The sequence below is a fragment of the Archocentrus centrarchus genome, chromosome 7 (assembly GCF_007364275.1).
Source record: "Archocentrus centrarchus isolate MPI-CPG fArcCen1 chromosome 7, fArcCen1, whole genome shotgun sequence".
Classification (NCBI taxonomy): Eukaryota; Metazoa; Chordata; class Actinopteri; order Cichliformes; family Cichlidae; genus Archocentrus; species Archocentrus centrarchus.
The window spans coordinates 25,593,803-25,719,918 of record NC_044352.1 but is presented as its reverse complement, the minus strand read 5'-3'; the positions used below and the strand labels follow the sequence as shown (position 1 = coordinate 25,719,918).

Here is a 126,116-nt window from a genome sequence, read left to right as displayed (position 1 = left end):
TGGTGTAGTGGCTTATCATATAGGGTGTGTGTTATCACCATTGTTATTTTCTGTTTATATAAATGACATGCAGCCCCAGGATGGGAATGCGAAGATGTTTAAATATGCTGATGATATTTCTGTTGTTGGTGTCTTCTCTAAGAATTTTAATCCAGATTATTTTGCTCAGGTGCACAGGTTGGCGGAGTGGTTTAAGTCTTGTTATTTGTTGATTAATGCTGACAAGACAAAAGAGCTTGTCTTGAATTAAACAGCCCCTGTTACAGGTCTTTCACTTTCTGGTCAGTCTGTGGAAGTTTTTAACTGTTTTAGGTACCTGGGAACATACACTGATGACAAGATGAGCTTTATGGAGAATGTTGATTCCATCTGTAAGAAAGCCAGTCAGAGATTATTTCTTATTAGGAGGTTAAATCAATCAATCAATCAATCAATCAATCAATCAATCAATCAATCAATCAATCAATCAATCAATCAATCAATCAATCAATCAATCAATCAAATATACTTTATTGTCCCCACAGGGAAATTTGTCTCGCACATCGTACAAAAACAAGCTGCTACCACAATAATACAGTATAACAATAAAACTCATTTTAAAAGTGCATAAATAAAAAAAAAATCAATAAAAACAGTCAACCACTAAAACAATAGACCACATATTGCACATGTTGCATTCCCACATACATTCCTACAATGAGTGAGCCAACAAATCAGTTAGCTAGATCATCAGAGTATGACAAAAGCTATATGCCTACTTTATTTAATAATCTAATTTAATAAAATGATGTAGGAACAAATGAGTTTTTAAATCTATTAAGTCTACAAACCGGGGTTCTAGATGGTAACAGTTCATATTGCGGGTTGAGGATGTGAGCGGGGTCGGACAATACCCTCCAAGCAAGTCTAAGCACAGACTCTTCATAAATGGACTGCAAGGAGGAGTTATCATTTTTACCTATCACTTTCATTGCAGTTTGTACCATGAGTTTGGTTTTTAATTGCCGTACCACGCTGACCTGATGATGCTTTCCAATACGGCCTGATAGAATAAAAACATACGTTTCTGATTCACCCCAAAGACTCTTAGTCTGCGTAAGAAATATAATCTCTGTTGCAGACGACAGCACAACTTGTTAACATGAGTTTCCCACTTGAATAGGTTATCTTGGTAAACACCTAGATATCTATAAGAACAGACCTGGTTTATTTTCTGGTCATGAATAAGAAGCGGGAGGTTATTATTTAAGGACTTGGGGTCAATCAGCATCTCTTCTGTTTTCCTGGCATTGATAATGAGGTGGTGGTCATCACACCATTGAACAAGGGACTTAACCACATTAAAATATGGTAAGGGGTCCATATCTGCATACAAATAGGAAGAAATTAGACAGGATTGTTAGTACTGGAGGAAAAATCATTGGCCGACAACAAAGCTCTTTGGATATGCTGTATCGGTGTGCTGTTTTAAGGAAAGCCCAGTCTATTGTTGCTAACAGAGAGCACCCTCTTCATTTTGATTTTGAATTGATGCCCTCTGGATGACGTTATAGGATGCCCCTAGCCAGTAAAAAGGTGTATAAAAGATTATTTGTGCCAAATGCAATTAGTATACTGAATAATAATATGATGTAATGTCTTTTAATAGTTTTATTGGAGTTTTTATGTATTTATATGATTGTATTATGTATGAATGTGTGCTGATGACTATCATCAGTGGTGAACCAAAGACAATTTTCCACTAATGTGGACAATAAAGTTATTCTTGCTTCTTGATAATCCATTTGTGCTTCCAGGAACTAAGACTGTTCATAAAGAAAGTGGGCTGAAACATCAACAGCTAATGTCATGTTTTTCATATATAAGTGATCTTTTGCAAAAGAGCCCTTGGTCTCTGTGAGATTTACAGAACGAGAAGTTCAACAATGAATAAATGTGTCACAGAGAATTATGACCAACCTGATTCCAGCAGAAGAATGAATCCAGACGTCTACATATCAGGGATAGTCTTACAGTCAAGATGTTTACTGTGGTTTTTCTGTTACGAGATCAAAGACACAAACAAAATTGTTTTAAAAAAAATTCTGCCTTCTCTTTGTTTCTCTCCAAGTTCACTAATGTAAGCCAAAAAAAAAAAAAAGACTGTGATTGAATTTAAAGGCCCTAGTTTATGTTCAAGATGGTAAAATCAGATTATTTATACCAAACACATTTTTTTTTTCACTGTGTTTCACTTTATGCAAAATTCTGTCAAACAAATTTGATCAATTAAACAGCAGCATGTGCTCACAGGGAAGGTTTCCACTTAGGGTGTGGGTGTGAGTGTGTGCATTATAACCTGAAAGTTATATTCCTATATAGGTTTTAAGCCAATAAATACTTGCTGCTTTTACTGACTTTCAGTTGGAAGTATAGTATTTTTAAGCAGGTAATGACAGACTAATCATATTACATAAGGAAGTTGAACCTGATAGTTCTGGGGAAAAAACTTAAAAATTGCCACTCAGAACTGAGTTGACGACTTGAACTTTTAACATTAAGTTGAAAATTTATCAGCGCTGCGTTTTTCAGCCAGAAGTTCCTTTGCTCTTTACTGGTTTTAATGTTCTTTAGGAAATGGTTTTGGTGACACTGCAACAAAGTTACCATTTATGTTATTAACTTTGAACCTGCATTCGAAGCTGTCATGCTAAATTTTAAAAAGGGAACAACTTCTAACATATTTCTACTCAGTGAGGAGTGTGTGTGTGTGTGTGTGTGTGTGTGTGTGTGTGTGTGTGTGTGTGTGTGTGTGTGTGTGTGTGTGTGTGTGTGTGTGTGTGTGTGTGTCAGAGCACTGCTCCTTTTCAAACAAAACTCAAGTCTTCATGGATTCATGTATTAAAAAAAGATTTCCAAACAATTTTAATTACAAACCCTTTCAAGTGGCATCAGGGATTTCTTGTGTGGTTTTTGTGAAGTATGCAAGCCCAAGTTCAGGGAAGCTTCTTTGAATATGTGAAACATCAAGGAGGGTCAGTGAGAGATTAATGAACCTGAACTAAGTACTGAAAGATAAGTAATATATAGTTTTGCTGAAAGTGGGCCACAATGTTTAAGTGCATCCAGGGACCACATTTCCTATAACACTGTGGGATAGTGACATTAATGAGTAATGGTTTTGTTGTATTCCGGGTCCCAGCTCTCTCTACTAAAGGCTTCGACACAATTTTTTTTTCTTTCCTTGGAGATGACTGAGGCTGAACATGAAAGACTGATGTTCAAGCTCTCCTTCATTCCTCATGAGGTTTGCTTCTACCTTCAGTCATTATTTAGTTTCCTCAGCTTTGCCCTTCTCTCCCTTGATCATCACTTTCCATCCAAAGATTTACTACCAAGTGTCCCCCCCCCCCCCCCCCCCCCCCCCCCCCCGCCCCACTCACACTCACATGTCCTGCTATGCTCTCCTTCCCCATTTCACTTGCATTACTTTTCTTTCCTAGAAGTCCCGTCAAAAGTTTTTGCTCTAGTTATGATATGTGCATATCAGTAGTCATTGCCCCTGCTTCCCATTCAGTGCTTTACAATGTAACACAAGCATCGTTATTATTTTAGAAATGTGGACAATGTGACCAACTTTCAGAAAATTTCCTTTACCTTGGTTCTGTTTTTATAGCTGCTTTAAGTTGTGCTGTAAAAAAAAAAAAAATAGTACATTAATAAGATCTTTCCTTACAAAATATCTAATATTCTATCCAAGGGATTTTTAATAAAATGTTCAAAAACCACTTATAAAAGAATATTAGAAACATCCTTTTAATAGGATTGAAAGCTCCCTGATTCACGATAACTGCCAAGGTAGTAACAGGAAAAAATTATGAAGACAGAATGTCATCCACTTCAGCCTGCAAATACATATGGAGTTTTAGACTTGGTTTTTTAAAGTGTTGCTGATGTAAAGTCTCCAGGGCAGCCTAGTTTAGCTGTTGACGGGTGATATTTTACTTTAGAGGAAAGTTCTACAGAAACCAGAATGTTCCAAAATGAAATATCACTTCACCATCTATCCAACACAGCCGGCCCCATCTCTGTGGATTAATCTTCATCAGTCAAAATGGAGCCTCTACATCTATAGCTAGCTCCCTGTAGATTGCTTAGGCCTGTATTTCATGCACACACACACACACCTGTGTCTCTTTACAATTTCCAAACTCAGAACTTAATCACTACCAGCCCAATCTATAACTCACATGAGCCTCTCATCTGCTTTTAGAAGAATACATTTAGAGGCAATACATTTTATATACATTTTATATACTGTAGATAGCTCAGTTTGAACATGCTGTGTCATAACCTTACTGTAAAGGTATGTTTTCACAAAATGCAGAAGATAAATAAATGAACTAAGAAAGTAAATATGACTCTCTCAGCTGCAGTGAATCACATAATGCACATGCTACTGTTATGAAAGAGGGATATGACAGCAGGGATGCAGAAGATCTAAAATAATGCAGGGCACTGTAGTAAATGGGTCATGTTTTACATATATTTTAAATACTTTCAGATAATTTCAGTCACTTTGTGTTAATAGGTTCCCAGACTTGAAAGCAAAGCTAAGATTTTATCCACAAAAAAATCTCAATACAGCCAAGAATTAAAGTGAAATTGTTTAAATATGTAGTGGAAATGAAACCAGCATTGGGCAGGTCATAATCTGCAGTCATTCCATGTGACCCTTGATGTTTTCCACAAACATGAAAAGACAGCCTAACGCTTCCACTTAGGATCAATGAGTTCAGACTGCTCCAGTGAGTACAATCAGAAACAGAGCAAAATGAGCTCAACAAGAGGAAACTTGTTTGTAATCCATCAGACAAAGAAGCAGACCCACAGAGGCCAACATGGTGAGTGGGAAAACTGAGCTATAAAGTTGTGAGGTGCTGTGAGAAACTTAAATGAGAGGCTATAAAGCTGTTTAGCCCAACCTGTTTGAATGCAAATGACACTTCAACACAGGACTGTGGCTAAATGCATCTTGGGAAAGTAGCAGAGGCAGGATCACAACAGAGTTTTGGTCTTGGAAACAGTGGTGGCAAAAACATGAAGGGTGATCCATTACTGAGATAATATATATGTTTTCTAGACATGCAGCTGAAGCATAAATCAACAGTCAAGTTCTGTTTTTCCCTTCTAACATTTTCAAAAAGAAGTTTACTGCCCTGGGACCAGCCAGCTTTCAGCAGCAATCTTTTCATTGGAATAAAAGATTTAACCACAGTGCTGTCAAATATTGTTCTATTACATTTGTCACTCTTTTGTTATCATGCTCTTTATTGGCAAAAGTGATGCATTACATTAACTGCTCAGCAGTGGGCATGACATTATTAAGATAAGTGAAGTCCTTTCAGTTTGGTCCATTACAGCTATTAATGTATCTAGATAAACTAATTTAATACCATTAAACCTATAAAATGAGAGCTATTGTGATAACGATAAATATATAAACACAGCTAAAATTAACAGGCCAAGTGTTTTTCCATATGGTTACAATTTCGTCAGGTATTAGAGGGCCGTGTAACACAGCTAAAAGTTTCACATGAAACATTATATGCAAGCATATGTGAATCAAATCTGTAATAGTAGCCAAGCTGATGTACATTCGTGTTTCCAAAAAATTCAACAGCTTACCAGAAAGGAAAAAAAAAGTTTTAATCCATGAAAGTGAAACTTTGCTGTCTGAGTAGATGAAGACATGGAAAATCCAAACTGCATACAGGAATTCCTCATTTTAACCAAAACTTCAATCAGTCACTGACACAGATTTTTGGTGGATTTTCATGTCATGTAAAAAAAAAAAAAAATGTTATCATAGATCCATTCTTACTGTTACTGTTACAGGGACCTAGAATGAAGGAAACAAATAAACATGGCCAAAAACACATTTTTTAAATAATTAATTGTCTGTGAATGTACACACGTTCGTGTACACCCCCCCCCCCCCCCCCCACCCCCACCCAAAAAAAAAAAAAAATACAGAGGATTGTGGGAAACTGTCTTAGCTCCGGTTGTTAAAGTTAATTTCATTCCTCATAAACACTTTAATATGTGTGTTTGTGCCAGTGAAAATAATAGCTGTTTCCCTGAGTGAAAAAAAGTATGAACAGTGCTTAATGATACAGTGGACACACAAAGGAAACAGAACTGCACATATTAATTGTTGGGGGCCAATCTGTGTTGGTTTAGTAGTCTGTCCTTCCACACCCTAAAGTCGAAAATGAAGTCTGGGGTCATGCAGGTGTCTGTCCCACTGTGGAATGGGAAAGAAGCTCACTCTTCAAAGGAGTCTGGATAATCTCATCAAACTCATGTGTTGGCTCACCGTCCAGTTAAAGGAACTGTGGACGCTCTGCTCTTCAAAGGAAGCGTGCTTCAAACTGGGTTCATCCCTCACCCTGTTGTTTCAATTCAATTCTATTTTATTTATATAGCGCCAAATCACAACAAACAGTCACCTCAAGGCACTTTATATTGTAAGGTAAAGACCCTACAATAATTAGAGAGAAAATCCAAAAGTCAAAATGACCGAGCAAGCACTTGGTGACAGTGGGAAGGAAGAACCAGGGTCAGGGAGGGGCAGCCATCTGCAGCGACCGGTTGGGGCTGAGGGGAGAGAGACAGGACAAAAGACAAGAGACAAGATTCATTACAAAAGAATGTTCAGGTAAAAGTTTCACTTTGAATTGACCGGCAAATATTTGTCTTTGCCAAAAGCTAAGCGTCCCAGGAGAACTGTCCTCTGAGAGAACAGGAAAGTCCAATAAGTCTTTAGTAAAAGTTCATCTTTCCTACGTCAATTCTGGAGGATTCTCACTTTTGTTTTTGTCATTATATTTAAAACTTACACCTTGATATCCTGCAGCAACTTTATACAACAGGACAGATTTTGCTATAGTCTAAATGTCTAGGATACGTCTGAACACGTCCGAGACAAAAGAATATAAATATTATTTTACCATTTTAGTACTTGAATTCAATTGTTATTACAGGAGACAGTGGAGGCTCCCTCTGAGTTACAGTCATAACAGGAAGCCAATGTACGTCATAATTATCAATGACAAACTCAGTTTAGAGAGATAGGACCAGCAGCAGCAGCAGCAATACTGCTGTTGTGGATCAAGGTTATTGTAGTTAACTAAAAATATACTGGAAATGTTCTTAGCTTTAGTCTTTGTTTAGACTTGGGTTCATATGTTTGAGAGTGAGGTGTCTGGTGTGTTTGTGTTATAATACCTGAACTTCTGAAAAGGTGATGACAAACGCCTGCTGTTGTAGTAAGAAAACTAACAAAGACTGAAACTAATCAAAATCAAAGTGAAACTGATACCAGAGTATAACTGATGTGGAGGTTAATGACTCTATAAAGGAATAAAATAAGAAGCCATTGGTGGACACACACAAGAATGTAAGGCAGTGTGTCCTGGGCCTTACCCACATGCAAAAAGTTTCTCACAAAAACACACACAATCTAATTGTTACGCCTGTACAACCCAGGTAGCTGATGATTGAAGTGAAGCAGGCATGGTTACTGTAGTATACAGGGTGGTTCAGAGGGTAGAGCAGGTCCTCTACTAATTGGAAGGTTAGTGGTTTGACCCTGGCTGCTCAAAATATTAAACCCAATGTTTTTGTGAGAGTGTGTGAATGTAAAATAGAAAGCACTTTAGAAAAAAGTGCTTGTATGCGTGAATGCAAACACACTCAAGGTGAGAAGTGCTATTTAAAAATTAGACTGTTTATAATCAACATTCAGACAATTGCTCAAAAGCACTTTAACCCATTAGATCTGTATACAGGTCAAGATATGTCAACAGGAGTGGAAATGCCATTTATAATATTGTTCCTTTTTCAGCAATAGCTGAACATGTTTATAGAAGTATATAAAAGATGGATATAGCCAGTATCCGTTTGGTTTGTGGACTCCCATTTCAGACCTTTGAGTTTGTTATTTTGGTTAAACATCTTTTTTTTTTTTTTAAATAGGACACGACCATATTTGGATATGTCAGTTAACATTCCCCCATTCCCCCAGTGACAGTTTTCCATAAGTCACTGTGATATTAAATGAAAGGCTAATTTTGGCTAGATAAAAACAAACAAAAACTGAACTTCATTTTTCAGCCTCAGATGCTTAATGTCCTTAAAGCAAAACTCAAATATGAGGCGAGAAAAAATTGCAAAGAAAAAGAGACATGAAGATGAAGAACTGGGTGCAGGAAAAAAAAAAATCATAGAAAAAGAGAAGTAGTGCCAGTGATCGCCAGTAAAGTTGCTTAGGAGCTACTCCTGGTGTGCTGACTCTGCTTCTACTTGTGTGGTCTCACTTCATGCTTTCAAATATGAAGTGAGCCCAGAGTTTGAACATTTAAGCATCCACAGCGACGAACCTCACAAGATTCCTGCTGGTTTGCCTTTGTTGATTTCTGCACATCAGTAAATTCTCAAACTTCCTCCAACACTAAGGCCACTTTAAACCCTTTTACACACTGACTGACGTCAAAACTGGCGTTTTTGAAATTTTACAGTGAGCTGTGCGCACGCTAGAACTTCTCATCTGTACGTCAAAAGCACGAGCCAACATTCACTCAGGCCTGTTTGTTTTGTGGTTGCAGTAATTGACAGAGTGTGAAGTCGTTTAGTGGGTTCAGTTGCAGGTTTGAGTTTTATTAGATGGTCTGTTTGCTGAAGCGACAAGCCGCCATTGTTACTCCACATTTCCAGAGATGTTATAGCCCAATTACCCTCCAATCACACGCATGGCCAGAACCAGTAACCAGGTAGAATAATGGGCAGACACTTGGTCTGTTAGCCTCCAGTGACCTACACATGTTTTCCTGCTATAATGAAGACTTTTGAGAGCACACACACTCCCACAACACAACACAGTCAGGTGTTATACTTCGCTTGCAATCTGTAAATAAAGTTGTGTAAAGAGCCCAGTCAACCTTAGGTTAAAAACTTTTAATTGTGTTAAATAGCATACAGGTTCATAGCATGCACAATAGAAAGACATTTAAATAAAATATAAATATACATTTAAATAAGGCTCTTTCTGTCAGAGAGCCAGCACACATTTCTACCACATAATAATGAGAAACTTCACAAAGCAAGTATTTATTTTTATTTGAAGAATCCTTACAATTGAAAGCAAGCTTCAAGAACCTTTTCAGGTTTATAATGATTATGTGCTAGTTGGACTGCAACTTTACAGATACTACAGCCTTTTCTGTTGACTGAACCGCTTTTGTTTCTTAATGCACCTTAACTGTGGAGATTAGAGCATGTGCAGACTTCTGTCAACAAGCGCCCAAATTCAGAGGAGCACCCACAGCCCCTGGCAAAACTTATGGAATCACTACACAATAATAAATCACAGATATGACACAAAACTATTTTATTCACTAGCTGAACAGTCTGGCTTCAGTTACACAAATGTAATTTCTTTTCAAATTCACGTGGAGCAAAAAAAAAATTGGAATCACTGTTGAGGAAAGAAATATGAAATCATCAATAAAAACATCACAATGTAGTACTTTGCTGCACCTCCTCAGGCTTTTATAATGACCTAAACTGTGATTTCAATAATGAAAAACAATCATCTCCTTCGGGCCCGTTCCAGCTCCTCAACAAACAGTTGAGCTCAGCTTTTTTTTCCACCATAAATTTTCAGTCAGATTGAAATCTGGACTTTTTGCTTGTTTTATCAGAGTTAATCGGCCGTTTCTGAAGAGAAGCTCTGTGGTAAGATGCGATGTCATCCTGAAAAATGACTCCACCAAACACCAAACCTACTTTCTACTGACAAGTGTCCAAAATCTGCACATATACCTGTCCATTTATTGTTGAAGTAATGATTCCCTTTCCCTTCCCTTCCCTTTTGCCTGGCACGCAACCCCATATAAGAAATGGGAAAATTAGCTTGTTTTCGTCAAACAGTGACCTTTACAGTATATGTTTCATTGTAAAGACACCAGACTAGCATCTCCATGCCCAACTGCCCAACTTCATGATTCATCACGTTCATCCAGTCATCCAGTCCAAGATTGCATCTCTTTAGCTCACTGTAACCCTGCTTCCTTCTGTTAGTGCCGGGTTTCCTGGATGTAGATCCCACTTCTTATAGTTCTGCCGCAAACGCTGACTTCTGTTTCGGCCCATTTGTTTTCAATTAATTTTTTCTACACTTTTTCATTTTCAGTACTGCTTTGAATTTTCTGTCGTGACACTTTGACGCCTCTCGTCTACTCGTATGTTTTCCATTTAGAACCGTCCCATTTTGGTTGTACTTGCTCCGAATTTTAGACACGGCCGACTGGGAACAAACAACATCTTTTCCCACATTTAGTGTTGGATTTTCTTTTTGCAGTTAGTCATGTGGCCCTTTCCATTGCTTCAACCGACAGCTCTCTTGTTGGGGACATGCTTCCTTTCAATCAGCCAACAGCTTCTTTTCCTCTACTTGATCTGGAAAAATGCCATCAATTAAAATAATTTAATGTATTTGAGGCATATTTTATCAATCATCATATCATTTAATTAACAGCATTATCTATAGCCCAATTCAATTTAGATGTGTCATGGTGCTACAGTATGCATGCTGGCTCAATACAACATAGAGTGGGACCTTAATTTTTGCACTTATATCTGTTTATACTGTGGCTGCATGTCAAAATGATTACTATGAGAAGGGTATATTTCTGTATCACAATCACAATATTAACAGATGCTTGAATCCCCATCAAATGACTTAGCCATCAGGTGTTTTACATAAACATCAAAAAACAGAGTTTTAGATGAAAATTAAATGGTGCTGAGAACATGGACTAGCTACAGAAGGCGGCGATCATAAGAACGTCATAAGAAGATAAAAATATAAAATATGACGTGCAATAACAAAATACACTTTGTGCAAAACTGAAAAGCACTGGATGGATTAACTGCATTTAGTCAGTCATTGCACATTTGTCTGTCATTATGGAGTCCATACTTGTTAAAATGCATGGATAAGTTAGTCAACAAAGTAGTTTCCTCTTCTAAAAGTTATTGTTAAATGGAAATTTGTATGTTTATACAATTTTACCACTTTTACAATCATGATTACACTGGCTTAACCTTAAATACATTTTAAAACTGTTGCTGTGACAGTAATTCACACCTTAGATAAGCAGAAGCCCAAACAAATGACACCACCACAAGAACAGAAAAACTTTCACAGTAAAACAGGAGATTTTGAGAGATTAAAAAACCCTCTTTCCTCCTCCTGTCAACATTTTCTTTTAGATTAACAGTGCAGTAGAAGAAATATTTTTTAGAGAAATCATAAGTTTAGTTTAACAGGTATTAAACTTTCAGACTAAGAAGATAAACTTTGATGGATTAAAATAGATAATTTGTTGTAAAACTGGGGGAAATTTCAGAAATCCTAAAAAAATATGGATTTGGATCTTTAGGAATTCCAAATACAGCCTTCATAAGATGCTCATAGTACCTCTTTAATTAAAAACAACCTCTCACTGCATTTCTCTTCCTTTGCCCTCATTTCATTTCTCCTTTGAAAAGCCATCCACACAAAAAGATCACAGACTTTAATGGTGTTACTGTCGGATCCCATTTAATTGTAAATACTATTGGAATAAGCGCGCTGTTGTCTTTATGTATGCATACACCCTTCTGACACCAATTTATCCTGTAAGCAGCAGGATGCTTGTGAAGACTGCATTTTATTGTAGTTGTATTTTATTGTGTGGTCATTTTGTGCAGTTCAGATTTCTGTGTTGGAAAAGAACAGACACATTCGCTATAGCCTGTGACAAAATAAGCTATGTAAATAAAATTTCACTGCTTCAACTTTACTGTTAAAATATGAAAACATTTGATACTTTTGATCAATAGATCTAATTCCTATCCACACTCAGGCTGGCATCTTTAGTCCGTTTTTCCTGAACTTCACTTCTTTCAAAGCATCTTACCAAGAAAAAATTATAGCATCTATTATTTTTAAGCACATTAACAAAAACAATGTTGATCTTGAAGTGATGAGGCCTTAGAGATTATAACTGGTGTCTCTTGATAATAAAAACCACAATAGGACAATAAATTAAGACAGGAGGCCAGTGTTAACAGATCCCAAACAAACCGAGCCAAGCTGATTTTGTGAGATAACTTTGACTAAAATGTTAACATTTGTTGTGTCAGTTCAAAAGACAGATTTGGTTCTGTTTTGTGTTGTTTTTAATTTTGCTGATAAATACTTTACCCCACTATATAATGCTTATATTTCAGCTTATACAGAATTTGTAGTTTTTCAGACATTACTCGACATCTGCAGTCATGGTTATAGACTAGAATCTCAGGGGGCAATTAAGCCTGGGGCAGAGGGAGGGAGGCTGAGATCTTGTCGTTACTGCAACGCCAGAGGATGAATGTGAGTGTGAAATTCACTTTTCAAGACCTAGTATGTTTGTACAGTCTCAATCCCTCCTGTCTAGCGATATGTACTCTGCTCCATGAATTAAACCCTCTATTCTCTTTTCCACCCTCTAATTTAGAAGAAGAATCTTTTTTTGAGATTACATAACCATAAATCATATTTTAACAACAAAGCTTATCTTAAAACGAGTGTTTACATTGCAGAAAACACAAGAGCAGCCAGCCAGTACGCTTGACCCCTTTCTATTGTTCCCCCCATTATCACTGGGGAGCTTCGGCACACAGAAAATCTCTGGGAAAATGAATGTAGTGGATGGTTTAAGTGCGAGTCAGGATCCCAGAGAGAGGTCGAGTTATGTAATTTTGACTTGAATAGGTCCTTTTAACCAGTACTTGAAAAGATAAAAAGCTCTTTGAAGGTGTTTATGGGATTGTCACGCAGACAAACGGAGAGCATAATGCTGGGTCATTATGAGCAGTCACAATAAATGCACAAATTAACTGGTCATTAAAATAATTCCTATTCGTATCCTGACTTTTATGGCAGCACAACCACGGTCGTCAGACAGTATCGTGAATTACACAGTGTGTCGATGCATTCAGGTTAATGGGAAGGATCGCATGTCTGAAAGGGGCTTTAGTCTAAGTATTTAGTGCACTGAGGTGCATGAAGTTCATAGAAGTAAATATCAGAGACATTCTAAGAGGTGTTATGGCATGTAACCAAAATTGTGAAAAAGAATCCACTGTAGTGTTTAATGGAAAGTTCAACCCACTGGAATAAAAATAAAGCCATGTGCCTTTAATCTGCTGAACCATCAACAGTCGTCTTATGGTAGCTTCTGGTTTGAGCTTATGCATTTTAGCTGGGTGAGTGAAATTTCCATTAATGAAAGACTTGGCACGAATGGAGTCAAACCGAGAAAGATCCGATACAGCAAGCGTCTAAACCCGTGCACTTCACCAGTCGCTCTTTCCTTTTGTGAAGATACTGCAAAACCATTTATGAGCTGAAGCCACACGTGGAAATATAACAACAAACAAGATCAGAGGCACAGGTCATTAAATGTAAAATGAGACATAAATGAATCCAGTGATCTGCATCATATGAAATGCTTCCTAAAAATGAAACAGAAACTCTGTGTGTGTGTGTGTGTGTACGTGTGTGTGTGTACAAATGTGTAAGAGCTATTTGCAAACAAAAATTAACATTTAGATATGAGGAAACACAAACTATCATGAATGAGTCGATGAGCCTGAAAAGCATAAAACCAGCTGTTAGTAAAGATCAGCCCACACGTACATTTGAGAAGCTTTGCAGGTTTCCTCAGTGAAGACAGAGTTGATGAAATCAAAGCACTGTCTGCCATTTCAGTGACACTACAAATATGACAGAACAAAGGTGTGGACGGCAGAGTCCTCATCAGTGATTGAGATTTTTAAAAAGCATCCTCAGAGTGTAGTTGAAAAATGGTCTCTGGTCTCCTTCTTACCACTGTCAGCATCACGATCAGCAGCAGGCTGCTCAGTTCAGTAGGAGTCTCTTTCCAGACGAGTGAAAACTTCTGTCTTTATTCGGGTGACAGGCATAAACACAGCGGTTACACACTAACTTCATAATACCTGAAAAGGCCCCATACACTTTCACATGCAGGAGTTTTTCAGCTCGAGTTGTGCTTCCCTCCAACACAACTGTCAAATATTCTGAGCAATTTTTCAGAGTCTTTATACACAAATTTTCTTTAGACACTAAAATTCATTTTGTTAAATGGACAAAAGACACACTGCTTTGATCTACCATGGTTTTACAAAAACTATCAGGCTGGTATATTAATGCCTGTCTATTGATCTATTGATCTTGTCCTGAACTTGTTTTGTCTTTTTATTTTTCCACTTTCATTTTCTCGCTCGTATTCTCTCCATGATTTCTCTTTGTCACTCCTCCCACGCCCTTAGATCCCGCGGTGTCCTGTTGCGTTCGCCGGAGCTCTTGCTACGGGTCTTCCTGGCGCTCTCCTGTGCTTGGCGGTACTTTTCTATTATGCTCTTGTGTTTCCTCTTCAGCTTGTCATTGCACCACATCCTCTCGCAGTACTCCTCCACGTGCGGCAGGTTTGATGGCCCAATGAGCTGCATGATATCCTTGAACCATGTCCGCGACTGGCCAATCTGGCTTGATGAGCCGCCCCTGCTGTATGCACTGCAAGGCATCCAGGCCCTGTAACTTCCTGTAGACCGGTCTTTGTTTGAGTCAGAGATGCCTGTGTTGCCACGCGCCATGAGCTCATCCACGGTCTCCCCCTGGAGGACTTCGAGGGTGAGGCGGGCCAGGATCTGTGTGAAGCCATGCTCTCGAGTGCGGCAGATGTAGACGCCTTCATCTTGGCGGAAAAGGCGACGAAACAGGAGACCCTGATCTGTAGACATCACGCGATCGTCTAGCTTCACCTAAGTGTGGAAAATAGAGAACATGTGTCTGATATTTGATACGACATATAAGTGTCTATTTTATAATGACTAAGGAACACATTTTGACTAATTTTGCATGGACTGATGTAAAAAAAACTAAAACTGCTGATCAAGAAAGCAGGGAAAAAGTAACTGACACTTAATGTATAATTTCAATCAGATTAGAGCACCTTTATCTTTATAATATATTGTTACATATACATATACACATATACTTATTGGATGGTTAATCAACTTTTTATCAAGTTGTTAAACAATCCATTTTTTAAATTCTGCAAATTCTGCAGTTGAATTGTGGCCCTAAAGGAAGATAAATTTCTAGTCCTGACCAGGCTTTGACCTTAAATAGTACATGCTTCTTGGGACTAAATACCACAGAGCCATTGTTAGCAGCACTGACTTGTTTAAAGAACTAAACACTGAAGATTGCTCAATAATGTGCAAACACAGTACAAATAAATCAGGGCAAAAAGCATTTAGTTTTCACTTCACAGTATGAAAAAAGGGAGAACGGGGCCTGTTTCTTATTGTTGTCTGAGCTCTAACTGCAACATCGAAAATCTACCATCAAATCCGGTCACTGTTTTTAGTTTTTTTTTTCTTCCTTTTTCTTTCCTCACATTCTCTAATCTTTCCTTACAAACGCCACCCAGAGTCTCTCTGCCAACCTTATTATGCCAACCTTCTACATTTTTCTCCATCTACCTCCCAGCTCCCTCGTCAGATCCTATCCTTCAACTATTCCTTGATGCCAACAAAAACACGGCAGCCCTGTCAGATAGAGTGGCAGCCAAATGTTTATTTGCAGGGAAACAGAGAGAGGTGGTAATGCCTTAATACTTGCACGGTTGACCATGACACTCAGTTTAACTTGGACGAACATAGCTTCAAACACTTGAATGATTACTGTGGGTCTGGGCACACAGAGTAACATCATAATTTCTGCCAAAGAAAGACATGTGTTTAAGTCACAATGACTAGTATACACTGAGTGACACTTTCAGTGGCATGTGGTCAAGGTTTGCAAAGAATTGACTGCTTATGGAGGAGAAAGGATGATTGTGTATTTTGCTTTGAAATACAACTGCTTAATTTCAACCATATGCCAAATGATTGTCAAATGTGTCAACCACGTGCCAAACTCACACTCAAGTCTAACTTTTAAAGGCAATTACTCAGCGCATTCTTTGCCAGAAGTTTTATTCCACCCCTCGACTGTTTGCCAAAACTTTCTCACCTCCCTCCTTATTTTGGATGTATTGACATAGACAGACCTTTTATTATGTTGATTATGAGCCGATTGCTGTTCACTAGTCATCTTACCTCTTCCTTGTGGTCATCACGTTGGACTAGCCAGGTGACAGTTGCTTGTGGGGAGCGAGGAACACACTCTAGGAAGGTGCTGTTGTTCTCTGTCCCATATACCATCCTGTCTTCTGTTACATCAACGTCTTCTTTTTTTAAACAAAGTGACAAAAAGTTTATGAAAGAATGAAAATGAAGACATCCATCCATCCATCCATCCATCCATCCATCCATCCATCCATCCATCCATCCATCCATCCATCCATCCATCAGTATGTCCTGTGAGGCATCCAAGAGGCATTATAGTCATCCAAAGTGAGAACAGAGAAACAGTTTCTCTACTCTGATCCCATTCTGAATGAGCTCGTCACCTTCATCTCTAAGGGTGAGCTCAGACATCACTGCATCCAACTCTGTCCTTTATAAAGCACTGTTGAACTTAAAGATACCTTCTACTGTACAGCATGAACTGTATATGCAGTGTATAGTCACAGACTATAGACTATACATGCTGAATAAATAAAATGATAGTTTGATTAAATTAGATGAGCATTTGTCATGTGACAGATGATTGGCTCTATATACAAAACAGTGAGATAAACAGTGAGGAGATGGAATCCTAAGACCTCTACCCTTTGAATACTTACATAAACAACCTCACGCTTTGGCACAAAGAAGCCTTCTAAAACCTAAGTTCAGCAAGAGGCTGTTAGGGAGGCATCTTTCATCCCCTCAGATCCACACACATCGTGCACTTAGGTAAGAAAACACATCCACACACGCGTTCTATCCTGCTTCTAATGATCTACTTTCTTTTTCTTGTCTGTCTTCACAGTTTTTCTTACCCTGATCTCCAATATCAACTCTGGCATTTTATGCTATTGACGCAAATCCCAAAGCATACAGTGTAAGAAGTAGTGTGAAATGAGTACTAGATTGTTAATATGTTAACATGTATTTTTTTTTTAATTTATTCTAATATACTGTAAAACATCTGTCTCATATAACTTGCATTGCAGTTTTGTAATTATTTGCAAAACTTTGAGAGTCCAGTCAGTCTAAGTTGGACTGCAATTGTTTGGAGACAGGTTAGCCCCCACCAGGCAACCTGTGCAATCTCCCTGCAATCAAAAGTGGTTCCCTCAATTGGCCAAACTACTTGCAATCAGTCTCTGACTGGAAGAAAAACTGTGCAGTTACCAGGCAAGCACTGATTTTACGTAGTTGCACAGAGATTGCTTTTCTATTTTTATTCTAGTGTGACTAACCCATTATTGTTAGTTATATGAGATAGATGTTTTACATCTTAAAATACATCTTAACATGCGTATTTACACACAAAGCACATAAAGTGCATGCCGAAAACAATTTGCAAAGTTTTGCAAATAATTGCAGTCTAATTTATAGATGCAAACAGCAAGTTGCAATCAGTCCGGATCACTTTGCATCTCTTTGCAATAGGGGATTTGATTCAACTGGCTGTATTCTGGTTATATTCCTATATAAACGCAAGGTTTCTGTCATTTTGCAGTTAAATTGCTGTGCTGCAGCAACTACGTCACCATTTGAGGAGGAATTCCTAAATTTCAGTTTTAAATAAATAGTGTTAATTTCTGTATAATGTAAATTTCTGTGAGGGTAACAGATTTATCACAGTTAATCAGATTGCATGTAATTGCCAATTTGACCCCATTCAAACTAACCAGGCTGATAACAGACTGACTCTGTTTTATTGCCATTTTATCTTGATGAATCAAAGTCACTTCAAACATGGCGACTGATTGAGAGTAGTCACTAGTTCCCTTTTTTGAAGTGATCGTTTCAAAGGCAACAAGATCAAGTTTATTGCACATGGAATAATTTTAATTTTGGTTGTGCTTCAGTCTCCAGCCATTGTTTTCCTGACCTCCTGCTGTGATCACCACGGCTTTCATTCTGAGGAAGATATCTCATAAACATCCTCTGACCCACACGAGGACATCTATTCATTCCTTCAAATGCAGGTTTTAAAACAACAGGCCTTGGATTTATACAAGACTGAAGTCTCGCTGGTCTTCTTGCTGCCTACTGCTAAATCGCTTAAGTCACTGGTTTTTCAGCTGATTACCATTTTGATGTTGAGGAATTCTTACATCCAAAGTTTGCATTTATCGTTTTTGTCCAACAAAAGTTTGAAATGCAGCCAAACCTTACACTTCTTCTAAGATGTGGTTATAGCTAGCATAGTTTAAAACCCACTCCATCTCAGGTTTCAGCTCTCCCATCATGGACTGGTGGTTAACCAGTCCATGATGTCATGTTGGTTTCTTTTTTAATCTTGACAGCTAGCCCTACTCGAACGTGAAAATATCCATTTAGTAAGCCTGTGTTTATCCTGTGACTGTAATGCACACTAGCTTACAAAAACAAAGACTACTTGATTCAGTGAAGCGCAGTCAATGAATGTCTATGACACATGATTCAATTGTTTGACTTTCAGCGAAAAGCTTTACAGTGGATACTTCAAGAAGTCACAGTGGCCTGTCCCACATAATCAGCATAGAAGAAACAAAACAGTTATAGCTGAAACAGTTTCGCCAAGCTTACCACTCAGATTCTGATCCACACACTGCAGCGCAGGATTTCCATGCCTGATGTCCTGTCTGCGATAGCGACGCTTGCTGTTGGGAATGTATCGCGTACAGGATGATCCATCCCAGGCACAGTAAGGGTCTCTGGCAAGACAACACTCAGCACAGGCTTTCCCATAGGTCTCACAGCGATGAAGCTTCACCTGTGCCACACCTACTGGAGAGCCTGCATACAAGGCTTGCTGTTTGAAATGATGAGGAGAATAAAGACGTAAGGTGTAATGAAGACAACACTGCATTTAAATTGTCAGAAGCCGGCACTGAAGGTGGTAATTACAGTTAGATGGACTCACCCTTTTTACAGATATATCCAGTGATGTAATTGGAATAGGCTCCTGCAATATTAAAAAGAATTAGCTTCTGTTTTGAACAGCTTTTTGGATACTATCATCTGCAAATAAGTCTTTAAAGATAAAGTGTATGAGATGTTACTGTAATGCTAAAACCCTGCTGGAGTGAGGATGAACCATATATTTTCACAGAGGGTATCATTAACATCCTCAATAGAATAAAACTTACTTTAAAGATTTGTAGCTCCTCTAATGTGACTTCCTCTGTCTCTAGACTGTTTCCACTGTTCAGTGCAATGACCTTCAGCACTGTACCAACATCTGAAAGAAAAGCAGAGAAACTGAAGGCTCACAGAACAAGCATGGTGTTGTCTGTTCCAATAATTCATTGTCTCTGCTTGGGTGGATGACTGAAAGTTATGGAATCTAATGCACCTACCTGTGCCAATAAACATGACATCATACTGCCCGTCCTCTGCCTCAACACGATCCACCACTATTTGTTTCAGCTTATAAGGAATGTTCGCTTTTACAAGCACGGGGCGGCGAAGGACTGGATACACCGGCCGCCACATCAGCGGATGGCTGCGAGCAAACTGCAGGACTGAATCAGGGAAGTCCTTTGTGCTGCCAAACTCTCGCCCAGGTTGGTTGGTGATTTTACTGGGGCACTGGAGAGACACGAGGGAGATGAGGAAGGGGAGAAAGATGAAAGCTGATATTCTATATAAAGAGCCAATCCTTGGTTGGCTAATTGATGGTACACTGGAAGTGAAAAATGTGAAGGAGACATGGACAAGCAAACAGAATCAAGACAGAAGGAAGAAATCTAAATTCTTGCCTTTTCCACGTTGACTCTAAATTCCTACCATTTTCTACCATACAGGGGGTGCACTTTCGGTAAGAACTGTGGGCTAATTATCATGCAGAAAACTTCTCAGAAAGCCCTCATTAACAGTTTTATTGTGCCTGAAAAATGTTGGATGAAAGTTCAGAACCACTGTTGTAACTTTATGTGCTTGGAAGCAGTTTGTTTGCCAAGCAATCCACCACCCCACCCCCACCCCCACTCCCATTTCTAACAGTGAGAAATCTGATGTGCTTGGAGATTCTGCGAAAAATTAAGAGCGTGAAAATGGTTCAGATGAAAGCATTTATACGATCTATATGGCCTCTGAATTTGTTTATTTGATTTAGATCTGCAGTTCTCTGTGAAGCAGCTCAGGTTTCGGTCACGCACAGTGACTGCTCCATTAATCTTCACTGCAACTGTTTTACACTAGAACTATGGGTGAGAAACTGTCACTTGCCAAATACTTGACCCCACCATCTCTGCTGGTGGTCAAAACCACTGAAAAGCAACGTTTTTTTTTTTTCCTGCTCTTCCAAGGCTGATTTACCGTCTTCAGACTGTCACTTCATTTATTTTCCTCTTAAGCTTTGATGGCATTCTTGTCACAGTTAAAAGACGATGCAACCTGCTGTGGCTCTTATTAAGTTCAAGTACTTCAACAATAAGCAAGGAGGACTTGACCTCTTCTTTGCAGAGGTCATTCCTTTCACAATAAAGAAAAGAGGTTCACAAGACTGCAGTCTGGAATTAATATACAAATGGTCACCAAAGACAACAAAAGAGCACTCAGGGGCTGATTTCAATAGCGTTACTTTACTGAAGTGCTGCAAGCACTTGTTATAGTTGTTATAGTTTTATATATTTTTCATTGTTCAGTTTCACAGTTTCACTATTATTATAATTGGAGATATTTGTCACAGGTTGATTTTAACAAGTTCCAAATAGGTATTATAACACAAAAATGTGTAGAGAGCTCAGTCTTAATGAGCCTCCCAAAGACTATGATGAAGGACATTTCTGATGCATTTTTTAAATTTTATTTTTGTCAATTTTGTCAGCGCACAACATCATTTCAGTTCTTTTTTTTAAAAAAAAATCTATTTGTTATATTTATTTCACATAACTCTATTTCCCCATTTATTATTATTTTTAGTTAACTATAACAAATAGCCTTTAATACAAAATAGTTCTGTAATTATATGAAGCTTGACTACTTCATGCAGAAGACAAATTCGAGAACTTAAAAAAAGCTGAATTGTGATTTCATGGAAATGGGGTTTAAGATGATACAGATGTGGTTGAGAGAAGGACCACCAGGGACAGAAGGTAACATTGCAGCAGTGACAGTTTTGCCAAAAATCATAAATTGAGGTTGAGAAATTGAAGTAACTTAAATAGAGATGAATGAACTTCCATATGAAGGATCCATGAGAGAACAGTTTACTATTTGATCACCTTATAATAGAAGGTACTGCATTTTAAAATTGTCTTTCCAGACTGCACTTCCATATGGAAGGAATATAAATACTGCTGCTTATCACAACAGTAACTGATCCACACAACAGCTCTGCAATGGCCTAGATCCAGTTTCAGGGAGGGATTTGAACTGTGTAGGGAGGTTAGCCTCAAATATGGACAAACTATTGATGCATAATTTTCTGAGTATGCTTTCCAAATCACACATGTTATAATTTATTCCAGAAGATGTGGAATGTATAAGCTAAGTCCTTCTAGGATAATAATGATAACTCACTAACTTCAAATGTGTATCATACAGTTTAAAATATGAATGTATTTGCAGTATGATTTTGTTGTGAATTGTCCAAGCTTACCTTCCTAGCACAATTTCAGGTAAAACAAAATTAGCTGTTAACATTTGTACACAGTTAAACTGACCCCACCCTCATAACTGTAAATATCATTTCTGAACAGAAATAAGTGTATTTTAAATGCATCTATTATGGGTTTGCTCAGCGTACACACTGCACACTCATACTTGTGCAGCAAAGGGAATGTCACTGATATGTCACCACTCATATGTTTGCACTTCACATTAAACCTAAACTGAAAAAGCTCCCAAGTTAATACTCGACCTATCTAAACTTTGCAGCAGCAGCAGCTGGACTGCCTTCTGTGTCCATTTAAAGCCGAGCAATAAATAATGAAAAGGAAATGATGCATGTTTGGCAGGCACCTATTAATTTATGCTATTACTGTATATGTTCATGTGTCAAGCATATATTGTGTAAGCATTCTGTGCAGCCAAAAAAAGATTAAGTTCAAATTCTGAAAAATCACCTGCAGTTTCACTTTTTTGCACTCTAGAGTAAAAATGGGTGAATTTTATATATATATATATATATATATATATATATATATATATATATATATATATATATATATATACGCACACACAATACCACCCATACCACCCGTAAGACAAATAAGAAGATGTAAGACATTTTTATGATTATGCAAAACTATCAACTTTAATGATAAACATAAATAATTGGACAAAAGTTTATTTGTTTAAAGAATACACCAGCTATGTTCTGCAGTACTACTGGGCACCTAATAAACTGTGACAATCCCTAAACAAATGAGTCTGGGTGAACATAAATCAATTTAACATATTTGTCTTTATTTGAAAATATGATACTTTAAATACTAGACAGGTAAGGTCGGGAGATGTGGGCAGACAGGTAAAGTAGGAGCTGATTTAAAGCATTCAAAATGCTTTAAATCCAGGAGAAACCCCCACCTGACTTCACTGGTCTATAATCAAGGAGAAAGATAAAGTTCAAGATAAAATTTGAGACTTTAACGATGAAAATGTATGTCAGTATGGATGGCAAAAACATGTAGGCTAATAAAAGGATAATAAATGTATTAAATTCCATGTCTGTGCATAGGTAGGATTACCTCTACAGCTGTAGTAAAAGCTCGGCTGGAATCAGTTCTGGTGAAGTTTAAACGCAGGAACATCTCAATCCAAGCTAAATATCCTGAGCAGTTAAATCAACTAAATCTGAAATTAACTTCCATTTTCCATTCTTTCATGTTTTGACAGGTGACTTAAGAGACAATGATGGGTAGGGTCGGGCTTAAATCTGCTACGATGCAAAATCCAGGGAAATAAAAAGGACTTTAGCGTTCTGTCGGTGCAAGTGAGACAGAACAATGTAGGTTATTGTAGCTGAGTTTAAGAGGACAGAGTGAATATTTTAACTCCAGCCAACTATCAAGCCAGGAAAAAAACCAACCCACTCTTCCCACCATCTGTGCCTGCTCTGGTCTGCCCTGAGTCATCACCTTTTTTCTTCTCTTCCTCTGTTTCCTCTTTCCTTCTCTTACTCGCAGATTAAGGCCAAGACATTCCTGTTAATCAAAGAGCCAGTGTAGAGAAACCGCAGAGGTGTCTACTCTGTTCTCACATAATTCATTTTCCTCCTGCTCCCATACGCTCCCGTTCGCTGTGGTAATGATGCTGCCTACACATGTGTGTTTGTGTGTATAACAACACTGAGTTTACAGTGATGTGGTTGGGAGAACCTGACAGAGCTCTGCTGAGTGTCAGGATGTTAACCAGCAGAAGGCTCTGCACTGCACACAGTCACCACAGCTGCACTGTTGCATGCAGTAGTTTAATTTACTGACACGGAAACTTTCATCTTTAATGTTGTCATAGCTTTTCTTTCCGCTTTGTTTTAGTGCATATAACTGTTTTTATATGTACACCCCACTGCAGCCCATTACTTTAGCAAAATAAGCCATGAAAAAAATTGAAGTGTCAAACCGCATTATAGATATGTTTAAGTTACTGGACAGGTCTGTAAATGTTATGAGGAAACAGTATCAGTTAAGACCAACAGTCAAGATCTGCTTTTACTAATTTTTAGTAAAGACACAATGGAGTTTCTCTTTATTGGAGTAATGAATAAATTAAATTCATCTTTTAAATCCTTTCTTTAAAAAGGATTTTTAATGATAAGGATGAACACTGAATCAACACACTTCTTCTCTGCATCTCAGTTAAAACCATCATGCACTCAATCAAAGCTTTAGCAAAAGAGAAAACACCTTGAAACAGAGACTTAACTTAAACTGAGGTGTCTAAATTCAAAAAGTCTTTGCAGGGGGGGGGGGGTCTCTAATAATAGCTTTGCATCTTATGGAGTACAGAATATAAAAAGATTCTGAATTTTATTAGAAGCTGGAATCAAAGGAGACAGGAATATAAAACTGTGTGTCAAAACCAGAAGAGTATTTCACCATAATGTTGCCATCAACAGCATGTATTATGGTCTTGGGAAGCATAACACAGTTACTGGTATGGTTAAGGCTGGGCAACTACAATGCTTATGTAGTTGCCCAGCCTTAACCATACCAAAGACAACAAAAGGGTACTTAGGGGCGAAGTAACTTTAACTTCAAGATTAAAAATGGACCACAATCACTCACCACGCCTGGTCTTGGATAAGGAACCCTGCCTTCATAAGCACCCCACTGGTAGTCAGGACCCTCTTTATGAGCAAAAGGTCCGTTGAAAACTTCTCTGATATCAGCCATGCGGTAAACACACACAGCAAAGCCCTGGAATACATTACTGTAAAGAAGAGAAGGGAAGAATCTAACATGTCCAAAAATCACGTCACAACAAAAATACGTTAGTGTTGCACAGACACACACTTGAGAACCTATCATTTATGAACTGAGCTTCATGCGTGTTTACCTGATGGTGCTAAAGATTGCATAGACGTCTGGGTTCCTTTCATCCTTGGTCCTCAGCATGAAAACATCCTCTGTTTCACCAAAACACAATGTCAACGTGTGCGTGCGAGAATAAATGTGTGTATATAACAGTGTGTGCAGGTGTGATACACTGTTACACCACGTAACCACGTGCAGGATTGACTGAAAATTCGAGTGTAAAGAGTTTGTGTGCTTTAACGAATCTCACCAAGTTGGTTGAAGTGAGTGTCGATTCCGTGAGGTCCTGGTACAGAACAGACAAGTCTGGCTTTGATAAAGGTGCTCCACTTATTGACCAGCACTCTCTGACCGCCAACATCATTCTGGCACAAAATGCAGAAAAATCAATCTATAAAGCACAGCTGCATATTTATTTCCAAACACACATCACTCATTATTTTGGCTCTTTACCACACGCTGCTGGATGTGAAATGAAAGTGCTGACTTTCAGCTTTAGCTTCGATTTAGGCAAGAGAGCTTCACACGGCTCTTCAGTTTGTGTTTGTGTGCGTGTGCGCGCGCGTGTGTGTCTGTGTGTGTGTGTCTGTGGGTGGGTATAATGGTGATCAGCTTTGGTAACTGGCCTTTTGGCAAGAAGCTCTACAGGGGAAAGAATGGCATTTGTCTCGGAAAGAAACGGAGCGCTGAGAAGGAATTACTTTTACATGTATGAAGGAGAAATAAGACAGAACACATGAGGATGTCAAACAAGGTTAAAATGTGAACGTTTAAGCGCGCTTTTGCCTGGGCAAACATTACTGATACAGTCTATCAAAGTTCATGGAAACCCCAGCAGCTGTGTCCATAAATTTGCGCTTGTATGTATTTGTGTGTATTCTTTTCTGCACGCCTGTATTTGCATGCACTGTACAGCACAGACATGGGTTTATAAGGCAAATCACTGCGTGAAAGAATGTTACCGAGCGTGCAGAGCAGATGGAGATCATTGTTGGGAAATTTGACAGCTGCGTGCATTTTGGAAAGAAAAATAATTCATATACTTCAACATTTCATGATGCACCTTAGGGAAAGTAAATATTTGACTGCCCCAAAAGAAATTGGCCTTTTCCATAATGTGGTTTACAGTTGACATAATAGGAGGATAAACCCATAAAGCCATTACCTTCTGCCCTGGAAAGTTAATTCTGCAGACGTTTGTACGTGACCTTTGCCTGAATCAAGCTGCTTCCTATACAGTATCTAATCCAGTGTTTCTGTGGCTCATCACTGACTCAGAATGTGAGACCCATATTGGATGCTCTGGCGCTCCTTTGCAACCTGAAATATCCCTACAGATGTCTCATTCCTGGGACAGGATATTTGCATGGCCTTGAGGAAGCGCTTGTGTAGCTCACCTGACCATCTGGCTTCTCTCATCCTCGCCTATCAACAAACCATCTTTCTGTGTTTCTGCATATGTATATAATAGGTTTGGGGGGGGGGGCTCCTGAATTAATGAAACATTCGTTCCTTGTTCTTTCTGTTTGAGCTTACAACACAGTAGTTACAAAAAGCTGCTGTACTTACAACTTAATTTCTCAGTATTAATAGAAATTATATCATTTATATCAAATATAAAAAAGTATCTTACCGCACACACTCGTCCAACTCGTGTGTGTATGGCCCCCTCCCTGTCTCCTGCCTCTGTGGCCTTCTCAGTGAAGAAGAAATACACTTTATCATTGTCTCTGTCATCATTATCCGGGATGAGGTGGGCTGCAATGAATTTGGGATCTGCGAGGTTGATGGAAAGATGGAGAAGCGTTCCATGTAGGAGTGCAAACAAACTGGCCATTCACTTTAGATTGAAGTGTTGGTCTTTATTTCAGCATCTCTACAGTAATGGATTATGTGCCTGTAAAATGTAACATATCTCTGACAGACTTGTTGCTTGTTTTGTGCTTCTGCTGCTGTTTACCAAACATGATCTTATTTCTGTAGAACAGTGAAACATTACCATGAAGGAGCTTCTGGTCGGTCTCTGTCCTCATGGTGGAGCGACCACCCATACTTCTGAATATCACAGAGTCTCTTCCCAGGAAATCCGCTGTCAGTCCTGTATACAGCTCCCCACCTACAGAGAGACAGGACATGTTTAAAGGAAAGGGGGCAGATGATGAGAACAGCAGAGTTTAGAGAAAAAGGCTGTAAGAATGTAAAGCGGGTAATCTGTAAATAAAAAGGAACTGCTGAGAAAAATGATGGGTGGTAGAGGCTAAGTTTGAGGTTTACTGTAGGTAAACAGGGGACAAAGATGCAGGGCAGGAAAGAAGAAATGGAACGACCCCGTTACAGAACACACAGGGAGAGTAATTTGAAACCCAAACAGCCTCCTCTGAGGACTAACTTTAAGTTTCAGCGACTCAGAAAATTTTTGTAAATGAAAATAAAATACAAAATCCTTCCTCCAGCACATTTTTCACATTATGTTGGGGGAAACCTTCAGCTATCGGGGTTATCAGTCGCAAGACAAGACAGCGATCCCAAAGGGCTTTAAAACAACTCACTGCATCTAATGCATAATGAAGAATTATAAGAGTTTTTCATAGTAATCCGGGTTGTTTTCAAAAACACAACTGTTTTTCATTTTTCCCAGCTGGTGTAGAAACTGAATCAGGCCAGAAAGACAAAAAAAAACTAATTCTTCTTATTTCATTTGGCTCTAATAATGGTATTAGAAACACACAGACACTTCTGTACTGTACAGCGAGACACACATGCAGTCAAACTGATGTGCTATGACATAATCGTGCATACAAATATAAACACAGGGACACCATAATGAGTGCTGAAAGGTTGTGGGGAGTCGAGCTTTGTGTGCTTGGGAAAAGATCCTGAAACTGAAGAGGAGACATTACTGAGCTATAACTGATGAAGAGGATTTTCAACAAGTTTTTGTTGGTTCATTCTTAGCATCTTCTTAGCCTGTTCCTCTTTTTGTAATGTGTGGGTCAAAGCTCTATTTGTGTATTTGTTGTTTCTTTCTTTCATTATTTGGTTTTCACTTCCAGGATATTTACTTTAGAGAAGTAAGAAGGAAAAAATATGCAGCTAAAAACCTTTATGGTTTTAACCACTAATGATCACTGAGGTCAGCGGTCAGGTGGAAATTCAAATGCAGTCCTGTAACAAGAGTCTGAATTCAGTCTGTCATTGAACACATCCTTACTGACGCAGAGGGAGGCTGGAAATCTGCTGACTACACTTTTTACACTTTAAACTGGTGACGAATCCTAAACCTTCAACAAATCAAAATCCTCTCCAGCATGCACGATCTCATTTCTGTGATGAGCGTTTCATGAATACTTTTGTGTTTATTTTTCTGTATATAATCTCACTGCAGATGTCCAAACTACTATTTGGCTCTAATTTGCCGTTTTCCTGCCAATTATAGCACACTGAGGGATGAATTCTGATGCTGAAAGCACCCAGCTGTGGAGCCAGAAAGGGATGTATACACACACACACACACACCCATACAGTATAGATATATTTCCACCCTTAGTGGCTCCTGGGATTGTGTATCATTGGCATAAATCAGCATTATTTCACAAGCCCCAGTAAATACCTTGTGACATTTAGAGAGAAACACCCAGAATTTTTCAACCTTGTCGGGGGGTTAAATAGTCAGATGCAGCAAATTACTAAATAAATTAACAGCTGTGCCACAGAGGCTTATGAAATTGATATTTTGTTGTGCAACCCTTTGCACAGAAAACGATGAGCGCTGGAAACCCCCCCTCTTGGGTCTTTAACCTAGTCTCTCTTTTTTGGCATGTTTACCTTTACTTTGACAGTAAAGAGGCAGACAGTAAACACAAAAAGGTAAAGGGGTATGACACGTACCAGAGCACGCTGCTTAAATGTTTGGAATATGTCAGTATTATTGATTTTAAACTGGTGTCCACGCTATAATGGCTTCATAAACCACTCAGGAAACTGTTTAAAAATTTGGGCCAAACAATATGGCACATACCACTGAAGGTGCTAGCGAAGGGGAAGCTGGGGTCATGTGGAACCCTTCCTCTTCCATTTTCCACGTTCAGAGGGTCCATGCTGAACATGTGCTGGGGAAGAGAAAGACTCAGTTAGAATATAATTCATTAAGTATAGCATGTGGCCTATAAGACATCATGTATCAATGTATTCATGTTTATGTTCTCTTCAGAAAAATGAGAACTAGTTTTGCTTCATGTGGTTCTGACTACAGTTTGAACTCTTTAATTATATTTCTGAGGAAAAGTTCAACAGATATGGCTGCACAGCAGACCAAAGGGGATCTTGTATAAAAAGCTTAGTTTCTAATATCTGAGAGGCCATTGTTCTTTCTCCCTGTTCCATTGTCTACCCAAATAGAGTCTGGTTTCAGTTTCGCCAGGCGCTACATTTATTTGTCCTTTCAGCGAACTCACAGCGTCTGTCTGAGACGGACGGCGCTGTCTGAGATAAGAGGAAATGCAGTATCAGAGCAGTTTCCAGGGTTCAGAGAAATTTCCCACCCTGTTCCCACTGCAGATTATTCCTTAAAGCCAGCAGGGTAATAAAGGAAGAAAAAAGTCCATAAAACAGTTGTTAAATAGATTTAAAATACAAACTTTGTCAACAATATAAAAATGTTAAACTTCTGAGATCATAAAACTCAGTCTCTGTGGTAAAAAACCCAAAATATCCAGCCATATTCATGACATTAAAAAATAAACAATCTTTTCCAGTCTGTGGCAACATGATTGAATAATATGGTGTTTGGTTCAGTTTAATTTTGCCTATTTCATTTATTTTCATAACACCAGCATATCCTGCTGCAAAGCAACAGCTGTTTTGCACAGCAACAATAGACTGAACCAAGGTAAAGAGCCTACAGCACCATTAGCTACTTCACTAACTCTAAACAGAGTCTGTGCTCAAAGAAACATCTCGTAATGTTAGGAATTTTATAGGCAATATAAATCTGACATCACTGGATGTTGAGACAATGGCTGTATCTTGTGAGGAAAGCAATTTGTCACCTGACCTCCACTGTTTACCTGCTTACCTTTTTTTTGTTTGGCTAAAAAAGTATGTTCAGTCAGCCAAAATCAACAGCTAGCTCCAAAAAGAGAGGAGCGAGATCGCTAACAGGCTTCCTATAGGGCTGTGCACTATGATGTAACATCCTGAGGGATCGAGGGGAGCACATATGGCGCAAATGACCTGTGGTTCGATGGCAACGGGCTGCTTCATTAAGACAACATGCCAGCTCATGACATTTTTTGGCCACAGTAACAAAGTTGTCACTTACTCTTCCTGCACTTTTGTCAAAATTAGTATTTAAAACAAGTAAAGTCCCCTTTTTTCTGCTTGGCGGTATAATTTGGTCATACTGAATAGAAATGGAGACATGATTTTGCACGGTAGTTCTGCAGTGTGTCCAGGTAAAGAATATATTTTAGGTTTGCACGCAGGGTTCGCAGTCCAGTCTTTACCTGCCAAGTTAACATGATATGAATTCACATTCCCCATCAAAGGCCATTTCACATGAAACTGCAGTCCAATTTTGTTTTTGACTGGAGTAAGGAAATAATTAAAAAAAACAAAAAACAGAAGGGCTCTTTGTCATTTACCCATTTGTAAAGTTCACCTGACAAATACTGGCCATATCCTTGGATTGTGTGATGTGTCAGGTCAAAAACGGGTCACTGTGGACAAGAGGCCTTTTGTTTTTAGTCTTTGTATTTCCACTTCAGTGACACCAATGTACCAGTCTGTCTTTGCCAGAGACGCCTTTGTGTGATCAATTCCAAATGCAGCCAACTTCCAGGAAAAAAGGGGGAATAGAAGGTGACAAGAACAGCAGTAAGCCCTCTGGTTTAATGCAAATACATGTTACTGATTTAAGTGTCCTTACAGTGAACTCTGTCTCAGTCTTTGTTCCTGTAATAAACAATGGAGTATTGTTACAAGGTGGGCGAGTCTTTGACTGCGCAGAGATCACAGGGGAGATGATGACATTGAAGTCGCCTTGATAAAAATACTGTAAGAAACACACTGGACAATAAATACACCCACACACAGTGTGCACCAGTCTGACGCATGCAATGATACGTGCTGACTATCATGGGCACGGCAAATTGCTTCACACTGCAAAATTTTTTCATTTAACCCACGTGCAGCTTTCTGAATGTTCACGAAGAGGTTTGAATCACTTTTGCAGGCGTTAAAGTGCACATAAAGCCCATGCTCACACTTCATCAAATTTTAGATTATAAAGGGAAGTTAAAACTAATCTGACTCATATTTTGCCTTGTAAAAAACAAAAAACAAAAAAAACCCTCCATTTCTTCCAGTACGACAGCAGTGGGATTTGTAAAGGATTCATTTGTCATTCTGACCAGTTTTCATGCACACTGTGACTATTTTCATTCAGTTTTTTATTCAATAACTTTCTAGCAAAAGAGCAGAGCCTTCTGAATGTATTATTTTATTTGTTCATTATGTCATTCAGTTAACACGTTCCTCCACCACTTTGCCTCTTTCTTACATTTCTTCTTATTTCCAGCTGCTTTCTGCTCTCTCTCTCCTTGTGCATGCACAGGTCGTTCAGCTCATTCATTAGTCATCCTTATTCTTACAGCACCTCTCCACTCACACGTGTGCACGTACGTGTGTGCGCGTGCGTGTGTGCTGGCTGTGTTTTGGATTTCTGTGCACATTCTTTTTTCCACTGTGCACTTGTGCAGCTAATATGAGTCGGTGCAGCTTTCGGGGTGTTTGCGTGTGTGCGTGTGAGAGTCTGTGTTATCTCATTGTGATCCAGAGGAATGGTGCAGCTGCCTGTTCAGCTGATTGGACTGTCAGAGTCACTTTGCCCATACTTTGCCAAAACAAATACACAGAAGTGCTGTGATACAGAGAGAGAGAGAAACATCCAGGCCACTCTACACGCAGCTGTGCCAAGCAAAATACATCGGACCCCCACAACAAAACCAGTGAGACAAGTGACTGCTAACACAGGCACACACTTCCACTTGTGTAATTTAACATGCGGAAACCCTCATTTATTTGGTTTATTCATTAACCTCTGTCCCGTGGATTATTTAACCCTGCACACTGCCTAAATTAAAACTAATACTCAATACGATGTTCACTCTCAATCAAGACTACAAGAGAAACTGCACACGGTGGCGTGGTGGTTAGCACTGCTGCCTCACAGCTAAAATGACATCTAGAAGGTCTGGGTTTGATTCCACCTTGGCTCGGACCTCTTGCTCTCTGGAGTTTGAATGTTCTCCCCGTGTCTGTGTGGGTTTCCTCCCACAGTCCAATGGCATGCATTTACTGGGGTTAGGTTAATTGGTCATTCTAAATTGCTCATAGATGTGAATGGTTGCCCGTGTCTCTGTGTTGGCTGTCCAGGGTGTATCCTGCCTCTCATCCTGTGTCAGCTGGGATAGGCTCCTGCGACACAAGTTAAAATGTCTGACTTATTTCCAGCTGCTTTTTGCTCTGAGTTGGTCAACTTTTTTTGTAATTCATCCATCTGGAAGGGCTGTGGCTGCACTGGTTAACTGGTGTCCCAGTTAACTTCTAGATTTATTACATAAAACTGATGCATCTGCACTGTTGCATGCCATTAAGCTTTTACATTTTAGACTGAACACCTTCACCTCCCATATTTTTGTAATCCTTTCTTTGTGAGGTCAAACACACAAATGCGTGTGTTTTCTCCACCAATTAACGACCGGTTAAAAAAATGAACAGAGTCTCTTTGGTGCTGTTCATTCTGGTCGTAATCCATTAAGAATAAAATAATAGACTGCAGTACAGGAGCAAAATTAATTAGACTTCCAGCTTGAATTATATCCTCTGTCCCGTTAAAATAAAGAAAGAAAACATTCACGTTTTGTCCCCTTTTGAAAATGTTTAGAGGAAGTGCAGGCTGATGCCACATTAAAGCATAAAATCATCTGTCCTGGCCATTGAATTCTCTAATTTATTTGACTTGTCTAAACTTTATTATTTATCACCAGATAAATTTTTGCAATGGCATTTAAACGTGCAGCTGTATAAAACACTTAATGTCTAAAACTGTTTGGTCTCACTTCAAACATCTTGAAGGCAACTTGGACAACTAGCAGACCTCATGTGACACGATGTTGTACTTGGCTTTGTCCTCTCTGTCCACTCAAATAACGACTGGGCTTCCTCTCTCACCATTCAACTCTCGCTCCAGGGAAAGCGTGCATGGGAATCACACGCTCTCATTTCATCTTTTGTTGCCTTTCATTCCTCTCTGTTTTCTCATTTATTTTCTCTGGTTTTATTTGTTTTGAAAAATTCTGAATATCCGTCAGCCAAAGAGAAACAGTCTGAGAATGGACAGAGATAAGGAGACGAGGGAAAATAAGATAAAGCCGAAAAAATGGAGACAAAGCTAGACAGAACAAGGGCTATAGCATACAATTATAGCAAATATTACAGCAGAAGTTGATGTGAAACACCAATTAAAAACAGGGCAAAATGAGCAGAAAAGGCACAGGCAGTAAATTTAGCCTAAAGGGCTCTAGTTAGGATCCAAAGGCAACATGAGATGAGTAGAATACTGTAGGTGATTTACAAGCAATCAATTTTTCATTATGCTTTCAACCTTTTTGGTCCACTTGCTGCACTACTGGGCAAATTCCTTACTAAGCAAGTTTATTTTCTAAGTACCATAAAGCACAACTATTAAGTAAAAGTCAGCTTTTACTGAAAAACGGAGCTTCTGAATCAGTGCAGTCAGTGCATGTCTGTTTACCTGCAGATGTATATTTACCATTATGTTGTAAAGTGCATATCTCTCATTGTGTTTGCTTGTGTTTCTGTGTCCATCTCCACATATTTATATGTTCAAGTTGGTGTTATTTGTTTTGATGGCTTCTATGTGTGTGTATGTGTGCGTCTATGTGTGTGTGTGGTCTTGTATCTTTATGTCGTCACTGTAACATGTTGGTTTATTTTCACGTCTATGACGCTGCCCAGGCAGCTGTGTCACTCACCGGGGGTGGGGTTCAGTTTATGTTAGTGTTTAAATGTGGGTGAGAGAGAAGGGGGAGGAGGAGAAGACACATAAACCTAAGACGCAGATTAGAGGCTCATTTTATGGGAATTAAGACAATATTAACTGGTGATAATTGACTGAAACACGGGCCTTTTTTTTTTTTTGGAAGAAAGGAACAAGGAGCATGAGTTCTTCTCGAATGTCCAGATGAAATTCGATCTCATTGCACAAGAGTATGAAAATGCTTTTAGTGGCTTTGAAATGTTGTCTAAGAAATGCCTGATGTCCACAACCTCCCAGAAATATGAACATTACTGACACTGCCTTCAATCATGAGGTTACACCAGTGGGTTTAGTGGACCAGACTGTTTCCAGATACATTTCTTTGTTTTCATCTTTGAATAAAAGTATGAAATACAGTTGGGATTAACACCAAAAGTATTGGACAGCATGTCCAATACTAATACATTCTGTCAAAACACTGAGCATTACAGAGCATTTCTTCACTTCAAGCCAACTGTTGTAAAATTATTTACACAGTTCTCACAATATGTCGAAATGTTTGTGTAAAACGTTATTGACATTCAGGCAACAACACGACACCAAGAGATATAAAGAGAGGGGGAGAGAGGGGTGGCACTGCAGCAATAGAAAGAGTATGTGTAGGCCCCTAACAGAGATGAAACACCTATGAGGTCAAAGGCCATCCCACCCAGAGTCCAGGAACAGGGAGCTTGCAGCCTCAGTTCTTGGGAGAGGTCAGACACACAAATGGGTGCATTTTCTCCACAATTGGTTAAATAAATGGACCGGCTCTCTTTGGTGCTGTCCATTCAGGCAGACTCTCTACCTGAAAGGACACACTTATGATCTGAGTGGTGGTGGGAGACAGGCACTCTCACACACACACACACACACACACACACACACACACACACACACACACACACACACACACACACACACACACGCACACACACACACACACCCGAGCTGGAGAGCACCTGGTGTCATGATGTATTTTGGGGGAGAAGTGATTTGTTTTTTGACATGCATACAACCGATGCAGGCTGTTCCACTCATCAAATACACACCCGGGGAGACACAGATACGTGTGCAAACCCAACTATGCTATCACACAGTGCATCCCGTGGGGCAAATAAACCAGAAGAAGCAAAGATTGCAAAGACAGGTGCACCGCCTTAATCATAAACTGGTCAGCAACAGATGGTTTTACACACTTGAACACTAAAATGACACCTACAGTTTCTGCACACTTGGATAAAATCCTTTCTTATGTCAAAATGCAATCCATGAAAGAAAAACTGTTTAACGATACTTTGCATGTTTTGTAACAGGCTTTCCGAATCAGTGCAACACAGAAAGAAAAACTATAATGGCTTATTGAGAAGCGCTGAGCTCAAGTGTGTTGTGTAGATGCACCTGGGCAGAAACTCCTGCACTTCCCAGCAGGTCTGCAGTTTAAAACATGTGGCCTACATTTCTGCTCTCTTCTAAATGCATTGCCACCCTTTAAAAGATTCTGCTGAATTGTTTCTACCTCCACTATTTGCTTTCCTAGTTTTCAGCCATGCAGACCACAGCATACTGTTTCTGAGCTAAATTATTTAACATGAACAGAGAAACATGTATTGTGTTTTTTTTCTTTTTATAATGTGCCATAAAACCCAGAGTTCAAAAACCGCACTAGGGCTGACAGAGTAGGGGGTAGAAAAAAAAATGACACCACTAAAGGATAAGACACGCTGTGTCGAGCATCTAAATCCTCAACAGAAAAAGAAAAAATGCTCTTCCTGTTCTTTATATGCACACACAAGCCACACAAATCAGCACACATTCTAAAAGGTTGGCACTCTCCCATCCCACTGTCTCATTTCCCTAACAGAGCTCTTTGCCAACATCCAGACTCTCCCTCTCCTAAAGATTGACCCTCTCCTGCTGGGCCCTACAGGGCAGCACACTGGGCAGCGATCTGTTCAAGTGCCGTTAAACAGAGAGCTACGAGTCTGCCTTAATAGCTCCATTCATACATTCTTGTCCTTTAAGCGGCTCCAAGTCTGAGAGTCTGCAGAGGTTTCCACTCAGCTGAGCAGCTGAGAGCCAGCCTGTGCATTTGAAAAGACGTATAGAGGGTCTGATGCTGCGGCTGAGTAGCCTACAGAAGAACGCAGGGCAGAGCTGCCTGTTGAGACTTAACATTGAACCCCAGGGATCAGTACACAGACCCCAGCCAGTCTGAACTGTGTTTTTCTGAAAAGCCACATTGGCATCAACCCCATTCGCTCCATTAGACAGATTTCCTCCACAGCTTAGAGGCCACCCAGTCATTCCTTGTATCATCTCATATATAAAAATATATACACTATTTCTTTTTTATGGTGTCATGCTTTTCTACTACATTGAGAGAATGCAGTTCTGAGAAGTAGTAAGACCACCATGTAACCTTTCACTATCATTTCAATTGTAAACTTTTATTAACTGACCACTGGCTGAGTTATACTGTAGTCAGTATTCATTTATTTAGTATTAACCTCTCCAATTAACACTTTAAGAGTCACTGGACAATATATTTGATAAGCCTACGGAAACATGAACAGAAAAGTAACAGCAGTGTTTTGAAACCTTTAGAAATCTCTCAGTGTTTGGCTTGATGGTTTGACTGTATATCACTGAGTGTCCTCCAGCAGTAACCTCCCATCATAGACAGTAATTTCCAGGAAAACTCAAGCCAGTGCTCTCCTTTTAGAGTTTGGCTTAGGCCTTGATTATACTTTCCGTGCCTGTAAGGCAGCTGAGGTCCGTGATATAAATTTCGTCATCACACGGTGTGCATGATGGTCGATTTGGATGTCCACATGACTGCCAAATTTTTTTGTGGCCACACGGACTTGTCCGTGGAGGCTTTACACTTCACTGGACCAACTGCATATGTACCCCAGGCAGAGGACTTCTAGTGCAGTTTAAAGAAGTATACAGTAACAGGAATGACTACTCGGGTGTGGTGTCTCCAGTTGTCCATGTCTGTTTCTCCTACATGATCCAAACTTTAGGTCTCAGTCACACAGGCCTATAGACTGGTAGGCAACCACCAGTCTATAAGCCACCAGTTGACGAGAGGCTGCATAGGTTGTTGGCTTTTGCTCTGAAAGCAGTTGCTGAAGTCCCAGCAAAGCAGGCCCAGATACCACTCAGTCAGGCCCATATCCAGGACCAATCAAAAGTCCAAACCTTTTACTGGTACTGTATATTTATAGTTGCTAAAGTTGCAGTTCAAACTGAGTGACCCTGCTAATAACTACACAGTGCATAAAAAAAGTGCACATAATTTACAGTTCCCAAAAATGCAGAGTGAGTGCAGTTCAGCCGTAAAATAAAATATGTGACAGCTGTAAACCACAGAGTTTTCATCAAAAGCATCAGCTGATATATGTGTTTGCATGTCTGTGTTTTGGGGTTTTGTGGCTGTATTAAGGTAATTGATAGTCAGTGTGATGGATACAGTGACATAATCAGCTTCCTAAAACATTCTGCAGATGTCTACAGTTCTACCAAACAGGAGCACCCCACCACCACCATCCACAGCCCGACTTCACCCCTTCTTACCTCTCCTCTGTGCCCCACATAGATGAACGCACACATGGGCTGGAAGGCGCCAGTGCCACAAGCCAGGAGGTGTGTACGATTGTAGGGCTGCAGGAGGCGAACAAAGTTGGCACACTCTGTCTGCAAAACACAAACACACGCATTCAGATTAAAACTCTGCATCTCAAAGACGTTAACAAAGTGCAGACAAGTTTATCTGCAGGGTACTGAAGAGAACCAACAAGTTTATTGATACCAAATGTTGTCACGAGGGCCGAGAAAGAGCTTCATTAGATGAAACGTGATAGCCTCCACACAGGACTGGTACCTGTGATTTTTGGATGTCAGCCAAAGCGAAGATAAAGAACAAGATCCATCGCATTCAGGTCAAAGGAATTTATGAAACCCTAGAAAAACCTGGGAGCCAATGCTAAAATGCGGCAGATAATTCTGGGGGTATGGCATAAAATGTTTGGTTTTTAAAGGATAAATCTGAATTCAAGTTTTGACACGAGTAATGAGAAAGAGGAGAAACAATAAATGTAGAAGAAGAGAAAGAGATCAAATTGGGAAGGAAGGCTAGAAGCTGCTCCTGCTGAATCAGGCACTCTGTAACTGAATCAAGTAAAGAGAAGAAACTTAAGTGGACACATGTTAAAAGGTCCTAAAAACAGACATCAGTGACACAGAACAAGAACAAAATAAGTAGTGATGAAGGAAATGAGTACTGAGACCTTTTTTTATGATACACAGAGCTGCAGAGGAAGCAGAGGGCACGACTACTTCCTTTTTCCTGTGAGCAAAAACAGCAACTGACAGCTGACTGGGTTCAGCTGAGGAAAGAAAGGATCGGGCAGCGGTCACTCCCAGGTCAAAGTCATCTGCACAATCAGTGACTAGAGTGTGTGTGTGTCTGTGTGTGTGTGTGTCTGCATATGTGGATGTATGAGTGTGTTTGTGTGTGACACTGAATGGGATAGATTTAGATGCAAGAGTGTTGGTGAAGGTTTCTGTGTGTCGTCTATCTGCGTGCCCCATCTTGATCTCTACATGTGTGCATTTGCTCGTCTTTGAGTGCGTTTGTGTAGTGAATCTGCCATGCTGTGCCATGCCGTCCTTCTTAGTGTTGCAGTCAGGCCTTCAACTGTTGATCATTTCCTGCAGTGCTTCTCTGCAGCCCTGATGTAAACCATGTCGCTGCACTAAGAGCAACAGTTTACATTATTATATTACCCTTCTCCACTGCTTAATTTCTATACCAAACAAAACCAAGCCAGTGAAAAACAGAAAACACATTTATATTAAAAATGTTTTCAATAAATCTAAATGGACTACTGGTTTTTCGATGTACAAGCGTCTAGATTTCAAACATTCTGCTTCCAGTGTTTCCACATTAGAAACAGAATGTTTTGCTATAAAGGTTTCCTGACACTGGGTCCCCGCAGTTATTTATCCTAAATTAGTGTTGGTTAGTGTTGGTTTACTTGTGATGAACAAGCTTATAATTTATCTCCAGCCTGCTGGAATCATCTTCTGAAGGGATAAAATTGAACTGTAAATTTCATTTTGTGTTTGTAAGAAGACGCACAAACTCTAGCACAGCCTACTGGAAATCTCCTCCTGTGTTTCTGTTCTTGTACTCAGAGTCATCATGAAGATCCGTGCGGCCTTGAGAAATAGAGCAAAGTGAAATGTTGAAAAGAGGAAATATGTCTCTGCTCTCCCACTCTGGGATTTTTGGTTTTACAGTTCTGTGTGGGCTTACTGGGATTAAGTGGCAATAAAGGGAGTGGTGTTAAACAGAAAATGAAGATGTTTGATTGTTAAATCTGGGTTTGTCTCACTGGGAGTAGTTGTAACTGGCCACGACTGAAACTGATTGCATAAAAAGTCAGGGTTAGGGTAAGATGGTGAAAACAAAAGCATGTAATGTGCGTGTATTCGCACTGTAATTATCAAGAGAAGATCGCTGCCCTCCAATTCTAATTCCAAACTTACATACTTAAGAATCTGAACACCCACAAAAGCCACACTTGTGTAACCTGTGGTTTTAAAAGCAGAATGAACAGCATTGACCTATTAATCCTTTGCTCTGAGACAAAAGTATCATTAACATAAGCAAACAAGAACACTGCCAAGAACTCTGGCAGCTTCTCCAGATCATTGCAATTTGCAGCATTAAAACTGATTTCCCACTGAATATGGTTAATTTGGATCATACAACAGTAAGGCAGTGTACTTCCATTAATAGTTCAAGATTTAATAGTTCAGCAAAGTCACTTCCCATATGTCCAACAACCTTTTCAGTGCGCTACTGGATAGAGAAAGTCCAGTGGTTTTCTTAGTTTTATTTGACATCTACCTTCCTACTTGTACTATGGAGAACAAAGTATTTGAAGTAAAAAACTGAGCTGAAGAAACAAAGAAGGTGACTGCAGTGAATGGAGACCAGTGTTGTTTAAACTAACTGAAAGACAGTATTATAATCAGAAACATACGTATCTCCTGGGCTTACTGTAGCACGTACTTTGCTATTATGCTTAATGCTGCTCTGTGTGGTCGGAGTCTGTGTCATCACCAACATTCATTTTTTGCCAAATAATAGCTCATTTTGGAAGAACAGATCACGTTTGAGGAGGAATGCCGAAAGTTTGAGCCACCAGTGAGATGTTGATTGGAGTAATTTCATTTTGTGGTCACAGGTCCATTAATTATCAATGTCCTTGGAACACAAAGGTACAGCTGACATGGCGCAAACCACAGTGAAAGCTCCAGCAGCCAAATATGTTTTATGATGACTGACCCAGGCAGGGAGAGGCAGGTTTGGACATGGATAGCAGTTTCCAGTATAAACAGCCAATGTTCAACAGAAAGAAATCTGTTATTCTGTAATACTAACAGGAAGTGAGAAGCAGCACACACAGACACATACACACAAATATGCACATGTATAACGCTACAGTGCACAGGACCTCCTACATAAACACAATCACCGACACACACAAACACTGCGAAGGCAGTTCAAAGCTGGACAGCTGAATGAACCGGTCTGTTCAATTCTTTGGTCTCAGAAGCTTTTTGATCCTCAAAGAAACAAGTTTTTTTCTTTTGATTGATTGATTTCCAGAGAGCACTGAACACATTCATTCAAGTCACGGAAGTCTAAGTGGAGTTTTTTCAATATCAATTAACAACCCCACCCACCATATAACTATTTAAATGTCCGTTTTAGCACAGAAAAAACACAGAAACCTGTGTGGGTTTCTGGCAAACTTACAAGCATCCATGAATAATTACATTAAGAAAAATATTATTATATTAACAAAAAACAGTGAAAATCAATCAAGAGGAGCTTCTGTAATGTCCCAAATCTGGAGCCAAAATGTTTTACTGGTAGCCTGCATCATAGTTGGAAAGCCTGTACTGTATTCTTTTATGAAGCAGATATTTATCATACATTTATGTTCAAAAAACACAATTTTTGCATACTGTTCATGCAAAATACTAGACTGAAAACATGGTTCCTGCTTGAAAAACTGATGTAATTAGATCTGACTCTGAGAAAGGTTGGAATACTGACACTATCAGGGCTGCCATTAAAGGAAAAAGCACAGTAGTGAGTGCACATTTCTGGAGCGTGTAGAAAGACTTGCAGCTTCAAACATGCAAACTCAAATGTCAAATTTGGATTCTTGCTACCTCTGGCTCTTGATCGTAGTGATCTGTTGCCTAGAAACTTTTGTTTGCGCACTGTGTCAGCAGCATTGTGACAATTTCTGGCAGCAAGAATCGATTTGATCATCAACCCAGCAGCAAGTAGAGGAAAATCTAAAACAAGACACTGCATGTTTAGCAGAAACTGCTGTCTGCTTCCCCTCCCTTCTGCCTGGTATTTATTTGTGTGTGCTGTGATTAATGATGGTGAAGGCCATGAGGCTGTGATTCTGGGAGGAAACACTATCAGTAAAAACATGTTTTAGGTGGTAGGCACGTGTCAGTAGAACACTGTGGAGACAGACTTTCATTAAGGAGATAAGAAAAACGCATTTATTTTTTTTAAATTAATGTCTTGATGTCAAGACATACATACTGAAGATATTCATGTTGCTGCAATGCACTGAGAAGGAAAATTGCATTTCTTTGCTGTTTAACTTCCAAAGCATGATTATTGCAAAGATTAAACTACATTTCCCTCAATCTGATTGGAACTGTCTCCCCAAATCACCAAACACTCACACACAAAAGTCCAAAGACCTTTCACCTTTCAACCTTTACCACTTTCTGACAATAACCATATGCAGCCATGTGTGTGTCTGTACTGAATGTATATGCCTTTTGCTTTGTAGATTATGTAGGACGCATCCATCTAATTTGACACCAAAACCCCGAGAAACACAGTAAATAAGATATGTGATGGAATGCATAAAGGTGGCCGTGCAGTTTAACAAAACTGTCAAATATCTCAATTTATTTCACATATACAGAAACACACACTCTATATGACTCCTTTGGTACCAGTAAGGTAAAGTTTCACACAGCTGGTTTTAAGACCTGTGTAATAATGCATTGTGACATCACTTCTCCACTATAGAGAGTACAGTAGCGCACACACATCCAGCACTGTGTGAGCAGCCTGTAGAGGAAACACCTAATAAAAGTGATATAAGACACCCAAGACACACCTGCCACTTCAAACACAGAGAACATGTACCCACACACACACACACACACACACACACACACACACAATGTCTAACAAGTTCCAGATTGAGGGGGCTGTCAAACTCTTTGCCATAAGCACAAAAAGGTACAAAAACTGCAGCTCTTTTTATAACTCTTACACTGTGTGTGTGTGTGTGTGTGTGTGTGTGTGTGTGTGTGTGTGTGTGTGTGTGTGTGTGTGTGTGTGTGTGTGTGTGTGTGTGTTAACCAGCAGTACCAGTTGCTTCTCCAATTGGAACCCAATTCAGCCACATCTCATTAAATCAACCACATTCTACAAAGCTTTCCCTTCCTTCCTTCCTTCCTTCCTTCCTTTGGTCCTTTCTTTCTTCCTTCCTTCCAAAGAAAGGCTCTGAGTGGACTTAAGGCTGCATACAGTTCATGCAATGACATCTGTATGTTAAAGTTCTTATGTATATAAAGTGTATATAAAATGCTTGCATAAATCTTTTGTTTATTCAAATTGAAATACAGTGTTTATTTTTAGCTGTCATTATTTTTCTCTTGCATTTAAAAATGATTAGTAGCAGCTCATGTGTCCCGCTGCTAGTCAGATTTTTAAATCCAATCAAATGTGCCAGGGTCAGCTCTGACAGCAGTTTAAGCCTTCTGTCATCATTAGTTATGGCTTCTTTCATTTAATTTCAAATAAGGAGTCTGTCGTTCTCTAAAACCTGCACTGGATTATTGAGAAATTCAGCTTTTAGATGTCATGGAAATGGAACCAACCAAGCCAGACCCAGTATTTCCCAGACACCACCCTCTGCCATCTGATAGAAAATACAGAAAACCCAAAATAAATCCTTAGAGAATATTTTTGCATTTTTCTGCATATTATCTGTCCACTTTGAGGTCCCAGTCCTCTATATTAAAATTAACTTTTTTCTACTGGCACACGTGTGTGTGTGTGTGTGTGTGTGTGGGTGTGTGTGGGTGTGTGTGGGGGGGGGGGGGCTGAAGCATACATAATTGCCCATATTTTGGCATATTTTGAGATACCTACCTACCTTCCACTCTGCTAACAGGGTAGATTCATTTAGATAGATATCTCAATTTTGGCCAAAATATGACTTAGGCAATTATGCTATTAGGGTAACGATATGAAGGGATGTAACAACCCTTTGAAATTCTAAGCCCAGCGCATGATGACCTCAGCATGGCACAGCGCCGAGCGATCAAACGCTGGCTAGAACCCTGATCAGACATTTCATTTTATGCTGCTGCTCGTGTTCTCACCAAGACTAGAAAAATAGAGCACATCTTCCCGGTTTTAAAGTCCTTACACTGGCTACCTGTAGCTCAGAGATTAGACTTTAAAATACTTCTATTAGTTTTTAAATCGCTGAACGGTTTAGCACCACAATACATTAAAGACTTACTATCGTCGTATCAACCCTCCAGAACACTCAGGTCTTCTGGTTCCAGTCTACTTTGTATCCCCAGAACAGAACCAAACATGGAGAAGCAGCTTTCAGTTTTTATGCACCTTTAATCTGGAACAAACTCCCAGAAAACTGCAAAATAACTGAAACACTAAATTCCTTTAAATCAAGGCTGAAAACCCACCTGTTTAGAGCTACATTTGATTAGTAGTCTGCAAACAAATCTGGGTAAAAGCTGCTCTAAACAAAATATCTTATTACACATTGATCATCTCCCTATGATTACCATGTGTATCTGCTTGATGGTTTAATGATTTTGTGTGATGATTCTGATGTTCGGATGATTGACTGTGTATTTGATTGATTTTTTTAATGCTTTTAATGATTTTACTGCACATTTGTTTGATGTTCTTATGATGTAAAGCACTTTGAATTGCTTTTGTAACAGTCGTAATTGTGTGGTGTCTTTTTTCGACAGTCTAAGCGTTTGTTAGTGATGCCACAAGTGTACGCCACCGCTCCTCTGTAGAGAGCGTGGGAGAAACGTTTTGGCAGACGGACGCGTGCCTCGAGGCGGACCTCTATTTTCCTATCTCCCCAACTTTTAGTAATGTTACGGGTTGTATGAACTCTGCTTACTTCATGTATGATAATGCAGCAGCCGTTCAACCGGGCTTTATAAGGTTGGTGAAGCATATGTTTACTACAGGACAACACTGTGGAATTCCCAGTACCAGTGTGGTTGTGCGTTTTTGACTGTCTGCTAAGTACGTTTGTCGCCTCCTCTTCACCACCGAACACAACACAAACGTTACATCTTGCCGCTGAATGTGCTATACAAATAAATTTTTACTTACTTACTCAGTGTGATGTTACAGCATTACATTTATTCAGGATAATTTTCAAAATAAATGATTTCATAACAAAATAGTTTAATTGAAATAGTTACTAAGGCTAATAAACTAATGTTAATAAAATACTGTTGTGTTTTTTTAAAACCCTCCCAAATAATGAGAGTGTTACATTTCTAAGACTATAGCTTTGGATGAACAATGTCCTACCAATGTCCTCTTCTTTGTCACTCCCCATAAATCACTATTTGCTAATATTTTCCTTCCCTCTCCTCCTACCTTCCTCAGTTTTTGTCCTTCATTAGGCGCTATAGTCCAACTTCTCCTCCCTCCTTCACAGAAGTCTTCATTAAGGACTCTAATGAACAACAGAAATCTTTTTCTGAAACCTCCCTCTGATGTAGGCTTCAATATTGAGAAACTTGCTTGGTTTCTAAGTCATTAAAACACTTACTTTTAATAGTTTACTTTTTTAAGGCTGTGATGGTGCAAAGTATGACTTGCTGTAGGGCAGGAAACTGCAGAGTCAGCATAACACAAAATGGCACTAAACTGTTGAAGTCTCCCATTTACAGCACACTTAGTAGCACTAGACGAACGTTCTGCTCCTCCCATCATAACATCATAACATGGGGACTGCTGTTAATGAAAGGCCTTATAAATATTTTGCATCTTAGTTCTCAAACCCAATAAAATCTTGTTTTAAACTACAAACAGAACAAAATAGAAACACAAGCGAATACAGGATTTATCATGTGAGCATTCACGATCCTTTTGAGCCTAAAGACCGACTTGGAAAGAAGGTGCTTCGGAGAGAGCCATCTCGCTGTCCTAATGGAGGCATTTTATTGAATTAAGAGTTGCTGAGCTCCATAAGTCAACTCAGGCACATTTATGGAGAAGTTCTGATGAGATTTTTGGCAGTAACACACAGAGTATCTGGATAAGATTCTAAAGATGGACATCAAAACTTTATAGGGAATAAGGAGCAGATTGGGACATACATGCACCGGTCAGCTGATCCCTGCAGAATGGAAACTTGAGAGCAATTAAAGGAAAGGTGAGGCAGGACTGGGCATGAAAGTGTCATGAACACTAGACTAGCTCTTTGGGTATATTTGGACCATGCTGATGGATGTAGCCAAACTGACAACATCCATTTGAAGTCTCAATGTTTCCATCCGGTGGAGACACCCTCAAATGTCCATTAGAAGAAAGAAAATGGAAACAAAGGAAATGGAAACACTAGATGTAGCCGTGCCTCTTAAAGCAGTCTGTTTCACCACTTTAAATTTCCATAAAATATTTGACATAAATGAGTTTTCTATTAATGGATCATTCACAATTATCAACATTTTCCAAATCATAATTAATTTAAAATGAATTAGCCCTCACTACAACGTAATGAAAATCAAAATAGTCATGGTAAAGCAAACATCAGTCTGTTAAACCTCTACCTGTGGGTCCTTCCCTGTCTGAATGCAGTCTTCTCTGTTTCCTGGTAATGGAGGCCAGAAAATCTGTGAGAAAATAGAGAAACAGAAAAAAAATGACTTCGATGATTAATGACCTTATAACTATCAAATACTGTAATACAAACAACCACATTACTCAGTCATATTGTCAAATGCAATTATTTGTTGGAGCAACTTTTGTGGGACGGAACATAAATATCAGCCTCTGTGTCATTAAATTCAAATTATCTTCCTCAAAAATTCAACTTTGTAGCAAATACAGGCAAATTGAGCAGAATAGATCATCAACACATGACGAGACAAAGTTTTTCCAGTGAGCAGCCAAGGATGTTAGGCGTTAACTTTTGGATTGTTAAGCTGAAACCTTGTTTGGGACAAGACCCAAAATATAACACCAGAAGCCTATGCCACACATTGGATCATAAATATCACAAGAGATTAATTAAAAACATAAAAAACTGAGCTATATAAAGATTTTTTTTTTTCATGATGAGTTTCTGGTATGACAGTGAAAGAAGGTCCTTTTGAGGCTTTTGTTGTGAGTGTATGTATTATATATTATTTCCCGTGCTATGAACGGCACGTCTTTTACATGCACAGTACATATGCTGTATTGACATACTACACAGATGTTTGAAAGACTTTTAATATCTTCTTTTTCTGTGCCAAGACAGGAAATGAGACTTCTGGCTATAGATAAGCAGGAGGGAAAGCACTCAGTCACCTTAAGACTGTCATTTCAACACCATCTGGAGCTTAAAAAAAAAAAAGAAACTATAATAAAACTCAACTTCTCACAGTATAGATCCATGATTGTCTGATTAGGAAACTCCCAAAGTCTTCCTCTCATTCTGCCAATTGGATATTCGGATGAGGTGAATCTCAGATTAGCATGAAGTAAAATTTGGACCTAAAACAATGGGGCTACTTTCCACACTGCCACTGAAGAGAAAAGCCCGAGTTGGTTTCAGCTGAGTTTCAGTGTCGTGTGTAATACTGTAGTCTTGTGTGTTACCAGAGTTTTCTCTGAGACAATAAGTCTTTGTCTGCTCTGGTAGGAAACTGCCTTAGAGGGACAATAGCAACCAGAGGGGAAAACAAATGGTCCTGACTTGCTTCACCATGTCTGATTGCGTTCAGTGTGTGAGCAGCATGTGCAGATGCACTGGGTGCCCCTGTGATAGTCACTGTTATTAAAGGGTATTGTGTTGATGTTGGTTTATCATATTGAAAACTGAATTGATATACATTAGTTAGCATCGTGTAATGTGAATGTGGTTTGGTTAATAAAGACTTTTAGTCTCCGACTTCCCCTGGCACTGTTCCTAAATGATGTGCTTCATTTAGTTCAAACAAATCCAGCCAGTGTGTACACTGCAGCTGAACATAGATGGAAAATGTTTGAGCAGACAACCATGTGAGTGGTGACAAGCTTCATCCAATTCTCTTCCAGCTTCTTAATCAAAAATTTACCTGAGAAAAATCTTAGCATAAAATGGAAACTATTGCTTCTTAATTTTTCATTCACAGCTCCACAAGCTGGCTCGCAATGATGGAAATCTATTGGTAACAGTGTATTCTGTGGATCAGGCTAAAACTAGGCTTGGTAGTGGTCTGTTTTGCAATATATACACTTTTCAAGAGGTTCCACCTCTTAAAGTGGTCCTTAATTTTGAGCCTTATAAATGTCACAATATAAATACGCACAGGCGCAATAATTTTTACTGTCATGTACCGTATGCAGCTGTTGCATACAGATGTAAGCAGGGTTACTTGCATTTATGCACTAAATCCGACAGCTCTGTGTATAAACACCAGGCCAAATAAAGATGCAAAAGGATACTTGATTTAAATACTGGACTGAAACATTATGAAAACATTACAACTACCTCAGTATTTGAAAAAAAATTCTCAGAGAGAAGGTTTAAATGTCAACAAAACTTACACTTTTATCAACACATCACTTCTTACACAGCAGTCCTTTCAGGCCAAAGAGATTACTCTTACGCTAAGTAAGCTGGGCAAGATGCCACCGCCAGAATCACCAAGGAAGGACTGCACACAACATACACTATAGTGTGTAACCAAACACTCAGCAAAGTAAACCAGTTGTCTAAATGTGCTGAAAAACAATGTCTTTGACAGCCAGCCACATTTTCAAGCCAGAAAAGCAAGAGTGAACATTTCATATGCATTATTCAACGACGGGATATCAAATACCAATCAAATGTGTTTACGTCTGCACATGGAGAAAGTGGAATATTTATTCAATCACATGAAACATTTAGATGCACTAAATCATTATTTGTTTTAGTTTTCCCTCCGTAATTATCATTAAGGAAATTTTTCCACTTTCCTGATTTGATTGAGATGGTACTGGAGCCAGTTCTGTTCTGGGCTGACACACGCAGCACGGACCGAGCTAATGCCATCTGACTTTTATTCAACTAAAGCCTTGAGTTTGGAATTACATTTACCTGCATTACTGCACTGTTAGTCATCTTTATAGTGGGCACCAAACGGGGGATATATGACAAATAGGTACTGTAGGCTTTTATAGGCAGAGCTTAAGCTGAAAAGCTACACTGTACATTATTATGCATTACTATGCGAAGGTCTTTCTTGTAATTTTTTTTAAAGTAGTCTTCAGGAACAGTTCTCCAGCTTTCTGAAGGAGATTCAATGCTCTTTGGATGTTGGCTGCCTTTAGTTCTGTTCTCCATTAAGATGGTCCCACACTGCTTCGGTAATGTTGAGGTCCGGACTCTTGGGAGGCCAATCCATGAATGATAGAGTTCCATTGTGTGATTTTCTCTCCAGGTATGCTTTTACTGCATTGGCAGTGCATTGGGGATCATTGTCATGCTGAAAAATGAAGCCTTTGCCAATCAGATCCTTTCCAGATGGTATTGCACAACGGCTAAAAAAAAATTTCATCTCTTGTGAAAAGATCCCCAACACCACTGGCTGAAATGCAGCCCCAAACCAGTACAGAGTCCCCACCGTGTTTTATAGATGGCTATCAACGTTCACTGTTGTACCTCTCTACTGACTTCCAATTGATGATGACATACTAAAACTAAAATGTTCAAGCTTGGATTCATCGCTCCGTCAGACTTGTTGCCACTGATTTTCAGTCCAGTTCTTGTGTAATTTGGCATAGCTCAGCCTTTTCCTTCCTTAAGAATGACTTCTTAACAGCCACCCTTCCACCGAGACTTCATCAGGCTTCACCAAACAGTGCATGGATCAACTAAAAAAACAGATGCATCTCCCATATTCTGTGTCAGGGCTTTGCTGGATTTTCCCCCAATTTCTTAAGGATAAAACTTTCAGATACTGTACGTCTGTTGTTCATCGTCAGATGTTTCCTGCTGCAGGAAACATCTGACGGGTGAAATGAGAAAGTGGTGTGGATTAAACTAACTAGCTAAACTAAGAAAGATGTGATTTTAAAGGATGATGTAAAATCATGCTGTAAAAAGGGATGCGCTGTGGGGCATACTGTGTTTCAGCACTCAAGCTTCCTCACAGCCACACTCCCTGATGTGAAGACAGATATTAATTGAATTCAAACTTTTCTTTTTCTTCCAGTGCTTTGGCAGATGTGTTTAATCTTGTAAAATTTTCTTTTACCGAACTCACACCGGCTGGCTCCGTTAGAAACATGGTTATTGAAACCTCAAACAGCTCACAGCACACTGTGTCAGCACACACCGTGTGTGATCATGAGCCAACGCAGAGAGCTGTGAGCGCGAGGTGGAAAATTAAGAGGTAGATACAGTGGGTGACATCTGGCTTCCTGTGTACTTAAATTCCCCATTCACCCATTCACTTTATGTCATCAGGCTCTTTGACCCACGTACACGCACTGCTGTTCTTAGCTAAGTGCTGTAGCACGCCGGGGATTTTGGTTTTAAAGAGTTATTTTTGTTCAGTACATGCTAGAAACCAGTTTAATGGAACACAGAGTACACTGGGCATCCTACTGGAAGATAAAATATTGATACATATTTGCAGCACAAAGCTTTGCCTCCAGAGAAACACAGGTAGATGAAATGAAATCGTGTTTGAACTCAAACTCACTCATTTCCCTGATGAAAAAGTCTTCTAATAAAAAGACACTGAAACCTTAGAAGATCCAGCTGAAAGGTATAATAACTCCCCACATCCACAAATCACAGCAAAACTCAGCTGGATCTACTGTTCCACAGCATAAGTACTCTATCTATATAAATACAGATTACATTTTAATATGAAATGCAGCTTTTTCAGTGATTGTTAACATCTTCAGTCTTTTTGTGGTAAACTCTGCATCACAGCGTCGTACAGTCAGTGGTTGTTCTCAAAGTCATGAAGCAAATATCTAATATAACAGAAAACAATGTTTAAATTTGAATTATGATAGCGGCAATATAACATCTCTTCTATTTATTTAGGTCAGACTCTCAGTGTGTGAGAACAGTGGAAACCGGCAGTGAAGGGCTCCTTATCTGGCTTCTGTATCATAATTCACCTTTCAGGGCTCTCTGTTGTTACTCTCACAACATTACAACAACATTTAACAAACCTTAATGACAAACCGATGCTGAACTGAAAAGCATAGCAGACAGAAATGCAATGTTTGATTTACGAGTCGCTGCACTATTACAAGTGTTACTCGTTGGGAAGGGTAGAAATCAAGTGTTGTTGAGAGGGAACCTGTTTATAATACAAGCAGTGCAAAAAGATATGATTTATGCAGGGCTGAGTATGGAGTCACACTTTTCTCCCCAGAAAATAAATGTGTCCTACTTTTTATAAATGTTATTTAAGACTGTAATCAGTGCTTGATCGTGTGATGCTGCAGTAATATTAAATAAAATGGCTGTTTAGGTCTGAGCAGCCGTACTTGTAGCTGATTTATAACAGTGAGTACTTAAGCAGATGTTCTACAAAGAAGGGGTTCTGATAAAACACTAAATCCTGCATCTGTCTCTTCAAGTCATAAATCATCTTTCTGCAGATTGAAACCAGTTGGAGAATGTCCACAATCTAAATCAAAATGAAATGATGAATGTAGACCGTACAGTAACGAATCTTTTATTATGCATCAATCATTAAAGAGCAGCTCTATGTGGTTAGAAAAAAAAACCTCAAACACATCATTTTTACCTCTTTAGATTCGCTGCTAACAGGTCCCAGCGTGAGAGAGTACAGGACGTCTTTGCCTCCCAGGAATAAACGGTCACGGTACTCATCCAAGAAGATGGAGTTAAGAGAGAGGTGACCATGATGACAGCTGAAGATAGATGACCTGTTGGTGGACAGCAGGTCTGCAAAGAGAGAAAAGCATTAGTGACGGCAGAAACCATACGCTGGAGGGATGCAGCACCAAAACCCCAATAAATAAAGGCTATAACATTTTTATATGTGCCATTGTCACAGCTCTGCCATCACACATACTGCAATAATGCACATTTTACATTATGTTTGCTGAATTTCTTGTAGATATTCAGTACATTTGTGCGCTTCGTTAATTTTACTAAAATAAAATGATTTCAAAATCCTGATGTAACATCGCCTGTTGTTGAACTGCATGTGTCTCCATAAACACTCTTGTAGCCGTCAAAACACTGAGGCACTAAAACAATAAGAGGAAATGTTAAACGTTAACGTGACGCAGTAATGCAGTAATTCATGACACTTAAAGTAAAAATATCGAGGTAGCTAATACATAGTGATCTGGCAGCAGCTTCAAAGCCAAGAGGTTGATGCAATAGCTCTGCAGGAGTGATAAGGACTGAGGTGAACTCAAGTTCAGCTAGACACAGGGTGTCGTCTCTTTACAGACACACAAACACACACATGCACACACACTGCATATTTATGTATGTAGACACCACATAAACCCAATCATATAACACCAACTGCCTGGCAGTCTGACAACTCTGACATTTTCCACTCTCTCACCCAAACACGTCTTATTTTTCCCACTTCTTCTTTCTGTTCTGGTTCATCTTTATCGCCTGCCTCCTGACTTTCTCTATCTAGGTAACAAGACGTGGAGAGAAATGTGTGTGTGTGTGAGAACACGTCGCTGGTATGTCAGACTTTCAGTGGAGGAGTCGGCTCGGGCTGAAGCGACTTTCCGTTTGTCTCTCATCACTCGTCTGTCACGTTAGTTATTTCTCGCCTCATTTTCACTCAGCACAATACACACTGACTAACACGCACAAACACAGACAGTGAGAAGGGAGCCCGAGTCACTCGCCACTCAGCAAGAGCACTGAGTGAGTGAGGCAGAAGGGTCTTAAGTACCACTGATACCTTGTCCATCACTGGGGCCCTGCACACACACTGGAGCTGTTTTTATAAATCTGCATTTTTTCACATACATGAGTATGAATAGTTTGGAGAAGAGCTGCAAGTATTCTAGATTTTCTCAAGTATTATTTTATCATTAATCCAGCATTTATTTGTTTTAGATCACGCTCTCTTAGTGTGATCTAAAACAGTGCAGATGATGCCTTCCAAAGGGATTTTCACTGATATGAAATAAAGAGAAATACAGTAAGTATTTGTTTTTCTGAAGATGAGACTGCAGAGTGTTTGGCAGTTTTGTCCAGTAAACAGTTTAAATGAAGAACAGTAAACAAAAATTTGTGCAAACACTGTAATCATCCTTTCTTTTCTACGAACAGTCAGCCACAAGCACCCACAAACAACACAGATGTGAACACCCTCACACTAGATCACCCTCAGTGAGTAAAAACAATCCTTTTTAAGATTTTGAAACTCCATCATATTTACTGCAGATTCATTTTATTCTGTAATTGGGCCGTTGCAGCATCCAAACTCTGAAACGCTGTCCTCCTCTGCGGCTTACTCAATCAACATCTACGCCTGTTTAAATGTGATTGCAAAAAGATATGAAGTAGTTTTGGATATAAAAATTTAGAGCTGCTGGCAAAAGAATAATGACAAAAATCATAAGCAAGGTAGGGAGAGAGGAAGATAGACAAAGTTACAGAAAGAAATACATAATTGGAGAGAGAAGGAAGGCAGGCACTGAGGATTTCAGCAACTGAGAGTCTGAAAATAATTACAAGGCAGACAGACGGGCAAGGAAGAGACAGACAAAGAGAGAAATGATACTGGATGGATTTGATTGAAACTGGCAGGAGTGAAAAAATATGTTGGAGAGACAGAAAGGAACCTGCAGTAGCTGAAGCCTCCTCCATCCTCTGCACTTTTACATCTGCCACACAGAGATCCTCCTCATCGCTGCTTTTCTTACTTGGTATGGAGCAGCTTTCAGCAACCAATGGAGCCAAACTATGGAAGGTGATCCAAGTGTTTCCAGGGGCAGCTTTATCCCTAAGCTGTTAACGTCCAGAGCCAAATGGCTGCTCCACCTGGACAAACCTCAAAGAATTTATAGAACGTTTTGCATTATAAAATCATGTCTTCTTGAATCAGAGATTACTTTTATTTATAGTCTTGCTTGTCTGTATTATACAGTATCAATCTACACTCACCCACTCATTTGAATGGGTGAGAAACTTTTGTCTGTTACTGGAAATGACCTGCGCATGATTAAACTCTCTTCATAGACAAAAAATAACATTAATCAGTCTTACATTGTTTCAGAGTCCAACATGTTTTGGCCATTAACTAAAAACTCTTCTTGTTATTTGATTCTCAACATTGAGTGTGTGATTTTGAGCCATTTGCTTTCTACAGCAGAATTTGATTAATTTTGTTTCCTACGTGTACACAAACCCACTCAGACTGGAAGCAGTCTTACTCTCTCCCTTCGTATCTCATAAATTACTCAATTGTATATTCCTCAAACCAAAGCAAAAATGTTGTGACATAAATACTAGCGCACACATACACAGAGACACCAGCACGCACACCCAAACAGAGAGGAAAGGTGAGCTAACGGCTTCCATCTGTAGCTTGTTATCACTCCAGCAGCTCATCGCCTCAGTGTGGAAATCACACCGGTGTCTCGCCTCTCACCAACCCCTCTCTCCTGCTCTCTATCCAGCCTCACCCCTCTTCTATCTGTTTAACCTCCTTTGACTCTCCATCATGCTCCGTCTCTTCCGTCTATCCGCCTTTAACTTACTTGCGTGAAGTCACTTTTGAATAATAGCATCTGAAGTTTCATCTCTTGTTTCTTCCTGTCTTCCTGTCCCTTTTGCTACTTGATCTTTATTCCCTGTCTCTCTATTTATCCATCTTGTGTGCAGACTATATACATCCACAAATTCTTGACAACATTCATAGTGAAACATCTGTCTTCAATGTGTATTATTTCCCTAAAAGCAGTCAGCCAGTGGTGCACTGACAAACAGCAGATGTGCCAAGCCGAAGCGACACGCGACTGAGCATCTGGTTTCACTGTGTCAAACCTCAGCTCTCGCATCTCACAGTCTCACCCTACAAAGATGTTTGCAATAATTTATTATTGATTTGTTTACGCTTCGTTATTCGGCACAGTCAGATTAAGGCATGCCCTGGTGTTTGTCAAATCGAAGAGTCAGACATGTGGACTTTACAGTCAAATTCACTGCTGCTGTTTTGCATATTATTCTTTGATCTGGGAGCTTATGTGGTGATGAAAGGAGCCTGAAAAAGAGAAGAAGTGGGGTAAAACCGAGGGCACCATTCCTGCCTGAATACATTTTAATTTGGCTCAAAACTAGGAGCTATGAAAGCAAACCTTTCTGCAACTGTTTTTTCCATCATGCTATATGGCCTTTCTGTGTGGAGTCTGCATCACCTGCGTGGGCATCTTTCTGGTGTTCCAGTTTCTTCTGACTGTCCAGAGGCATGCAGGTTTGGCTATCTGGGGGCTCTAAATTGCATGTAGAAGTGAATTTTGTGTGTCTACACTGGATCCTACTTCATGTCCCATACAGTACATGCTGGAAAATAAATGGATGTGCTACCACTAGACCACTAATAATGCTGCCAACATGCAGACTCCCTCAGAGCAGCGGTCTGATTTGTGGTCAGAATGAGGTTGAAAGGCTGAAACACAAAAAGTAACTGGACCTAGACAAACAAATGAAATGAATGAAGCTTTAAAAAATTTTAAAAAAAAAGGTTAGGAAGATTAATGGCATTACTTAGTAAGCAAAAGATTCTAACAATGAAATAGGAAGCAATGGGTTTTTTGGGGTTTGTTTTTTTTGGTGACGGTTTCCTAGTAATAAACTGCCTAAAGATCCAGTTTAAAATTGGTTCTATGCCAGGTTGTCTGCTATGTGTAGACACAGCACTGGTCCATCTCTTGAGTTAGGTGCCTTTTTTATGCTTGAATGAGTCATAGGTCAGTTTTAAGTGGCTTAACAAACAAACCTTGCTCTGAAAATGGGCCGTTACGAGGACTGCACTGAAAATGAGTGAAAAAGCAGCCGATGTCCAAAGAAAAACTTTAAAAGTCCTCCATAAAACCTGGAGAACTATTGCTCAAGACCACTTTAAGAAAAGTCTGGATCATTGGAAGCAAAATACTGTATGAACAAATGAGGGATGATTCAAGACTTTTGCACAGTAGTGTGTGTTGGTCAAAATGACTGTAAATTAAAAATGTGGCCAAATAACGTATCAACAGCGGAAAGAAGCTTTCCTGTCTACAGTAGATATGCAGCACTATTTACATGCAGATCCTATTGATTTTTTACAGCATTTATTTTGCAGTAAAGAAGAATTTCTCAGTCCAAAGGTTCAAAAAACATAAAATAATAATCTGCCTGGTCTTACGAATACCTGTATAAACAAAAGCCTTATTGTGTTACTATCAATCAAAAAAACAAAACTGTGGTGAAACATTATTAACACAATCCCAGAAGTACAGTAAGCTGAAAGGCCACTGCGTTACTGCCAGCAACACAGAGTGTCTGTGTATCTTTCATCAGCACTCAGTCAAAAATCTACTGCTGTCGTTTTTGTGTGCATTTAGTGATACGAATAAATGTAAGAGGTCGATTTAAATTGAGAATTTTACTAATGGATCTGGAAAAAAAAGGAAAAGTGGGTTTGAAATATGAAGAAAAAGGTCTTGTGAGAGAGCGAGAAAGCACCAGAGTGAAAAATCTAATCTCATGTTGACATCTCTAATGTACAAATTGGGCACAGGCACAGTACAAGGTATGTTAGTGTATACTGAAGACACACACACACACACGTACATACAAGCACATGCATGCATGCATGATAGCATCAGTGTTATTGTTGGCTCAGCAGGAGAAAAGAGTACATCTGATGCCAATTAGACCCCCTGAGCTAGTGAGACACACGCATGCGTGCCATAATGAATCAATAAGGTCAAACCATCCCTGTTCAAACCACATCTGTGCACATCTGAGCTGACTAAGCTCACAGTCAGACACTTTCTCCAAATATTGCTCTTTGATGTTTTATTTTCGTGAGCTCTGATACAAAAAAACACACACTCGCAAACAGAGACGTATTAGACTCATTACACTGCTGACAGACTTCCCAGGGTATCATTAGATCTCGGCTGTATATTATTGCAGAGTGCCAAGTATTTCTGGAATCTGCTGCATGCACAAAAAGTCATCTCACAATGCTTCTCCTTCTCACACCTCACCCACTCCTCCTGGGCTTCAGCCTCCTCTCAAGGATATCGTATTCCCTCTCATCCTTTACCTTTTGCCTCCTCGTTTCTGTGAGAGAGCTGGAAAATTCCTCAGATTTATGGACCTCTTCCTGACCCACATCCTCACTTTTTTTTATTTGCTTATTGACAGCATGTGCAAAGAAAATTATGCACAAACTTTATTCTTCCAGAGCTTCTGCACTTACTGACACCTTATCACTGACTTCAGTCTTCTCTAAGCTGATCTGTTTAGATTACTGGATGGTTGAATAAGATAAACTATTCAGTCTCTCTACTTTTAAGATTAGGCTTAAAACTTTCCTTTTTGATCAAGCTGATAGTGTTTCTTCCTCACTCACCACTTTTCACTCTCTATGTGTTCAATCAGTAGTTATTATTAAAATCTGGCTCCCTTCCACAGTGTGTCTTTTGCTCTCTTTTTTCCCCTCACCCCAGATGGCTGCCACTACCTGAGCCTGCTTCTGCTGGAGGATTCTTCCTATTAAAAGAGAGTTTTTCCTTCCCGCTGTTGCCAAATGCTTGATCACTGGGGGTCACCTGATAATTGGGGTTTTCTCTCTAGTATTTTAGGGTCTTTACCTTACAACATAAAGCTCCTTGAGGCAACTGTTGTTATTGTGATTTGGATATAAATTAAATTGAATTGAACTGAGATATGTTGTTCCATAATGTATGAAGTTCACTTTTTTCCTACCACTTTCAGTTCAAAAGTGCCTTTTATTTAGTGATATTTCTCAACATTTCTTTCAATAATTGGTTCAAAAAGTTGTCCAGCTGTTTATAGACTGTATATAAAAGATGAACATAGCCAATAAGACTGGAATCGCCTTATAAAAAGACTATGTCTCTTGATTTGCTCCACATTTCAGACCCAGAATCAATGTCCATCTTTTCTATAAAAGAGCTTTTTTTAAAAGTTCTTTTAATAGGAAAAAAGGCAGAAGTGAAGTCGTACTGTAGGCCTGGTGTAGAGGGACATTTAAATTCCTGCCTGCACCTTCAAACTCAAGACATGAAGGTTCATATCCATCCTTTATCATCAGACAAAGTGTCCCCTCCACTAAAGAAGTGAAAACACCACCAGTATATTAATAAAATGTCATCCTTATCCTCCTTACCTCGAGCCTCATCTCCTGAACTGATGTCAGGGCTCCAACACACAAAAATGTGCATAAGCATGCTTATTTATTCCAGATGTTGTCACCATTACTGTCAGCTGATCAGAGATGCAACCTCCTACAACTGTTAACTTACAGGCTAACATTATGCTAACTAATGTTACGTTCCAAAAAAATCACTTTGCCTCTGATAAACAGTTTGATTTCATTCTCAACAATGTGACATCCACTTCAAAAACAGTTTCACTAACACCAGCTAACAGAGGCTAACGGCAGCAGCTTACCTACAGAGAGGTTCAGGATATCATCAACAGTATCACTGCCAAGATACAGTGATACTGAGACTAAAACCTCACAGAAAGGGTTTCATTCAGATTCTCTTTTTAAATGGCAACTGTGAAATATGTCTCCAAGTCAACTTTTATTAATTGCATATCTGTAGCCAACAAATGGTTACTTTGCTAAATGAAAGCATTTCTTTTCTGGTTTCTCTCATGTAAGATAAACAGATGAAAGTATTCATTTGCAGCTATTAACTGCCACATATCTGTGCTTGCATTGTTTAAACTCTCAGGGGGCAGTAGTGGCAGAAATACTTCAGGCCAGATAACCCATCGCAGGGTAAATCCTCGGATTTCCTGCCAACCTGTTACTGCTCCTCACTGCAGATCTCATTTTACCCTCACAGCTCACGTTTGAATACAGCCAGTCCCTTAAGACAGAAACTGAGATGAGTGTTAATCTTTTTCTTTTTTCCTGAATTTCTCTCCATTTCATTTTTGTCTTTCTTGCTTTACATGTATTTGCTTTCCTCTTGCTGTCTCACACACACACACACACACACACACACACACACACACACACACACACACACACACACACACACACACACACAAATAGTCAAAGCATCTTCTCCCTAAATCGTCTCAGGATGCCTGTCACTATCCCTGTTATTTGATATTCTCTCTTGGGCCAATCAAAACACAGCGTAGGGTGTTACCTCATCACCCTCAGTCCTCTTCAGGTCTCCCCCCTTTTCCTATATTTCATCATCTCTCCCTCCTCCTCTCTTTCGCTCCTTATCTTTCAACCTTTCTGACAGTCGGTTGCTTTCTCATTATCCATCTTTTTATTTTGTCCTCTTTCATCTTTTTTCCCTCCCATTTTTAATCCACTCTAACTCCATTAATCAACTTTACCATTTACCATACTTACTCTTACTCATGCCTTTCATCCAGACTGATCCCTAATAAACTCCACTTCTCTTGGCCTCTGCTTTCCTCCATTGTTTTCATCTCCCTTGTTTCTAACCGTCCTTAGTCTGACTCTCTCCCCAACTGTTCACTCTGAGAAACACACACACACACACACACACACACACACACAAAGAATGCTGCATCGTCACAGATATTCTCCGTGATCTCAGCTTTTCCCTCAGTGCTTCCAAATCTGTCTGAAATTCTGTCATGTCACTTGTTTTAGCACAAACAAGTGACATGTTTTGGCCTCACCCAAACTTTACTAACTGAATGCAACAAAATGAAGACAAATATGCATTTCTAACATTATTTTTGAAAAATAAAATCTTCTGATGAAATGATTTTGGGACTACTGAAGCTGCTGCTGTAATCTGCTGCACTAATAAAGATGAATGATGCTCCTGCGTGGCAGTTTGGGTAATATTTGGTCACATCATTTATAAAACAAAGAAAATATTTCAAATTAAAATGTAAAAAAAACCCCAAACAACATAAACAAGAAACAGATTGATTTGTTCTGTTGCAGCAAAAATGAATCAGGATTCAATTAAAGACAAAATGCTTAAAGTCAGACAGCTGGTTACAATACATATTTGGCTGTCACAGTAGCAAACACAAAGATGCATTCACGCATACGGCTCTCCTCTGGTATAAGTTAATGGCCATGTTTGCATGTTTGCAGTTGCTGTTTAATAGATCCATCAGTCCACAGAAGAGTCCATTGTACTGTGCTCTTCTTGTCAGCAGCTCTTGTGGAACTAATTGACTGCTACAAGCTTGAGTTTGTTTATTTCTGTGGCAGGGGTGAAGCATCCCCCTATGTGTAACTTGTAATGTCCGTTGTCCTGCATCAGAGAGGGCTCTGACCTGTTTTCCTGTCATTTTGCTTTGTCTCGGAGCCAAAACACTAAATGGTAGGACGCTATAATGGCGTGAGTGGGCAAGAGGAACCTGCTTTGTCTTTCAGATGGTTTATGTGTAGTTTTTGTTTGCTTAGTTTCTGCAGGAAGGCTCAGCTGTACTATATTTGTACTTGAAATGCCTGCTACTCCCTTTATGTCCACAGGGAAAGAATACATGAGCAATGATAAATTCGTTTATCTATTGCAGCCCAAAAAAAAAAAAAAAGAGTGACTGAATGATGTTTGCTCCTCAAGCTGGAACAGCAAGCCTTTGTATGAAAAACACTGGCAAGGCATCTGTCATTTCATCACCACAGCCCAACATGTTCTTGGTGGATGATGACATATTGGAGGAGGCCAAGTTCAACATTAGTCCAAATGAGTACAAAGTTTTCAGTGTGATTTGTTTAAAGTTTTAAAGCACTGGGTGGACTTGTACTACAGATGCTTGAGCAAAATATGTAGACTTTCAGTTTAAACCTGTATTTGTTTGATGGCCATTTAAAGAAAGCAAAGCAAACACAATTAGTTTGTCATTGAGGCACACAACCAGAGGGGTCGCCCCTTCCTGGTCATTAGAATGATTGCAGTGTCTGTTTGTGGCCTGTGGTAAGTCCACTACCAGATGAAAATTTGTTGTGTTGTGCAGTGTTTTGTGTTCGTGCCCTGGTCCTACAGTGTCTGACAGTGTACACATTTTTTTTTTTGTTAGAACCTTTTCCCTATGTTGACACCATACTCGAAAACTAGGATGATCACAGACACACCACGACAACCCCAAAGGTAGTTTTAGTTGGCTTACATGAAACACCTAACCTAACCTAACCTAACCTAACCTAACCTAGATAAACTGCGCAGAGAAGACTGTAAAGCATAAATGTTTGTACAAAAAAAAAAAAAAAAAGACACCATAAGTCATAAAAAATATCAAATTATGTTAAAGAAACACTTGTGCAACATTTTAATTTCTGGAACCCAAATAGGAGAGAAAAAACGACATGGATCATGGTAACATGGATCAGAAATGGCAGCAATTTAGTAGCTGCAGACAGCAGAACAAATATTAAGCTTTGTTTTTCAGTTAGCACACTTAAGCTTTGTAATATGTGTATTTTTGATATGCAGTCCAGCTTTACTTTAAAGTGTAGAAGAAAATAACAAGACTGCTGTTGGTATTCCTCAAACCACCAGTGCTCACAGAGGGAAACAATAGAGAAAAGAAAAATGGAAAAATATGGCAAAAAAAAAAATGGCACAAAACATCCCAGTTAGGCTGCTACAAACACTTTTCTGGCCAAGAATAGTAAATCTATTCTATCAGAGTGCTGTTTGCTTCCTGGGTGATGCCCTTAAAGGCTAGAGAAACAGTACACTCACTACTCTCCCCACAGGCTAAAGAAAATGGTGCAAATACATTACTTAGTATTGCACACCTGTGGCGGCATTTGCGTGTCTCTACACCCTGAAGAATTTAATGCCAAAATAAAGCTCTACCTTGAGAGCCTGGATGTGGATGTTTTATGCAACTTAATAATCTTTCCATTTTTCTTTTTACTTGAAAGTATATTTAACATCATCTTCAGCTCCACTGACACTGAAGTTAAGAAGCTCTCAGCAGTGCTAAGTGCTGCTTTGGCAAACACGTGTGAAAATCTAAGAGTCTTGATAAAACGCTCTCAGAAAACTTCCTTACTCCTGGGACTGATTGTTATCAGGAAACGAGGCCCGAACTAGAACCAGAATAGAGCAGACCTCTTGAGGAAACCACGGAGGGGAACGGTTGTGTGTCTTTAGGGTGTGGCAGAGTGTGGAAAGACTAGATAAATAGTTTGTCAGGACTCGAGCCCCCCCTTGGTGTGTCTGCTGCTGTGATTTGGAATGCTCAAGACAACATGACCGCAATTGCTGAGGACACTGGGGTTGGTTTTGGCTAGCCTCTTAACACACACACACACGCGCACACACACACATACACACATACACACATACACACAAGCATCTACTCTTTATTTAACATGTTAGTCAAACAATTGTGGGTAGCCAGAGAGGTTTCACAAAAGACAGGGACACAGGATACTCCCACTATATGCACAAGACTCACCAGCACACACACACACACACACACACACACACACACACACACACACACACACCTCCTGTAACTCCTCTGTGTGTAAGTGGCATACTTAGTAATCTACATGACAGATAGTCAAAGCCACATTGTTGGGACTTGAACCCTCAACCTTTGCTTCTGAAAGGGACCAGTGTCTTTCAGTCTTCAGGTTAGCTCCTGTCTTCCCTTTATCCTTCTATCTGTCATGCTTACACCGCTCTCATTTTTCTCCCTCAACCCTTTCAACCTCCTGTCGTTTCCTTTCCGTTTCATCCTCTTAGTCCCTCTCTGTCTTTTTTCCGCCATTTATCTCTCACTACCACCATGACCTCTTTTTTATCTGTACCTCCTCCTTTACCCCCCCATTCCCCCTCTTTCTCTCTTTCTTTTACAGTCACTCTATCATGGATCCCTCATTGGTTTTCTCTCCACATTCACAGATCTTTCATTCATCACCTCCTTCTTTTCTCTGTGTCCTTTCCCCCTCTCCGATCTTTGAATTTCACTGATGTTTCTTTGCTTTCATGAACGTCCCCCTCTTCAGTTCATCTTTCAGCTCAGTGATTACTGCCAGCATCGGGGACACGTGTTAATTCAGAGTTCTGCTTTAGACAGTTGAGCTTGTAAGGCCGAAGCGCACTTTATCTGAACATGTTTTACACCAGCATTAAGCCGTTTAAACCCAACACTGCTTTATCAGTCCAACCTTGAACTGTAAGTGATATGTTGGGCTGTTATATTTATCTCCTAAGGATAATGAGTAGGTGTTTATCCACAGGCAGGCCTGCCTTACAACTTGCCATGAGTAAATCTCAAAATGTGCTACAGCTATGTAAACCCACAAGGACTTTATTAGTTGCTATCACATATCATCAGGTTTTCCAGACATGTGATGGTTGAGCATTTACAGGATAAGGCTGGCTTATTTCACATCATCTACCCCATACATTTTCCTTATTGTCAGCAAATTCAATGAAATGACAAATGAACAAATTCCTTTTAATCTCCTCACACTGTCCAGCACCAGAGTACTAAAATAAAAGCTCTACTTTATGTTAACAAAGACACTTAAACTTCCACCCTGCCCAGAGGTTTCTGATGTGCTCAGCCGTGTAATGGGCCTTATATAATTTCATAAAGAGAAAAAACAACCCCTTGATATCTCATACTGATGCGTGTTTTGCACATTGTAAAATTTTATGCATATTTTTGTAACATGCAGGGTTGTTCATTGGAGTTCAACAGAAGTCCCTCAGCGTCAGAAATAGATTCCATGAGGGAATCTATTTCCATATCCATAGAGGGAAAATTGCTTTGGTGGTGATGTCACTGCTGCAGAAAAAACACAGCCATGGAAATGCCAGAGAAGCTTTTCACAGATGGAAGAAATGTGCCTATTAAGGCGAGGTTAATGTTCTGAAATGAAATATTTTAACCCAAATAACTTTTTTCCTAAAAACGTTACAGAGGAGTTTTGGTGCTTGCAGTAAACCCACAAAAAGAGTGACAAACTATGGAAAGTTCAAAGCCAAAATAAAACGAATGTGTTAAAATAGGAGTTCTAAACAAGTGTCTTAACTCCAGTCTTCTGGTTGGAGGTTGTGTGACTGTTTCATTTGTCACCCCATGTGCCTCCTAATATGGATGCTACTTGGTTGTTTGCTCTTTGTCAGGAAAATATGTGGTGGAGTCGTAGACTTTTCACTAAAATGATGCCAAAAGGTTCTCAGTGCATTGGAAATGTGACGAGAACGAGTTTCTGACTAAATGTCAGCATGTGACAAGTTAGCAGTGTGAATGTGTTGGACAAACATTCAGCAGTGGAGTTTATCTCATCTACTGTAGTTGCATTAGAGCTGTAATTCATTCCTAAAACAGAAACTGATCATAGACTGATTTTTATGTGTGATTTGTCACACAGCCTCCTCCTGCTGCTGTCTTTGTCTTCTTTTCTTATGTTGCTGTTTTGTTTTCCTTCTTACTTCTCTCAAACATCGACATCCTCACCCTGGCATCTGCGCTGATCTCAACACACGTCTCACACATTCGCTGTCACTTCTCACTTCCCTTGTCACTAATTTCTCCATCTGTGCCTCATCAGTGATTTTTGCCTGCTCACCATCTGACACATATCACATGAGGCCACACATGTGACACCCTGAGACACCCTGAGAAATGTGGACATCAGATGCAAGTGCTCTCTGATTAAGACACTTTCATGTCTTTAACTTTGAACACACACACACACACACACACACACACACACACACACATTAGTGCTTTGCAACATAGTCACACCCGTCACTATGGGTGGGCCCTAGGGGGCCGTGCCCGCCCACTGATACGCTTGGGCCCGCCCACCCAAGCCAGATCACAGTCACAGATCTCAAATAAATAAATACATAAATAAATAAAAGAAAAGAAATAAAATCAAAGAAATAAATAGATAAATAAATAAAATAAGCAAATAAAATAAGCAAAAATAAGCTAATAATAGTGGTGCCCCCTGTTGCATTTCATAAGCCCCCCTTAAGACTGAGATCTGGCGACGGGACTGAACATAGTGTATTTATCTCACACACACTCCCATCATGCCTTTGGTGTTAGAAACGTGTAATGTGTTTCTTCTGTCAGCACGTCTACATACCAGACAGGAAAACACTCATTATGTCTCTGCAGCCTCAAAACCAATTACGGGTGATTTTCCTGGATGGGACAAAGTACTATTGTTTGTCTTTTATTACAGAATATTTTATACAAAGAACCTGTGAGTTTAAAAAAAAATACACATTTTCAGCATGACTAGATTTACAATAATTACATATTATGGAGAAATGGCGTGCAGTTTTGAACTACAGCACCATGTGCAGCCAGTGCGTTGAATATGTTGTGTTAGTTTGGATTCATGCATTTGTGTTTAAACGTTAATCCACATCCTTCAACCAATCACAATTCCCATTTTCTTAAGCGTGAAGCTTGGAGATAACTTCCACATCACTCCTGTGATTTAAGCTGTAAGTACATTGTTTTAGCTGATACGCTTCTATCGTGACTGATACATGTGGAACCAAAGCTTATAGCAGCAAAATGTTTTAAAACAATATTTGCTTTTTGATTGGTGGAGGTTGTTCGTGGGATAACACGAGCAGCCCACTCTGACCCATTTGAACAAACATGCACAACAGTTACATGCTGTTTTGATAGGATGTTTAATGTGCTTCGTGTTTTTCCTGGTAATTGCAGGGTTAGACACAGTTTACTGCTTATACACTCACTGGACAGTTCATTAGGCACATGTAGCTGATTATGGTGGTTATACCTCCTTTTGTCTTCAGAACTGCCTTAACTCTTCACGGTATAGATTTAACAAAGAGATTTGGGTCTATATTGACGGGATAGCATCACATAGTTGCTGCACATTTGTTGGCCACTAAAGGTGCTCTGTTGGATTGAGATCTGGTTACTCTGGAGGCCATTTGAGTGCAATGAACTCACTGTCATGTTGAAGAGACCGGGTTGAGATGATCTGAGCTCTGTGACATGTTATCCTGTTCGGAGCAACCATCAGGAGATCAGCGCACTGTAGTCATAAAGGGATGAGCAGCAACAATACTCAGGTAGGCTGTGGCAACCCTTTGTGACATATAATAGAAAACGTCCACCAGACCATATTTGTACATTTATACATGCTGTAGTCTTGTATTATTTTTAGTATTCTTCTTCTTCTTCTTTTTTTTTTTGCTAGTATTTAGTCATTTACTAACAATCAGCTTTGCTGTTGATCTCAGTCACTGTAAGAATTGCCTCCTTCCCCGTTCAAAGGTTTGCAGATGTGGTTAAAAGCGGGGTGATGTGGTTTACACATGATAACATACCTGATCTACTGCATCTGAGATTTCATAGCATTTGTTAGCACAAGGCCAGTAATGATACTGTCTGAACCTAAATGTTCTGTAATAGCAATGAAAGGGAGAAGTTCTCATTTGATTGCTTTAAAGCATGAAACTCAGGTAATATAACTGGTGTAATACTGCCACCATAAAAAACTAATCAAAGCACATAAACATGGACATGAGAAGATCCAGTGGATAATCCTTGGACACAAACTCTCATACATGACTTTGAAAACAACACTAAGCAGCACGTCCATCTTCACCCAAAAGCTTAGAGAGCTTTTTAAATGGTCCTAAATACATCTTTTTCTAACTAAGGTGTATTTTACAGCTGAAATCTATAAAGGATCACAACTTTGACTTGGATCAGGACTTTATTTGCAGTCTGTTTCTTGCCATTCCTACAGTACTTTCCCTCCTTTTATTAAGCTATCTGGACTATTGTTCATGTACTGTAAACTTTGAAAACTGGCTATTGAGCCTGCAGGCTAAAAGGCTCCCTTGACTATACGTGAGCATTTTACACAGACATTTTAGATTTAAACACATGTCAGCTATTACTAAAACACAAAAAACTCAAGCTAGCTAAAGCTCATATATATTCAAATTTTTTTAAAAAGTTCATTGGCTTGGGTACTAAACCCTCCGGTCTCCTTTGTTTAGTTCTTTTTTTTTCCTTCGCTGGGATTTCGATCAGGTCAGAGGACTGGGAGCGCTGGGAGCACTTCAGCTGAACTTGACAAAGAGAAGAAGGCTGCAATAAATGAGCAGGGTGGGAGAAACTGATGTTGAAAGGAGAAAAAAAAGACCTGAAAGACGAAAGGATGAGAGACACATTCCACCTCTCCGGACCATCTCCATCTGACTCGATGACAGATTACACAACCCCACCTAAGAACAACTAACACCAGGCTGCATGTATGCATCCAGGCAAAGACAACTAGGAAAACAAACTCATTAATTCACAGGCTGTAAGCAAAAACAAACAGGACCCTTCACACGGAGGGCTAATGCAATCTGATCAGAATAGGACGCCGATGTGAACGTTTGTGTTTTCAAGTGCACCCCCTGCCTTAAGCCAGACAAAGTGAATATTGTGTTAGACACGGTGTGTGTGTCTAAAGTCAGTGTGTGGCAGTGCGTGAGCACACAAGACCCAGAGAATTCAAACGAATAAAAGAAGTAGGCTGGCTGAAGGGAGAGGAGAACAAAATGAAAGACATACAGAGACAGAAAGAGAAAGAAGCATGATGGGAGATTTGTAAAGATCCTTTGCTGGGAGGGCAGGGAGTCCAGCCAACACATCACACATTACAGACTTCAACGCTTCAGTGTCGGCTCACAGACACACACATGAGCACGCACATTTTTGCTTTCACATTTCAGAGCCAAAGTTGCAAAACATGTTATTCAAAAATATAAACTAAGAAATTCTCTCTGTATATTTTTGTCTAATGAAAAGAGTCATGAATGGAGAAATGATTTACAGGCAAAATGAAAGCATTTAAGTTCAAACTGAGCACAGTTTACAACAGTCATTATAAATACTGTTGGCACCACAGCCATGCGATATGCAGAAAAGACTTTTTATGATTAACTTAACTGAATTGTCTAGACTTATTTCGATAATGCACCAAAACTGTGGAGTTTGACAGAAACATGAGGGGGAGGAATCCAAGTACTTTAACAAGTCCTATGAGGTAAAAATGGCCTTCTTCCTGCTTGAACCTCTACCAACTAAGTGATTGAAATGAGATAATGACAGCTTTTCCTGTTGCTAAATTACCTCTGGATCCTCCTGGGAATACAAACACCCTCTGGGCTTTTGCGGGGTTGCAATGGCATATGCAGCTGATAGAGCAAGAGAGAGCTGTATAGAGGGGAACGAAAGATTTGAGGCTGGGGAGAGATTAAAGTCTGTAAAAATGAGACACGTGTAGAGGTTATGAGAGATTTGCTTGTAAAGGATAGTCATGGAGAGGAGAGACTTGAATCAGTGGGGAAATTATGTAAAATAGGGTAAATTGATGGGTCAAATTTGAGGTCATCATGAAAGGAAGCAAAGAACTGGATGCTCTCTAATGAGAATCTTGGAAGCGGGGCCCTTCCCACACTCCTCGTGATGCTCATAAAATGAAAATTGAGTGTCTTTCGATGGCAAGTTATGAAGAAAAATGGTTTTGTGTGGATCTGCTTATTGCTCCACCAAAGTGAAAATATGGGATCTGAAAAAGAGGCTTTGTATGAGCAAATGCAGTGAGTCACAATCATGAGCGGTTCTTTTTCCACTTCTGGTGTTTGCCCAGAGCCTGACTTTATTAATTCCATAACAGAAGTATCTCCTCCCTGCCTCTCCTCCTAAAATGTGAAACAAATTCAGATCGTCAAAGTTTCTGCTCCTCGTGCCTGTTGCCCTTTAACCTCAATATTAAAAACCCCTTCCATTTGTACTCCCTAGGTCTCCTTCTCTCTTTCTTCCCAGTGAGCTGTATTTATTTTCATTCCAGGCAACAGGAAGACCAGTAAGCTCAGATGGTGACTTTTCTCCTGAAAAAAAAAGTGAACAGAAGGAAATCCTGTGTGATATCTTTCGCTGATGATGATTACAGAATTGCTCAGGCCTGAGTGAAACGAAACAATGACAATAGTTTGGCAAAAACCCAGTCAAGCATCACTTAACCACTCACACACTTTACTGCCTCATTATCATTAAACTTGAGTGAGTCACGAACAACAACCGGGCTCAGATTAGAGCCAGGAAAGGAGGAGAGCACGCATGGGAACGGGCCAAGAGATACGGCAGAGTTCTGGTAAGAAAGAAAGAAAAAAATCTATCATCAAGCAAGCAATCGATACGTTCATACTTTGGAGAGTTCCGATTACAGCAGCGGAACAATTTAAACACAGTGACGCACAAAATCCACCTGTGAGGACAATGGCAGTAACAAAGAACAGGTCTAATTACATTCTCCGGGGCTGATAACAATTTAGCGGCAAAAATGATCATTATGAAACATCCTCCCTACAGCTACCTAATAAACTTTTATAATCATCAGCAAGAATGAGATCGCCGCGGTGCGTCTGACCGCAGAAAGATGAGCCTCAGCCAAAATCTCCTCTGGCTGCGCAGCCGGCTTGCACTGCAAAGCCGTTTCAACCTGCAAACCAGCAAATGAATGCATGTGCGCTTCCTAAAGCGCATTAACTCCGCGGAACAGTAGCCAAAACACAAATTCAACGCTTCCAGCTCGGACCACCGCGAAGAGAAAAGTATGAGAAAAGTAGTTTGAGCAATAAATGCGCAAAATACGAGAATCTGTTTTTGACAGAAGTGAATGAAAGTCTAATAAATATTTCACGGGCACAAAATAGTGATGGAGATAGATAGATAGATGGATAGATAGATAGATAGATTACCTTTGTGGGACAGTCTCAGCCGTGGCACATTTAATTTGGTCGCAGAGACGGTGGCGACAAGTAGTGCGACAATAATCATGATGAAGCAAGGTGAAAATATCTTCATCATCCCGAGGAGATGTCCCCCAGTCTTAATCTGAAGCCGTATTAAAAGAGGCCAGCTGTCAAACACAAGATTCCCGCAGAATTTAGGAGGGGGAAATCCGACTGATCCTCCTTATCACGAAGCAGGCATTTGACTTTTAACTGTAATTCCCCCGGCGCGTAAATGGCTCTCTGACCGGAACCACCTGAGTGACTGGCGCTCTGTCTGGGCTGGTGAGGAGATTTACTGACTCTGCTCTAAAGGCTCCAACAGTTCACTTCCAACAGCTGCCCAACAGAAGTCTGCTTCAGCCAGAGAGAGAGAGAAATACCACGCCTTAACAGAAGGGAGAGCGGGAGAGCTGTAGTAGCGAGAAGTGACCTGCCCCTTCTTTACGCGTAACAGAGCACTCTCCAAACAGGCGCACCTGGAAGATGACATCCAGCTCGATTTAATCAGCATCCACTCCTGAAGTGACTCTAACAGCATAAAACACAGCTGAGTGAAACTTGTAAAAGAGACTCCAGTTAAACCCCACTTTAATTCCACCCACATTTTGTTAATATTACTAAATCGTAACATGCAGCAAAAACTGAGTGCTCACAAGCGGGAGTGGATGGTGTTGATGTGCTCAAGGTGAGCTCTTGATGAACTGCAGATTCCTTTCACAGAATTAAAGTGTTTCCAATTTCTAAAAGTAGCAAAAACTGTTTCTGTGTGTTGTGTGAGCCGCGGGTTTCACTTGTTGGTGGAATTAGAGAGAAAGACCTCCCACTGTCTGATTCTTTAAGGGACCGAAGACATCAAAAGACCCACAAATTTATGAACTATGAATGAATGAAAAAGCGTCACGCATCCTTCTCTCCACATTTCTTTCCTCTACAAAGCTTCCACACAAGTAACCTGTTTTAACCTCTTATGCGCCATTGTGATGATTTTAATTAAGTTGTGGGGTCCAAATACCCCACTACCACTACCACCACCCCCACCCCATGTCCATCTATTCACAAGCAAACTTTCAAGTGAACACAGAGGTCATGGCAGAGTGAGAAAGAACCATTCAAGGTGTCTGTGTTGCGGCAACCCCGGGTCTTTGGGTAACGCTTGTTTGTAGCGTGGAATGAGACTCCCACACACTGTGTGCTCATAACACTGACACCCCCCCCCACCTCCTCCACGCACACACAGACAGCTCTTGTCACATTGTTGCAGAGCCCACAAATATTCCAGCATATGTCTTTCAAACGGATCTTTTCTTATTTTTTAGTATTTTGGAGACTTTTAAACTAGATAAGTTAACAAGCAACACAACACCTTGTTTTGTTTTGTTTTGTTTTTGGGGTATTTTATTAAACATCCATGCACACTTTTGCAATAAGCTATATGCAAACATAACCACAATTATGCAATATGAATTTCATGTGTTTTCTCAAGAATCTGAGAGAAATCTAACCATGAACTGGACACTATCTGAAACTGCGGTCTCTCTCTGGTGACGTAATATAAACATTAATCTATCACTGGGAAACTTATCAAAATACTTTGCAAAATTTTTGTAGATAAACGAGACCGTGAGACTGACAAAGGGTAGCTTCCATTTCATTCTAGTGGTATCGTGCCTTTGTGGAACTGAGGTCATTTTCTGAGTAAATGCTGATGCTCACTGATGGAAAAAAGATGTTCCCGCTGCTCCTTCTCTTCGGGCACTTTTTGGTATCTTTTAGTACACAAACATGTTTGGAGAGATTTTCCACTTGACATTCTTTGGTGTTCTGTTGCCAGAAACAGAAACATTATCTGTGTGTTCTCATGTTTGTACCATAAAACAATATAGCAGATGTATTTAAATTAAAGAGAGAAGACATCAGGTATCATGGTATCCACACAGAAATGTAACTTGCATAATGTAATCTATGTTGAAGTCAGCAGAAGCTGCCAGAGATGATGTTCTGTTTGTTTACCATTGTCATTAATATGACATCAGTCTGAGGCTGTGTGCTCTGTTTTAATGACTGAAAGATGGATCAAATCAGATTGCATGAAAAGATAGTTCAGAAATCCTTATGTATACAGTTTATTCACATTAAGCCAAAGAAGCGATTATCAGTTGAGCCTCCAAGCTCAAACATTTGAGACAAACCAAAATGGTCTGTGTTGCATTTATTCTGATTTCATGAACTGCATTTCATGAGTTACTCATCAACCGGACCAGATACTGATATTTTTTCCAGCTCTTTCTAATAAAGTGCATCAGTCAAAACTATAAGTGCACAATCTTCACTGACTTGTTTTTGCTTAAAACCAAGATTTAACTTTACACACAGGTTTTTGCTACAACAACAATGCAAACTGGCTGTGCAATTACGAATTATTCAAATGGCAAATTGACATTGATTATGCTGATAAGATTAAATAGCTGCTGAAGAGAAGAAACATGTAGCTTTTATTACAAGTGCAACAAAAACAAACAAACCAACTGATTTTACAAATTGGTGACTGATTGTGATTGAAGTCATTCTGATTGGCACTTTTGTTGAAGTACTCTGAGTCCTCGGTGGCTCGTGATTGGACAAAAGGTCCAACTGCAGCTTCTTTCAGAAGGACAAACAGACGTGGGAAAGTAACACAAGAGGCCACAAGCGGGGTGAGTGCTTAAGAGCTGAATTAATTAATTTGTAAAAGCAGCAGCAGCTCTCTTTCCAGCCGTGTGAATGAATGTTCCCTGTATTTGTCAAAGGAAGTGATAAGTGGGAATGACCTGAGAGCAGAAAAGGCAGAGAGGAATACAAGGAGGTGAAATTATTAAACTAAATAAATTTCCTCTGCTCTGTTTTACTCATCTTTTCTCTAACTCTGCCTGCAAATTCCTCAGTGTCATTAACAATCACAGACAACACTCTTATGGTTTTCAAACATGTTGCCTTCTCATAATAGATCTTCTTGGTTCTCAGTCTCACCAAAACCCTTTAACAACGTAATTCATTCTGAAAGGTTCACCATTCACTCTCTTTAAGAACTGTACGGTATGAGTGATGGACTTTCTTCACACTTCACAGAATCCTCGCAGGACTAAATTAGGCTCTTTAAGCTGTCAGTACAGATGAAACCCAAGCACATTTACTACATTTACTATCATCTTGACATTGCATCACACTGACAAATCAAACTGCTGCTCCTTCAGTGGTGATTAGGAATGACAGAGCAGAAGTTCAAGAATTCCCAATGTGGGAGGTTGGGCAGGGAGACTGAATGGAGAAGTTTGAGGCACAAACCAAAGAGACAGCTGGTGTGTTTGTGTACACGCCACAGGGTTCATAAATGTTTCATCTTCTGTCGCAAAAAGGCTACAAATACAGAAAATAGAGCTCACATGTGCAGAGACAGAGTGAAGAACCAAATGATTTAGGAAAGGCACAGTGAGTGGAGATGTTAAGAAAGCAGAGATCAGTGGTGACACGCTGAGAGAGCGCATGTTAAACTTGATGACCAGTCGACTGTATTCTGTGTCAAACATGTACCAGGGAATGAGGCGCTCAGAGGTGCTGCGCAGTCCAAGGACGGTGAACACAGCAATGCCAGAAGTATGCTACAGTGAAATGAGATGGTATTTAAAGTTTCACACCACATTCAACCATCAGTCACAGCTGCAGCCGGGCTTTGTTTCTGAACTGTGGGAGGAAACCCGAGCACCTGAGGAACATACACACAGATAAAAAGCTGATTTTGCTGTGAGGTGAAGTTTCAGCATTGTGCTGCTACATTTTGTTTAAAAAAAAAATACTATATACTGTACACTATATATGAAGGTTAAAACACATGTAAGACTGTAGTGCTTCTGTTGTGATCCAGTGCAGTTTGTGAGTTTCGGTAACTTTTAGAAGCCAACAGGATGTACAGCGCTGTGCAAAAGTCTTGAGCCACTACTTATATTTCGCTTTCAAGCAGCCAGACTTTTTGTTTTTTTTAAAAAGTGGTCTCGAGCAGCAGTTCTCCAGGCTTTCTGAAGGTCTCTCAAAGTTTTAATTTGGACATTCAGTCCAGTTCAGTACCTGAACATTTTCAGAGGAATATTTTTTTTGTTTCTTAACATTCACCCATGAATGTTCAAGCATAAAAAAGGGACCTAACTAAAGGGGTCAACCTGTGTTGTGTGTACACATAACAGGCAACTTAGCAAAGCACCAATTTTAAATTGTATCTTTAGACATTTTGACAGGCATAAAATAGTATTTTGCATCAATAAGGTGATTCTAAAAGAGCTGTTACTGTAACTGTGCTCGATCACAGCATGTGCAGTGTGTCCTTAAAAAATTGAGAAAACTGGAGAAGTGGAGGGCAGAAGAAGTGGTAAGCCTAAAAAAAGATCCTTAAGAAACAGAAAAAGTGCAACAAAGACCTGATACAGGACCTGAGAGTTGCATCTATCAGTTGATCCATCTACTGTTCAATCAGGCCTGATCAGAAATAGTCTCAGTGGAAGGGAAACATGGCAAATTACATAAGAACAGGACTGAAAATCAGTGGCAGCAGTGTGGGATCGTCTCAGCAGAGAATGGAACAAAAGGCAGCCAACATCCAAAGAAGAGCTTTGAATGTCCTTCAGGAAGCCTGCAGAACTGAAGGACTGCTTGAAGAAGTGACGAGAAAGCTTCCTGAGAGAGTTCAGGCTGTGCTGAAGAATAAAGGTGCTCATACCAAATGTGGACTTTCAGTCTTATTAGAATTGTACAATCTTGGATTTTGTTTTATATACTGTATTTCCATGTATGTTTGCATATTTCCCATTCTCCCAGCAAAATATATAGAACTGAGGGGTGGCTCGAGACTTTTGCACAGTACTGTAATATATGACAAGACAGAGATTGCTATGACTCTTTGCAGGAGGCAGCAGGTACCACTCAGTGTGCATCAAGTTCAAGAAAATTTTGAATATAAAAGAGTGAGCAGTTTATTCTGGTACTTTACTTAAAATGGAAATGACTGAACGTTGGTTAACCTAAATTGAAGAGCTGCTCATTTATGTGTAAATAGTAATTGTGGGAAAACTGAAATGAGAGACGAATGAGAGTGAGTCAGTTTGACCAAATTTGGAAGTTTTTATTCTAGCAAGCTACAGCATGCTAGTCATTTTTTTAATGTTTCCACAGGAGAATAAATAAGGAAAGATTAGCACAAGGCCAACATTGATAAGTAAATGTTGCTTTTAGCACCCTTCCCTTTAGACAGAGAAAGATTAACCTGCATAACTGTAAGCCGAGGCCTTTCCAGCTCTGCTGTTCGAAAAAGACGGCTGATTTGGAACAAGATACATGTAGGCTGAAGAAGAAGGGCAAGAATTAACAGCAATCAAACAATGAGGGCTTTCCATCGACCGAGAGAAAGAAATCCATTGAGAAAAATACTTGCAACAGCTGCAGCATCTGTGAGAGGGGGAGTGTAGTCGCCCGCTTTCCACACAGCCTTGAAATGTTTGGCCACTTTCTCCAAAGTGCACCTCTGTCATTTTTTTGTGGGTTTCTTTGGCTATGGCTGCATTTGTTTATGTGTATGTTTTTAAGCTGTTTTGTGTGTTTATTAATTTCCTTTTTAAAAAGTAATATTTCTATCCAATACCAAATATATGTGGCTTTGCCCAACCATTAAAATCACAGGCATATATATCTATATAATACTGGGTGTTGTCTCATTACCATGCAGGGTTTGTCTGGGAGCTCAGGTCCTGGTATTCACGTGCATGTTGCATAACACGTAAAACTCATCTAAACACTGTTTGAAGCTTCCCAAGCGGATGAAGATAGCAGATAAAATGATACCCAGGAAATATTTGGCTGGGAATCCGCCATCTGGCCGGGACTGTTCTGTGTGGAGTTTCATGTTCTCCTCGTGTCTGTGTGGGTTCTCTCCAGGCACGCTGGTTTCCTCCCACAGTCCAAAGACATGCAGTTAGTGGGGTTAGGTTAATCATGATCCTAACCTGCTCATAGGTGTGGTTGTGAGTGTGAATGGTTGTCTGTCTCTCTGTGTAAGCCCTAAAGACTGGTGACCTGTCCAGGGTGCATCCTGCCTCTCGCCCTATTGCAGCTCAACCCCCCCACCCCACCCCCTCGTGACCATGAACTGATGGAATATTTGGCTGGTGTTTTAAATCTTGTGGCTGATCAACATATGAAGGGAGCAATGCTGCACAGAGTTCTTTCACCGGATGTCTCGTACTCAGCATCAGGGACGACAATTTGCAGCATTGTTTGCTTGTGTTCTGCTTTGTTATTTTGCTAATTTCCTTTGGCTCAAATCATAGACTAGAAGATGTAATCATGAACATATGTGCTCCTTCAGCAAGCCAGCAGAGTGGACGGCTATTTAAATGAAGCTTAAATTGGAAGGCTAACAAGCCAGCAATGATTCTGTTTTAGTTTTTCTCTCATTGTACTTTCTCATCCACCCTGAAATATACACAACTACACAGCAACAGGAGCACAGGCCGTCCACACATGTGGGCTGTTAATAAAAGGGCAGCATTTGGTAACTGTCTGCACACACAGAGAGACCATGCAGGGCTCTTCTAGGACCTATATGTGCCCCCAGTCTCAATTTAGACTGATTAGAGGCTGACCTCAGCAGTGCACTGACACACACACACGCAGAGGGAGAGCTCCTGCCTGTCCTGATTAAGCTGTGACCCTGCCACTGACCACTGGACACTAAACACTCCCAGACCTGGATAAAACACAGCTGACACACTGACGAGACCACATGGGGACTTCCATTATGCAGGAAAAAATAAAAAAGTTTAAGCTGTGGAACTGCATGAGGAACTCATTTAGAGCTCCTTGTCCCGCTCAAATTGGGGATAATTCCAGTTTACTACAGCTTGAAAAATTTAAAAGTTTTCTGCTATAATGATATTTAGAGTTTCCATGCATAGAGAATGTTTTCTCACATGTAATTAAATGCATTGTAAAAAAAATCTGTTATCAGTTATTTTGTCTTCGGATCCTTTCAGAAGATACTTTTACTTGAATGTGACTCATTAGAACCACTTCAGTTAATGATAACTTTGGTCATTATATTGATCTTATCCATATTTTAATCTCTTTAATGTGGTTTTCTTCAGTGTTTTGCTCATTTGGATGTCATGCTATGAAAATAAGCCAATAAAATGCAAATCATGCAAAATATGAATCACTTTAATTACATTGTTTCCAAGCTGTATTTTCCCCCCCCTAGAAGAGTGTGAGTGAGGTCATTTTCATGCAGATACCACAGATGTGTGTCATGATTGCTGCAGCAGGGCTGTTACTCAAAATCTGAGGATAAGTGTCTGACAAATCCCAGGCTGTAAATAAAAAATATATAAATATATATTCTAAGTGGACCCCACTTGAGCAAGGATGAGTAAATAATAAAAAACAAACTCAGTTGTTGTAATTGTAATCTGTATTCAACCACTAAACACACACACACACACACACACACATCATTATTCTTCACTCTGACTTGTACGTCCATATATTCTGTTATATTCTCTCCTTCTCACCTAAAACTAAAGCAGACTGGGTCTTTGCTGTGAGGCAGAATATTCTGCCATTATTTATAAAAAGAATAAAAGTAAATAAATCTGTCCAACAACCAAAACCGTCCTGTTTTCATTTGTTTTTAGTTAAATCTGAGGTCAAGTCGACTGTGAATGTTTTTGTTCTGCTCTTTCATTTCAACTGTTGTTTCTGTTGTTAGACTTGAATTATTCATATATTTATGTATTTTTGTTTGAATGCTTTTATGATTTTCATCCCTGTTTTTTTTTGTACAGTGTTTATAATTTTTTTCATTATTTTAATTTTTACTTTGATTTGCATTTTTTATGATGTTTCTTGCTCGTGTGGGTTTGGTGTTTTGTAATTGGTTATTTTGGACCTGGAATGTGAACGTGCCTGCCCAGAAAGCACTTTGGGTCAGCTTATCTTGCTTTAAATGTCCTATATAAGTAAAAGTGACTTGACCTGCCTTGACTTGGCTTAAATAAGTGAGGGCAGACTAAAAGAAATCCTCATTTAGCATCTCTGTGAGAAAACTTGGCCCTTGCGAGCACAGAATAAACACGCCCAGAGATAGCTTTATCCTGGGTGAAATCCCAATTGAGCAACTTTCCTGTCATCACCCTCATCCCCCTCATCTGAATCATCCACCTCTCCCCTCTTTTTTTCTCCCTGAGGGAGCCCTCAGCTGGTTTCCAGGTGAACGCAATAGCCTGCGAGGCAATAAACTAACACTGACTTTCTTATCAACACAAATGCCAGCATAAATTCTGTTTAATAGTGTGTTGGAACAAGTTTTCCTGTAGCTCACATTCCTCAATACACATGTATTCAAAACTGTTGTCCTGGATTCCACTGCAGATACCAGACATGCATTATGTATGACAGTAAGTGATAAGCACTGTAGGAAAATGAGGACTGTAATGAGTGACACCCTTTATATTGCACTGTGATGTAGACAGGAAAACTGTATATGAGCAATCTTAACTATTAGTGAAGAAAGTAGTTTTAATTCTTCTTTAGTAGCATCACAACTATCGGTGGACAGAGGGGAGTGGAGACAACTCTTTGTTTTTAGATGTTTTTCTTGATGTTTGAGTTTACAGTAAGTGACCCACCCAGCACAGCCAAAACTTCAGTGCACATTTGCATTCATTTCCTTCATTAATTCCTGAAGTTTCTCATTGCTTGTTTGGTTCTTTTCCCTTAGTTTAAACGCCACACACTCTCCTTCCAAGAACATCCAGTTTTTCATGTCCCTCATCACTGTAATAGACTTAAAAACGTCCCGACGTTGTCGCCATTAAATTAAATCAAACAGTGTGGTGATCTCCGCCCACTCCCTGAGGAGAGAGTGATGACTATTGTATGGTTACTACAGCACGCCAAGGTCAAGACCCTGCACTAGAGCTCATGATAACTAAGATTAGCATGATGGTGTCATTAACACACAAACACACACAGACAGACATTGGCTGTGGCTTCTGACCTTTTGACCCACTGATCACGCTCCCAGATGTTTATTTATTGATTCCGCCCATCCTTAAAGCCATCCATCATCACTGTCAGGGTGGAGGAGGAGTGTGTGTATGTGTGTGTCTGGCTGTGTGAGTGTACCATGGTGAGTGCTGAGAGATGTGATGTGTGTCAATATTTAGCTCTATTAAAATGTAAAAAAAAGCTTTGTGTGGTCATGCTGTGTTTGTGCTTGTTGTCTCTGGAGCTTGATAAAGACTACTATGACCTGGATGACTGAGAACCTACACAGACTTAGTTTATGCTCATTGCTGACTGACTCAAGACTGTTTGAGCATTAATATGTGAAACTGACTAAATTATTTTTAGGTCAAGAGTTGGGGCTATGCGTGTATTAGTGATAGGTGCAGAGGTTAGAGAGTATTTTATGTTAATGAAGCTCATCACAAGACCTAAAGTGCATGTGTGCACTGTGTTATGTTAATTTGGATAAAGGATTTGGGGGAACTGAGCAGGATTTGTCCAATAACAGCATATTTGACCAGTGTCATCATGGTTACTAACACTGAACCACAGCTGTCAGTGACCTTTCAAATTTAAGCAGTTGCATGTTGCGTTGTGTGGCTTGTTACCACAGTTGTTAATACATGCTGTTGCCACTCTCTAACCTTTGATGTGCTTCTGGCTGTCTGGAAGCCATATTTACAAAACTAACAGCTTTTCCAGTCGACTGCTACCCGACTGAAATAACATTTTTTCTAGCTTACTTTTCATATTTTCCAAATTTGAACCTGCAGTCAGTGAGCGCACGCTCTGGAGGCAGCACAGATCCAGGGGTTGTTGGCCAACTCAATCAAACTTGCTGAGCACGTTGGCAAAAGAAAACATTTAATTTAGGACAAACTTTCACTTTCGATTAAATGAAGCTAGTGAGCTAAATTTATAACATTTCTTTTCAAATACATCATTTTTCTTGGAGATGATAAACAGCAGTCCTGCTTCTGCTCCGGTCCCCCTCCAGGCCATAAAGGTGGGCTGTTTTATGTTCTGTAACCCTCCCTGCGTAATGGTTTTCAAACCTCTGAAAGAAGGAAAAACAAGGTGCCACCTTAAAATTTATGAGACATTAAAACTCTTTACATTAAATCTCAGTCAGTCCATCATCATTAAGGCTTATCAAAATAATCACCAAGCCTGTAAAGCAGCTTAACTAGTGTTTCAGCTGAGGTGTGAGGAGGAGGTGTGTCTTTAACTGTGTGTGTGTGTGTTCTGCATTCCTCTATTATTTGATGCATTTAGATCTTAATTAGTCCAGAAAGACTTTATTAAGGGACTTTAATAAAGAAATATTATAAATGACCACCGTAAAATTTGAAAAATATACAATTATAGACTCTAAAATACTGTAACATCTGTTAGAGAATAAGGATTTATGACAGCATGCATTTGAGTGCTGAACACAACCACATAATATAACAAACATTAAGAGTTTTTTTTGTCTATATACTTTAAGGTTTTGCTACTAATGCCACAAATTTGTTTTTCTCTTTTTCACCAAACTTGTTACAAACAGATCAGACATGCTGTGTCTTTTATATTGACTTTTATTTAATTATTTATTTTTCATCAAAGACAAATTTCAGAGACAGCTTCAAAAGTAGAGTCTTACTGAGAGCATATACAATTTATGTCTGCATCAGTTATTCACTTTATGCCTTCAGGATAGTTTAATCAGAGTACATCACAGAGTATAATCTCTGGATTCTGGACAGAGTTCTGGATACTGACTGTTTTTGACTACTTTTGATTTCATCCTTATCTTTCACATTAAAAACTGTTTATCTCACCTTGTTTAGTATAATTTTTTTTCAGCATAACCTCATGTGTGACTATACAGTTACTTTTTCAACTAAAAGTGAAAAAGTACAGGCTCTGAAAAGTACTCAAAGAAGAAAGTAAAAGTAGCTCTTTGGAGGACATTTCTACCAGCTATTTTTGTGCAAAGCTAACTGAACCTTGTTTTATATAAAAGTAATAATAAAACAATATTAGTACACGAGAATACAAACTTCTAATAAATGCACTCAGCTTGAACACTGTTATGTGAACAGAGAAAAAGAAAAAGAAAAAAACTCTGTTTTTACCACATTGTAAATGGATGACTCTGCCTCATCACCTAAACAGAAAAATGAGTATAATCAGGGGTTACAGTGGGGTTCAGCAGGTGGGGGGACTCTGAGATTGGTTGTAGTGGCTCAGCGTGGAGAAAAAAATCACTCCTCACAATCATTTCTGTTGTGAGCTCCAGTAGATTTTCTTTGTGTGCAGCTGTGATCAGCTGCTGCTGCTTTGTGTGGATTTACTCAGCTGAATTCAAAAAGCTGTAACCCAGTATTTCATGAGCTATCTTGGCTGATTTGCATCCCCTACACTGACATTATACCGTTTGTATAAAGCTTCATCAACTTAAATTCAAACTCATCTCTGCTGCACTTGATGTAACCTGTAACTCTGACCATGAACACTGCAGCTGCTGTGCATCAGTCCAGCGCAGAGCTTTACTGTAAATTTAAAATTGTACAGCAAGATAACCTGTTTATCCTGCACTACACTGCAGTATTTTCATGCAACATTTGAATAAAACAAAGTTACCTCAGTTTGTTTTGCAGGATGTTTCACAATATGAAAAATCATAACTTCACATCATATACAGATCCAGGATCTGATTTTAAAAAATGAGAACATTACATGTAAGCTTTAAATTTCCAGTTTATCAAATGTCACTGAGCAGTCCTTATATTTAATCATAACCTCTCTTCTCCCTCTCCTGTCCTCTATTACCTTATCGCTCATTCTTTTCTCTCCCTGTAAATACAGCAGCTGCACCTTTAGCTTGCAGACACACAATGTGACACAGTGTGTGTGCTTACTGATATTTGTTGAGCTGTTAGAAAAGTTGCATCTGAAATCACCTGACACTTAAAAAGGTCACTCCCTTTATGTTCGTTCTGTAGCATTAGCTGGATGCTGAAGTACTTTCTACTACTGAATAACTAGTTTTTACCATTTTTTCCTGCACCAAATGCACATTACACATCAGGACAATATACAGGGAAAAGCATGGCTTAAATTATTGATCATAACTCTGGTTTGAGTTGTTCTATTAACACAACTTAAAAACTGGTACATAGGCTGAAGTCCGTACTTTTTAAATAAGTTGAAACAGAGACTCACCCGCCCAGTGTCTTAGTGCTATGTCATTTTAAATTGACAATGTCATTTGGAAGCACCGTTTGTCTGTCAACTCCAGAGCATTAAGTAGCAGAGGGGGTTGTTAATCAGTTTCAGCTGCTTTGGTGTTCATGAAATTAACAACAGGTACACTAGAGGGGCAACAATGAGACAACCCTGAAAACAGGAATGGTTTTACAGGTGAAGGCCACTGACATTTTTCCCTCCTCATCTTTTATGATTTTTCACTAGTTAGACAATTGGCTAGAGTCAGTGTTGCTACCAGTATCATGAGGCGATACCTGAGCCCTACACAGGCTCCACAGGTAGTCCAGCTTCTCTAGGATGGCACATCAATATGTACCAGTGCCAGAGGGTTTGCTGTGTCTCCCAGAACAGTCTCAAGAGAGCTGAACAGGCCCATAGAAGGTCCTTGACCCATCAGCAGGACTGGTATTTGCTTCTTTGAACAAGGGAGAACAGGATGAGCGCTGCCAGAGCTACAAAATGACCTCCAGCAGATGACCTCTCTGACCACACAATCAGAATCAGATTTAATGAGTGTGGCCTGAAGACCTGACATCCTCTAGTGGGCCCTGTGCTCATTGCCCATCACTGTGAAGTCTGATAGGTATTTCCCATAGAACACCAGAATTGGCAGGTCCACCACTGGTGCCCTGTGCTTTTCACAGGTGAGAGCAGGTTCACCCTGAGCACATGTGACAGATGTGAAAACTTCTGGAGAAGCCACAGAGAACGTTATGCTGCCTGTAAAATCATTCAGCACGACCGGTTTGGTGGTGGGTCAGTGATGGTCTGGGAAGGTACATTATTACCATGGAGGGGCGCACAGACCTCTTCAGGCTAGGCAACAACACCCTGACTGCTATTAGGTATCAAGATGAAATCCTTGGACCCACTGACAGACTCTATGCTAGTGCATTGGGTCCTGGGTTCCTCCTGGTGCACTACAATGCCTGGCCTCATGGTGAGAGTTGCTGGAAGATGAAGGAACTGCTATCACTTACTGGCCCCATGCTCGCTTGACCTACATCCAGTAGAACACCTCTGGGACTTTATGTTTCCATTCATTCGATGCTGCCAGTTGCACCTCAGACTGTCCAGGATTTCAGTGATGTCCTGGTCCAGAAGGGGAAGGAGATTCCCTGGGACACCCTCTGTCGTCTCATTAGGAGCATGCTCCGATGTCAGGTATGCACACAAGCATGTGGGGGTCATACAAACTACTAGTACCATTTTGAATTGCTGCAAAGAAATTTGAGCAAAATGTTCTGCTGCATTGATTTTTCACTTTGATTTTTGGGGTGTCTTTGAATTCAGTCAATCACTTTAATTTCCATCAAATGATGGGGCATCCTTTCATTCCTGACATGTTTCCCAGTCCATATCAGTGCAGATATCCAGCCTGATTTTTTTTTTCCCCCATTGAGATGGATAGATTGAGATGTGTTTTCAAAGTGTAAAAAATTCCCCACTCACCCAATCGGCGGTCTATATTTGTCCTTCAAGCTCAGTCCTCTACCAGAGGCCTGGGAACTTGAGGGTCCTGTGTAGTACCTTAGTTGTTCCTAGGCCTGCGCTCTTCTGGACAGAGATCTTGGATGTCTTCTGCGGGGAATCTGCAGGAACCACTCATCCATTTGGGGGATCACTGCCCCCCATTGTTTTGATTAAGCGTCAAAAGGATCATTGTTGCTGTGGTATAGATCAGCTGGTTGGTTTCAGTGATGGTTGCAGTAGGGATTGTCTGTAATGCTTTATTCACATCTTCTAGTAGACCACATGTGTCAGACTCAAGGCCCATGGGCCACATCCGGCCCACCATCTAATTTTATACGGCCTGCAAGCTGATTTCATATAGCTATTATTAATGAACTGCACAGTTCACCTGCGCAGGTGAGCTGACAGCACATCACTGCCTTACACATCACACATCACTGATGTACTGGATTCTGGCCATTCATGTTCATATCGATGATGATGATTAAAATAATTTTTAATTCTGTTCAGCCCTGCAACTCAGATTGTGTCGTCAGTTTTGGCCCACCCGGAGATTGAGTTTGACACCCCTGTAGTAGACCTTCAGAGGGTGCTTCATGCAGTCTTGGTAATCAGTCACAGAGGGTCCAGGTCTCCAGCTTAGCCACGATCTTCTGTTTTAGTTCAGCTGCTCTGGCATTTAACATACCAGCTGTCCTTGTCCTACTCAATCTCTGGAGTGTGGGGATGATGATATCTCCTGCTGACCTGGCGTCCTGGCTCCCCCTTTTACCTCATCAATCTCTAGTTGTGATAGCAGTTGCTTCTTGTGGATGTTGGAACACTGAGCTACTAGTTGTTTCCATGTTAGTCTAGATGTTGGATGTCAAAGAATCCATAGATCCAAGATCCTCTTCATGTAGCCCCTTTCACTGGGATTAGATGTGTGGTAGCATTCCAACAGGTCCCTATTCCCTTCTCGTGTCCACTTATGCTGCATCATTGTTCCATTAGCTCACTTCTAAGCAGTATGTCCTGGTTCCTCAACACCGGACATGGACTTTGTTAATCCGGACTTGGTCATATTCTGAGGTAGGCTTGGATAGCTTTGAAGTCCTAGCCTGGTAACCCTTATTGGATGCATGCCCTGGCAAGGATTTGAACCCCTGAACTATTGTTCAAAAGATGGTTAGTGTTGCCTGTTAATTGCTGATTGCTGTTGATTGCCTGTTAATCTCTGGCTCTCTTCCACAGCATGTCTTTCTCTCCCCTCAGCCCAACCGGCCGCGGCAGATGACTGCCCCTCCCTGAGCCTGGTTCTGCTGGAGGTTTCTTCCTGTTAAAAGGGAGTTTTTCCTTCCCACTGTCACCAAGTGCTGCTCATAGGGAGTCGTTTTTGACTGTTGGGTTTTCTCTGTATTATTGTAGGTTCTTTACCCACAATACAAAGCGCCTTGAGGCGACTGTTTGTTGTGATTTGGCGCTATATAAATAAAACTGAATTGAATTGAATTGAATTGCAGATGGTTGTCAGTTGGTGCTGTTAGTAATGAAATGATAGCTACGAGGCAGAAACATAAATATATAAGCATAAGCATAAATGATCAACAGGTGGCCCATGTTTGTATCCATAAGGTTTCGTGAAGCAATAAGTTGTATGCTATGTAGTCAACTACTTTAAATTCTTCATTGTTGGACACAGAAAGCTTATAGTAGTTTTTGATAGTGATCAAAAATAAAGAAATATATTTTCAGGTTTCATTTTCCCACCCTCCTGTGACTCTTGTTGTTTTCAGTTCTACACATATACATAGAAGTTTTTCTGCTTCGCTGATGCTCAGTCAGGCAGCTTCATCTTTAAATTCCTCTTGAAAGCCAACTCCGCCTTTCCCTGTTGACAGACCGGACCAATCCAGCCGCTGATTCAGAGTGTGCCCAGTCGAGCCTGCTTATAGCCCCCAATGGTTTCTGGCTGGCAGATCACAGTTTAACTAAAAACTCAAATGAAGAACAGCTCACGAAGCTCAGCTCATTGGAACTCAAACCAAAGCCTTCACTTCAAGCCAAATTTGAGCTTTTTTGTGTGTGCATTTTGGCACTTCTTGTCACAGAGATTCACAATAACGGTACAAGATATGTTTATATTGATAATGCATAAAAACTGTCAGTACAATGTATTTCCTCTGCAGCCGAAGTATTGGATAGACCTAGTGTGACCTTTCCCAGAGGCTGGCTTTGATCAGCACAGAGTGCTCATGCATGTGTTTGACAGAGATGGATTGGAGAAGGTCAAGTAAAACACAGGCTGAAGAGAACATAAAACTTTTTTCCCCCCAGATTTTTATGTTCTTGTCAAAGTCCTTTGAGAAATCTGTAGCTCCTCTGCTATCATCTCCATCTTCTTACATTTACTAACATGCCCAGATAAACCAGCAGTGTGGCTTTGCCTTAAGGGTTGTCAGAAACGCAGTGAATTTGATAACTATTGTCTTGCTATCACACAAGTAAAACTGTAACTCTCATTCACTGCAGAATGACCATTTTAGGAAGTCAGACTTGCATCATTAAACTTGGTTTAACTGTGATCATATCTGAGCAGTCTAAGCTGTTTTAAAACGTACCGCTTTCAATCCATAGCTGCTCATACACTCATGTTTCAGTCACCTTATTTCTTTACAATAATGTATAGCAATTAAGGTTAACAATATCTGATTGACCTGTACACTCTTAGAAAGGATGTCAAAAAAAAAAACACAAAAATATGCTGTTACATGTGTGGCACATTTTGTGTGATTTTTAACATGTGTAAAAAAAATGCTTTAAAAAATAACATGTTGTCCATGAGCTGATGCAGCATGTGTTAAAATTAAACACAAAGCTGTTATGAAAATCTGAAAATAAATTGATTTACACAGACAGGTTGTCTTTGTGAGATTTTAATGTGCCTTTGCAGAGAAGTCAAACAACAATACAGAGTGCAACAGCAGTCTGCGTGGCTTTTGACAAAAAATAATAACAAGCGCAGAATCATTTATAGAACCATGTTGTGTGGTTACAGAATACAATCAGAACACTCCATGCAAAAGATAACTTGTACAGGTGAGTATATGCTATGGAGCTTTCACAGAGAATGGCTGAATCTTAAAATGTTCCATCATACCTGACCCTGGTGGGTCATTATTAATACTGCAGGTGCATCCCAAAAAATCATTTAACGTTAATTTAAAAAAAAAAAAAAAATCCCAATTTTGTTTTTTTCTTATGAACTAAAAATGAGCTGCGGTGGAGCAAGGAAAGCTGTTACTGAAGAATCAGTACCAACGATCATCATAAGATCAACAGAACAGCTTAAAGATGAACAGTTTGGGTGGGCCGTAGAAGATTTACAGATTTGCAAAAAAAAAAAAAAAAAAAGAAGAAAATAAAATAGGCAGAAAACTAAAATATAATATAAAGATGCAAATGATGTTGAATTGCATCTTGCAGTGTAGCCATGTTGCACATGTGCATCCCAAACACTTCACACAGGGTCAATTTTAATCTGAATTTCATCTTTCTGGATTTTACTCATGTAGAAGGAACCAAGAACCCCACCCCCCACCCCCACCCCCTTCATCCCAACCAAAGCAGGCAAACAATAATTAAAGCAGCACGTTTAAAACGTGATGTTAGCAGCATGTTTCACACTGCTGTGGTTCTGGGTCACGTTAACTAACTCTACCCTACATTCCTCCAGCACATAAAATTACTTTTTTAGTTATTGTAATAGTTTTATCATAGAGAGAAAGACGGCACAGTAGAACTAGGCTTGGTCTTTTCCTCCTGTTAATTTTGGGGAGGTGAAACATCACCCACAGTACAGCAATGCTTATCAAAGCTACAAAGCTCCATAAATACATCAAGCTCTTCCGAGGTCTGGCATCAACAGATCCCACTCCTCAGTCCTCCTCAGTCAGAGCAGCAGAGCAGTCAACACAGGAACATCAGTTTCAGCTACGTTGCATTTTTGTTGTCTTCCTCTTTCCATCCACACATCTCAGCTTCTAATTAACCAGTCTGCGCACTCTGGTTTGAATAAATATGCCCAATGATGAAAATAAAAATGACTTTTAATCATCCTCATAAGGTTTCATGTTTTGTGGAAAAACCGTGTTATACATCAAACTGCAGCGAACTGACAAGCATAGAAGAATATGAAGGTGATTAGCAGGCAACTTTTTGCCAGATGGATCTTGATCCTGAATGCAATTAGCCAAGTGGTCATTCCAGGTGATTCATTCCTATGTTTACCTTTGGCTGGACTTGAAAAAAAACATTAAAACAATATAAATTGTTCACACACTTTTTTCTGCTACTTTGTGTACGCCTGAGTCTCAGTCCAAAGTTAGCATGACTGTCAGAGGCACAACTGCCAAAATAAAAGGAAATAATACATGGCTGAAATAAACCAGAATTTATCCACGACCTTTGAAATGTTAACTGATGCCATGGCGGGGCACAGATGCTGACAAACTTTATTATTCTCAAATATTATATCTTAAACTTTTACCACAGCTCTTTTTCTTCTTCTCTCTGCACTTTTCTGTCAAGCTTTGTGCACTGTAACTGTAATGGCAGATCCAGACTTTATCTTTTATCTCTCGCTGTTTCTTTTAATTTGCTAAAGTTATCTCACGTTTGGTCTTTGTCACTCCCAGCCTCCCTGTGACCCTATTAATCTCTAACTTCCCTGCTTTCCTTTCATCACGCACTCATTCTGTGTCTGATGTCTTCAGTGCTTCCTTCCTTCCTCTGTCGGTCCCATTTTTCATCTCCTCTCTCTTTTATCTCTGCGCTTTCCTTCTTTCTTTTCCTTTTAGTCTTTCTCGGTGAACTCCCATCCCCTCCTCCCAGCATCCACCAGCTCTGGTGGCTACACAAATACACACATTTACGCACAGATTTCTGGAGGCCCTTTTGTCTACTGCTTTATAACATCATGCACATAAAGAACATTTACAGAACACATAAATCTGCACTTGTCCACAAGAGTGTCTATAAAAAGCTGCTTGGATTCATTTTTTCACTGCTGCTAAACAGCTTAGCTGGCAGGCGCTGGAATCAGTTAAATAAAGTGTGTAAGGTGAAAGCGTGGAAATGCATCTGAGGTCTATTTCTGTCCTTGTTGTTCAGTTTGCAGGTAAAGAGTTTCTGTGCAGATCTGTTTTTTTTTTTTTTTTTATCCACACAACAACACATCAGTTTTTTTTTTTTTTTTTTATGGTGATACTTATTTTTATTTTTCTGTGTTCCATCACTGTTCCTGACCACAGAACTAATGTTTAAAGAATAGAGTAAGTTTAGGTTTTGGTGAAGTTAGAGTTAGATTTCCTCAAAAAATGAATGCATGTGTAATGAAGTGGCCTCTTAAGTCTCTCTCTTGCTCTCTGCATGTGTGCGTGTATGTGTGTGTGTGCCTGTGTGCATGTGCGTGCGTGCATGCGTGTGTGTGTGTGTGTGTGTTCTTTCACGCATAAGAACTCTGCATGTGTGAGCTGGTAAAACAGAAATGCACTCTCCTTAAGAGAACATAAACTCTCAGTGATTTACAGTCGATGTCCAGTCCAATTAGCTTTTCATATCCACACGTCACTCTCTTTCTTTTGCTCGCACTCCCACTGCCTCTCCTACCCTCTCTCCCTCCCTCCCACACACATACACACACACACTCTACAAATTTTACTGCACCTCGCGCTACACCTGAGAAATGAGGGTCATAAGGTTTATGGCTTTAAGTAAAGGACAGCAGGGAGATGAATGATGTAGAAAAAAGAATGAAAGTGAAAGAGAGGATTTGAGGGAACAGGAATTATGCCAAAGAGAAAATGCAAACGTTAGAATGAGTTAAGAGAAAGAGAGGTATTTATAAAAAGAACTGAGTCAAGGAAAAAGGGAAAAGTTAATAAAATGGAAAAAGATCAAATGAACAGTAAAGGATGGACACAGTATATCCAGCTGCATGAAGTGTGATATTTCTGCTGCTTTCCAAGACACACAGAGTCCTGGTGGCACTGCTGCTGTTGAAGTGGAGCTGACTGCTCGCTCTCTTTGCCTTCCAAATGCTTTTAATGCCGACATTTGGTTTACACTGCAAAATAATAACTAAATAAAAAAGAGACTTTTTTTTTCCTGTCCCATCATTTTGTGTAGTTTCATCCAATAACAGTCACACCTTTTAGATCTGCAGTGCAGACAAGACTCTGCTCAAGGGCAGTGCAGCAGTGGCAGAGTTCATTTGTCAGTGTTCAGAAATGTCAACTCACTGAGTTTGGCAGAAATTAATTTGGAGCAAAATAAATCACACATTTCTTAATATGATCTTCATGCTGGTGACTCCCCAAACAAGGCTAAATCTAAATGAAAAACAAAACAAACAAAAAAGCACTAAATAGATTTATTTATTCATTCATTTATTTATTTTTATGTATTTCTGAAGAACTTGTACATCTTCAGCACTCTGGGGCTTTATGACTGATTTTTAATCTCTATTCTTACCTGAGTTGTGTTATTACTTTCAGTTTCATTTCATTTCTTTTTCTATCTTAATGATCAGATTACAGTGCATTTTCTCCTTCTTTGTTTGGCTGCTCTTTTTAGGGGTCACCACAGTAGATCATCCGTCTCCATCTTCCTCTATCCCTAGCACCCTCTCATGTCACACCAACCCTGTACATGTCCTCTTCCTCTTTTCCTCCTGCCTGGCAGCTCCAACTTTGTCCAGTATACCCACTATCCCTCCTGTGCACATGTCCAAACACTCTCAGCCTTGCCTCTCTAACTTTGTCTCCAAACCGCTCAATGTGAGGTGTCCTTCTGCTAAACATTTCTAATCCTTTGTCTCCTGAGCATGCCTTTGCTAACATAAAAACAGTCTCTATCATTGCAAAGTTCACTGAAATTTAAAAATAAAGAAAAACTGGGACACAAAAGTGGAGCACTTGCCCTTTTGATGACAGGATCTGATAGAGAGTGACTTTAAAACCTCAATTGATGGTTAAAAACCACTGTAAACACAGGCAAATGGGTTTTAGTAACTGGTTTAAACAAACTAAGCTCCACTGTTATATTTAATGTTGATGGCTTGCCCAGCTACACATGAATGTGCGATTAAATGAGCAGCTTTACCCACATAAACAGAAATGTGCTTTTAATGGCAGGCTTTAACTCTATAAATATGGGTTTGTTTTTCCACGGCTTTGACTCTTCTTCTGATTCTGCCACTGCTGATGAAGCACAGACTACCCCTTTAATCCCTCACAGCACCCCCCCTCCCACCTGCCTCACCTTTAAGTCTGGCTTTTAAAGTGTGGCAAACATAAGTCAGATCCCGGACTTTTAATGTTTTCCTCTTGTGAATGAAACCCCTTTAATCCCCTTCAGAAGGTCACGGGATGAAGTGAGTGCAGCGCTGAACTCATGTGGCATATTTTATTTCCACATGTACTTAAGCAAATACAAACATAAAATGCACATCAAATACAAACCACAAGACACCCTCCCAGCAAACCATGTTTGCTGTAAATTTTGTTTATATGCAGCCAGACTGCATTAATGATTTGCATTAAGTGGTTTTATGTTTGTGTGGAGCAGTTTGCATGATTTCAGCCCACGTTATTGAAAATATTGCATTAAAGCTGCATTGTCTGCAGAAGACTTTGCAGTGAGGTGCCTGTTTTGTATCAGTGTTGGGATGATTGCTACTAAAATGTAATAGCTTAATTATTAGATACAGTAATTTTAAGCATTTTAATGACATCATTAGAGTATGTAACTAATTACATTTGATTATTTTTGATTACTTTTCTTACTGGGATGCAGAGACCTTATCAAAACATTATTTTAAATCAAACAGTGTAAACCTCACAACATTAAATACAATTATACTTTAATCAAAACAGGAAAAATAACATGTTGAACATCCATAAAGACCACGGTGGGACAGAGGAACATTCTCTGGATTGTTTTGTTTTGTTTTGTTTTCAGACTGGGCTTCTTTGGTGACACTGACATTTTTTTTCCCACTAAATCTAAACAGGCTTTGTTTTGTAGACCAGTGTCAAAGGCTTTTCTAAATAAAGAGGGACAAATCTGTTGAATCTCCATCAGCAACATTTTCTTACCCTACAACATGGCCAACCACCGCTGTACGGTCGTCTGATTGCGGGTGGTGCAGGCTCAGGTTGCTTAGAGCATTTTAAAGCAATTCGATTGGCGGATGAGAGGTGGCGCACATGGAAATAAGAAACCAGTTGAAAATAAAGTTCAAAATTGTTGTGCAGACTAAATGAATGGAGTTTATCTAGACTTACTTGTAGCTTCTTCTAAGCCATCCTACTCATGTTAGTGGTGCATTCAAATTTGTCAGACCTCATTAGTCACCGATGAGCCAGCCAACAAGACACTGCCCACTGCTTAAATATAAGTTGGTTATTTTATTTTTATTCATTCTATTTTTATTCTTGTTTTTGATGTGTAACAACTCCTCTGCCACAGGGAAATATGCTAAATGTTACATTTTATGCAAACGCAGATCAGCTGTTTTTCTGTTCCTTGCAAAAAAGAAAAAGAAATAAATATATAAAATTATATTATTAGCATAAACATAAGGAGACATGTTGGATAGAACAGCTGAACAAGGAGATAAGACTCATTAAAAACCTGTAGATTCAGGTGATTAATTCATGTGACCTTTGATTTTTGTTAAATGTAATTACATTTTCAAAAAGTCAAAGTGGACACACAGAATACAAAATTAAGAGGCCGTCAACAATACACAGACACATAATGACAACAACAGCTACAGCTTGATGCAAACAGCTGTAAAACACAAATTAACACCAAAGCAAACACAAAGATAAATTAGGTGCTGCTCACAGCTGTAAACGGGCTCCAGGTCTGTTCTGCTGCAGAATGAAGAGCAGCCTCAGACCCTCAACAGTCATCGGTGGTGTCAGATATCTGGAGCTCCTCTGTTTAATCTGCATATGATTGGCTGCATATAAGAGTTTCTGTAACAAGGACAAATAACAAGGAATTTGCAGTAAATATTTTTAGTTCTACTTTTCGAGATGCAAGAAAATTTTGGCTTCTGCTGACACAGATACTCATTTAACGTATGCACACGGAGCCATGTATAAAGACAAATATATATTACATCTCTGTAGCTTCAGAGGACATTACATTCATTTGCATCCATTTCCTTGAGCCTTAATCTAAACCTAACCAAAACTATTGCCTTACCATGACTCTAACCATAACCGTAACCTTACTCTAACCTTAAACCAAGTCTTCACCTTCATATTTAATAATTTATGTTATGGGAACTCACTTTAAGTCCCCGACACATATCCACAACGTGGGAGCATATTAAGGTCCCCACAAAATGAGCAACACAATACCTGCCCCCCCCAACACACACACACACATACACACACACACACACACAAACCCCTCTTTAGCCCTCAGGCTAATTTCCTATTTCCATGCGGCGCCTTGTCGTAATCCTTGATTTGACTGCTAAAATGACTCCCCAAAGTTAAACCATACACACAAACACAATCCTACACACACAAATACACAGACAAAGTGTTTAACCTTCCCACCAGCAGCCCTGAGGAGCCCCTGAAGGCCTGTTCAATTTCTGCACACAGAAGCAGATGTGTTTGGGTAACATGAGCACGGTGATTTTAGATTTGCACTTTTTTTTTATCATCTTTGTTATCAATCGATCTTTGATTGTTAGTCACTGATTGTTTTCTTTATATATTTTTAAAACTCAATATAAGTTGAAGACATATTGTATTATGAGAACATATCAATCCACAAGAAATGAGCACAGCTGTACTCAGTCATGAGCTGCATTGATGGTTCAGATTCTCACAGTTACTGTAAGGACAGAGACATCAATGCATAACAACAGAATACTATAACATACAATACATAACATACATGTAGACACGACAGAAATCTATATCTGCATGAAATATAATATAATAACCCCTGGAAATGCAACATTCATTATGATCATCACATTATTTGATGCCTGGCTCCCAACTGTTCACCGATCATGATCAACTCTTCTTGTTTGGCTATAAATCAGATCATCCTCGGTCTTGTACTGGCAGCTTTGGATCAGTAGATGATGTGGGCCCAGGGTGATCGAGTCCCAACAAGCTAAATATGAGACAAAGAACATGACTGTGTGGGACAGTGAGAGGTACTCTGTAATTTTGCAGGTTACAGATTTGGCATGTAGCATGAAAAGACAGACATTTCATTTCCCAAATCCATAGATAAGAAAATACAATAATCAGCAAAAAAGCAACTTTTATTCCTATTATCTAATTTGGCAATTTGCTTCCACTCATCAGCTCCCTTTACTGTGGCTAACTATGGTACAATTTCTGCTGCTCTACTCTCAGGGAATCATCTTTGAGATTTAGTGCCAATGCATCCATCAGTCAGCATCTTTTTTCAGTAGCATGTTTTGTGTGACACTCACATGATCTGTATCATTTTATGACATAGCCCCCCATCCCCTATTAGCAAACATTAAGTCAATGAATGACACTGCCTTCCACTGGCTTTATCCTTTTATAAAGGTAGTATCCCGGACCTCATTATAACTGTAAATTATTTTCTTTGCAGTAGTTTTCATCATATTCCACCAAAAATCTGCAGTGATTCATTTTTCCCTGTTAGTGCAAGCAGGAAAAGGCAGTATTTTGTTCCCTTCTCTTGGCACTTGAGCCTTGCATGCTTTTCTCCCAACCACTGAATGAAAACTCTCTTACAGTGTTGACTTTTGAGAAGCAGATCCAATTAAAATGTAGGATATTGTCTAAATGTGAAGGATCGGGGACAAGGAATGAGCTGAGTGTAGTTTTTAAAAACCATGAAAAGAAAAACAATGTATGCCCACGTAAGTGTTAAATGGCACAGAAAATATTGTGGATCCTGCTTTTACCGTTTGCTTTAAATGAGAGACGTTTTTTTTGTTTTGCTTTCAGTCTGTTTCTGCAGAGCGACATCTCCATGCACAGGAGAAAGAAACTGCACCATTCATCAGAGTCAAAAAAATGTGATCTGGTCTAAAACTTCAAAGAGCAAAGAGCTGCTTGTTGCTAAGCAAAGACACAGATACAGAACCACACAAACATGTAGACATCAAGACACACACGCACACACACCGCAGTGTGACTACCTAGTGTGATAAGTCTTAATCACAAGTCAATGGAGCGGGCAGGGAGGCAGCTTGGTGCGCACAGTGGCAAGTCTGACACACGCACGCGCGCACACACACACACACACACACACACACACACACACACACACACACACACACACACTTCATTCCACAAACTCAGTCCAGTGGTGGGGACTCCCTGGGGGACTCACAGATTAGCCTTGGCTAAAGCCACTAATCCCTTCACATACCTGCACTCACACTTGCACACTCACACACAGACACACACCGCACAGAGAATTTCTGTCTCTCTCTCTCTCTCTCTCTCTCATTGCCATATTTGGGTGAAACACCTGAGGGCTGAGTATGCTGGAAAGAGTCTGTGTGGTTCAATCCAAAGTGACCGTGGTTCAGTTGTGGTTCAGTTGTGGTTGGGCTCAGAGAGAGTATAAAAAACAATAAATGAAGGCATCAAGAAAAATCTTTAACATAACATTTACATATTTACCTCCATGAACTGTGCTTACTGCTGATGGTGCTTCATATTCTATCTGTGACCATTTAAACTAACCACAGACAGGCGTGATGGTCACGGGCTTCATAGTCGGCAGCCTGATTTAACCCATTAGAAGAAATAGAGGACAAATATTTTTCTCCTCTATTTAGTTAGATTTAGGCCCAACGCTAACTTGGTAATATTATCCACACTCACAGTTAAATCCAAGTGTGATTGTGCAGTGTTAATTGGTAAAATCAATATTTAGATAAGACATCCACCCAAACAGATCTGCTTATTCAGATTTATGGCACAGTAAGTACTTCAACAATCTCAAGGACGACATTTTAAGAAAGAGAACTTTACTCTCGATTGATTTCCCCTGACTAAATAAAGATATATCGACTGCAGTCATTAAAGAGCACCGTCAGACTGAACCTAACAATGGTTTACAATAAGCTGCTTGAACAAATGTCCTGGAGGGCCCACCTCAATCACCTCCTGGGGACTCGGGTTTCAGCTCATTAATGTAGCACTTTATTCATTCATAAATGCATTTTCTGTGGTCACAGTGTAACTAGGGATTGTTTTACCACCTGAGCAAAATTGGGAGAATTAGGAGAGAAAAGGCAACATTACCATTTACTGATAGTCATGTTTCTGAGCCTTTGATTACTGTTAGTCCAACTTTCATTCTCTTGCAGCTCAGCTTCAGTATCTGTTTCAGAGGGGAAACACTGGGCCTTTTATCTGCTAAATGTTCCACTAGCTAGTTGCTAATTCTGTCTGTCAGTACTGAAGTGCTGAGCAGGTGGTCTTTGACATGTTTGCCAAATCCTTTTTATTTTTTCCTTAAAAAAAAAACAAACTGCCTGCTGAAAGCAGCAATGTCAAAGATTCCATGTCTGAAAACCGCTAAAGGGAAGAAGATGGGATGTATTCAGAGATGGTTTAGGGATGCAGCGGGGAATCTGTGAACCATTCAAGTGTTTCGCTTGCATGCACACACAAAGCAAACCAAGCTTCAGTCAATACTTCTGCCCTTCCCTGGTGCTGCCCAGCGCAGTTTCACTGAACAGGTCACTGAAAGGTGAGAGGCTTAAATTCAGAATGGACACGCAGAGAAAAAAGAAATGAGGGATGGAGAAAGTTAGAGTTAGAGCTGAGGGGGGTTTTCCTCCAGAGATTTACTGAAACCACTCTGCTCTACCTTTAACCTTTATGTTTGCTCTGCCATCACAAGGAATCCATGTGAAGAAAAGAAGAAAATCTTTAGATGCGTTCTGAATTTGGTTCAATCGCTCATCCACGTGTCTGTCTACTCTCAAAGCTCTGCAGCAATGCCTGCAAAGGGAAAATGAAGTAGACTGTCCAGATTTAAGGTTTGAATCCTGCCCAACATGCAAGAGGAGAGTCCATGCTAGAAAAAAATTAAGAGGGATCTGACTGAATCAAGGGGTGGAAATTTAATTTAACATAAGTGAGCAAAAGGAAAAGTTAGAGAAATCAGAATTATTATATTATCCATGCAGCTAAGACATAAAAAGGTTCAGTGTCTACTACATCTATTTAAAATATCATCTACTATATAGAAGCTTTTTCTTTTTATTAAAATGTGAAACGACAATGGATCCTGTTAAGTACCTGCACAGTGTGACAGTGTGACTGTAGATCTACACAGTGAAACTGCAGACACCTTTAACTCTGATATTTACCAAAGAAAAATACCACCACCTGCAATTCACTGCATAAAGTATGAAGCCTTCTTTCAGGTAGATGGCTGAACAACATACAATCACTCCCCAGCTACAACTTTACCACAAGTATCTGATGGTTTCACAGCAGCTAAGCTGTCTGCGTTGTAACTAAAACGAGGTCACAGGGTCAGAGGTTAAAACCACACTGGCTCCTACTGGGAGATTCAGTTTCCTAATATGTGTATGTGCATGTGTGCGCGCATGCCTCGTTCAGCCTCTTCACCACTCCATAAAAATCATTCTCCCCATGCCGACCACCAACTCAATATCCTGTGTGGTTTGTTATGTCGGTTCATAAATGTTTGCTTATTTTATTCTGTCTTTTTATTTCCCGCAGCTTTTCCTCATATTTGCTTTCGTTCTTTTACACCTTTAATTGTTTCCAGTCGACGCCTCGTTGTTCCTTTCTACCGTTTTTGTGCAATATTTCATTGAACTCATTCACAGTGTCTCTTCGACTTTCATTTGTGTTTGTATTTTTTCTCCTTGTAACTTTGTTCTCTTTTAAATAGACATTTAATTCTTCCTCTCATGCTATCACTCCATCATCTCAACCCTCCTGCAGATCCTCTCATTCCTGTTAGAGGAAAATCCAGCACCAAACTAAAAGCAGATTACAATTTCTTCTTAAAATGGGAAAATCAAGCGACAATGAGAACAAGAGCCGCTCCACTTTTAAAGGATTATCAGTTTTAACCTCTGAAGAAAGAAAATGATACCTTTCAAATTTAAAAGGATTACCTTTCTGCCTTGAAAACTGGACAATGGCCAGAGGGAGGAAAACAATCTGCCCAATGGGTTAGGGTTTACTAACAAAATCAGTCCTTTTTGCTTTTGGATTATAATCACATTGCACACTTATGGTGCCCTGTGGGTGGTCTGATCTCACAAACATTTTGTTACTGAGTTATAAAGCTATAAAAATATATCTTGGCATTACCTGTTTAGCTATAGCTTCATGCAAAATCTAACTTATAACATGTTCTATGAAGTCAGCATTTGTGTCTTGATTTCCTCCACAACCTGAAATAACTCTCAAATATAACTGCAGATCAGAGTTTGCTGCTTGAACAGTGCACAGTGAGACTCACACTCTGTATGGAAATAAAGATTACAAAAATAAATCACAATTCTGAGAAAGCCAATATAATAATCTAATTACTTAATCATGCACACATACAATGTAGACTAGCTAAAAATCTTTAAAAAAGAACTCTTATTTTCAAACCAAAAGTGAAATAAAAGTTCAAGTTGAATGCATCTAACCCTAAGAATCAGATTGTTGCTTTATTGGGGGGGTCACATGCTGGCAAATATTTCTTGGCTGTAAACAGAAACTTCCTGGATTCTCCACTGAACTCCTTCCTGGCAACTTGGCAAAAAAGAAAACAAAAACACAAAAGTCAAGAGGTCAAAGCCAAGCTAATACAGCTACTTCCATAGACTGTATATAAAAGATGGACACAGCTGTTTGCGGAACCTTGAGCTGAGCACTTGGACCGTCACTGTTTCAGCTTTTTTAAAAACAGACGTGATGAGCAAAGAGTGGAAAGAGAAACTGGGAACACTGCAAACTTTTACAGTCATGACTCATCAGTCACAAGGTAGGCTTGTCCAGAATCACACGCTCTGCTTCAACATCCTTCCTGAAACTACTGGGAACTATAATTTACAAAATTATTAAATTAGGGACTGAAACCATAAACCTATTAGTAAAATCTTTGAGAAGTGTCTCATTTAATGACGGATTGATTTACAATTCTTTCTTCTGACAGAGGAGTCACCACTAAAGCCATTAAAGAAGGCAAGTTTAAGGCGTTTCCACATTTTCCTCCATTAAACTTCTGCTCTAGTTTGATATTCATTCTGAATAAGAACAGTACCAGTATTTCCCCAATTGTCCCAATTATTTACTCTTGATATAATGAATATGTCTCTATATTTAAATAAATTTAAATAAAAATAAACATAAAAACATAATAATACATAATTACAACCATACATGCACAGTATGTTGTAACACTGTAATAATAATCCTGTCATGGGTGTTTGCATTTTTTTTCATTACCAGATTATATGAAATATCATATCTTATAGTTGAAGTATATCAGTAAATTGGAGCTGAGGGGTCACAGTTTATTGGTCCTGGACCCCTGATTAAACAAAACAACAAAAACAAAACATGTGTTTAAATATTTACACAGCAAATATTTTGCAGCATTTTATCAAAGCTAAACACACCCCTGACCTTTATATATATATACAGATGTTAATGGAGCAGTTACAAAAGAGAAGCAAAATCATGAAATTAAATAGAGTTCAAAGGACAGTGAGAGTGCAGAGGGAAGGTTAAAGACATATGAGGAAGAGTAAGAGATAAATGGTAAAAAGAATTAAAAAGAGAACATAAAGACAGAAGGGGGACTGCTGGTATCCATGGAGTTAAATAATGAGAATCTCATGATATGGGGCCTCCAGGAAAGTGTCCCACTTTTCTCTGTCCTCTGTCTCCCTTTCTCTTCCTCCCTTTCTTTCATTGCACCCCTCCTCATCTTATCCTCTCCCTGTTGTTTTCATCTGCACCCCTCTTAGCTGACTCCCTTTTGTCATCGAAAATCCTTCCTGCTTTTCTCTCAACCAGCTGCACACACACGTATGAATTAATAGACATGATTTACATAAGAAAGGAAAAGTCTGTTTTTTTTATTTCTCCATGGAGCAGTTGAGAGACATCATTGAAGATTTAAACACTTATGACATGTCTGCAATTTGACTCTCCTCTATTTTTATTCATGTCAGAAATGTCATGAATAAGAAGCTTATCTCGGCCGTCTGGAGTAATCATAATAATGATCAATAATTAAATGCAGCAAAAACTATCAAAGCAAGCCCTACTTATGAAAATTTGCATGCAAACAATGACTTCAAATATGCTGTTGTTCATTGTGCTGTAAAACAGCAACTGGGAACTGTGCACTTCTCAGCATTTTCAGAATAATGGCTCTATTGAAGACAACAACAAAACAGAAACATGAATGAAACATTTAAGGAAAATAAAGGAAGAGCAAGAAGAGAGTCCACACGGGATTTAAAACAGCATTTAATGATGTTGGCCACTAGGGGGTGAAAAAGTGCAAAGAAAACACGTGCACAGACACACACACACACACACACGCGCACACACATCTGGATAAAAACAAGCAAGACAGCAGAAGCTGAAAATCTTTTTGTGTACTGTGGCCAGCAGTATAACAATATTTGGCTTGGTAAATATTGGACTTGGACTTTTGTCACCAGCTCATTGTTTACTTTAGCTCACAGCCATGTTCTGCTGGGCCGGTCTTGTACTGTTATCTGGCTTCTGTGCTGGGAGTGGTTGTCTACATTTATAGGCAGCAATCCTTTGATTTTGATAGTTCAAGCAAGAAAACAGGGAGCTGAGAACCTTGTTTGGTCTGCAGTTTTGAAAGGAACTAATGTAAGAGCAGCACTGTCCTCCCAACTTTGAATGTTGGCTAAAGTTTTAAGCAAGTACTCCAAAGGTAACACCTCCACAAGGACCCTGTGTGAAGATTTCCCTCATTTGATTCACACATAAATACATGAGTTTGAGTGGTTATTCTTTTTTTTTTTTTGGATGGCTTCTTTGCCATTTATTCATTATCCATCAAGCATCATTTGAGTCTCATGTCCACTACACTCTGTAGCCCGATTCTACCTTAGAAACACATACTGTACAGGTAGAAGCGTAGCTACAAAACTGCCTGCTTATCTCACACACAACCGATGATGTGTCATCCTGGATCATCAAGATCAACTATCTTAGATGTCACTTCATAACCCACTCATAAACACCGAGCTGACTCACTAGGGATTGCAAGATCTAGTCCTTTAAAATAACTCTGCTTTTGTTCCCTGTTGAAGACGAGGCTCGGGCTGCTGGGCCAGGGTCGCATACACTCAGCTGTATCATCATTCTTCACTGTTAGCTTTTTTAGCACGCTGTCTTTGTCAGTGCTTGCAAAGAGCTGAGTTTATGTAGAGGTGAATAGTTGTTTCTGGTAGTTTGCATTTTACTGTCATGTTTTTGTCCTGTTGTGCAATAAAAATCTAAACTAACTGAAGAACCTTTGCAGTACAAGTAACAACATAATTATAACTGTATAACATGTATTATAACTGTGATGTAATTACTGAATTTAGATCAGTAATATGCTATATTACATTACAGTAAAATGTAATGTGACTACAATAACACACATTACATTTCTAGCTTGTTTCTTTTGTGCGCTCTCCTGTTTATATGCATGTTTGCATGTATGCATTGTGTGCGTGCATGTGTGAATGTGTGTGTGTGTGTGTTCTGATGAGATCATGTGATGATTTAAGAGTGTTTATAGCACTGGAGTGACTTCAGAGTCGAACCACAGGTCGACTTAAAACTTCTGGAACATCCCCACAGCTATGTGTGTTTGTTGTCCTTAATGGACGTGTCTTCACTGTGGGGTCACTGAAGGGTAATCCCCACCATTAGAGGAAGGATAATCAGACGTGCCACTACAAATGCAATCCTACAAAAACTCATGGAGAAACACAGAATTTCAGGGATTTCTGCCATGTTGCTGAAGATCATTCCTATGCTTCACACTGTCCTGTGTTTATTTTAAAAGGTTTTGGATTAGTTCTACGCCTTAACAAACATCTTTCCCTTAAGTAGTGTCATTAGATTTTGCATACTGTTATTTTTTTTTCAGCTAAGGAAAAAGCAAAGCTTTTCTGTTTGGATCTTACCTCCAGTCTGGCTTCTCCCATCACTAAAGACGGGCTACACTATTAAGCACTGGCTTACATCTGGAGCCCCGGGTCCCACATTGGAGAGGTTGCCAGTAGACTATATACAAAAGCTGGAAGGCAAAAGTGAAGCCTATGCAAAAAGTGCCTTAAACATGCATTTTTTCATAATTATTTATCTGACAGCAAAAAAAAAAAGAAGACCAATTCTCTGGAAGCCTATTGGAAAATAAGCCTCGGCTCTTAGATCTGTGACCTCTGTAAACACCTTCCTCATCAGTTTACTCTCTCCATCACCAGGTTCAGTTTATATTGAAGATTATGTTTATTTTGTAAATGATTGTACCCTGTAATGAACAAGTTGCTAAAATAATAGCATGGATTAAGATGGCAGCAACCAAAATGCTCCACAGTGGAACTTGCAATTGGGTTACTACTTCTATATTAATGCTGTCTATGAATGTTGCATGGTATATGAAAATAATAATTTTCCCTACAGTAATTAACACCCTCTTATCATCTTATTAATACAGTCTGACCTGCTTATGCAATATAATGCAAATAGTTTAATACAAAATTTCCCAAGTGTAAATGTGAAACACTGGAATATTTGGAAACTTTCGGACTGTTATCAGAATCTAACAAAAATACTTGTGGGTTTAAAACACATCAATTCTCATAAGTCAAAAGACTTTAGTGTGTGTGTGTGTGTGTGTGTGTGTGTGTGTGTGTGTGTGTGTGTGTGTGTGTGTGTGTGTGTGTGTGTGTGTGTGTTTTAACAAGTATTGCACACCCATCACTCAGCCATGCACCTCTGTTACCAGACATTACAAGCTACAAAAAAAACTCATTCACGTATATTTGAGCATTATTCTCACAGTCACACTAATTTCACTCAATCTTTCATGCCATGTTACACATACATGCCCTCATCCTAAGAGAGGGTACCATTCATAACCTGCAGCACTCACACACTTCACTCCCCCTTGGCCTCTCATCCTATTAAGAACTGAAACCATCTTTGTTTAATATGTGTGTTTTAACTATGCTCGCCCCTGCTGAGTGACAAATCTCTCTGCCAAAGAGGCAATCCGTCAAGTCCAAACACACACTCATGCTCAAACACACAGGCACACACACACACACCCAGACTGACAGATCCACTGTGTGTTATGAAGATTGGATGTCACAGTAGCCTCACAGGATCCAATCCAAACTGATTCTTGTCCTGAATTCTTGTAGGAACCTGCAGCTGATACACAGATCAGAGCAGGAATGCATGTAAAAAATGATCCAGACCAGAGTGTGTGTGTGTGTGTGTGTGTGTGTGTGTGTGTGTGTGTGTGTGTGTGTGTGTGTGTGTGTGTGTGTGTGTGTGTGTGTGTGTGTGTGGACTCTATACACACTCACATAGTTGGAACAGAGCTCTGTGATTTGGTGCGCTCAGCAGGAAGCCTGTTGTCACAGTAAGGTTTCCCATGGTTGGACTTTAAAGGGAAAATCCACCAAAAAACTGCTTTCACACTGTAGATGGACTGGGCATGTGCACAGGCAGGATAAGGAAGTTACACCAAAACCCAACAAATCATCTCATGTTTGGGAAATTTCACATGAAAATGTTTCTGTTTTTCTTTTGTTCCATTAGGTTTTTTATGAAAAAAAGTCATGAGTGCACCATCAGAAATACTCTGTGGTTTAGGTGAGAGAGCTTAAATGTGCGCTCAGACACATACTTTGTTTTAGGTATTTGGCAGGTTAAAGACCAGCTCATTTCCAGTCTTTGAAGCTTTAGGCCTGTGTGACTGCAGTATTAAAGTTTCACAGGGGATCAGTGACCTCCTTGTTGCTGGGGGAAAATGGGCATTTCCCCCGACCGGCTGGCAAGTGGTTCCTGAAGGTTGTTTCCAGTTGCTAGGTGAAATTGGCTGCAGTGAAGGACGTTTACCTGTAAAGTAAAAGTTGTGCCAACTTTTTCTTGGAACATGAGCGCTCTCCATTTCCAGTTTGCATCACACTTTGCATCACACAGTTTCACTACTGCACAGCTAATAGTTGGCGAGTGTTTGCAGATAATTTGATGGCTTCCATGCAAACTGTGGACAACCGCGGAAACCTGCTAGCAACCAACGAAATCACAAAGAGATTTTTGGTGTAGCACCCGATTTGTGACTGATTCCATCCTGCAACAGCCAGCAACCTCCATCAACCACCAACCAACTGGTCGAGGAATATACCTTTTTGCCTAGCAAGTGGTGGTTGCCAGGGGGTTGCCAACCTGTAGGTCTGTAGGTTAGTGTGGCTGAGGCCTTCAGCCTTGAAGAAATCCCAAAGGTGAAGAGGGCAGTTCCACTGAAATACAAAGCAACAAATGCTGCTTTTTTCATGTATTTTGAGTCAATAATTGTTTCAGCTTTGTTCATGTATTGGTTGGTTGTTTATATTAGTCTCCCACAGATTTGATATTCCATTCAAAGTAACTTATAGCGTAACATCTCTGAGGATCGCTCTCTCACTTTAAGCATCTGTAGCCAGAAGCCAGCTGAATCTGAAGAAGCATTTCCCACACATACAGTCTTCAATTTAGGATCAGCAGAGCTGCTCCAGGTTACACATCTCATTTCACCCCTTCTGTCCTTTTGCTCTTGTGGCTTTGGGAGAGTCCTGCCATATTCGCAGAGGCCGAAAGGGTCTGTTACAAAGACCCAGGAATAACAAATTTCAAAGCTGGTATGTGCCTTTCAAAGTTCAGCTGGTATTTGCCTTTAAGGTCTTACCAACATTTATATACACAGAACACTGCAACAGGGCAGAAACCTCCCCAAGTGTTTATGTATGAGAGTAGCAGGATAGTCCCACAGTTCTTTTTATAAGACTCAGTTGGGGTTCGGAATTTACACAAAAACAGAAACGCTATTCTCTGTGATCTTTCCATCAATGTCCAGCTCAGAAGAATCAGACTCTGTGTTTTCTCTCCCTTTAGACACAAATGAAAATACCTTTCTCCTGTACCCTGAGGCATGTACTACACAGTGCACTCCAGACACACACTCTAACTTACAAATGAACCATCAACAGCACCCACTGCTGCATTAAGCCTGCAGGTATGTGGGTACAGTGAATGGGAGTTATTTAGAGTGTATGAATGAGCATTAATCACACTTTCAGAAACATGATAATGTTTCCCTCAACATGTTGGATGGTCCTCGGGGGGACTTGTAAAGGGTTTGGAAAGCTTTTGTGGGATGTTGGTCCTGCATACAATCAGTGATCAGTTTAGCTTATTTATGCCCCAAGAGTTAAAGAACCGTACAGACCTGCTGCTGCTCCTTAACTCTTTGGTTTAAACCCACTTTGTGGTTTTCAATTTCAGTTCAAATCTCAGTTTCAATCATCAGATTCTTTAGGATTATATTTGGTGCTTTGAGCTATTAAATTAATAAACATTATATATCCAGAGGTCATTGGCTCAAAAATGCCTGACTATGTACAATTTATTGCTTGTGGTTTTTTCATTATATTTCTCTTCTGAATATCACGTCTCATTTTTCTCGAACTATTTCTATCTTTTTTATGTTATTTCTGATTTAAATAACTGACTGCCCTCATTTTTACTCTGACATGTTGGATTTTAAGGGGATGGTCATGCAAAATTTCTGTTATGCAGACTTTAATCCAGCTGTGTGATTATAAATATTGTGTCCCAGAATCTCCTCACAGTTTTCTTTCATCTATCAGCTTCCTTTTAGTATTTTAAAAGCAAATTAAACAGTTACTTATCTCTATATGTATGTTACTGAGCTAAAGAGTTTACACAATTTATTAACTGACTGTCATTATTTACAGTATTAATTAGTGTTTCAGCACCATGTCCTAGTTTCACACCAGCACGAGTAAAATATTTGTGCTCAGCTGCATAAGGAAACTTTTTCTTTGCCTTTGCAGTCTGTCTTGCTTTTGGTTCTTTGTGACTTGGTGTTGATTTTGGCCTTGTCAAATAGACTTAATTTGCACAAAGTGAGCCTGAACAAACTCTTTATCTTTCAGATTTTCATAATTTTAATCAAAGTATGCATTTCCAAGAAACTGGTCTTCAGCTGACGCTGCAGAGCTCACGTCTCCAACCTTTGCACCAAACATTTAGAATAAAACTCAAGATGGAAAAACTCTACAAAGGATGAATAGAGAGACGGGGAGAGCATACAGTGAGCACTCTGAGACAGAGTGCCAGCAATAATATAATGAATTTGGACTTCCCAGTGGGAATCATACATAGCAGGATACCCAAAGCACTGACCCTGATCACTGTTCTTCCACACTGCTTCACTTCTTCTGATTTATCACCTCATCATTCATTTTTCCACCACAGATGAGGAGCAGAAGCGAGAGAGAGTGACAAGAAACTTAAGAGAAGGAGGTGTATAAAAAATAAAATTCAATGAAACAAGAGAAAAGAAAAAAAGCAGGTTGTTAAGAATGACGTGAAGAACCCAGAAGAGATGAGAGGGCAGCGTGCTATCAACACTTTCCCTGCCAGAGTATTTTTTTTCAGCTTACTGACTTACTAATGGCTCAAGACTCACTAATCATTCAACACCCCCCTGAGTGTTTTTGTTCTATGAATATAAATATTTACATAAATATCAAAAGAAAAAACAGAAAGTTGGTTTTTTTTAAGAGAATCACATGATGTGAAACCACTGACTGCTGGAATACTTTATCTATGGTGGGTACGGTGTTCGTGCATTAAGAAACATTCTTCCAGTCAGCATTGTTCTTAAACAAGTAAAATAAATAAATAAATTCATATAAAAATCATAAGTTTGCTGTTTTAATTGGGGGAAAGAGCACAAGAAGATCATGTAGGGAGAAGACAAAAGCAGGAAAGTGGGGATAAAAAGATCTACAAGGAAAGAGAAAGCAGATGAAGGGAGGGAAGGATGAAAAGAAAGGAGGGTGCTCGGGGAATAGCAGCCGTTTCAGAGGTGATAAATGTTGTTTTGACACGTGTGTATCCAAAGCATGAAGGTCACAGTTTAACAGAAGGAATGTAGGTCAGTTTTAAGTCTGGGTCAAGTCAAATATGATTCCTTAAGAGACACATTTGGAATTCAACTATATGGATAACTGTAGCTCATGACATGATATCAACACAGAGGTTTCCCCATTTCATTACGTGAAGGGTTATTTTTCACAAAGTCAGGTTACTGGCTGCAAAGTAAGATAATGTGGTGGTGGTCAGCAGGGGGTGCAGGTGTAACAAAAAAGTTTGTACACACTTAGAAAATGAAAGAAAGAAAGAAAACAGAAACTGCAAGAAAAGGAAAGTTATCAGTTGTTGTCAAGGTTAATAAAACCCCAACTTTGAATTTTCTTCAATAAGAAATTTGACAATTTGCATGTCAAAGACACACACACACAAACACACACACACACACACACACACACACACACACAGAAAAATCTGGAACCAGTTAGTTACTCTTTACCTGCAGGCCTCATTGTACATGCTGTGTTTAGACATGTGTAATCAACACCACCCTGTGTGCATGTATGTGTGCATATGTTCCTATGATTGTATTACTCATGTTGTGGGGACATAAATCTGTTTACATAGTCACATTGTGAGCATCCGCCTCCCTTTTGGGACAAAAAGTAAGTCCCCGTAACGTAAATCATACAACTTTAGTTTAAGGTTAGGATAAGGTTAGAGAAAGAGCCAGGTTTGGGTTGGTGTGTGTGTGTGTGTGTGTGTGTGTGTGTGTGTGTGTGTGTGTGTGTGTGTGTGTGTGTGTGTGTGTGTGTGTGTGTGAGTGAGAGAGAGAGAGAGAGATGACATTAATTATCTGTAAGAGTCTAATGAAAGCTACCTGAGGCAAGAACACACACACACAGTCATCTTGACTTATCAAAATATGGTCATTTTAATGTAAAAAAGTTCACACCATGTCCCACTGCAGGGAGATGACACAGATTATTGAGACAATGAGACTCCAACATCACAGCAGCACATCGAGACCACATAGATGCTGTGGACATGTTTTCGTCTCCATCCAAATTTATTTTGGTCTGCTCTGATATTTTGTGTGTTCCCAACTCGTGTTTCAACCCGAGGCTAACGCAAATAAGCTCAAAGGACTGAATCAAAATCACAATATGAGTTCTCTCCCATTAGATATCAGGTTTGTTAAAACCCCTTTGAACTGCCCTCCCACTGTGCTGACAGTCGCCCTGTCTATGTCTCCGCTTGTCTTTGGGTTCAGCGTTGGCTCGAGCCACACTCGGTCCAGTGGCTCGAGCTGAAATCAATAATGTTAGATTACAGTAAAAAGAAGCACATACAGCATGTTTGGCCAGGGCAGAGTTGGGGTAATATTCAAGCCTACGCACAAAACTTACAGTTAACATGTTACTCATCACTTGGTGGGGAAACATAAAATTATATGAAGTCAGTTGAAGCAGACACATATACGTCACATACGAAGAAAAACATTTCTATTGAAACACACAGCATGTCAGGACTGTTTAATCAGTACAGCCTGATCATCTTTGTTCCTCACATCTGCTGATACAAAAGGAAAATACAAAGAACTTTCAGAAGTGTCACATTATTATAACAATACATTATTATTAACACTAACAACTTTTCTCCTCAATGATGGCGACATAACTTTACAATATAAGTTTCCTGTCCTCGGTGAGACTGCACGCTACACGTCTCCCTGAGAGACATTCATGTAGGTCCGCTTGACAGTTTTAGACAGATGCGATACATATCTGAGTGAAGCAACAGACAGGATCAGAGTAAGAAAATATACACAGATATGACTTCTTGACAATGCTTTATGCATTTAATGATTCATAGTACAACACCAATTTAATCCGGTGATGACTGAAGGCCTGAAGATCATAATCATCCAACAATCATTACTGCAGATTAGCCGTCTTTACAGAAACTCTGCTTCTCTAAGATGCTCTTTTTACACTGAGTCATGTTATTGACTTGCTGACAATTAACCTCATTAGTTATAAAATATTCCTCCAGCTGTTTTGTTTTTTTTTTGTACCACTTGCTGCAATCAAATTCAAAATAAATAAATATTTTCCATGAAACAGTAAAATGTCTCAGTTTAAAGATTAGGTAGGTTTTCTGTGTTCTATTGTCTACAAAATATCAATTTATGGGACTCACAAATCATTACATTTTATTTTTATTCATATTAAATGTGTCATATTTGAAGTATCCCAATTTTTCTGGAATTGGGGTTGCAAACTTCCTTCCCAAAATACAACCATGCTCACTGCCTGTTGTTTTTCTTCTTATTTAATAATGTTTAAAAAATAACTAAATGAACTGTGCTTTAAACTTTTATTTATTTCTTCACTCGTCTACTTTGAAATTGTATTTTGCAAAATAATTACCATCATTATTTAATTTAGTCTGTCTTACACTGTACTGTCTGTTTTAATTTGAGAATAAAATGTTTATGAAGGCTTTTAATTAAAAATCAAATATACACAGCAGTAAACTGCAGTTCACATTTTCCAAGTTGTTTGTTCCTACACATGCATACAGGCCAGATGCTTGTATTTGAAACAATGTGTTTATGTGGCAGGATATATCATTACAGTTTTCAACAAACTTCATGTTTCCTCCTGTTCCCAAATGTCTCAATTCTTTCTCTCCAACTTTCCTTAGGAGGACCCCGGCTCTCCTTCTTAAAGAAAAAAAGGGCAGTGATGTTGATTCCTGCAGCGGCTGCTGTTCTTCAGGCTGTAGAAACCGTCCTGCAGCTGCTGCACAGGCACTGAAGTGTTTATCAAGCCTATTGCTGTAAGGGAATGTTTACAAGCATCTCAGAGAGGAGATGCCACAGTCTCAAACCAGCAACCTGCAGGTCACTAGCGAGTTGCTCTAACCTGTGATTTTGTTTTAATTCAAGTAAGATAAGATAAAACTTTAATGATCCCACGACGGGATCAGCTAAGCTCATCGAGATTCTGCTCACCGAAAGAACAAGTATAAAGAAGGAATTGTTGGAAGTGAAGGAAGCATTAGAAGAGGAGAGAAAGGGAAAACATCAGGCACAAGAGGAAGCTGTAAATTTCAAGAAAGAAGCAGAGACTGCCACACAGAAACTGCTGGAAATGCAAGCAGCTCTAGAAGAGGGGAAAAAGTAAGACTGGAGACAGAAACGGAAATTGGGAAAATAAAAATGGGCTTGCAAGAAGTAATGAAAGCACTGCAAGAGAAGGAAGGAGAGATTCAGAAAACCATGACTGACACTCAGAATGAAAAGAAGAAAGTGGAAATTTTAAAGAAGAAAATGTCAGAAATGAAGGAAGCATTAGAAGAAGAGCAAAACAGAAAACATCAGGCACAAGAGGAAAATGCAAATTTGAAAAACAAAGCAGAAAATGTCACAGAGAAACTGCTGGAAGTGAGGAAAGAGTTAGAAGAGGGAAAAAAAGGAAAACTGGTGGCCGAGAAAGAATTACAAACTGTGAAGAAAGCTCTGGAAGATGAGAAACAAGGAATCCAAGCTGCAACAACAGAAACAGAAAAAGTAAAGAAGGAAGCAGAAAAGGTGAAGGAAGAATTATTGTCAGCACAACAAGCACTCAAAGACGAGAAAATAGAAGTCTCAATAAACACAGAAATGGCAGAGACTCAAATAACAGAAAAAGAGTGCAAAAAAAGCTCTGAAAGAACTGAAAGAGCAAGAAAAAGAAGCTAAAAAGAAGCTCAAACTCGAAATGAAGGAAGCTAAGAAAAGCTCAAACTTGAAATGAAGGAAGCTAAGAAGAAGCTCAAGCAGAAAGTGCAAGAGGCAGAGCTGAAGCTACTAAACAGAATGAAAGAGCTGAAGAAGCAGCAGAAAAACACAAGCAAGAAATGAACATGATGTAAAGTGTCTCCAGCGACACAAAGGTTGAGGAGAGTGATGGCGTCATCCTCCTTCTCTCCACTTTTTCTTCATATTCTCCACCTTCACCCCTCCAATTCCTCTTTCTCCGTATCCTTTCTTTATTCCCTCTCCTCCAACCACCTCTTTCTCTTTCTCTCTCCTATCCCTCTCTTTCCTCCCCATCCCCCCTTTCTCTGTCTTTTACACCATCTCGCTCCTTCATCCTCCTCTCCTCACCTTTGTGTTGAAGATTGTAAACTTCAGAAGAAACGGCCAAAAAACACCTTCAGAACATGAAACCTCCCACTTCCAACCACCATTAAACCTCCAGCTTCTAACTTCAGAGCATTAAACTGTAAACACAATGTTGTAAATATCTGTAATTGTACATAGTTCAAAAGAAGCAAAGAATAAATTGTTAATTTTAAAGCATAATAGGTTATACTTCATTTGTTGTTTTTACACACATATAAATGTATATATATATATATATATATATATATATATATATATATATATATATATATATATATATATATATATATAAAATCAGTCATGTCTGCCAGAAACTGAGGAAAAAATGTTGCCTACACTTGTTCTAGTTATCGCTGCATCCATGTGGAGAAGAAGAAGCGTTATCTAAATATCTTTTAATTTCTATGGTCACTAGCACATAGCCGCAAGTACACAATCTCCAAAATCTGCTATTTAAAAAGAAAACGTCACAAAACTTGCCCACAATATTTATTTCCATCAATCCATATGCATGGGCTTAAATTTGAGTTCATACATCTAAAATGTTTCTTACAAGGAAAATCAAGAAAAAGAATCAAAGAAAAGAATCAAGCTCAAATTATATGGATGAGAGTTGAACTAAAGTTTACAAAACTTAAGTTTTTTTGGGTTGTGGTTTCATGACACAGGCTGTACATCCTCCAAAAATAGTAGCCAAGTGCAAGAAAGTGAGGTGTTCATGAGGTGTTTAGTTGGAAGTGACACACAGGAATTCTCTCAAAGCCACATACACTGAGTTAATCAGTCAGTGTGGGATTACAGGTGTGCAGCATATAATTCAGCAGCAAGTACAAGTCTCCATAGACTAACAGTATCCAGTATCACAGGTGCATTTAAAAGAGCTCCAACAGCAGCATTACAGGTAGAAATGCCACTAGAACTCAGAAGAGAGCAGCTAACACTGAACTACTGGACAAATCTACAGGGACTGGGACAAGATCATCCAACAACTGATGTTCTTACACCTTGCTGGGAAAAAGAGAGAAAAGAAATAAAGAGTTTAGGGTGGACGGTGTATCTGAAAGCAACTGAACTTAATCTGGATTAGGTCAACATCAGTCAGACATCATCTGCAATATCACCATGGACTCTTCCCGATGCTGCAGCTGATTTCACTTTATTGGAAAAGAAGATCAAGGAAAAGGCTTTTATTTTAGATTCACATACAGTACAGGCTTACGTTGATCTGTATTATAATTATCGTCAAATCTATACAGACGCATCAAAGGATGCATGCAACAACAGTTCAGACAGAGGTTTCCAATAGTGAAGTCCAAGCAGACAGGCAATTTCCACAGTTCCTCGCTCCACAGCTAAAGACTCCTCCTCTCCGAACAAGAGGGAATCTGTGCAGAAGGAATAGCCTGCCACAGGGCCAACACAGAGAGACAGGCAACCATTCACACTCACACCAATGGGCAATTTTGAATCAGCAGTTAAACTAATCCCACTAACTGAATGTCTTTGGACTGTGGGAGGAAACCAGAATACCCAGATAACCCACAGAGACACAGGGAGAACATGCAAACTCCATAAAGAAAGACCACAAAGAAAGGTGTTTTTTTTTCCAACAACCATGCTTAATGATAAGGATGCAACATGTGACCTTTTCAAGGTCCCTGTAGACAAAGATATAAGACACCTGATCTTTGAAATGCTCCTTTACCAGAGAAAGAGTGATTCAGCTGTTTATGGACTTAATTGTCTGATGACATCTCGGAGTCCTGCAGTTGTGAATGGTGGTGATAATGGGTGATTGGCAGGGGTGAAAGTAGTTGTAAATTCTTGCCAGTACTATGACAAAAACAATTTTACTTTACTGTTGCCTACCTGTATAAGGCAGAGATTAGAAGCACTTGACAATGTGCAATATATTTTTTCAATTAAGGAACTGAGATGTACACATTGCACACAACACAACTGATGACCACCTCCACGCGTTCTGCCTCTGTCCGCCAATACAAAACTTCTGGAAAGAAATAATCACCAAACTTTCTGAAACCTCATTCCTCTTGGCAACCACTGTGTTTTGGAGGTAAATGCGCTCTCGTGTAGCATAAATGAAATCTCCGGTCATAAGCAGTGTTTTCGAGCTGTGTTGTGTTGTTGAAATTGAGCAGAATAACATGAAATACAATTAGTTAATCTCTCGGCTTTTAATTGGGATATTGTATGTAACGAGCAGACAGACATTAAACGTAATGGTGAACATTTTAAAGGCTGGTTGTTGACGAAATCCTTGAGCTCCGAGGGGAGAGAAGCTAGAGAACTGAGGCTGCAGCATAGCACGAACAATTCAAAAAATTTGAAATGAGAAAAAAAAAAGAGCTATTTATTAACTCACTGAGTCGTGTTTTAGACTGTTTATTGCTAGCAGATCTATTCTGACCGAAAGTGCAGCCGTGACTCGTTCTGAATGACGACTTTACAGCAGCCAATCGCTCACCCTCATCCATGATACCAAGATACAACAATATGAATGATATAGGGCTACACACACACACACACACACACACACACACACACACACACACACACACACACACACATACACAGTCAAACGATTATCAGTCTCTGGTGATAATAATGTTTCTCCAGATACCCTCAGCTGTGTCAGCAGTGACAAAATAAGTCATGTAATAAATTCATAAGCATCACATATTATAGCATCAAACTTTGTTTACAGACAGCAGGAGAGACTCACGTAACCTGAAGGGGCTCAGAGTGGAACTGCTGTTGGTGCAAATACAGACAAATAAGATTTGCTGTTGTTCTTCTACTGGATTACAGCTCATTACATCTTATCTAGCACGTCATTTCTGAACAAGACTCATCTCAGTGTTTAACGCAGGAAACAGTTTAGTTTGGGCTGATTGTAACAACAGCTGCTCAGTGGCCTCATCTGGAAAAGCTAAGATTTCTTAGCTTGACACCACTTACACATGTGAAATAAAACACTGTACTATCATTGGATGTAAATGACCTGTATTTTGTTATTTAACTTTTTTTATTGTTACTGTAGTCTGCTTCTGAAATTGTACACTGTCTCTGAATGGAGTATGTCTTTATCCGTTATTAAACACAATGTAATTGTTGTTTTTAAAGGCATCATTGGTATATGGTGACTCTTTGAAAGGTTACATGTCAGTTTTGTCAGTGAACTTATTTCTGTCAGTCCTCACTGACAAGACATTGGTTTTAGCAGAACTTGGAACAAAATTAAGGTCTGGGTTAGAATGAGGGTTCTCATAATAACACTACTAAAAACACATATAACACACGTGACTCTAAAAACGTTCCTCTTCTCGGGCTCTGTACACCTCTCTGCATCCCTGTCTATATCCCTCTTTGTCTCAACCCTTCAGTTCTCATTCAATCACTGATGCACCAAAGGGGGTGACCCTATCACCCCAGCACCATGGTAACACCCTACTGCCCTGCACCCTGGGTCCACAGGACCCTGGGAAGGTGGAGGAATGTGAGAAGCAGAGTGGATGCGCAACCTGACCTGATGGATAGATTAAATGGAAGGTGGAATGCATGCACGCTCTCTCACCCACACACAGACACACAAATGTACAACTCACACACACATACATTGTGTTAGCCAAAGTATTCATTTTTCACTGACACAGAAATACATAAACATGTGATACCTGCAAAGCTGCACCATTCACAGTCTCATTCCCTTTGTTCTCACAAGCTGCAGGACAGAGGAATGAAGCACCATTCACATGATGTCAGAGTTTAAATATTTCAAGTATTTGAATCACTTAAGTGCAGCGTACTGACTCACCAGGACATTCCAGCTCCTTTCTGAACTGTTAAGTTAGTTCTGATGTGGCTTTTTATTTCACTCCAGCACACCTCACATAGCTGACCCAGTAAATGGGTTTAGCAGCAGTGAAACAACCAGCTTGTTAAGGAGAAACACTGACAGACACAGACCACACTGACTACACAGTCACAAATCACTACTCTGAATGAAAGACCAGGTTAATATTGACAGAAATGCTCAAGTTGAAATATTTGACTCGGACTCAACAAGGTAAATGAGAGTGAAATCATGAAGGACAGTGAAGGACAGTGAATGTCTCCAGACAGATTTCTCTGTGTGTATCAGAATATTTTATATACTGAAAATGAAGAAAATCTGGAAAAGTGAGCATATTTTGGGCAACATTTACCTAAAGTCCTGGCTTTGTGTTTAACAACTATAATGTTGGCTTTAAAGTTATAATAAATCATGGCTGCCTTTCAGTTGTTTCATATACCTCCTCTTCTTGATACACTGTATGATGTAACTGGGAAAAGTTTTAGATGACATGCTCATAAAGGTTTTTAATTATTATTATTATTCATACTTTGATTGAGCCATATCTAGTAGGTTAGCAATTACTATTGCATTAGTGCATTAGTTAACACTACTTGTGGCTGTTTAATCAGGATCCAATATTATTATTATTTGAGTATAAATGTATAAAGACTAAAATGAAAACCTTGTCCATGAACGGGACTTTTGCCTGAGTCACCACAGACAGGTTTTAATCTGACAAACTTTCTTCAAATTACATCTTTTGTTCTTGTTTTGATTCAGAGATTTAGTAGTAGCAGGTGTTAGGATGAGGATACGGGGTTCAATCAGCACTTCAAAGTCCTGGAACAAAAAAACCTTCCTGCTATGATGATTGTAAAAAGTCAAAATATTTAAGTCATCTAAAGAGTTTCCTGCCTGGTTGGCTTTCTCAGTACAGACTCAAACACACATGGCTTACATACTTAATATTAAAAAAAATAGGTGACAAGCATAAAAAATATAATGCAGTTAATAAATACTATTTGCTATTAGAATTACTATTCTGCAAAAAAATCAGCTTAGTTTATATCTTAGTTACTTTATATTTAGTTTAATCTACAGTAATGTATCCTATTCTGTAAATTTGTGGCTGTTGTGTGAGAACAAGGTATCTCTAAAAAATACAGGGGTATCTCTTTTAACGAGCTCTTTAAAACAGGCCTACACCTTGATTTTAAAAAGTATATTAAAATATATTAATGAAGTTAAAAATATCACAGGTGAGCTTGTGCAGTGTACTGTATGGCCATGTATGGCTATCTATCTATCTATCTATCTATCTATCTATCTATCTATCTATCTATCTATCTATCTATCTATCTATCTATCTATCTATCTATCTATCTATCTATCTATCTAAAGATATCTGTGGCCACAGGATGGATGCAAATCCTGTGGCTGCAGATATCTTTAGGTAGGACAAAATGCTGTTGGAAATGTAAAGGAGAGAGATCAGGTTTATTTTAAGGTTGTAATCATGTCTGTTCATGTGAGATGTGTCAAGAAGTTTATTGAATAAAAAAAGCACACCTGACTAAATGTGGCTGATCCGCATTTGAAGATAATTTTCCCTCATCTCTAAACTGCTTTCATTGCAGCTGTTACTTTTTTTGGAAGTCCGTTCCGGTCCAGCAAACTTCTCTTTCAAATTAACTCAGTCTTCATGTCACCAGTGAGCAGAGCTGCGATTCAGGCAATAACCCAGCAGGCTTCCACAGTTTCCTGGCACATCAGGTCAGGAGTGGGATCAGGATGCTCATTCTGTGTTTAAACATTCACATGATTGTTCACCATGAGTTGTCCTCCATGTAATCTGTGAGAACATTCAGTTAGAAATGAGCTAAAATGTTGTGAGTGCCAACACGCCTGCACACAGTGCATCAACAAAGTTTTTTTTTGGCCACAACAGCACTTTTCCTCCAACAGCCTGCTCCACTTACCAAATCTGTCCTCCTATCAGTCCTTTCACTTCCACAAACAGAACATTTGTGTTGTGTAATCCCAACAAAGTGCAAACCGCGGTTGTGTGTTGCACTTAGTTTTTGTCATTTCTGGTTTGTTTTTTACTTTCCCTTTCTGGTAGTTTTTCAGCAGAGGACTTTTTTTGGTTAAATTTAGTTATCAAAACCTAAGTGGTTAGGGTTAGGACCTGCTCACTGACAAATGGAGAACTGGATGTGACAGATGCCGCTCACTAACGCCACAGCCTGGGGTGTGTTTGTGGTTCAGCTGCAGGGGGAGGGTGGAGCAGAGGGTTGGTAACACCTGTTGTGAATCTTGTAATTCTCCAACTGTATTTATGCAGTAGTCTGCTGAGCAGTGTGGAGGGCAGCTGGAACAAGCTGCAGGGACAGAAGCACTGAACAAACTGGGCTTTGTCTGGAAAGAAGTGCTTACAGTACTGTGCACATTTCCTGATTTATTAGGTTTTTGCGTATTTGTCACACTTACATGTTTCAGATCAATCAACAAATATTAATATTAGATAAAGTAACCCAAGTAAATACAAAATGCAGTTTTTAAATGATGATTTTATTTATTAAATGAAAAAAGCCATTCAAACCTACCCGACCTTTGGTAATTGGCCCCTGAACCTCCTAACTATCTGTGCAGACCAGTGACGTGCGGTGAGGGTCGTGACTGGTGAGGCACTGACGTCATCACATCAGATTTACAAACATATAGCTTATTCACCATTTGATTGGCAACAGTTGTTTTGTTTAACATTAACATAGTCTGAAGCAAACCTTTTAGCTCCGGTGTTGGTCTTCCTTTAATTATTATCTTCTGCTTCGATTGAAAGTCCAGTTTAGAAAATTCTTTCAGTTGAGTTATGTAATCTTCCATGTTGAACATAAGGCCAAGCAACAGGAAAAACTAACTGGCCTTGCTAACTGTTTATGGTAGCTTGCCGCCGAGGAGTCGTAGAGTCCCTGGGATCACCAGCGCCCCCTACCATGAGGCACGAGAACTGCGTGCCTCACCCAGTGTCTCTTCGCAGCAGTTTCATGATCGCTCAACACAAGAATGCATTACACACACATACAGTTGTTAATGAAAAAACAAAAAATAAACTGTGCATTATATACACCAGCTAAAATATGGAAATTTAGTTCATATAGTAAAAGTGTTAGAACATTTTAATAGCCACATGCAAAGGGAAAGTAATCCGGTCTCACTGCATAGCATGCCAGCACAGTTAGTAGTCATTGGCAATGACTATACTGAGCCGCACCACGGATTGCGCAATCCGTGGTGCGGCTCGCCGGGCTGGTGCCTCACCGTTCGTCTCTTAGTATTTGACCGGCAAATGCGAAAATTCAGCGATTTTGAAAAAAACTAATCTAAAAATGGTGTAGTTAAATGGAAAAGAACTTTAAAATACAAATCACTGAATGAATATAACCATTTAATTTATTTTTTAATTTTATATTTCCACGATGACAGGTGAGGCCGTGCCTCACCTGCCTCCCCTGACTGCACGTCACTGGTGCAGACCCTGGCAGCCATCTTACATTTATGATATCTGGCAGTGAGTTTTTCACACTGCTGTGGAGGAATTTTGGCCCACTCTTCTTTGCAGAATTGTTTCACAGTAATTCAGCCACACTGGAGGGTTTCTGAGCATGAATGGCCTGTTTAAGGTCATACTGAAGCATCTGGATTTAAGTCCTCACTTTGACATTTTGTTTTTGAGCCTTCAGAGGTGGACTTGTTGGTGTGTTTCACATCTTTGTTTTGCACATTTAAAAACTGCATTTTGTATTTACTCAGGTTATCGTTAAAATTTATTTGATGATGTGAAACATGTAAGTGTGACAAATATGCAAAAAAAAAAAAAAATCAGGAAGGGGACTAATTGAAAGTACAGGATTACCCACAACCTGATGAGTCTCAAAACCTTTCCTTCTGTAAATTTAACCAATCAAAACTAATTACACATTCTTTTAGTTAGTAGATGCACATAAACTATGAAAAACAGCCAAAGTAAGCATTTAACAGAGCTTGTGGGGTTTAAAAAGCTCTTTGATCATTGCATGAACAATGTGCACTTTTCCAGTTCAAAAGCAGTGACGTTCACACAAAGTCTCTCTTCTACATTCAATAAAGCCACACAAACCATTCATTCATTCAGCTCAAAGCTTGCTCAGCTCTCCAATCAAAACAAATCTTTAGAGACAGACGCAGAGTGAGACAGAAAGAGCGCGAGGGCCCCTAAATGTGTTGTCAATTAGCGGCAGCAGATCAATGGTACCGAGTGAAAGAAGCAGAAACAGGAAAGATCCTAAATGAATCAAACAGGTCTCCTGTTTTTATAAGTCTGTGACGTGAGAACTGGAACTAAATTTTTTATTGTGAGTTTTTCAGGCTCTTCACAGATTCGGTCAAGAATTAGGTTCATGGAAACAATGAAGGAGCTTGTGGTGCAAAAAGGCCTCCAGTGTGCTGTTGCCACATTGATGTTTCTTTCTCTTCTTATTCCATCGCTCCCTTTGTGCCTTCTCTCACTCAGGCCATCATCCAGTCCTGCCTTTGATGACTGTAGTTCATTACCTCCTAATGTGCAGATGTTAATGTGAATTTGGCTGAGATAGAGTCATGCATACAATACTATAATGTTCAAATGTGCATTGGCCTGTTTAAAGTAAACCTGTATGTTTCAAGTAGTGTGCAAACTGCCCCGCGTGCTAAGAACTTTAGCTTGAAGGGTAGAGCTTTCATAACATCATAATGTTCAGATTATATGAATTTTCATTTCTTCTCTGTTTGGTTAAACAAGAAAGGCCAAAATTGGTTCCAAACAAAAAAAGGAAATCACTGCTTATGCTCTGAACTTTAGGCAAATGGAGGAAAGGATAAAATAAAACGTTTTTAAACAGTGAAAAGTTTAGGAAATACTGGAAAACATCAGTAAACACACATCTGGACATGAGAGCTAAGACAGAATGTCACACTGAAAATGCAAGAAGTAGGTTTATGTTTCAGTTTCTCTGCTCTTCTTCTGATGGGGACGACACTAATCACTCCCAACAGGCTCAATCATCATGAATATATCTGTACCTGTCAGTGTAAACTGGCTGTTTCAACAGCACATTATTGTACTGTAAGTGTGTGGGATTGTGTGTGTGTGTGTGTGTGTGTGTGTGTTTGAGACCTGGATACAGAGACTGAACACTGGAGCTGTGATTACCCCCCCACCCCCAATTATTTCTCCCAGTCAGCCAGGCTGTTCACAGAGTAACAGATTACAGTTTCATCAGGATCCAGATGGAAAGAAAGGAAAATAAATTGTGTCTGACGGCTGCTTGACTGACATGATGTTAGAAAGAGGGAATGGAAAGAGAAATATGGAGACAAATACACATGAAGGAGCGTATCACCTGGACAAGCGATCAACTGACACATAATTAGGAAGATAAAGACTAAGGCGGTTGATATAGTCTAACCAAAATGCTTATCGGGTGACTGAACAACATTCAGAAGTGTTTTCAGTCTTGGAATGGGGGTGTGAGCCTTATTTCATCATTTCCTGAAATTTCCAGATGTTTCAGTTGACAAACATACCTGATAAAATCCTGTGATGTGAGCCAATAAGTCAAATGTGAGTAATTTGTCCCTGTTAAATCCAAAGGCTGTGATGTGTAATGGTTTGACATGTTTTTGGGATTCATTTAATTGACTTTGGGTTTTGCATTTCACAGGTTTTTACTGCTAACGCCAAGCTCTCTCTCTCTCTCTCCCTCTCTCCCCTTTTTTCAAGCAAAGATCCAAATTCTTTCCAGCAACTTCTCTCTAAACTTTCAGGCGATCTTTCTCTTTTTTAAAATACTTGTGTCACTTGTAAAAAAACAGATCCAATATTATGACTCCACCCAGGGCTGCCAGAAAGTGTGAGGACTTCTTGCAAGTACGTGAAAGGTTTTCATTATGACTTCAGCTTCATGAGAGTATTTCTGAACAGCTGTAAACAAGTTTGTCTACTGAGTTGGTAAAACATATTTTTTTAATAATTGTTTTTTAATTGAGTTTTCAAGCATGACCTGACCTTAATCAGTAGATTCAGTTTTCAGATATCTATATAACAGTATTTATATAGCTATATATATGAAATAGTCAAATTTCCACATGTACACTTATGTATTGTCTTTCTCATGTTGCTGCTGACCATAGATGATGCCTCTTTAGTTCTAAAATTCTAAGTTTGCATGTCCTCTTTATTTGATTTGATAGGGATTTTCTTCCCTACTGTTTATTAAATGCATGTTAGGGATCTTTTATTAGAAACTATGAATCACAGCAACCAAAAACTTTTCAATATCCATGTGTGAATTTAAGTTTATTCCTTCTTCTACATGTTCTGCTTTATTGTAAGTTATAAAATATAAAATTTCAATGAACAAAATATCAAACTTGAGACAAAGAAATTTGCTGTGTACAGAAAACTAAAGCAAATAATAAAAAAAAGAACAAGGCAGAAATGAAGTAAAAAAAAAAAAGATTACATTGTTAATATTTATCACTGTTATCAGAATATCACACTTAACATAAAATAAAAATATAAATGATCAAACTGATAATTAACACAAATTAATAATAAAAAGAATGAATGGAATCAGCAAATGTCCCTTATCAAATTTCATACTTTATTACATTCAGATTGTCTTTTTATGTGTTCAGTTCAGTTTGAGTGTAAACTCATAATTATACTTTTTAGTCTGAACACAGGAGCTGCCTGCATCATAGTAGACAACAGCTGCTGCCACAAGTTATTGCATTTTAAAGGATCTCTGGATGTTGTGTGAATTTAACTTTAAGGTATTACAATCATTTTGTTTTATTTGTTACATTGTTCCTTTTTTCTTTATTAATATAGATTAAAAACAAGTGAAGTCACACCTAAAGAAAAGAAACAATGTGATGCTCCATATTATGATACTGACATATTAATAATAAAATACCAAGAAGAACATCTGCAGTGATCACTACAGTACATTGGACCTGTTTTATCCAGTGAGTGGTTTAGTCTAAGTCACATAAGGTCACAGAGCCCGTCTTAAACCAGAAGGCTGGGAAGAGCGGCTCTGTGAATTTAGCATGGAAGGTGTGTATGAGGCTCAGCTTTTCTGATGATACACTGTAATAACTCAGAGTCCCACCTTCCCAATTCAGCAACACTGCTATTTTTTGACTAGTGGGTTTTTTTAAGGGCTTTGATGTCTTCCCATGCATGGCAGTGCATTTAGATCCAGAGCAGTACAGACCCCAGGACATGTCATTGCATCCTAGGCCACCACTGCTGTCCCATTTTCTACCCACTCTTTCATATGCTGCAGCAATGTTGACCGTCCCTCTCCATTCCACTTCCCAGTAACAGACACCTTTCAGCCCCTCATCACAAAACACCTGAGACCTCTTGAACCTTTCTTCATTTTCAGGTCGTGCAGGTTTCTCCTCTACCTTCTTCACAGTTCTTGCTTTTCTGTTTCCTTCTAGAAGAAGAAGCCTTTTGCCTGCTGTAGTTTCATCAAACTTCAATTCTACACAATCTGAAAAAAAAAACAAACATTAATTTGATTCTTTGTGTACTTGGAGGGACCACAAAAAACACAATAAATTATAATAAAGACACAAGCAAAGCAACAAATCGAATAACATCAACAGAGAAAGTGCATATTATAATTTGTGATTTTGATTTTAAAGATGAGCAACAATCTCATTGGACTGCAGCTTTCGTATGGCAACTAAATAACAAAACATTGAAAATTAGAGGACAACTTACACTTCTTGATCCCTGGCTTTAACCGATGCTCTCCACCATGGTCCAAACTGTACAAGATAGAAATTGTCACTACATTAGTTGACATTGTTTTCTCTATAGGAAGAGGTGGAGTGGGATAGGCTGAGGAGGCAGTGAAATGAGTTTATTTACAACAAACCTGCGATGATGGGTTACCCTTAAATCTCATTTTGGACAAATCTTTGGTACAGGAGCAGCAATTTTTAGACAGAGTGGAAATGTGGTTGTTAGATAACTAACTGAGCTATTTTTACCATAATGTTTGACAAAATCACACTCAGTTGATTTAGGCTCGTTAAAAGAGCCTGCCATATTATTACAATTAATAAAATAATAAAACATATACACACACTTATCTTGACATCTCAACTTACAGCAGTTTCTTCAGCTTCATATTTGGACTTTCAACTATATCAGTTAGTCTCCTCGTCCCACTGTCTCCTGGATGATTGTAACTCAGATCCAGATGTTTCAGGAGGGAGGCTGTGTTGGACCCGAGAGATAAAGCCAAGGAAAAGCAGCCCTTCTCTGTTACCTGACAACCAGACAACCTGCAGCACACACAAACACAGAGAAATTATTTAACTTGTCTTTCAGGGTTTGGATGATGGATCTCAAATCGTACTGAAAATGCATCGCACTGCCTTCTTAAATATTTATTATGAATGTTATGTCACATTAATGTCTTAAATGTTGTGTGAAATTTGACAAAACAGACTAGCCTGGTCATTTTTCATCATTTTTCACTTTTATTTTCAGGGTGTCTTTGAATTCAGCTCTCTGTGAGAATTTTTATTTCCATCAAACGATGGGGCATCCTTTCATTCCTAAAACATTACCCAGTCCTTATCAGTGTAGATATCCAGCATGACTTTTTCCTCCATGATGTGTTTTTAAAGTGTTCCTTTAAGTTTTTTGAGCAGTATATCTTATTAGGAATAATTTTCTGAATGGGATGATCACATCAGCTTATGTGGTCACCTCTGTTCTCTTTGACATTGAGTTTGTTACAATGAATGTATTTGCATAAACCAACTGAAAGTCATGAATGTTTGTGTAAACCTGGCAAAATTTCCACATCAATTTTGTGTCCTAATTACATAAAGGATGAGACAAGGTAGACCATTTAACTGATTTCTGTAATGAGATAAATCAGACTGCACTTTACTTCAGAAAAAACACGTTTGTATTTACAATGTTGAATACTTTGGCTGTTTCTGGCACCCCCTTCACCATTACTGCCTTTACATTTTCTTCTAGTTGGCTATGGCGCTATCATCAGTAACGCATATTGCTGGACTTGCTCAAGGTAATGTAAGGTCAGCTGTGAACATGGAGAAAATTGACTGTTAGGATGTGGAGGTTTTAGAGGTAGGAAGAACCAGACTGATGTTACGATTTACTTTCATTACCCCCCTCCCCCAGTTCAGGGTTAGGATATATGTGTACTGTGATAATTGATAATAATAATCTATTATGAAAATTGTGTTAAGGTATAGCTTCAGTTATGCACACGTTGACCGAATGTAATATATGTCTGTTTTTAATGAAAGTCATTAGTGGCTCGCAGCAGTTTAGAGTCACTTTATTAAGAGCAAGCTAAGATGGGATCTGGTTAATCCAGAGAGTCAACAGTCTCTACAAAGCTCTAGAAAGAAAAACTCAGCAAAAGTAACCTATGAGCAAGTAGTTAGTTTGGGTTATTTTTGCAATATTTTCTGATCATGGGCTTGGGCCAAGCTTGAAGGCTTAGAAACATAACTATTTTATCTTTTTGTTTTCTTTTCTTTAACAATCCTGCTAACAAAAATAGCAAAATATATATATATATATATATATATATATATATATATATATAACTCGTTGGCAGTGGTAATTTTTGCACACTTACTTCAGAATTTCCAGTTTACAGTGTGGACTCTTCAGGCCTTCAGCAAGATGTTGCACACCTGAATCCAGCAGATCATTGTGGCTGAAGTCCAACTCTGAGAGGTTTGAGAATGCAGAGCCTAGGACTGAGGATGTCAGACCACTGCAGGATTGTTCAGAGAGCTCACACCAACTCAGCCTGTGAACATGAGACATACACAAGAGTGTTAAGATATTATGTTGCATTATTATGTATGTAGATTATCACCACATATATATTTATACTATGTCTATAGGAATATCTGGGCATGTCAGGTGTTGGACACGTGTGTATGTATGCGTATATGTGTATATATATATAGGTGTATGTGTGAGTGTGTGTATCTCTATCTATATATTATAGTATGTATATGTGTATGATATATATATGTAGATAGATTTATACATAAATATGTAAATATGTATGTGTGTGTGTATATATGTATATGTGTGTGTATGTATATACATATACTCTATTTTTAACTAGATTATTTATTTAGTAATTTTCTCTTATTTTTTTCCTTCTGGTAGACTTATTTGTACATCACTGCTGCAGTTCCTCCAAATTTAATCCGAGCCTATAGCAACGAAATCTTGTTCTAATGCGCACTGTATGGTACAATTTTGAATGACAATAAAGTTTGTCTGTGTCTATGTCTATGTTATGTAGCCTCTCTTTTTTAAGTCAGCTCAAAGACCAGTTTACCAGACAATTGCATCCATAATTTGTGGGACAAAGACACAGTTTTTATAGTTTTGCCTCTATACACGGTAGGGCTGCACGATATATCGAAAAAATATTGTCATCGCGATATTGGCACGTGCGATAGGCATATCTAAAAAATGCGTGATAATTTCTAATTATTTAATGTATAAATCACGTCTTTCTTTATGTCCGCACTTTGACCAATCCCGCGCGACCTTAAATGTGAAGGTGCCGCGTCGCTATTGGCCAGAGCGAGCACATGCTCTCAGCGGCGCAGGGAGCACGTACACACACAGAAGGAAAACAAGCATGGCGGGAATTGAAGAGACGAGTCGAGACGAAAACAGAGAGCATTTGGGACGACTACGGTTTTTCCACACAGGACGAGTCACAGACACAAGTTCTTTGCAAGTCATGCCGAAAAATCGTGGCTATGTCAAGAGGAAACACGACAAACCTCCTTCAATACAACCACAAGGAACTTTACAACGTATATTTAACATCTAAAAACCCACAGCCTACTCCGGTAAAGTCAAGCAAACGAAAGGCAAGTTCACAAACTAACATAAATGATAGTTTCGCTTCTGCCGCTCCTTATGAGAAGGCAGAGCTCAGTGAAGTGGATTTTTATGCTAGCACTACTGACTTGTGGTCCAGTCGAACCACTGAGCCATACATGAGTTTTACCGTGCACTTTTTGACATGCAAATTTGAGCTCATTACACGCTGCCTATAAGTAGCATACTTCCCCGAGACACACACTGGTGAAAACATTGCTGCTGCCCTGCGGGATGTTTTGAACAACTGGAACTTGCCCAAACACAAACAAGTGGCCATCACAACAGATAACGGAGCGAACGTGGTGAAGGCTGCTGAGGTCAACAACTGGTTCAGAGTGCAGTGCTTTGGCCATCGCCTGCATCTGGCAATTGGTAAGTGTTAAAGATAAAAAATTACTCTCAAGACATATAGCCCTAATGTACTATAACATTTAAATGAAAAACAAACAAACATGTGAACATGTTTGTTTATATGTTAAATAAATGCAACATTTGAAATGCATATTTGTTGTTGGTATACATTTTATAGATTTTTTTTTTCTTATTGGTCATGTATATTGCATTTTTAGGTAAAAAGAAAAAATATCGCGACAATATCGTTATCGCAATACTAGACCTCCATATCGCATATCGCACTAATTTCCAATATCGTGCAGCCCTAATACACGGACACATTGAATTTTAAATAGAAGAATACGATTTGCGAAGACTTTAAGCTTTAATTTCAGGGGTTTTACAAAAATGTTGCACTGACTGTTTAGGAATTACAGCCATTTTTATATGCAGTCCTGGACAAACTAACATAATTTTAAATACAAGGATTGTTTTTAATATCCATC

At 39.3% G+C, this 126,116-nt stretch overlaps 2 protein-coding genes across 2 annotated transcripts in view; both read right to left on the bottom strand.

Annotated features, from left to right (window-relative positions):
* Positions 1-8,989: 8,989 nt before the first annotated feature.
* On the bottom strand, positions 8,990-69,559 carry sema3bl (sema domain, immunoglobulin domain (Ig), short basic domain, secreted, (semaphorin) 3bl). Its single transcript, XM_030733075.1, has 16 exons — positions 69,155-69,559; positions 50,968-51,128; positions 45,796-45,858; positions 37,405-37,524; positions 28,741-28,831; positions 26,722-26,838; positions 26,356-26,498; positions 24,973-25,087; positions 24,745-24,814; positions 24,474-24,618; positions 19,599-19,830; positions 19,389-19,480; positions 19,163-19,204; positions 18,826-19,051; positions 16,258-16,388; positions 8,990-14,913 (listed from the first exon to the last, which is right to left on the bottom strand). Exons 1-16 carry the CDS (start codon positions 69,261-69,263, stop codon positions 14,401-14,403), a joined length of 2,370 nt encoding a protein of 789 aa, XP_030588935.1. The 5' UTR covers positions 69,264-69,559; the 3' UTR covers positions 8,990-14,400.
* Positions 69,560-123,990: 54,431 nt separating this feature from the next.
* Positions 123,991-126,116, bottom strand: part of LOC115783672 (protein NLRC3-like) — a 10,308-nt gene continuing 8,182 nt past the window's right edge. Inside the window, exon 5 of the mRNA XM_030734608.1 lies at positions 123,991-124,171. Coding sequence (XP_030590468.1) covers positions 123,991-124,171 — 181 coding nt within the window. The remainder of the gene's footprint in view (positions 124,172-126,116) is intronic.

Coding starts and splice junctions, on each gene's coding strand:
- sema3bl (XM_030733075.1), bottom strand. CDS start 69,263: ATGATGAAGATATTTTCACCTTGCTTCATCATGATTATTGTCGCACTA. Junction 24,815..24,972: donor CACTCACTTCAACCAACTTG/GTGAGATTCGTT, acceptor TTGGTGAAACAG/AGGATGTTTTCATGCTGAGG. Junction 19,052..19,162: donor TGGATATATCTGTAAAAAGG/GTGAGTCCATCT, acceptor CATTTCAAACAG/CAAGCCTTGTATGCAGGCTC.